Source organism: Acipenser ruthenus, chromosome 9 (genome assembly GCF_902713425.1).
Source record: "Acipenser ruthenus chromosome 9, fAciRut3.2 maternal haplotype, whole genome shotgun sequence".
Classification (NCBI taxonomy): Eukaryota; Metazoa; Chordata; class Actinopteri; order Acipenseriformes; family Acipenseridae; genus Acipenser; species Acipenser ruthenus.
Window position 1 is genome coordinate 8,461,820 of NC_081197.1, and position 123,980 is coordinate 8,585,799.

A 123,980-nucleotide genomic window follows, 5' to 3' on the forward strand; every position below is an offset into this window, starting at 1 on the left:
GCATGATGTCATGCTGATAAAAGCTTGAAATAGAAACACAGTATGTTTCTGTGTCTCTGCGGTTAAGTCTTGTCTGTTTCATCTCCTCTAATCCAGAATGTGTGAAGTTATATAGTAATGAATGCCCTGGGCACGAATGTAATGTTATTTTAAGCTTTTTGTGATTCTGTGGAGATGTCTCAGTCACACATTTGTTCAGGTGATGCCTTTCCACACCTGGAAATGATTGCTTCATCTATTCCTTTTACTGCAATAACACAAGCGCCCTGTCTCAGTAAAACTAACAACTTTTGAATAAGTGGATCTGAGGTATTAGACCATAAGGAGCTGGGAGAATTCAAAGCTTGGGGGGAACTCAAGCATTGATAATTGAGCAGACGGCTTTCTGATTCAAAGAGTGCCAACTTGTTGTAAAGTAATTCATTCTAATAGATGTGTTTACTTTCAGAGTTGATTAAGGTGTTCCGATAACCCTCAACCCCCTTCAACCATTTCGGTGTCTGATCTGAACTGTGTCAAGTAATTTTTATATAGTACGGGGCCTGTTATAATTAGTAGTCAGATGATTAGATCTTAGCCAGTTCCCGTTTTAAATTCAGAAGCAAAAAAAGTGAATGCGGCAGTTGTATGGGTGTTATCAGTGCTGTAATAATGTGACTTGTCTTTTCTGCTAAAACTGTGAAGTGCATTAGGCCCTTCTTTTAGTGTAAAGCCCTTTAAAGTCATGAACAAGAGCAGTCCTGTAGAATCGTGGCGCATAGGGGACATGTTCATACACAAGATAAGCACATTTGCTTGTAAGCAGCATATCAATATTAGAAATTAGTCAAAAAGAAATACAAAAAATCTTTTAGAAACCCATCTCCAAGCGTTTAATATCTGGTCTTTTATCAATTTTACTTGTACAATTTACCATGCTGTTGTAAAGTAATGTAAATGTATTAACGTTTTGCATTTACTCTTATTTCATGACACAGCTGTATGAGCTTCTTTATGAATCCAAAGGAGCAAGTGCAAGAGCAGTGAAAGGTGTTTTATTCTGTTTAGGCAATAAAAGAAAATCACCCTTTTGCAAATCATCACAGCAAATCAATGAAACCCTGGCCGCCAATGCTGACACCCCACACCCTATTGAAAGTGTTATGTTCTTAGGCATTTCAAATTTTTGTCCAACCCTGTACCCTGTACCTAAGCTTTTCTTTTTGTTTGGTTGTTCATCTAATGTTAGTAGATGTTACTAATGTAAGTACAACTTCATACAGCAGTGTCCCCACGTAGATCAAAAAAATATAGTTCCTGAACACCACAGTCTCTCATTCAGCCAACACATAATCCACTGCAGTGTTGCTACAGTCTATGGAGCAGGCACAGGTTATCCAAAGTCACAATTCAGATTTTTAAGGCACATCTAAGCCATGTGTGCTGCCTATTGGGCACTCAACGTCCAGTTCAAATCTTTTCACACAAACAACTGGCCCTTCCAGCCTGATTTATAACCACTGACTGCACCCAGCTGTCTGGATACAGCTTGACGCCAGGACTGAGCGCACGTCGATGTGCACATCATCCCACAGGAAGGCTCCCCGCATTCATCACCCGCATTCACCACTGTCACAAGGCCAGCCACGACTTTGAGGCATGGCTTTGCTGCTGATTCTCTGCCTAAGCAAAGTCATTTCTTCAGATTTCCTTAGATACGAATACTCTTCTCACTGACAACTGGATATCCACAGATACCATGTGAAAGAACATCTTTCAGTTTAACTCCAGTGAAACGTACGTTCAGTTGACTTCAAAGACTGTTCGGATGCAGTGTAAAAAACATTACGGAATGCTGTTGTCTGTTTTTGGTGACTCCAATATGGCCAAACTTAGTTTATGGTTTTATTCTATATCTAGAAATGTGTTCTAAATGTATTGACTAAAACAGTTAATTTCAATGTCATTTGTATTTAAGAAATTCTAATTATGATATTTGTTGCGCAGAGGTTAGGAAAGGACCACATTTAAAGGTAAGGAGTCACCTTGCTTACAATGTTGATTCGTTTTGCTTCTTTTGTAAAATTGTCCACAACAAAAGCTGTGCGTAGCAAACATGTATTTGAAAGGTGCAGAACATCTTCTTCACATCCTTTTTGACGGAATACTACATTTTGTAAGCAATCTTCCGTGGTGTACCTTTTTAATACATTCAGACTGTGGTCAGAAATGGTCTAACTCTGGCATGAAGTCCTCAGGTTGAAGACTAATGGAATGATTTGTTTTGCAACCCAGGGATACATGGCTTCTGGGGTTTAAAATCACTGCCAGTGAGTTGCACATTCTAGTTTACCTGCACATTCTGTGTAAATAACACCTGTTTGACTTCAAATTAATTATAATCTCCTGCGCATGAAGAGATACATTAACAGTGTTATCAGTCCAGAAGCTGTGACAATCATTACATTATCCCCCAACACACACCATAGTCCTTTCAGCAGCTGGGAGAGATCAGAAGCCCTTCATCGCCACTCGATCAGTGCCACTCAGACATAACAAATTGACGGAAATGTCAGCTCAACAGCCGGCGGAAATAATTCACAGCTTCATTGTGTTACAATTATTGTCTGAAACTGTAAGGCTTCTGTTTCAAGATATTTTTTTTCAGGCCTGCAGTGAGAGGAGGGGAGTCCTGTCTGGACGCTGTGTGTGAGGCCTATACAAGGACTCATTGTTGTAAGTAAGAGGGAGAATCGGGGTAGTTGAGGAGGGACATTTCAAAGCACAGGGTCGGCAGTGTTTTAGCACTTTGCACCCTCTAAGTTCCAAGTCCTTGGAAAGTGTAAATATATATTGAGTTCTCTTTGAAAAAACATAGCAAAGCACTGGAAATGCATAGCATAAGCATGGGGAAAGCATTGAAAACTGAAAAATGCGTGTGTACATTTTTTTTTTTTTTAGGATTCTCTCCAGTAACATTAGGAGGACAAAGTCTTCAATAGTCTTTTTCATGCGTCTAAAAGTTGGAAACAATTGTAAGGGCTGATTCAGCATGCCCCACCTGTTCATCTAGGGCATACTGTTGACACACCAGGCTTTGAAAGGTTACAGCTGCAACAAAACTCCCAACTGCTCCCAGCTGCACCGCCTTTGCCAAGGTTGGCACACTGGTGTCAAGGGCAAAAAATGGAACAGAACATTTGACTTACAATAACTAAATCTGAAGACTAGCAGGCTTTTCTATTGTGCCATATATTATAGTACCATCCATAGTAAAAATTAAAACTAAACTTACATACCATTGCAGCCTTATTAGATATGACACAACTTTCAAACTTAATCTGTCAAATAGCTAACTTCAGGTCCATTACTGGGTGATAATGGGCCTATAATTATGTAATAGTTGTAATTTCCTTGTGAACTCCGTAATTTGACATCCATTAGAATAAACAGTGTATAGCATAGGATGCTCCAGGACATACTGGTAAAACTTTGTAGAGAAACCAGAGTTTGAGGTTATAATTCATATACAGCCTCTAATGCTATCAGTCTGGTCCTTTTTTATGTTTTATGACAACAAAGAATGATGATCTGCTTCAAGTGTCTTTTCACTTCAAAGGGGGCGAAGTCTCTTCCAATCTGTGAGCTGGCAAACCCCAAAGTGGTTCAAACTCCTGACCCACATTTATATAATTAACAGTGGCCTATTGTTGGACTCATCAAGTTAGATAACTATGACCCCCGAAATAATGAACGATTACATTGACACTGGGCTACAAATTACTGGCACAGATGGTGAGAAACATTAGCTAACAAACTCCAGGGAAGGCCCACATTCAACAGAGGCAGCCTTTTAATATATATAACAATCTTGGGAAGTACAGAACCACTTAGATTTCTATCTGCAGTGTTTAATCTTCTTCAGAACTGGTGAATGATATCTGCAGATGTTTGTTAGGCCCACATCAATCCAAAGATAACAATGTGTCTGTTTGTTCACACCTTCATTTCAGTATCTATAAATGTGTTATTAGATTTTAAAGGTTAATAATAGTTTATTACAGTAGCATTTTAGTGACAGTATTAGTGTAAAGCTCAATGTTGTGTTATAAAGAGATTATGACGGTTCTTATAAATGCCTTAGTTACGTTTTTTATAACACTGCTATAGCCTGATTATATTTTTAATAACCTTTATAATATAATGATACATGTATTATTATAAATGATCCTTAAATTAAAGCATTACCATTTTTAGCTGAACTTTGTATGAAAACCGTGCCTTTTTTTAAAGAAAAAGAGAATCCAGAATCGTTCATAATATAGCCAGTATTTTATTACATTTTTATCAATACTGTTGGACAATAACAGACTGCTGTTTAAGTTCCCACCTCAACCCTATAGTGCATTACTTTTCAGTTACAATAAGTATGGCTCCCTTCTCAAGTTATCCACTACAAGTTAATATATCTGCATATGTTGATGCACATTCAATTGAGTCCCTGTTTAGCTAGACGGTAACCCAGGTACAGTAAAAGAACAGCCCTACCCTGTCTGAACATTTTGTGTGTGATTCTTTTTTAGCCTGCAGCTCAAGTGCCTAAACAGAACTAACTGCAATATGTACAGAAGCTGTTTTCTTCTCTTGATACAAGGGTTTGTAGTGTGGTATCGTACTGGCATGGTGATAATGGAAGGCAGTAGTAAAAGAGTTCCTTGTTCACTGAGTGCTGTTTAATCCGGAGAGTTAAGTGGCACACAGTCTGTCCAGTTTCTCTGGGTGTAAAAACTTCGCAACTTCCTTAATTCCTTCATCACACATTCTGCTATCCGTGGCTTCCTTTATCTTGGCTTCTTGTTCCCGGAACTTTTTCCAAGTCTCTAAATGAAAAGAAAAGAAGAGAGGTGCAAGATCGGCTTGACTTGATCATCATTCGCTCTGATAGGTAAGAGGCAGCATTCTTAATGGGCATTTCAAATCAGAAACAAATTATTATATATATATTAATTTGAATTTATGAGGAGGGTTCAGATTTTCTTTAGTTTATCAATGTCAAAAAGAATATTAAAGAAACCTTTCATTACAAAACAGGTAACATTACCATCATTTGGGCTTTTTCAGATGTTTTTAAAAAAAAAAACAGAACGGTAGCATTTTAAAAGTTTATTCTTTTAAAGGTAGTAGGTTCCCTTTTGGAAATAGAGAGAGAGACTTGGCAATTCAAACAAAGCCTACTGTTCCAATGTTATTCTACCTAATTAGACTTTTTTACGCTAGGCACCTACTGCACCTACTTAGTCATATACTTAGGAATTCACTCTGAAACGCACCACAAATGGATTATGTAGCAATAAAAAGGAACTCATAAAAATACATTTTACATCTGGCCCGGCTTAATTTCATCACAACGTACCTACCCTCATCTAGCCTGGTCACCAATATGAAGTTTTCTGGTTGTTCTGCAAATTCCTTCTTCTGAAGCGTCTGAACTTCCATTAATTGCAGTATTCCTGGCGAAGGCATGTGGAAAGATACAGGTTACTACAGTAGACAAGCAAAAACCATGGCAACTGCTGTTGTGCTCCAAGAAAGCCCTCCTCATGAATTCAGTGACAGACCTGTAGACGCCATCCCTGTTTCAATAAATGTGCTGAAATACAGAGCTCTCTTTACCCTTTTATGTTGCTTTCAATTATTGTGCTGCTGCACAAATATTGAATTTTAGAATGGTTTTATATGGCTCTTGTTAAGGTGCTTTGAGCAGCCTTCTGGGATGTATATTGAGTTCTAAATGCCCTTTTCTTTCACTGCAATGTTGAAATCACCACGTACCTAGTCTTTATTATATGGTGAAAATAAATGCTATTTAATTACAGTGCCACATACCTTCTACAGTCTTCCAGACATATATCTCGATATCCACAGCTCCTTCTCTTTCAATGGCGATTTTTCTAACAGTGCTGTCTGTATTAGACTCTGATGGGGATGCAACTTTATAAACCAACAGGTTATTACTGTATGCTTGGAGGCACTGTGTCCTGTTTGTTTCTTCTTTTGTTTCTGTTGACAAACCAGTGAGGCATAGTGAGTGAAACCTCTTACCAGCTCGTCAAACCCCTACCCATTCACACAGCAGTTCAGCTCAGAGTCGTTACCAAAAAGCATGCACGTGGCTCTTCTGTGCAGATGTTAAGACACTCGCTCCATGCATGGTCGCCGGTTCACACCTAGCCTGCTATATTGATACCGTGACTCAGATTCTCATCGGCTGCAGAGGACTAGGAGGGAAGAGCGTCTCACGCAGTGCTGTGCGTTGTGCTGCCGTAATGGATTCTGACCCCTGCTGGTGAGATCAGGTTAAAAGCTTTCTAAACGTTTACTGTGGTATACCATGGTAACGTTATAATAATGCATATGAAAGATACGTTTTCCTGTGTTTAGGAGAAACACTTTGACTTTGATTGTTATTTGTACTTAACTATTGATGTATTGTTTAGTTTGTATGTACTGCACAGTAGGTCGAATGTAAAATTCACTGATACATATTACGTTTAACAGTTGAATGGGCAACAATTTTTAACAATGGAAGGCCACTACTGAAAGTGTGCAATACTTAGAAATACTAAAAGAACTTAGATTCAATGACTAATGTAATTGACACTCACCTTTGAAGACCTTCCATTGCCACTCCACTAGACTGGTACATCTTCACATACCTGGACATGTCTTACAGCACTTCCCTTCAGGCTTCTCCGGGAACTGGCAGGGATATTCGCTGGGGCAAGTGATCTTCCTGCACTCCTGTTTGCCATCCTTACATGTGCACAAGATGCACTCCAGGAGCCTGTGAGGACGCAGAACTGGGTGCCACACCTCTCCGTGGGAATACGTCTTTCCACTGTATACACAAGCTGATATAAGGCACAACGTTTCATCAAACTGGGCCACCATGACCGCCATATAGTCTTACTCTTTATGCCTAGGTCATCATTGATGGAAGTTCTTTTGGTTGCCTGTTGCAACTCTTTGTGAAATTTGCTTTCATAGGACTGCCTGTATCCTGGTGGACTGTTGTCCATCTCACAACATCATAAGCATGAGTAAGACCACCCTCTTACCCATCTAGAGGCCACTCTCTTTATTTAATGTCTACAAAACTGTTTATCAAATTCTTTAGCACAGGTTAGTCTCAGAATATGGGAGTAAAAAGAGGCTGTGGGTCAGTCCATCCAACTGTCTGTATGCCGCACTTACATTTTAACATACCGAGAGAACAGCTTGTTCAATTGGGATAAAACTTCTTGCGGACCTGCATTAGCACACAACAAAATCTGCCTGTCTGTCTGTCAGACCCAATAGATCAAGTCCACTTTATTACCCCTGTACCCCCCATGAGTCAAAACTAATAAACAACAAGCCCCTTAAATTGTATGCCTGAGTTTATTTCAGGGTCTGTAACTTTTGTAGGTGCATTTTATCGGGAGGATACTTCAGAGATGCATATTTACAAAGTCCATTGGCGTCCCCATATTGCTAGTTACCTCTTCTGTGTTTCTCCTGCAGGACGATCTTCACTGTGGTCCCGGTGGCTCCCTTGTGCCAGAAGGTTTTGAGGTTTATGCCCCTGGAGGTGCTGCTCAGAGTTGATGGGGTCGCTCTAACTGCTCTTGTTTTGATCTGCTCCCCTGAACATCGGTCCTGAGAATGCCTCTTGCATTTCAGGGGTCAGAAATGAACAATGTTTGGGTTACAAGATGAACTAACAAGATGAACACGGTCACAGTTTGGAGTTTGAGTGGCTGACTGTGTTCCACTCTTTTCTGTTGAGGACGTACACATTAAACTTTGATACGCCTTGTTGAGAATGGATTTTATCACTGATCATTATGGGAGCAAGTAACGCATATACTACACTATATACTGGAACTTCAATACTTTCCATTCATTCTTAAGCAGTAATTTATTTCTAGCCTGAGAAATCATTCATAATCTTCAGAACAGATTATTAAATAACAATGTCGTTAATGTCATGTAGTATGTGCAGTGTATTAGATGTGTGTTGGTGAAGGTAGATACAGTAGCCAAATTGGAGATTTTTTCATGACCAATTGGTAAGGAAACTAGAATTATTTTCTGTATGAAACACAGTAGGTCCCTGAGCATGATCTTAAATTGCAATTATTACTAATGACAATCAATAAGAGTTGCATGGCTTTTATTTAATTGTACAGTGCAACATAGTTTTGAATTATTGTACAGTCTGCAATTTTGTAAATAATAATAATAACCAGTACATGTATAAAGCATTGTGGCAGAGCTAATCATTGTAACTGCAATAGGGAAACTTGAGGTTTCTATTCCTGTTAAAATAATTGGTATTTTTACACATTTTCTTCTACTAAAATAATTAAATTACAAGAAATAAATACTTACAACGCCTCTATTCAGTTGCAGTTGTTCCCCTTCTTCCATTGATGCATATTTGGGATTGGCAGGAGAATCTGAATGGTCTAAAATCCAGCAGAAAGGGAAAAGGGACAGATGTCAAACCCAATCTTCTGTTCCTGGTTCACTTAAAGATGTTATTGTCCCTGCATGTCTCCCCAGTGACGGTTTATCAGCAAATGGAGTTACACACCCTTTAAAACTGGGTTTGAAGTAGATAAGTGGTAATGGGAACCGGTGAGGTCACACAAAGCCTCTATCTTTCACAGGGAACCCATAATCCTAGTTTGGAATGGGCAGTCGTGTAAATTGCTACAGATTTCACATTTGCCATTTAAATTTCAGCAGCAAGTAAAGGCCTCCGTTTCATTAAATAATTGTACATGGAAACAACAGGATATAATAAAAAAAAGTTAATTGTAATAAAAAAAGAATTACCTTTGCAAAGCTGGCAGCACGTGTCTGGTACAGACACTGGCGTAGAGCAAGTCAGCTTCAGACAAGTCCTCAGACCACAGAAGATGTTTCCATTCTATAAATAATTACAGTAAGCACATAAGTCGGTTGGTAAGCTAGCATTGATTTTACATTTCTCTTCACCAATACCAATCTCCTGGCATGAAGCTCATATTGCTCCAATAAAGGACAGGAAGGCTCAGGTAGTGATCAAACCCATTAGAGGGCTCCCCGACTCAATAAAGACATCTTTTTGTTTTGTTTTATGTTGTTTCCAAACAGTTCTGTATAGCTTTTAATGTGATATTTCTTGATTTGTAGTGTATTGTAATGTATTTTAATGTCACTCTTGAGTTGACTTCTCAGAGAGGATATCCAGGTAAAACATTTTACTTACTGAACAGCTGCACAGCACACACTGATTCGGCTGTCTAGAAGGGAACAATTCATCCGAGGTGAACATCTCGCCTGCTTGGTAAATGGTCCCGTTGTACTGGCAGGACTTGAGGGGGGCTCTGAGACCCACTGGGCTTTTCGGTTCAGCTTTAGGAATAGAAATACCCAATATATTGCATGTTTGAAGATATGCTGGTAGATGGCGATCCATGGGGGGATGATACCATTTTGTGTGTTGAAAGTGCATTAAAAAACTATGAATGCAGCAAGTGTGTGCTATATATTGCAGATCTTTCCATGTGTCTGAACTAGTACAGGTGTTATAATTCTAACCATATAGATTTACTTTTAAATCTCCGGGAAAACATCTGTTTAAAGGGTATGAAATATTCCTTGTGCTAGTTTATTAGTCAATTTTCCCCAAGGAAAAGTTTTCATTGTGTTTTGCATGGGAATAAAAGTCTTAATAACAGTAAATAAAATATGGCGACTTATATAGTTAACAGATGAAAAATAGGTTTTTATTCTCATTCTCTATAAAATTGTGATAAAAGTACCTGTTTATCTGTAACATATTGAACTGTTCAGTTTTTCACCATTTGAAATTCTATGGGTCTTATTCCTTACCTGCACATCTCGGACAGCACTGCTGTGAATCAATCACTGGATTCTCACACTGAAGGACAGGACATTTAATGCTGTTGCAGTTCACATGGCCAGTCTACAGAGTCAAAGTAAAACATTGGTAGACTTTGACTAGCTGCCCCGAATTAAAGAACATACTGTACACCGTGATGTGAAAAACGGATGACCTTCCATAAACTGTTTATTGATTTATGCTTTATTAGAATGCTACAGGTATTGAAAAAAAATACACCTTCTGTTGGAGAATATTGCATAATTAACGGAGTAAAATAAGACCAATATCAAAATGCTGTCATAATAACCTAACCCTAATAGAAGTTTACTGAGGTATATAAAGGTATGCCAAATTAATAAGGCACAGGTAAGCATGGCAAAGCATGAAGAAGTGTTAACGTGTTTTTATTTTTATTTTACCACATTGCTAATGACGTACCCACCCTAGAAGGATTTATTAGGACCTAGTCTGTCCCAAAAACACTGTGAAGAGTATCTCTACCGGGGGTTGAGGTTCATCGCCAGATTTGGTGCTCAGATGATGGTCCAATTGTATGCAATGATTCTTTAAGCACCTTATGTATTGTGTTTAAAATTTAAAAAAAGAATGCAGGGTACCTCAGCGCATGTGCATCGTATGCAGAACATGAAGCCATGGGGCTCAAGATAGGGGTGCCAGCTGTCTCCTGGGTTGTACCTCTTTTCTTTGAATGTGCAGAATGTTTCCAAAGCTGTGGAAACAAAGCCATTTAAAGATCTTAAAAATGTAACATCAGCACTGGAAAAAAAAATAGGCAGTACAAAAAAGGACCACTGTGGGTAGCAAGGATGGTCCTCTATCAGTCTGTCAGATCTACTGTCTTGTTCATTGTGACTGAAACTGACTTCCAACTGTTTTAGAATTCATGTTGGGATGTCATTTGTAAACCAAATGAATCAATAGATTTAAAAAGTAAACTGTGATTGTTATTATGCTGAAATAACATTTTCAAGTATTATTTAGAGCTAGATCAATGGGTTTAAGATCTGGACCAATAGGCATTGGAACAGACCCAGATAACCGGACAGAAACACAGACAGACCTGGGCTGATGACTTAGATCTGAGGGTCCATAGGAGACCCTAGATGAAGGACCAGTGACACACAGGGACCCAGATTAGATCTAGAGACATACAAACTGGAGCAATAGGTGTTCCAAACCATCTCTCATATTCCATTGGGTCAGCCTGCTGTTCCATTACATCATAATATAAATGTGAGTGCACCTGGAATTATAATCCATTTCAACTATTAGCGAATTAACCTGTGAACTGCGTGATCTCTTTACCTTTCATCAGACAGTCACAGTGGTCACGAATCTTCCATTTTTCATAAGCACATTAAAAAACTATAAAGGTGAGCTGTAATCATACATGTTTATTAAACAATGAGAATAATTTGTTTCATTTATCTTTAAATTATTATTATTTATTTCTTAGCAGACGCCCTTATCCAGGGTGACTTACAATTGTTACAAGATATCACATTATACATTATTTCACATACAATTACCCATTTATACAGTTGGGTTTTTACTGGAGCAATCTAGGTAAAGTACCTTGCTCAAGGGTACAACAGTAGTGTCCCCCCACCAGGGATTGAACCCACAACCCTCCGGTCAAGAGTCCAGAGCCCCAATGTAAGTTGTTTTATATGCTTAATTTTTAATCTGTTATTATTTAATTTAAGATTTACAATTTATAAGCTTAGTTCAAATAATAAATACAATTTTGAATACATTCGTTTATTTTGTACTAACCAGTACCAGTGTATACTGCCAACTGACTGCCTTACTGTTGCTTATAATACTACAAGGATGCAATAAAGAACCATCTGAATGCAAACAACATTTTATAACGGCTTTTATTGCTTTATCATACTATAAACGTGTTCTAAAGCAATACAGTATTACAACTATATACATAAACAGGTATCATAATGAAGCTAATTACCAAGCATGCAAGTAAGCAACACAGTAAACATACATTGGAATAATAATAATAATAATAATAATAATAATAATAATAATAATAATAATAAAACGTTTGTAATATGTAATATACGACAGCTGTGTAATGTCATTCTTCCACTTTTAAAACACCCACCTATCTCAGAATAATGAAATAGTTAAATTGCTATTTAGGGTAATTTCTTTGTGTTTTTTCATTGCGACTACTGTAAACCTGGCTCTATTCAACAAGCTCAGTCTAACTGCGTAACATGTCCCCATTTATCCTCACCACAGTATTGCAAAATAAATATTGCGCTGATATTTTATTTTGTTCCTATTAGTCTACTTACTTTTTCTGGGTCTCGGGGCTTCTGCTTCAGAGGTGAAATACAGGAAAAAACTGAAAAAGAACAAAAGGTGCTTCATGTCGACGAGAAAATAAATACAATTACAAACTTTAAACGTTGTCAAGGACTACAAAAATACTGTACGGTTGTAAAGAGACAGGAATACAGTGAATAACTCCACGTCAAATTATAAATGTAATCAAAACTTTTATCGACGATGCGCGCCTCCTACAGGAGAAATGATACGGTGTTTTTGGTCTGAACATGAATCAACTATCATGCGACTTTCTTTCCTTTTTCGTAAAGAAACTGGTGTCATGTTAGCAACTGAACTGAAATTGTACAGTGGATGTGTTTTTATAGGGACCATTTGAAATATATATATATATATATATATATATATATATACACACACACAGCATTACCTAGCATATTATATCAACATATTTCTAAAATGCGTAGATTTTCTGTGGACAGATTTAAACAGATACTTATAAAATTTTCTAAATAGATCCATCCCGAAAGCTGGCCCATAGTTTTGCATATCTAGGTAGTCCAGCAAATTTAAAATGTAAATATCCAGTAACTAAACAGCATACTGTATAACGGCTTGCTCATCCAGAATGATTTCCAAAACAGGGTTTTAGAATACAGCTTACATGCAACCATCTTCTTGTATCAGTCCTTTGTTTGAACCAGACTGTAACAGGTTGGATGGAGAGTCTAGCCATAGCTCCTCATCCCGGCTCTCTCATCCCACACCATACAAATTGTACTGTTGAAGTGAGGTGTTCTTGTTATTTCACCCAACCTTTTCAGGGCCATGATGACTTAATTCAAACAAATGTAATACATTATAAGTTGAAAACATGTGCTCAGCCACTCCATCGCATCTAATCAATTGTCATTGCCTGACGAAATAATACAAAGGGATGCTTAGTTTTAGTGTAGACACTGACAGTGGTTTATTGGGATGAAGTAGTGACTGACATGCACAGTTACAAACGTATGAGTTGTCCTGCATGACATTTCTGCAAGATCGCTGTATCGTGTTTGAATTTCATATTTACTATAATTATACATACAGTAGTTAGAGACAGCTATGGAAGAAGAACACTCCGAAAGATTGCAGCCATCGTGAAGGGACGTGCATAAAACAAACCATTGCGTTAACACGAGAAGCTAGTCCTGTACAGGCAGTGACTATGCTAATTAACCATAAGTGCCCATTGACAGACATCCTGTTTCTTTAGATATTCAATCCAGCAATAAGCTTTACTGTCAGTAGTTAATTAAATACTTTTTTTTAACTTTGAATAATTCGTGACATGTGATGGGGCTGTACACTTCACCTGACGTATCAACTGAACACACCATATGCTCCAGAAAAAAATAAAATTAAAATAAACTGAAGACCTTAGGGTTATTGGTGAGTTGAATCATCGGCCTACTTGCCGTTGCGTTGTGCACTGAGGTCCTTGTCACAAAGATAGCATGCATCTATGTGCAAACAAAACCTGGCTTTTGAATATAGACACAGTGGGGCGAGATGTGTATGAAAAAAAATTGGTAACAGTATTAAGTGTTATTCTAGACATGATGAGCAACAATTTGTGAACAGAGATCATAATATATAAACATACATTTTGTGAAATAATATGATAATCCAAAAATTATTTTGGCAATATTATATTTATTGACATGATGTCACTGTGCTGGTGTTACGGTCCCTTATAAAAGTGTACCATACTAAAAGTATAGCAAAGTGTAGCTCATAGTGAAAACACAGAAAACACAGGCAAGCATTGTAAATTATTGCGAGGTATGGTAAAGCATATGAAAAACCATGGTAAACTGTTGTAAATGCATAGTTTAACCACGAGAAAAGCATTGTAAAAAGGTCAAATACCATGGTACACGAATGTATTTGTACATTTTAGTCTGGACTGGGTACACTTGGATTGCAAATTTTGAAATGTAAAGGTTTGAAATTGGCCGGGCGCTCGTCTGGGAGTTCCGCAGAAGATCCAGACAGCTTGCTAAACGCTAGTCGGTGTGCCTCATAAAAATGAATAGGTGGGTCGGGAGAAAAATAATTAACGACAACACAAAAATGAGGATCATCTAAATTATACATAAACAAATCAATAGAGGTGCTTGATTTGCGGATCCATACAGAAAATATACTCCCCCACCACTACCACCGTCCCGAAATGTATTACATAATTATTCATGAGCCGAAGGGGGTGGGGTTACTTTCCAGTGGAAGACGTAGGAATAAACATGGCGACGCTGAGCTCCTCAAAGTCCTCCAGCGGGCTGAGGGCCGAGAGAAAGCAGCAAAAACACAGTTCTCGGTGCGTTGAGACCGGGACGGGGGCGATGACAGCGACCCGGTTTCTTACGTTGGAGGAGGCCGTGTGTCCGGTGTGTCTAGAGATTTTTCTAGAGCCTGTTACAATGCCCTGCAGACACTCTGTGTGTCTGCCTTGTTTTAAACGGACCGTAGAGTTGTCCAGCCTCTGCTGCCCGCTTTGTCGACTCAGGGTGTCCAGCTGGGCCCGGCGACACACTCGGGACCGTACCCTGGTAAACACCGAGCTCTGGGATTTGGTCCGGCGGAGCCACCCAGATAGGTGCAAGCGAAGAATGGAGTCGAAGGATGTCCAGGCCGTTGAAGACGGTAAGGAAATTAACTTAATTGGTAAATCTCAATGAATAAAACGGTATTTTTTAAAACGTTCTAATATTTGGGCGCCCTGTTCAGTTTATTAACGTTATTGTTCATGCGTTTTGTAACAGTTTTTTTTTTTTGTTTGCAGTATGCTAGTTTGGTTGTCCTGAAATGAAAAAAAAAGTTTTGACGTGTGCCTGCGCGAGTGTCTGTCTGTGATGCAATTCAGCTGGTTTGTTTTGGTCGTTCTGCTGTTAAGGCGTCGCACAGTAAATAGAGCCTTGGACTTTTACACTTTTTCGTTGAGATAGCTTCAGGACTCCTGTATAAAATACGGAACTTTTCCTTGTTCTTAAAAGTTACCCCATGGTAAACAAAACAAAAAATCCATCATATTTTACAGTTTCCATTTATTTGAACCACCACCATCATTTGGGATAACTACTCTTTTATGTTGTAATGTGGCCCCAAATCCAGAGAATAGGGTGCTGGCATATGATATTTAAGTTGAAATTCATGTCAAAATATATTATGCAGACTTTTTTGGCCTAATTGTGTGAGAGATGCATCTGCAATGTTTGCATTGGTGTTGATGTTGAAGATAGTTAAATTGCTGTCAAACAGTGGATTTCAGCTCTGCCAGCAGTGCCAGGCCTGACACTTTCTCTTTCGATTCCCTACCCGTGTGTCATGGCTTGTAAGATCTACTTGGTGTGTATGCAGGTCTTTACAGTAACCCATTTTCTTGGAGCACCAATTTTATAAACACAGAATCCTTCAGTGTTGAGTAGGTCTGTCTGCCTTGCAGCATAACTGCCTCATGGAACCAGCTGGCTTAGGAGAAAGCTGAGTGGAGTGTTATTCAACACCTCAGACAATACTGCTGCCAGGTTGAATTGATATTTGTTTTTGGGAGAGATTCTGCTTTTGTAATCAAGATGCACAGCACTGCTGTTCTTGCACAGTATGTTCCTGGGAAGACTCCTCCGAACTTTATTTTACATGTCTAGGCATGTACTACTCATAATGGGAGGAGCTAACCAGCGTAGAAGATTGGAGCACCTTTTTGCATTTCAAAAATAGAGAAGCAAATTGACCTCAGCCTCAAGCAGTAGGACTCTCAGAACTGTACTGGGATCGTTTTCAAATGTTACTTCTGCTTAACACCTTTTCTGTTTTCTCCTTAGAAATAATATTCCTTGCTCCTCCTGTTCATCTTTGTAAACCTGGAGAGCTGCGGCAAGAATATGAAAAACATATGAAAAAGGTAAAAATGTGTTCACTACTGATTGGAGAGCCTAGTGCCTTAATTGGTACCTTTTTCCGTTACTCTGTCATGTGGTGCATTAAAAAGGTAAATGACAATATGTCCTATGTAATATACATTCTTTATTTTCAAATAATGCAAGAATTTGTGCTAAACGCAAGATGTTGAAATGAGCAGTTGCATGCACCTGTTGAGTGGTGAATCCTGTTTTCTTTTTAGCAGTGAGTTACTTTGTGATAACATACTCAATTGCATTGATTAAGATGCAAGGTATATTGCAAGGTGCTTATTATGTTTTTGAAGTGTGCTTGTAATTACAGTTAAGCGGCCTTTATTATTATTATTATTATTATTATTTATTTCTTAGCAGACGCTCTTATCCAGGGCGACTTACAATTGTTACAAGATATCACATTATTTTTACATACAATTACATTGTTTTTTACAAATTGTTTTTTACAAATTATTTTTACATACAATTACCCATTTATACAGTTGGGTTTTTACTGGAGCAATTTAGGTAAAGTACCTTGCTCAAGGGTACAGCAGCAGTGTCGCCCACCTGGGATTGAACCCACAACCCTCTGGTCAAGAGTCCAGAGCCCTAACCACTACACCACACTGCTGCCCCTTTCTGTGGAACAGTGCATGACATGGACACTCCCAAGTCTGACATGCCCTGACATCTACACGTGGTGCACATCAAAGACCTATACATACACTAGTGCACTCCAGGTGACTTCTGCTATACCTTGGAGATGCAAACAGCTGGCACATATTTTAAAAAATATTAAGATTATGAACAATATCTTGTTGCATAAACATTGTATCAAGAATAGATGATTTCACAGTGGCACTTCCTTTATGAATTATTTGTGTTCTAGGGTTTGGTTGGTAGATGTGTGGGCCAAGCTGACCACACATAGTAAAGATATTATGATGAATGATATCAAATTGTTATAATTTTTGGTGTTTCCAAGAGATCTATGGTATGTTAAGTTTGTTACAGTTTTTGAATACCATGCGCTTGTGTGTTGTGCTTTTTTAGTAATTTGTTCTTCTTTTTTAAACACTCAAAAATCAAAATGAGCAATTGGAGAGATTAGGATCTGTTCATCCTGCATGTAATACAACACCAGTTTATTTTAAAACACCAGTTTATTTTAAAACACCATTAAAAAAAAAAAAAAAAAAAAACCCACACATAAACCAAATGTAGGATGTACTTAATTATATGAGGGTTTGGTTGGATTCCCATTTTAAATTTGATTTCTCATCTGTCAGTTAGTGAATGAAAAAGAAGAGGGAGACAGAGCTTCGGAGGAGCTGATTCAAAAAATCTTGGAGGATGACAGAAGGTATCTGGAGAAAAAACGTCAACAGCAAAGAAAAGGGGAAGCCGGGGCTCTGCAGCTCTCTCAGGAGCCTGTAAGTTATCAATTCTGTGAACACTGATGGAATTCTTTTTATTAAATGAATATCGCACAAGCTACGGTACGATTAAATTACAATGGAATGGCTAAACCATAGCGGGTAGTCGCTGATCATTATTAAAGAGCACTGCTCTCAAGCAGCTATGATTTTATTCCCCTGCTGGGTGACCTCTCTAAAGGCGCACTGGATTGCTTCTGTGTCATTAATCCTTCTTTCGGTCACTCAGGTGAATCTGGTGTTATCAGACTCGGAGAATGAAGAGCCGGTGGGAGGCAGGACCAGGCACCGTTCTGCATTTGTTAAGAGGACCAGAAAATCACCCGATTCCTGCAGAAGGTAAAAATATTCCTAGCTTATGAAATTGGGGAGGATCAGTTTTAAGGTTTACAAAAGACATCACAAACGCAGTGTATGTATCTTCTTGCACAGAATTTTCTAATGTCTTTGTCATTTTTTACAGTAGGTGAGTAGTAGTCTACAGTATTAGGTTTCAAGGGCTACAATGTTAATATATGTGTAGAAGCCAGTCACTTGCACATAATAGGCTGGAGCTTGCAGGGAACAAGTCCATGTACCTGGATTTGCTCATCGGAATGCTGTAATTTTCTGCAAATGATTTTCAGAGCAATGGCATTCACTGCATAAATATCCCTTTCAAAAGAAAGGAAATCGCTGTTTTGCCAACCCAACTAACACTGAGAGCAGAGACCAAAAAATGAGCATTCTAATGGCATTTGAAACTGAATATAACTTGTTCATCTCCCTAGTGGGTTACATTGCAGTGGAGTGCAGAGGAGCCAAAGCTGCACTGACACACAAGAGGAAAGCAGAGCAAAGATCAGATGCCCTTCGCATGCGGCTCTTATGGCCAAGGTAAAGCCTTACCTGCTTTTGTCACAGAAGATGTTGATGGTAGATGGTTCAGATACAACCAAAGCCATTCACAAACTGGTTTATCATAAGCTTCTTATTTTAAACCATGCCGTGTGTTTGCTTTTTGTAGAACCATGTCCTGTTTCCTTTTCTTAAAACGGCTCAAAGGTTTAGCCTCAGCTCAATATTAAAACATAATAAACTAATATTGTAAGAAATGTAATGATGTAACTGTAAACGGTCGCATTTCACTTTTGTTTTGGTAATGTTAATTAGTAATGTATTTTAAATTCCTTTGTGTTTTTAGGGTGTTGCAGCATATAGCTCCAACTCTGGCATCCTTCTGTCATCAGAAAACAGCCGTTCATTTTCTGCACCAAACTTGACTTCTGATAAAAGGCAGACCTGCCGTTCTCTATTAGGCACTTCTGCTGCTTCCACAGCACCCCTGTCCAAACCAGAGAGGTCCATCAGCCCTGAGAGCAATGACAGCATCTCTGAGGAGCTGAACCACTTCAAACCCATTGTTTGCTCGCCGTGCACTCCCCCCAAAAGACTACCAGATGGGAGAGTGCTGGAGCCCACCATTGTCAAATCCACTCCCCTCAATCTGAGCCGTAGCCTCCAGAAATCTACTACCTACGAGGCCAGCCCAACAATCCTGCAGAAGTGGAAGCAGATTGAGCAGGACAGGCACAAAAATAAGGCTGCCTCCAAAGGAACCATTACCGTTTCTCTTAATGAAGATTTTGCCCCGAAGGCGAGACTGGGAGGATTGCATACACTTCCACCCGGTAATGAGAACCAGAGGCGAGCGGGTTGCCCATCTTCGGACGAGACGTTAGCGAAAGCCAGCTTCCCTGCTGCAATGTCGCAGGCAGGCGGGTTGTCCTCTGAAAAGGGTATGACCTCGATTGGCAAGAAAAGAAGGTTGATATTTGATCAGCCAGAAAAGGAAGACTGCAGAGTTGTGACCAGATCAGAGACAGAACATGTACCTTTGACTGTTAATCCGCAGCAAGTGACCTGTGAGACTGTTGCCTGTAAAAACAAGCCAGCGGGACAAGCTGGGCGTCAGAAACCAGAAGACATATGTAGACCTACCTCTCAAAGAGGTATGAAAAGGAGTCAAAAGACAAAGCACTTGGAGGAGGGCGGAAAAGCAAAGAGGCTGAGGCCCTCCAGCCGGGTGGAAATGGGCTCCGAGTGCGATTCAAACAGCTTTGACGGACATTGGTCACAGCGCGAGGAGGACTGTAAACTAGCTTTAAAACTGCAGAGACAGTTTGATTTAGAGCGGCGAAATGTTGACCGACGGAAGGGCACCCCTGACAACTATCTCATACGTTCGTGGAACAATTCTGACGTGAAACAGATTCCACGTCGCTCTGGGAGAATGGGGAAAAGAAAGTAGCACTTTAACTAAGAATGGTGAAAGGGTTAGTTGCGCGTTTATATTATTATTATTATTATTATTATTATTATTATTATTATTATTACTACTATTTTTTACATTCAGCAAACTCTTACATTAACTCCTTGCAAAAAAAATAAAGAAAGAAATCTGGAAATTTGAACAATTGCAATATCTTGTTTTCTCATTCACTGCAACTTAGGTTGGTGTTTGTGAGGATATGTATTGGAAGAGCAGTGTGTTAAGAGAAAACATACACAGAAGACTCTTGCCTGTAAAACAGTTATTGGTTTGTGAAAAATGGTGTTCTATCTGGAGGAATCCCAGGCACAACACTAATTCAATTATGTTAAGATTTTTTTTCTCTACTAATGAGATCCATCGAGGGTAATTTTGGGCTGAAATTAAGATATAAAATAGATTACCTGTAAGTTATCATTTTAGGGTCTGAGCTGTTTGCCTGTTTTACTGTTAAGGTTACAGGTACATGTCATACATGAAATTAATCTGCACACTAGGCTTCCACAAAAAAAAAATATCTGTATGTGTACAATGAAACTTCAACATAGGGAACATGGAGATAGAGATATATATATATATATAGTACTGTGCAAAAGTTTTAGGCAGGTGTGGAAAAAATGCTGCAAAGTAAGAATGCTTTAAAAAATAGACATGTTAATAGATTATATTTATCAATTAACTAAATGCAAAGTGAGTGAACAGAAGAAAAATCTAAATCAAATCCATATTTGGTGTGACCACCCTTTGCCTTCAAAACAGCATCAATTCTTCTAGGTACACTTGCACAAAGTCAGGGATTTTGTAGGCATATAGTCAGGTGTATGATCAAACAATTATACCAAACAGGTGCTAATGATCATCAATTCAATATGTAGGTTGAAACACACTCATTAACTGAAACAGAAACAGCTGTGTAGGAGGAATAAAACTGGGTGAGGAACAGCCAAACTCAGCAAACAAGGTGAGGTTGCTGAAGACAGTTTACTGTCAAAAGTCATACACCATGGGAAGACTGAGCACAGCAATAAGACACAAGGTATTTATACTGCATCAGCAAGGTCTCTCCCAGGCAGAAATTTCAAGGCAGACAGGGGTTTCCAGATGTGCTGTCCAAGCTCTTTTGAAGAAGCACAAAGAAACGGGCAACGTTGAGGACCGTAGACGCAGCGGTTGGCCAAGGAAACTTACTGCAGCAGATGAAAGACACATCATGCTTACTTCCCTTCGTAATCGGAAGATGTCCAGCAGTGCCATCAGCTCAGAATTGGCAGAAAACAGTGGGACCCTGGTACACCCATCTACTGTCCGGAGAAGTCTGGTCAGAAGTGGCCTTCATGAAAGACTTGCGGCCAAAAAGCCATACCTCCGACGTGGAAACAAGGCCAAGCGACTCAACTATGCACGAAAACACAGGAACTGGGGTGCAAAAAAATGGCAGCAGGTGCTCTGGACTGATGAGTCAAAATTTGATATACAGAAGGCAGTTTGTTCGCTGAAGGGCTGGAGAGCGGTACACAAATGAGTGTCTGCAGGGAACAGTGAAGCATGGTGGAGGTTCCTTGCAAGTTTGGGGTTGCATTTCTGCAAATGGAGTTGGGGATTTGGTCAGAATTAATGGTCTCCTCAATGCTGAGAAGTACAGGCAGATACTTATCCATCATGCAATACCATCAGGGAGGCATCTGATTGGCCCCAAATTTATTCTGCAGCATGACAACGACCGCAAACATACAGCGAAAGTCATTAAGAACTATCTTCAGCGTAAAGAAGAACAAGGAGTCCTGGAAGTGATGGCATGGCCCCCACAGAGCTCGGATCTCAACATCATCGAGTCTGTCTGGGATTACATGGAGAGAGAAGCAACTGAGGCTGCCTAAATCCACAGAAGAACTGTGGTTAGTTCTCCAAGGTGTTTGGGCCAACATACCTGCCGAGGCTTAAATGGCCATCAAAGTGGCGACCATGGCAACCGAACTCTAACAGCTCTTGTCTCATGCATCTGATCCACAAACACCAAAAACAAATACATATTTATCAGAAAATAGGTCAATTTTCTTATTTTTTAAAGATTTTATTTGAAAGTGTTTGTTTGCTGCAGTGAGGTAGGTCTGTTTTATAGCGCAGCAGTAACATTGCAAAAATCATTCAATGCTATCTCCTAATGTGGTCATCTACCGGAAATACACAAATAGGACCTCGTTTTAAAGCTCTGATTCTCCTCTTTCCAACGACGGGCTGTCTCGTACAGTGCCTGAGTAAAAAGAGTTAAAGGACCAGGTCGCTGGTGAGATACTTAACATTGGGTGGACCCTAAAGAATTAACTGACTTGGATAAAACAAGAGACTTGCCTTCTGTGGCATATGTAGTCATTCAAAGGGATATGCTGTTTTCATATTCCGGTTTCCATTTTACGTTGTGGAAATGCTGTTCTGTTTAATCACTGCAGGAAGAAAAATTATTAGTTTTGTGTTGTGAAAAGAACCAAATGCACACCTGCCATTCTTTTTGCAGTAGGCTAATATTCCCAATGCAGAGTATAATTTATAATGTTTTTTTTCTGTTCTTTACAGAAGACAGCCCTTGTTAAGTTTGTTAGAAATGTATTATTAATATACTATTTTCAGATTTTTAAAGATAAGCATGTTACTGTTTCATTTTCCATGGACTATAAAGACACCTAGTGGCAATCGCTGCTATTCCTCGATGGAATTGGGAGCAGTAAAATCTATACTGGGTAAGAAAGTGTTTGCTTATTTTTATAGACTCTGACTGGCATTGGGTAAGATTAGATCTTATTTGAGACGGAACCCAGCCAGCGGGGTAATAATTGAAGACGCAGCTTGCACTTTGTTACTGTGAGGTAAATTGGGCTTGAATGATTTATGGAAGCCACTTGAAATGTTCACTGTTGCAATAGGTTTGCATAATCAGCACTTAATAAATGACAAGGAGCATTATTAAAAATTACACAAATGACTATCTTATTTAACAGAATACCTGCTAAGCATATAGTGACATTTGTAAGGTCCCTTTTGGAGCATTATATTAACAGTATGTTGATATCAAACAAACAAAAGATTAATGTTTTAAATTGCTGTGGCATTTTTATGTCTTGGATCTTGTTTTTAACCCGTAGCCTGCACCTATTTACCCTTTTTGAGGTTGCATCCTCCTTTGCATCTGCAAAAAAAATGCCTTGATGGGGAAGAAGCCCCACTGGTCCCAGTAAACTCCTCGGGAGCTTTTAAAAGTGGAAGACACAGGCAGTGGCTAACTGTCTTCAGTATTAAATTGAACAGACATGTGCTTGGTATGTATACTGCTTAACAAATAATGTTGTATGCAAAGTTCTTGTACTGTTCTTGCTTTCCTGCAGTTACCAAGTTACAAAGATGATTAAAACAGTATTCCAAAGGGCTATCCGCAAATTGTGTGTTTGCAGTTATTTGGTTTGTTTTTTGTTTCCAGTGTTTTGTAATTGTGAACCAGTAATGGACTTCTTGTTAATCTCTATAATGTTGAATTGAAATGTTGGTGCAGTTTAGTGCATCAAACCCCATAGCCGTTCCCTTGTATCTCACATGTTTTCATTCTTCAAACCTTTGGAAAACAGTGAGGTCTTACTGAAGTGTATGATTCATAAATGTATATTTAATAGTTATTGGGGGCTGTAGTCTCCCAATCGTATTAATACTCTGTGTTTTTTGTTTTTTTTAACAAACTGTTTTTGCATAGACTAAAATGCACTCTAACAATTTTTTTACTTTATCTGCCAAGTAGAAATTAGATAGATAGATAGATATAAATTATAGGTAGAGAAGGAAAACTGTAGATGAAAGAATTAGTGCCAATAGAGGTTATTTTGCTAATTTAGCTGTATATGGAAAATGAAAACTTTGAAGCTTTAGCCACTGACAGAAGTAAAACCAAAAAAGTAGTACTGTATAAATAAATATAGCAAGTTCTGATGCAATTACAAATTGAAATGTACCATGTCCTGAGCTGACTGGATTAGCAATGATATTGTATGGAAACGTCCTGAAGTTTAACATGACGAATATGTAAGTCCTCAGCCTAGTTTGTAATGTCATTGCATTTGAGCATTGCATAGTAGTTGTACTATGCTGCTAAATAGACATATAACACACAGACAGTACTATTATGTAACTAGTAATAATTAACTTAAGTTCCTTACTTAATCAAATTGGGTTTTGTTTTATTTTCACAAACGGTACATATTGTATTGTAAAGAGCTATAGTGAAGTAATGGTGGACCCCATTTCAGGAAAAGAAAACTAACCTTGGGTGCCCTATGAAGAAAGTGTATAACAAATGATCTGAGAGGATGTGAATGGCTTTAACAAAAACATTATTTTTTAACAAAAACATAGTATTTTTTTTTTTAATAATTATTAATGTTATGGGAATTCTAATAAGAAAAACTACTGTAGGAAAGGTTAATGTTTTGGTACACCAGTCCTGTTTTAAACACAAGAAAGTGGAACGTCTTTTAATTATATCTTTTTTTGTAACAGAATCAACATGCTATCAGTTTGATTGCAGTATTTTTTTTAATTGATTTTTTTCCTCTAATCCTGAACAGCGCTCCAAGTAGGCCGCACATTTCAATGTTGGAAATAGCCTGATGAGTTTTGGTTTATTTCAGTCTTCCTTTTGTTGATTTCATGCAGAGCCTCCTGATTCTGATTCTCAATCTGAGCCGCACTTTCTACTGCAGCAGTGTGAAGTTTTACATACTTTTTCTGCAGTTCCTTTAGTAAACCCAGAGCCTCATCGAATTCCTTCTTTTGGGACCTTTTGTCTCGTAGAATGGTTGCTGTAAATACAAATAACACAACAGACATTACAAGTGCATTTTGCATACAAGATATAGAAATTAAACAATGACTAACAGCTGTGATATGTGGCACACAGTTTGCATGTATCCTGTAATATATCAAAGCTGTATCTCCCTGTTTCATTCGCGGTGGGCAAGATCACAGGTCTGACGGACTTTATGAAGGTGATTAGTTGACCGGTGCTTGCATATAAGCACTGCACTAATTACTGTTTTTCAAATCTGATGACTCTTTAGGCCATTCTGGAGAAAGCGGCCCCAGAATCCCCTTAATTTCTTGAAGCTTATAGTGCATTTGGATTAAGCAGCTTGGAGAATCTAGCCCTTTTGAAATAGCTAAATCTGTAAGAAACAGATACATTTAATTAAACGGCTCACAATGTTTGCCACAGTAGCAGATCCAACAAAGATTAAGAAACTTGGTACCATACCTAATGGAACTTCACTTGTTGTTTTCCTGTCCTTGACTTTGGTTAGTAATTCTTCAACTTTCTCTGCTTTGCTTTTCCTAGGTGGTGGAGTTGTCGGTCTCCCCAGCTTAAAAAAAAAAAAAAAAAAAAAGTAATTGTCAATATAAAGTAAAACCACTGATAATGCACGGGTGTTTGGAACCTGCAAACCTTCTGCTATAATGGAGCTGTTCCATAAACTAAGAGCAAGGAATGTACCTGTGTAATATTCAGGAAAGATATTTCAACGGTCTAATAATAACCTACTTTTAGAAAAAGCCCTTTTCTAAAGTCATTAGCATAAAAACTTTATTTTTGTCGCTTTATCATTTTTATATTTCATATAATGTTTACAAAGTAAACAGGATTCACAACAGAGTCACTCTACGTTCTGCCCTACACAAACTACCTTTTTCTCCCTTGGCATGTAGGGTTTCTGAAGACAATCCAATCTAGCTTTAGAGTCTCTGTAAACAAGGAGATTCTTTAATGCACGTTCCAGTGCTCTGACGTTCTGCTGAATTCCTGGTTTGGAAAGAAAAAATAATACGAGGAATCGCCTTTTTGTTTCTCTGAATAATCTTTTTTAAACTAATAGTTACATGATTTTCGCAGTGGTATTCATGTATCAAGACCAAAAATAAGTGGGTGCATTAGTAAATTAAAAACAATGCTGTTGTACCTGGTCTCATCCCTACCAAGGTGCATGTGTATGTCTATTTGATTAGGACTTTTTATAGCAGGAAATCACCCTGTACTATCTATTTGTAGATTACCCATCAATACAAGTACTTGGTGTAACCTAGGTGAATTCCCTCTTACTAAAAAAAACAACCCTTTTACTTTTTATAAATTGTCCCTTAAAATATGAACTTGCCTTGCCTTTGCTGGTGTTAGAAATGAAATAAATTGATTATTCAATGAAAAACCAATACTTACCAACAGGCTCAATGAACTCCGGATCTGGCCTTGCATCCAGAAGTTCTTCAAACCCCTTATATTTGTCTGGCACAGAAACGTGCTTCAAATTCTGATTTTTGCTCTCAAGTACCTCCTCCTTGTCTGATTTGGGATGATCATTTACCTTCAGAAATAAGAGAAGCATTACCTGACAAAATGTATGGGGTACAAGCCAGTAAAAAATAACCATGTACAACTTAAAAGCTTAACAGCATTTTACCATTTTCTTAAAATGAAACCTGGCTTTCATTTACAGACTGTTTCAGTCAAGCACAATTCAACTGAAGTGTCCAATTAACACCCTAGCAATACCAACCATGCAAAACTCTTGAGTTAGCAATCAAAACACACCTGAGTCATAAAGAATGCCTCTACATTCTGGTCATCAGTTGTCAGTTTGCCTCTCTCTTGCTCTTCTCCTGGCATTCTATCCCAATAGCTTTCCGGGTCCTGTTCTGGTTCCTGAGTTTCCTCACCTTTCCCTTGTGGAGGAGCTGGAATTGGTGGAATTGGCTTATATTCTGATACTTTTTGACCCTTATGAGATACTGCTGCTTCCTGTTTTGTATTGAGATATCCAAGCTTGAATAAGAGAGAGTCAGGAGAGGCTTGTAAAAATAGGGGCTGTTTTGGGACCTTTGGGATCTTGGTTTTAACCTTAGGAACAAAATGACTTAAGTTACTTGTGGAGGACAATTGCTTCATGTATATGTATGTATGTATGTATATATATATATATATATATATATATATATATATATATATATATATATATATATATATAGGGCCTGTAGCTGAGCAAGACATTTCTCTAATGAGATCAGTATAAAAAATGATAATTAATTGCCTCTCCTGAAATTTCCCATTAAAGTTTTTTAATGGAAATTACCGCTGCGCACTCCTACTAGTCATTTTTATAATGGCCACATTACAGAAATTCTATCTTACTCTGGGTTGCTCAGAGACTGCTCAAAAGGTAAAATATAACACATATATTAGGCATATTAAGAGGGTATAAATGATTCCTTCAATGCACTGCATCATGCTAATATGAGTTAAGACTACATTGCGGTTTGCAACATTAATGACCTTTCGTTTAGGGTTAACAGGCAACACGACGTGTGGCTTCTCCATTCTGTCTGCCCTTTTCCTCTGTATCTGTATGCCCAGTTTGTGCTGGAGTAAGCTGGTCAGTAATGGAGGGTCACCTGTAGATAGGGTTAGGAGAAACACAGTTAATAACTTTCAAATGGGATTAGGATTTCTGCACAGTGAGCTAGTGAATGATTTGTTACCATACCACTCTTCTGGGTGGTGAGAGGGTTTCCACGGATCACAAGTTCATTCAGGGATGGAAAGAGAGCAACAGCTACTAGGGCCTCTTCCTCTGTGATCTGAGAACAGAAACCAGAGAGGGGAGGGTTAAAAACAAACCCTTTTCTGTGTCTTTACATTATATCATGATAAAAACATCCAGTGTCTTCAATGGAAAATATGTCTGTTTATTAAGCCCCATAAACATATATGCAAAACCTTATTGTTGGCCAGACTGAGGCATCTTAGTTCAGGCAGAGGGGGTTGGAACTCCCTCACAGATTCAGTCCCCAGGCCAAGGGGTAATTTAAAATCTCCATCCATGTATGGGACCCCCTATAAAAGCAGAATATTTCAGAAGTTAGGGACCTCCCAATTGAGTTACATAACAATGCAGCTTCTAGTTATTAAATGGGTTTTATAACCAAGGCTTTTCTCATTATGTCCATTGTTAAATTGTCCCGACTTTGGCTCTGATCAAAATCATTTATTTTTTTCCCCACAACACTGGATCGATTTCCTGTGCAGCATATACAAAATACTAAATACAAAAAGAAACTTAATAAATTAAATGACAAACGTTTTGACTAGAAGTCTTTTTCAATGTCTTCAAATCAACCTCTTGGACATGGGTGCCTTATATATATATATATATATATATATATATATATATATATATATATATATATTAGTTTTCTGTCATAAAATATTGTTTACCCAAGTAATTATTTTTTTTATTATTTTTTTTAATATTTAAATATATTATATACAAACACAATGAAACAGAAGGGTTTAAACTTACCTGAATATTGCCCATATCATTTTGAGGTAATGAAAAGTGTGGAGAAAAATCAGTATCTGAAACAAAGAAATACGCAATAAGATTCTCTCTGTCAATACCCACAGGTGGAGCTGCAGAAAATTCCCTAAGCTGGGGGTACAGCTTTAGACTTGCCGTTAATCATTATAATTATTATCCCATTAGAACTGAATTGAAAAGAAAAATTCTGTTAAGTGGCAGGGGCCAGATTGTGATGTCACTGTTTTGAATGACTTTGAGGTTGACAGGATTTCAGGGATAAGCTGTGGTTTTTCAAGCATGTTATGTCAAGCGAATCAATACTGCGAATAACATGTGGTAGAAACTCAATATGGTATTGTGATGTCATGAATGGGGTTTGTGAGGTGTCGTGAGCCCTAGATGTTAAAAACCTATGCTCTGATTGGCTGAAATCTCCTCAGCATACTAGTCATTATAAAATATATTTTGCTTTATGATGTATATACTTTCAGCACAGACCTGCTATGCTAACATCTCCATCTGCAATTGTTAAAGGTTTGTCCATTCTCTTTAGGTCTGTGATCAGACCTTTCCCGTGTTTCAGTTTTTGTCTGGGCTGCAGCCTCTCAAATCCGCCCTGTTTTTCCGAGACAGGACTGCAAACGTAATTGTATTGATCCATCTTCTGCAGGTAAGGGACCTCAGTGATGCCATTTTTATCCAGGTTTAAGTACTTCAAACTAAGGGGGGGAGGGGGTGAAAAAAAATGTATTTATATTAAAAGATGTACACATGCTGAATGTGATCAAAGCTTTTTGCTCCAAATTGTTATCACCATAAGCATCACCAATTACAATTCTAAAATGAATAAGAGAAAATACAAGTTTCTTTCTGGATTGGTGCCTGTATAATGTGCATAGTACTAATCTAGCCCATACTCTTAAAAAGACCAGGTACCATGGGGGATGCATCAGCAGACATACAGTATATAGATAAAAAAACACATGGCTCATATGAATAGATGGAATATAAATATTAACAAATGTGGAATTGATCAGAACTATTTGATTACTTTCTTAGAAATCAATAAATGATACCTAAATTTCCACCTCTTATTGTCAAGTGTTTGAGATTTGCTAAGATTTATATAGAGTATGTAATGGAATTAACTCTGAAAACTCTAGCAGAAGGTTACCTTTTCAAGTTCGCAAGGCTTGCAAATATTCCTGGGTGAGATAGCTTGTTGTCATCTAGCATCAAGATGCTAAGAGACCGAAACCGTGGAAATAGATCAGCATTCCTTTGGGAAAAAGAAAATGGACTAATTTCTGTTTTTCCTCTTTCCAACCAACTATATAATAAGACCAGCTCACACTATTAAGTCCACTCTCTTGTCGGTCCTTAAATGTCCCTCTTTTCCTGATTTCAACCTTGCTGCTAAATCAGCATGATTCACTTTGCATTTAGTTCAGTTTGTGTTGGGACACACTGATGCTGTCGTCTTTTGTACTGTTATTTAACAGTATTTTTTTTACAATGTATACAGTACAATATGTATTATTGCATGGTGTATAGCTAAAAAACAATGTTCTCTAATGTCTTGAATAGACAGAAGTAACTTCATATACCTATATTGTACACCATAAATAAATAACATTTATGGGTCATTCCAGCTGAAGTGGACCAAATTATTGGGAACTGTTTCCTTGTGGTTGTGGATACATATACCAGATGTGATTGAGAACATTTTCTAAAGGGTGCATGCAAAAGAAGAGTTGTGTAATTCATACCCCACATGGTGAGACTGTCTTAACGTGGTAGAAAAAAATGAATGTGGGGGGTGGCCGAGACAAATACTGCTATATATATATTTCAAGCATTTTTCAAGGGCTTTTATACAAATGTTTTATTTTATTTAAGTCATTGGCGTAAGAGTTTGAACAACCCTTGTTAGTCTACTTAAGCTAGAATACCTCCTTCTGTCATTAAAGCCCCTTTCACACCGGCATGCTCTACCCGGGTCGAGCCGGCGTAATGTGGGTTGGCTACGCAATTTCACACTGCTTTTGATAAAGCAGGGTTGAGCTGGGTGACAGATGCAAGTACACAATGCCTTGGAAGCAGCTTGTTACAGACTCTTCCATCCGAGCGTCTCTCGATTGAACCGTCGGCCCAAATGCACCATTGCATGCATTTTGTCACGCTCAACCCAGGTCAATGCGTGTCGACCCATATCCTGAGGTGGGTCGCTGGGACCTGGGTCAACCCGGGTACTAACCAGATACATGGTTTCACACGACGCAGGATTGTGACCTGGGTATCCAGAACCCGGGTCCGGACCCGGGTAGGAGTGCCAGTGTGAAAGGGGCTTAAGACATCATACTATCTGGCTTCCTCGGGGCTGGTCCATATAAGACTGGAAATGTTTTAAAACAAAAAAAAACCAAGAATAATTTACAGAGAATCCTGTCTAATTTATCATCAGCATTTAACTTACAGCTCTGAGGCGGTCACATCAGGAGGAAGAGAGTGCAGCCCATTCCCAGTCAGATAAAGCACTCTGAGACATGGACACAGACCCAGGGACAGAACATCATCTGAGGTCAAGTTATTGTAGGAAAGATCCAACACCTACAGAACATTTTAAGCCAGAGATGTTAATGTAGTATTTTTTTCTGCAGTAAAACTACTTTCAGCCTCAAAAATATTCTAAACGGGGCCCTTGTAAGGCAGTGTACTTTGCCAGGGCCATGCAATTCAATTCAATCACTTACTTGACATTTAAAAATGACTGTGCTCATAGAGATATATCACTAGGCAGAACAATGTATGTTGTTTTATTCAATATTAAATACTTACCTCCAAATGCGGAAAATCTCCAACATTGACTTTCAAATTACGGAGGCCATTGACTGACAGCTCAAGTTCTCTTAAGATTGGAAATTTTCTGAAAGGCTCTAAGAATTGAGAGATATATTTATACTTGGGGATGCTTTCTTAGAAATCCAAATGAATTCAATACATTGTAGTATTAAACTTACCAAAAGTCAAAAGGTTTCCTGCAGCATTAATATAGGCAACATTGTCAAACATTTCAAAATCTTCTTCTTTAGCCTGGGTAACAGAAACAATTTAACATTTTTAAAGTGGCACCACTCTTTCTGAAAATATTACACATATTTAATGACTCCCGGGTATATTTTATGCTATGAAATCTAATATATGTGTACAAAAAAATGAATTTCCAAAACAGGCATCTTTGCTGTAGCTGTTTGTCAGCTGCAGTTTAGTGGACCAAGGTTATGTAAGTATTAATAATTTAATGTACTAGCTTAGGACACCCAGGTTATATATAATGTATTAACAATACAAATCAACCATATATGTGTAACCTAAGGTATCTTTAATTGTTTGTGCTATTGAAAACTGGGACAACTGTATAGTTAATCTTCTATGTAAAGGAAGTTCTCAGTTTCTATGTCTTATTCTGAGGATATCTGTTACACTCGCCCATGCTTCTGGGTCCAAAGCATGTTACTGGTTGAAAGCATATCATTCAATAAGGGAGCAACTGGTTGGACAATGACAGGAAAGAAGCCATTGAAGGGGTGACAAAGCAAGTGCAACACTAACTGAAAACAAACAGAGATTTCTTTAATCTAGTACCAGATATCATGTTTTAAAATACAAAAAGCATGGTTTACTTGACTGGACATTTGAGACCTATACAATGAAGGGGATCACTGGTAATTACTTAAGCTACAGAGCCATGTTCCAAGGGTGACAAGGATACATTGACCCATTCCCTACTTGTTAAAATCCAAACCATGTCATACCAACTCTAGGTTCTTGTCACTAATATCAACAGAGCACAGGTCAGATGCATCCTCCACATAATGAAGTTTCATCTGAAAAAAAAGCATAGAAAGAGAGATCTAACTTGTAGGGAACCAGCTGGATAACCTGAATTGTATGCTTTTGGGTAGTTATTTTTCAGTAGCCTGGAGCTCCATCAATCTCTCAAATAATGTACACCATTAGTTGATATTTTTCCAATATAAATTGTATTGCATGTTTAATAACCTATTCTATGTGTTCTTGTGATTCTCTTTTGTTGTTAGTATAAAACAACAATAGATAATTTTATAGAACCCACATCGCACATAAAAAATGAACTACTATTATGAAAATGTAGCTAATACAAATTAATATATCCCTTTAACAACAGATTCAGGAAGTTTCTTCGTTGTTCCTTGACCTTTTTTGGTTTCAACCTACACCAGCATGTTGAGAGTAGATGTGCTGCAATCCACTCATATGAAAAATACTACAGGTATACCATCATCCAAAAAAGTGTCTTTAGAAAAGTGCAGTACTTGACATACTATATTATAGTATAGGATACTGTGGTGGTTATTTCAACTAAATTGTTACAAAGAGAGCTGAAGTGATTATTTGGGGTAATGGAGACTGTTACAGTTTTCATTCCAATGTATTTCTGGAAACCTCTCGTTTCTAAGTTCAAAATAAAAAATAAATGAAAAAATACTGGTCTTGCTTTTAAACATGCCAAGGTTAAAATGTGGCCTTTACTTACCAAGAAGAATCCATCCAATATGTTCTCCTTCAAGGCTGATTTAGTGGTTGCCAGAGGCAGGCTGGACTGGAAGCCCTGTAACTGATCTTGTGGTCTTACTTTTGTGTTTGACTGGTTGCCAGTTTTCCCAGCTCTGTATTTTTGGTCCTCAGAAGCTCTATGTGCAACAAGCCAATGGCCAGCACCTAAAATAATAATAATGAGTGTATATTAATGACAACAACCAAAGGCTCTGTTCACAATGGCTTTCTGTTTTCATGCCAAAAAAGACAAGTCCAATATAAATACATTTCCTCATAGTTTTAAATAAGCATGTGGTAAAAGGTCTATAATTAAGATATTTATTTCAGGGGTACACTTGAGCAAACAGAAATCTCTAACAGCAGGGTTTTTTTTCCAAACAGATTGTTCTTAAAATACACTACCCAAACCTTTTTGCTATAAACATTTTGTTGTTGTAATGCTGTGTTTATTAACATTTGTGGAATAGAGTTTTCTAACATTTTAGTTTCTATTTGTTTTAATTATTATTATTACTAACATTTCCCAGTAAAATATTCAGTTAATGTACAAATGTAGAGTAACACATTATTAATAATTACCTAGATACACTGATTAATTATCTCCAAATGAGATAAATATTATATAGATGGTGAGTTTATGAATTAAAAATACAATTTGTAAGTCTAAACCAGATGCCCCTTTCTGATGATAGGGTGGTAAGGGTTTAAGTCTGGCACATTAGTCCAAATGAAACAATAGTTTTTTTGGTGGTAGTTTTATTATCCTGGTAAAAGCAGCACAATTACCTTCTTCTTGTTGTCGAAATAATGTCCTGGCAGGGAAGCAGTTAGTTGGGAAGCTTGCTCCATCATCCAGTTTATAAAGGTTAGGTGCAGCCATTCCTAATGGACAAAACTGAGATGGATGGCCCCAGATTATTCATCTCTGTAGGATGTAACTTGATTTTGATGAATGCGTTATGAAAGGGGTAACTTTGGGGGTATGTTTGATTTTTTTTTCTGAATAATAATATAATTTCATATTACAGTCAAACCTGTATTAAGAGACCACTCAAGGGACAATCTAATAGTGGCCTCAACACAGGTGGTCTCTTAAAAGAGGGCCCATAACTTAAGAATGTTCTATTAGTCTCTGACATGCTTTCCTGTAATTATGTATGTCTTACATACACTGTAAAAGCCAGAAGATGTATGAACAAAAGGAAGTATGTAATTTAATAACATTCATTTAGATAATTAATTTACAAAACATATTATTTTGTGAAAGTAATGAATGCTTGCCTGCCTCAGGTCACACACATTTTTTTTTAAATCCTTTGCAAATTTCAATGCCTGTGTCTGCCTTTCAGGTAGGTGTTGATTCATTTTATCCTGAAACCAACGCCAGCATAAGCATAAGATCTTTTTTGATTACCGCGCACATTGTTTTCATACTCTTATGTATGGCTTGAATTTGTTGGTGTTTATTTTCCTTTTAACGGTTTGCCTTTAAATCTTACGCCGCTACATCCTAACTATGAGAACATTCTGTTAAATTAGCGGGAAAGAACAGAACAAGAATTTTTTTTTTTTCTTAAACAAAACTTAATACTAGTCAGGGAATATAAAATGAAAATACAGGATGTACTGTATAGTATAACTGTCTTTATATAATGAACACATTACATTACGTCAACATGCTTACTGACAGAATTTAAACTTTTAGGGTTATCTAAGCAAGGCGTGAGGTAAGCTTATCTTAATATGCAAATGAACAGACATCCATCTGAAATCTGCATTAAACTCCAGTCTAGTTTTTCTCCATGCCTAAGGGCCAGTACTTTTCCATTACAGGGGCGAGGTATGACTTCATAGTACTAAAAACTTACAGCGTACACGCACTAAGTCAAACACAGGATATGGGTAGACATATGCAGTAATCCAGCAATAATGCAAATTAGCTTGTGGAATAGAAATTATCAGTTGAGACGCATCCATATACCTATAGTACTTAAAAAACTTTGGTTGGTAGAAATCGGTACACTTTTATAAATTGGGTAATTTAAGCGCTAATAGTCAAACGGAATTACCTTACTTTATGAAGCTGTTATGCATTTTTTTAATCTCTTGATTCAACCACGTCTGCTCTGGATATCTAAAAAATTCAACACGGTGTTTTAGCAGCGCTTCCAGAATTCCGTATCCTAGCAACGTTTATAACAGTAGGCAAATTGGGAATTGTAGTTTTTGGATAGAAACACAACTACAAATCCCAGCGAGCCTTTAAATAAAAGTACCTCACATCTCTTCCGTCTACGTCGACGATCCTTCACCCGTCCCGCAAGAGGATTGGTGTGTTGAGAAAGCAGCGGTAACCAATCGGAATTCCCCAAGTCACTGAGCGAGTAGAAAGAAAAGATGGCGGCGAAAAATGGGAAGAGTGGGTTGATGGAAAAAGTAAGATACGTATTTATAAGTGTTTTATTTAATTGTTTGTCTTCAAATAAGGCGACGGAGTACGGTTGTATTAGTTGTTAATATTTACAGTGTTTTTTTGAACAGTTGGCGTTCGTTCTCAGCTTTCTGTATTAGAACTACACTAGCGTCTGTACAGAACGATACGTTGACTTGTCCGACCACTATTCATCACCAGCTGCAGGTCGAAAACTAGAGATGCTATACAATTGGATATATACATTTGTAAGAAACCTATTTAAAAATAAATAAATAAATAAATAAATAACCTTTATAAAGCTTTATGCACAGCAAGTGTACGTCTAGACACGGAAGACAGCTCATTCGAGGACGATGTTGTTGAATGTATTTAAAATACACTAGTTTTTGTTCCTCTTAACTTATTGGTTTGGTGTACGTGTTGTTATGTTTGATATTGTTTCATGGTTTTATTAATAGGCAATTATTTGTTTACATCACGCTGTCCTGTACCTTCACTTTAGCATGTTATCATTACGGCAGCGAAAACAAAACATATGGCGCTTTTTATGTTGTGTGTGTGTGTGTGTATATATATATATATATAGAGAGAGAGAGAGAGTTGATACAATTACATATAAAACGGTAACATTATTATTGTCGATAGATGGCAGAACAACCTTTCAGACACACCTTACTTGATTTTTAGGTTCATATTTAATACATCAATTATCAGTTTATTTTAGTGGCCATGTTTCTTGTTGAAAACAGCCTTGTTGTGGTTTCTACAAAGCCTGCAGTCAGTAAAAACAGAACTGCCAGTAATTTAACGGCTGTCGCTCAATATTTTAACATCTGCTTTTTATTTAATAACTATTATCAAATTGTTATATTTTATTTATCGGCTCATTAGTTCTGATACAAAGAGGTTACTTTTTATGTATTTTATTTATTTCATTGTAATAGCTTCATTCGTTTATCACGTCACAAAGCTCTATACAGTCGTTACCACGTCAAATCTGACTCCCATCCAAACGGTATGTGTATCTTAGCATGGTTGTTCTTCTGAAAGATTTAAATAGCAACACCAGTTTGGGTAGGACCTCCTACATTTGATAAAAGTGGCTTCAAATTGGGCATATACAGTAATCCGTCGCATATCCGACTGCAGTGGGACCAGAATAGTGGCAGTCCGATGAATGAATCTTGATTTAAATACCATTATATGCAGCTGTTGTTGAAGAGGTTGGTCATGAGGGATATGTGACAGATTGTGGTAATTTGCTCATGCAAATTACAGTAGTCGGCACTAAATTATCTCCTTATATATGTAGTTTCTAGTTTGGTCAGTAATTTTGTTTGACATAACTTTAATTTTGTGTTTCACAGAAATGATACATTTGGCAGAATTTGTTTTGATCCATTTGTAGATTTTTTTTTTAAAAAAAAGAGAGTAAAGTGAAAAATGAAGTACTTCATATTTGTAAATGCATTAAATGGCAATTTAAGTTAAGCTTCTGCCTAAAACTACCCATTGGCCTCCTTTTTCTTCTAGTGGAAGATTGAAGAAAAACCTGTGAAAATCGATAAGTGGGACGGAGCCGCAGTGAAGAATTCTCTTGATGATGCTGCCAAAAAGGTGGGAAGCGCATGTAGTGGAAAGTGAGGCATGTTGACATGTGCATTGATTTATCATCTCTGAAATCTGGACAGTGTCCTAATTGTTTAAGCCTTATAAACAAAAACTATGCTATACATTTATAGTATCCACTGGTATTGCAGATAAACAACCAAAGACCACATTTGTAACAGTGTTGCACACAATTTCAAAAGACACTATTGCAAAATTATAAATAAGGCAGGTTAAAAATTCAGTTTTCAGGATAATGTACTATTGTAAAGTAATAGAAAGCTGACTCTTAAGTAATACATATTTTTGTTGGAGCACCAAGCTGTCACGCTTGCAGATTGTGGAGGAATAGAAAACACTATTTAAATGTATTTTACCCATTGTTTTGCTTTTACATATCATTTGAAAATTGCTGTATGCCCCATTGTTCAATGAAGAACATGTATTCTAGGTACCACTGCTCCTGTATCCTTTTATAAAGAAAGTTGCTCTAATTGAGTAAAATAATATCATTAGTACTGACATGCTTTTTGAAAAAGAACTAGACCCTTGTGTTCCCTTTCTACTGTATTTCTGACTGGCAGACATTTGTTCCGTAGGTCCTTTTGGAGAAGTATGGCTACACAGAGAACTTTAGCCTGGTTGATGGGCGGCTAGTCATCTGCACAGTCTCCTGCTTCTTTGCAATCATTGCGTTGGTTTGGGATTATCTGCATCCCTTCCCAGAGTCCAAACCAGTCCTGGCATGCTGTGTCATATCATATCCTTTTATAGAAAATAAAGAAATAAAATAAGATTGAGATTTGGTTTTTAAAAAACAGTGACATTATTCATTGCTTCAGTCTATTTCTTTTACAGGCACAGGAAGTGGTATGCTGTGGTTTTCCTGTCAACTGTCATATTAATAGCTGTGTACGTCCTGTATGAGCCTGTTTACTCACTTAGTAACAGCCTAGAAGTTCACAGTAACACTGAAGTACCTTATTTATACACAGGGCTTGAATTTCATTGCGGGAATCGCACATTTTCCAAGTTGCTCCCGCATATCTGCAACTTTCAGTGCAGGAAAATCCAGCAGAGATATTTTAAGACACCAAGCTGCTGTATTTTTCACCCAATTTAGAATCCCTGAAACGCTACAACAAATCTATAAGGAAGTGGGTGTCAGTGACGAAAGCACTTCAATGCATTCTGAGTAGTTCTGGTTAAAATAAATAAATAAATTTAAAAAAAAGACTTTATTCTCTCATACGTGACTCTTGGCTGTGTGTAAAGTTTAAAAAAATAAATAAATAATGGAGTGCTGGTTAAAAAGAAAAGCACCTTATTCTGCTGCATACAAAAACTTCATATCAGGCAATGGCAAAAGCAATGGAGAGTGCTCTGTGTCACAGTGATGAACAGCTGAAAGCAGCTTATTTTAAAGCATCGCCAGTGTGAATGATGATGCAGTAATATATATGTTGGAAATGTTGGAATCCCCCCCCCCCCCATTGGCTGCAGCATAGGGGAAAATCCTCCCCAGCACTCAAATGAAATTCAAGCCCTGAGAGATAGATAGAGATTGCATAACAAACAAATTAGTATCAATTGAAAAATGTCAGACTAGTTAAGGCAGGTTTCAGGAGTTGTACTAGTGATAGCCAGTGAAATACACAGTTGAGCATTAACCAGTAGTAACACTGCAGCTTGAGAAGGGAAACTTTACACAATTTTAACCTGCTCTATACAGTATAAAACTCAGAAAATTATTTGCATTTTGAGTAACTGTCTTAAGTACTGGCTGGTGCCTTTGTATATTGCTTGTTTGTGTAATTTAACAGACATTGAAAGTAACATTTCTAACTACTTGTTAAGTTCAATTACTATACTGTCTCCTCAGACCTTCACAATTATCTGGTGAAACTAACAAACATAGGGGTTGTCGCTTCCTTCACTGTGTTTATAAATTGGGATTATAATGCTCGCCTTGCAGGAAGTTTTGTTTACCATGCATCCTTAACTTCTTTGCACTTATTTCATTATGATGGGGATTCTTACTTTGTATACCTCTTACAAAGAGAAAAGTATCTTCTTGGTGGCTGTTGAGAAAGATGCAGCTGGTATGGACCCTGATCACATCTGGCAGTTGTCTTCAAGTCTAAAAAGGTAATTTTAATTTAATCTGTATGTTCTTGTCATAGATCAATCGAACATAAGTCCTGTGGATGTGCAATACAGCGCTACCCCCTTTATAATGCTTTGGTTAAGAGCCATAGTTAAGAGACTGTGTGCTGTTTGTGCTCAGCAGGAATGCAAGTTCTAGTGGTATGGCATTTTGGGGCAAGTGGACACAATGACCATGCTGTCTTATAACTGGTTTGGCAGTATAAAGAGCCTTGTAATGAGGGAGCATTTCAATCTTATTTCAGTCAACATTTTAGAACCAAATTGTTGACTCTGTTTGATTCTGGAGTCGCTAGTTATCCTTCCAGTTTGTATGGCCTGCAGTGGGGGATAACGTAATATGTACAGCTGACACAGTCTCTTCTGCTGTAAATGCTTCTTGAGAGCCCTTTGCTCACGCTTGTAACACAGGGCCATCTTTGTACATATTAACCTCCTATCTTGCATTTTGATTAGCTGGAAGACAAAACTCTCAGCTGTTTTTTTTGGATGAAATGTGTCCCTGTCATTATTCAGAATAAGCACCTTAAACCCATTTTTGTCTGTCAGATTTGATGACCGGTACACCCTCAGAATGACCTTTATTGATGGAAAGACCAAACGGCAAAGGGATGTTGAGTTCACCAAGTCTGTGGGGGCCTTCTTTGACGAAAGTGGAATGTTGGTGATGGACATTTTTGAACAGAATGTCTCTAAACTCCATTACAGCCTGGCAGCTGAAAAGAAAGTTAAATAAAAAAGAAAGTGTTAATTTTGTGCACACAAACCTCATAACCACCCTATATGAAGTGAGGGTCCTACTGGAAAGCCCTTGTCTGTCTCGGTTATATTATGCTAATCTGTTAGTTCATTTCCATTGCTGCTCTGCAGGAAAGGGGCTCGGCAGCATTTTACTTTCTTTTAAATGTACTTCAAATGCAAGCAGAAACTGTCTTTCTTTTTTTTATTATTATTCATAACCAAATTGGAGTAAAATACACTCCCTCCCCAAATTGGTTGCTGGACTGCTGGAGTATATGATTTTAAACTGGACAATTTTGTTCTGTTTGTTTCATAGGAACCGTATGCAAACCCATAAACATGTAAACTACCATTGAAGAGCATAATAAAACTGAATATTCTGAACAAGTTGTTGATATTTGGTTCTTGTGGAAACCTGTTTTTCATAAAATAAAGGGAAAGGCTCAACAGTAGATTTATTTATACTAGTAATATATGTTGTTTTTATGTACTGGAAGAAAAAACTAATTGTGCTTAAGCCAACACCTAAGTGGGTGGCAAAGAAAAACAAACCTCACTTAAAAAAAAAAAAAAAAAAAGTACACATTTAAACTGGTGGATCAAGAACCTTATAACGAGAGTGGAGCTAGAAAGATCATGCTAAAAACTTTGTCCTGAAAACCTTTTGATTATTTTCTCTTGATTATTCTTTTTTGATGTTTATTCCTCCCCATTTATTATATTAAAAATGTCTTCATGCATTTGTGAAATGGGGCTTTCAGGACTGTATCCAGATTTATTGTCAGCAATCTTTCCATGTGCCATTACCCACCCCTGCCCAAAGTTAAAGATGATTTAAATACAGACAAGGAGAAGAATGTGACAATTTAGCCGGTATTCGTACCTAGAAATAAGAGAAATATAAATGCAACAGGTCAATGCCCATCAACATTGTTGTGTTTACCCATCAATATGCCTCATGCTAATAAAAGCCCTAAAATGGTCCAGGTTCATTTCCAGTAGACTAACTTTGTTAGGCTTTATTGCTGCAATGTTAAAGTTCTACCTCGCCAGAGAATCTATTGTGTTTTCAGAATAGAGGCTACACATCTATAAGGAAGGAAATCACTTGATTGATGGTGTAATTGGCAAGGCCAGTGGATACAGTTTATTTTTGCTTACTCTGCAAGCTTAAACGGAATGTAAGTTACTGTACTGCTCAGTGGTGTACAAATAGTGACAATGGTATTTTTTATATTAGTTTACTTGTTTTAGTCCACTGTTACATTCTGCTTTAAGACACACTTAATAAAATGGAGTGCCAGATCTGAGTGAAAGAGTCTGTCTTTTATTAATAATACATTTTCATGGACTGAAATCAACACTGCATCCATTCCTGGGTTTAAGAGCAACACATAATTAAGTGTTATGTTAAATAAACTGTTCCTCCAGTTGAATGAACAACTCTTATTAGTAAACCAAGAAACTTGGTGTGATTTATTTATGTTGTGAAACCAGTGATCTGTTCAGAGCCAATCAGAGTCCTAGCACCTGGTTATTTCAATAATATACCTAAACCAGGGAAAGTTTTAAAACCAGGTCTGGTGCCTGTCTAGAGTGAGTTTGAACTGCATTTTCCTAATTTTAGAAATGAGTGGGTGGTGTGGGATGTTAGTTGAAAGTGTATCTTGAAGAGACTTCAACCATCATTCATTTGTCTGAAAAACTATCCTTATACATAAACATGAAACAGGGTGTCGTTGTCCCAAAGTATTGCAATGTTGAAGAGTTGACAGTCAGTGAATGTTTTGCCCCTACTGCTTTATTATTATTATTATTATTTATTTCTTAGCAGACGCCCTTATCCAGGGCGACTTACAATCGTAAGCAAATACATTTCAAGTGTTACAATACAAGTAATACAATGAGAGCAAGAAATACAATAACTTTTGTTCAAGTGTGACAAACCACAATTCAATAATACAGCAGATAAGTGATAGTTACATTAGGATATGACTAAATAGTGATAGTTACATCAGGATGTGATTAAATACAAAGTACTACAGGTTAAACACTTGGCAGATTACAGTATTCTGAATTACAGGATTAAATGCAGTAAAATAGGGGGCAGATAAGAGCAAAATAAAGCATATTTACATGAAGGGTGATAGTGTCCCAGGATATAAACAGAGGAGTTCTACAGGTGCTGTTTGAAGAGGTGAGTCTTAAGGAGGCGTTGGAATGTGGTCAGGGACTGGGCAGTCCTGACATCTGTAGGAAGGTCATTCCACCACTGCGGAGCAAGGGTGGAGAAGGAGCGGGCTCTGGAGGCAGGGGAGCGTAGCGGAGGTAGAGCCAGTCTTCTAGTGAAGGCAGAGCGGAGAGGTCGAGTGGGGGTGTAGGGAGAGATGAGGGTCTGGAGGTAGCTGGGTGCAGTCTGGTCAAGGTTACTCAGTTGGTTCCTGGGCATCCCAGAACATCCCTATTAAATAAATAAAATGATCCAGTAACAGGATGATAACATACTTCAGCCATTAAAGGCTCACATCAAATTACATAAGGGGTTCTGTGGTTGCAGTGGATATGAAAAAATTCCAATAATTGCCACAACCCTACAATCAATCTTGGGGACATAAAAACAATAATGAATGCCATATGATCCAGACGGAGATCTATACTGTATTTAAACACTTGCTAATTGTATTCGTCTTTTTACTGAATTTGCACATTTGTCAATTTGATTGGAAGTACCTGAAATCAAGGTATTGAATGTAAATACAAAATACACAATTTAATTGTAACAGGTATCCGTCGTGTTATCTTTGCTGCTTAGTAACAGTGATAGTTCTGCATATACATCTTCAGAACTACATCCCCCAGAGTTCCTGCCTGTTGATTTGACGACATCATAGTGGGCAGTCGGACTGCAAAAAAAAAAAAAAAAGAAAAGCTCAAAATTAACGGCCAGAGGAAACTACATAGATGAATATGTTTGTTTTATTTATTTATTTATTTATTTAGTTTAGTTTTGTAAACAAACAGTAAACGGTCAGTATTCTTTTAGCAGATCCATGTTAGCTACGCTCGTCTCGGTAGCCTGGAGGTGTCATATACTGAAATTTGCAGCTACATGGTAAGTAGTTATTCATCCGTGTAAAATAGGTATACTAGTAGTACTGCAGTCTGCATGGTAAACCACGGGGGGAGGGGAATCATGCAATTAAATGGTATTGATTGGAATTATTAATATACGATTGTTGTGTAATGGCAGATGTGTATAGGATCCGTTGCTATCATGCCCGCTTGGAAAAATGTTGTTATTAATGCTAGTTTACTTGTGATACATATAACGTACTACGGTGTGCATGCCAGAATTAAAAATAAGTAAATTATTGAATAAATACATAAATATTGAAATAAATAAATACATGCATTCTGTGCAATACTGTACTGTATTGCACGGAAATAACATTATGAGGGACTGATTTCGCTGTTGACTGATATTTTTAAATGAACAATTACGTGTATTCTAAAATAAATACACCATTTTATATGAATTTCTCTGTATTTCTGTGATATTTTGCACTTGTTTTTGTCATACACTGGCAGCAGTCACACATTTACAGAGAATATTTTTTATTAAAACGGACGTGTTCAGTCCCTGTAATCAAGTTCACATGACTATTATGTAAGTTTGACACCAGTTGTGTGTACTGCTTTTTAGACTTCGCCTTTCTAACTGAGTTATGTAACATTTTAGCATTGTGTTAAAACCAGGGTAAACTGGTTTTCCTGTTATGACCTTTCCGTAAAACCAATCAATATCTGAAACGAAGGTCCAGGTTATAGTTTAGTTGACTGAAATATGAGAAAAACTAGGCAAAGGGAAAAACGGCGTGGGTCAACAATGAAACAGCAAGTAAAAGTAACGCTTTAGTTTTGTGAACTTGCTTCTACTTGTGTGTGATGCTGATGAAGTAAGCAAACCTTCAGAGTGATGTGGTCATGTACTGATATGATCCCTAACAAGCTTCATAAAAGCTTCCAATAGCTTTAATGATGCATAGTCTGTAACCATGTTGACATTATACCGAGGTCAAAGTTAGGTTTCAAGCTGTAGCTGGCAGTATTTAGATGACTGCTTGGTATTTACTATTCGACCTCCAAATCTGTGTTACACGGCAAACCAGCAGAGAAAATTACTTTACCAGAATTTTTACATGAGCATCAGCAACCAATGACCTCATGTCCTCATAGCTAGTTACAGCCATGACTGTAATCCCTGTGGAACACAAGACAGAAGTGTTCAGCTGCGCTTTCCCTGTAGCCATCACACTTTATGTCTTTTTTTTTGTCTTCCAGTATAATTTCTTTTAAGCAATGGCCAGTATTTCAGAGCCAGAAAAGAGCCCATTGTTCAGGCAGGAGAAGAAGGGAGGGGTCACATACAGAATTCCGTCCCTCCTCTACCTCAGCACCTCAAAAACCTTCCTTGCTTTCTCTGAGAAGCGCTCCACTCCTGCAGACAGTGATGCTGAATGCCTGGTGATGAGGAGAGGCACTTTCCAAGATGGGTCTGTTCAAGTAAGTTTATTTTTTTTTATTGATTTATTTATTCAGAGTAATACAGTGCATATAAAATGTGCATCTCCCTGTTAAAAGTCAGTTTCATTGGGCAAATCAGCAGATCTGGCAAAAATTTGAAAAAGGCTGATTTATCTAAACTGTTATACAGCATAAGTAATGAGACCGTGTGGCTTCAGATGCTCAAATAAGCTAGCTGCCTTTTTGTACTGTTACAAGTTACATTCTTAATTCATTGTCAGTGACATAATATTTGATGTGACCTCCTTTAGATTTATCACATCTTTCTACAGCATGTACAAGTATTTTGCACAACTTCTTTCAGCACAATTTCCAGCTGCTCATAAGTGAAGACAGTCTTCTTTTCCATAACCTATTCAGGGCTGTGGACAACATATCTGATGTTTCCATTCCAGTGATATTGCATTGAAGCTGGGAGTAACTGTCCTTTTTGTTTCCAGTGGGAATCCAAGCAGGAGCTGCTAACAGCACGTCTATGTGGATTTCGCACTATGAACCCCTGCCCAGTCTACGAGAAGAAATCCAGAGTCCTATTCCTTTTCTTTATCTGCGTACGGGGAAAAATATCAGAGCAGCGCCAGATAAGAACAGGAAGAAATGAAGCCAGGCTTTGTTACATCCGCAGCACAGACTTTGGAGAGAGTTGGGGTGACATCAAGGATTTAACAAGAGATGTGATTGGCGCCGAGGTGGAAAATTGGGCGACCTTTGCAGTGGGACCAGGCCATGGGGTTCAGTTACAATGTGGGAGGTTGATTATACCAGCATATGTCTATTATATCACGTGCAGGTGCTGGTGTCTGCATTTCCCCTGCTGCGTCAAGCCTCATGCTTTCTCGTTCTACAGTGACGACTGCGGTCAAACATGGCACGTGGGCAAAGTCATTCAAGGGTTAAAAACAGGAGAGTGCGAAATGGCAGAACTTGTGGACCAAAATGGCAGGAGCCACCTGTACTGCAATGCCCGCTCATCGTCCAGGCACAGGGTAGAAGTCTTGAGCGAGAAAAAAGGTGCAGAATTCAGCAAGCCTCATCTGGCTCCAAAGCTAGTGGAACCGCACAATGGTTGCCAAGGAAGTGTTGTCAGCTTCCCCAAGCCAGTAGAGTACACAGAGAATGAAACAGATGAAAGCAGTGAGAATACCCGTTCACAGGCCAATACAGCCAGCAACACTTGGCTCCTGTATTCTCACCCAACCAACAGGAGGAAAAGGGCAGACTTGGGGATCTACCTGAACCGATCCCCCTTGGACACCTCCTGCTGGGAGAGTCCTTGGGTTGTCAGTCGTGGACCAAGCGGTTACTCTGATCTGGCTCACTGCGAAGGAACAAAGTGGTTTGCCTGCCTGCTGGAGTGTGGCGCCAAGAGCGAGCTGGAAGAGATTGCATTTGTGCGTTTCACTCTTGAAGAAGTGATGGAAAAAGGCACAGGGAAATAATACCTTAGCTGGCATTTGGAATTATGATTCATTCTGGGTGTGGGATCCAATCTTGGTCAGAACAGTTTAGAATCCTGTTTTTTTTGTTTAAGTGCAGGAACTTTTTTTTTTTTAGACTGTCACGGAATTCTTTCCTCATGTAGACCAATAGAGGGTTCCTGTTTTTTTAGTGCCTTTAGTTGGTCGCTGCATCATCACCGCATAAGGTGTTGCAATATTACACATTCATATTTTACTTTAGATTCTGCCATAAGACTGCACATCCAGACTACTGATTAAATATTTGTGTAATATACTGTATAGTGTGTTTATAATTTATAAAGTTGGCAACATTTTAAGAAATTAAACAGTTTTTTCCCCAGGCGCTGTGCTACCTCTGTTGGACTGTGGGTAATACATTACACTGAAAGGCTGGAATAAGCAACTGTACTCACTAAAAATCTGCATCCTCCACTGCATATATATTTTGATATTTAATACAATTATTTACTGTAACATATTTAATTTAACGACATATTGCTTTGATTATTTGATTCGTGGACATTAATAAATATTTATTTATGAAGAGCATGTTGTGTCTGTCAGTGGGACGTTCTTGTGAAGGAGATGCTGTTGTTATTTTTTTTTTTTTTATAAGTTTTTGTTGCAATAAGTATTTATTATGTATAGTAGCAGTTTTAGTTAAAATACATTTTACATTCCATATATTCTTTGTACTGTTTTTTTTTCTGTTTTGAACTCTTGTCATCCTTTCGTGTTTGCTGTTGCTGAAACAGAGAGAGCACCAAGTGCAAGAACCTCCCTCTGTGATGAAGGCAGATGATTTAATGAACATGGATGACAGAGCAGAGGGAGGCTCTTCAACACTGCAACATCATTTTTCATTGGTTATTATAGAAAGCATTAAAGGAGTATCAGCCAAGGCTTGATATACATTGTCTTACCGCTGATTAGTCCAGGAAACCAAGCAAAGCACATTTACTGTTATGTTACATGGGATCCTTAATCCCAGTTTTATGTCATCAGCACAGCACCCACTTATTCTCCTGTGAGCATCTAACCCAGGTAAGTTAGCTCATTTTAAACCATCATATCCTAAGGGACACTTGGTCCATGGATACAGGCATGGCTTTTAAGAATTGGTCATGTCAGTACCATTTAAAAAAAAATCCAAATCCTTTATTTTCAGCATGCAAACTGGAAAAAAGGCAAAACTAGTAGCCCAGTTATACGTTCTTACATACATACATACATACATACAAAAACAATTAGAAAGCTGCTCTTATTTGTTTATAAAATGACTTAAATCCACACTGTCTATCCATGTCTATACAATATTACATTTATACACAGTAACAACATAACATTAGCTTTCCATTTTCTGGTCTATCCAATCCCAGACATGCAATGACCCATTTGTTGCAGCAGATAATAAAGTCCTTGGTTTCCATGGATGCCATACATGTGTTGTAACTACTGCTGATCTCCAGTCATCAGGGCCTTCAGCGATGGCATGTCCTTTATGAATAAACAGCGGCTCTTCTTCAGTGAATGCTGGGATCCAGGACTTTGTGTTATAAATGTGTACCTTCCCATTGAAACCTGATGAACACAGACAAAATATGTCAAATGCAATCTGCAATTCACCAAACTTTACAGCAAATGCTTGACAAATAAAGGGTGCATAAATCACATGAGCTCATAACACTGACAAATTATCTCATGAAAGATACAACATTGAGATTTTTGGCTGTATGCATATATTCATGGGGTAAACCTACGGTATGCATTATTTACCTGAAACAGCAAGACAGTCATCGAAAGCAGGAGCCCAAGTCACAGTCATTATATTGTAGTCTGAAGATTCACAAGAAAGGTTCAGTTTGGCTTGACACAAAGGGCTCCTTGCATCCCGCATGTCAGTAACAAGGACATGGCCAGACGAGGAAAGCCTTGCCACTCTGCTGGAGGCTGCATCCGACTCAGACAGGCGGTTCCTGATTCCCATACACCAGTGGAGCCCTTCTCCCTGTGGGAGGACCGTACAGGGTGTAGCCAAGCTCCCAGGCTGTCGCATATCTACCAACCACAGGTGCCCTCTGCCCGAGCAGAGGAGAAATTCATCTTTACTCAGAAGCTCAAGACTGCTTACAGAATCTGCATTATCTGTATCTGTACAGGAAATCAGAACATGAAAAACAGATACAAGTAAAAATGCAGGTGTGACAAAAAATGCATCAAGACAGACAGACAGGTACCTCCTTCTAGGTCTGTAAAACCATTGTTTATTAATGTTTATTTTTTATTTTTATACATATATCTTTAAATTACCCAGCGAGTAGATAGCTTTCTTGGACTCCAAATCTGTGACCTGTATGTCTTTCACCTCTGACCCGTGAAGGACACAAGGTGATCCTGAGGCACTGGTCGCAATCCTGCTCCACTTCTTTGTGTGCTCTTTATTGTGAATACAGTGCAATGGTTTGATGACATCTACAGTTCAGATAGAAAAGGTAAATCAAATGTTACTGGGGAGAAACTAAGAGGGTGCTTCCAATACCAAATGAAGAAGAAATGCAATCCTTTAACTTGACATGATCTGGTCAACAAATAATTTATAAAAGTAAAGATACCGAGCAGGTTTTGAAATTAAGATTGCAATTCAAACAAATTAAGAAAAGTTTGCTCCCTTGTTAGTGAATCTTTGAAGGGGATCTGCACTCACCACTGTCATCTGCTCCAATTTGCCAGAGCTGTAGAGAACTGTCCGGGGGACCACTGGACACCAGAATTCTTACAATGGGTGGAAAACATAAAATATTGAAAAAGCAGTAACATTTTAGTGTCTTTGAACTCAGAGATTTAATATTACTTTATAGAGGCTGAATGTTGGTATTTCTGTTTCTACTAGTCATACATCACATTACAATCTCTTCACGAATAATGGGCTAGACTCTGATAAACATAACCAAGTGAAAATGAGGAATATTTGAATTACCTGGTCCCTCGGATGTGCTTCAAACAGCTAATGGGTCGGTCTGAGAAACCACCGTGTACCACTTTAAAATCACGTTCAGGACACAGCCCCTAAAATAAATGATTCAACAGCGAATTGTATATTAGCTCTGACATCTTTAACTGAAAAAATGCTGTATTGAGAAAGAAAACAAAAACACAACAAATGAACTGCCTTTGCTAGAAAGCTTCTGAAGATATACCCTAACCCAAAACATGTAGAGAAGGCTGGCGATTATTATTTGATGTTTTACTGTGTTTTTAAAATAAGAAAGCATATTAATTTTAATAGCACTTATTTAGGGTGTAATTTGCATGGTTCTGGTGACTTACATTTTAATGATGGTGCTGTTACCATAATTGAATTTGAATCGAAGGGTTAATCATGAAGAGGTTAATAATGTCACCAGAACCTGCATACCAATGATGTGTTTTACTGATATAATGCCAAACAAACCTCCAGGGGCATTAAAAGGGTAGAACTGTGTCGATATAAAAATGAGCTATCTTACATTGTGTCAGCACTTACAAGAAGATGTGGCCAGTCTGAACCAAGGAGTACAAACCAGGCTGCTTAATGTACCTACCTGATTTTGCTTTGAATACAGCCTCTGAGGCAAGGCCAGCTCTAGAATTTCATTTCTACTGCCACTCTAAGAACCAGCCACACAAATACCTAAGAAAGACAGAACAAACCCTTAGCATTAGTATTACTCATAACACACATCAACTGCAAAACTTAATGATTAGTTATGAATATATACTGTGATATACACATTAGTTGTTTCTTCTGAGTCTATTACATTATCTCAGTGAAGGAATCACAAATAGATTTTTTTCCCAGTCTTGTGGCTCTGCTCAATGCAATGTATTTATTTAAGCAGGATAAGAGTCCTTTGAGATAGCTCTGATTTTCAAGGGGTCTAGTCATGAACGGTAGAAACATTTACAAACACACAGTCATACAACAATGCATAACAAATAAAACACAGTTTTAATGTATTATTCATTGTTGTATAATATCACTGTATATGCAACAGAAAAAAAAAAAAAATCTAAGGAAAAAAAGACGACAACATACTTTTCTCCCCAGTCCATTCAATGACTTGTGTGGTTTCCTGGAGCTCAAACACGTGCAGATCACTGTACCTGAGAGAAAAGAATAACATGCTAACTAAGAGCTGTTTCAGAAGTGAGTATATACTACACGCAGAGTTGTCACATTGAAGCAATCTAGTCCTGGCTAAGAGAACTTAACCAAGTAATAGCTTTATATACAAAATCGTTCGTGAAACAGAGGCATCTGTGACAATAGCTTTGGCGATTTATATGGGATGGCTCTCCGGATCAGTAGTGGTGTATTAATAGCCATCACCACCAGGTGGTAGTGTTCACCATTGTAATAAAAACTTTTTCTTTCACACGTGGTCGACAATAATATTGGCGCTCTGTAATTATACAACCCCGAAACCAATTCCAACTCAGCACTGTCCTGTAATACTGTGACTGACACAATTGCTGTTTAGGAATTTACAACAGCAAAATCCGTTTTGATCTCTTCTTGTACTGTCGATATTATTTTACAGTTGTCTTTTATTTCGTGGTTTCTAATGATTCACAGATTTGAAATATGTTTTCTATTATTATTAATATTATTATGTAACTATTTAGCTCACAGTTTAATCGACTCAATGAGCCAATCGTCCAACTCGTCTTCTTTCAGGGCGTCCTCCTCCATCTTGGCATTTCAGGATATTAACCATATTTAACTTCTTCCGGCTCAGAGGGCGTGTTTAAGAAAATGTGTCCATGTTGCTAAGCAATGAACACTGAGAAGCTGGTGGTGTGATGGAAAATGTAGTCCTAAATGTACACTATACTTTATTATTATTATTATTATTATTATTATTATTATTATTATTATTATTATTATTATTATTATTAACAACAACAACAACAACAACAACAACAACAACAACAATAATAATAATAATAATAATAATAATAATAATAATAATAATACAATCTAGTTATACAATAGTAAAACACAGGAAACAAAAATTAGATGACAGTGGAAATTTCAAGGAAAGAGATGTATACATTTCTTCAACTTTTTTTTTTTAAATAACGTTTCTTTGCCCTTGTTTTAAATGTACAGTACTATGTTTTGACATGGTGTAGTATCATCTATTCATCCTAGTCTAGACCATGCAAAAATATTTGCACAGTTGGCTATGCCATCACTTTGATTTGTTTCTCCTTCTTTATACTTATTGTGTACATAGAAAACGTCATGTAAACAGATTTGTAGGGGGTTTACTCCATTGTAGTAATTTCACGCTGTGCTGGTTGAATTACATAAGTACAAAGATTGAATGATAAAACTATGCACAATGCCCAGCACAATGTAGCACATGTTTAAACCTTTACAAAGCTAGCTTAAGTGTTCTTTCTTCAAATTGGCCTTTAAAAGTTCTCAAATGGAATCTAGTTCAAATACATTTTAAATGTGAAAACTAGAGGGCAACTGGATGCAGAATTCTTTCAACAATTACATTGTTTTGTATATTATTTGTGGTCTTAGGCATGTTTATGAAACTTTGCATCGGACCCACCTTGACAGATCATGATAAGCTACTTTTTCAAGTTACTACAAACACCTGTTAAGTTCAAAAGGCTATGAAAACTGACAATAAGATACAGGTAGTGGACAAAAAACACCAATGTAAAGTCACTTAATAGGGCTCACTTAATAGGGCTCACGCTCGAGGTTGAAATTTGCAGTCAATTGAGCTGCAGTTGCTTGCGTTTTGTCTTGCACTTCAAATTAATGCACGGATATCACGATCCTGGAGTATGCGCTTCCGCCCACTGTTGCCCTTTGCTGATGATGTCTTTCCCTCAGGGTTCCATGCCGACATCACCTTAGACACCTTTGCTTGTGAAACATCAGCAAGTTGAGCTGTCTTGGTCACTGAAGCTCCTGCCAAACGCGCCCCAACAATCACCCATCTTTCAAAGTCACTGAGGTCTCCTCTTGCAGCCATGCTAGCCATAATTATAGGCAACCAGGCCTGTCCAACATTTTTATACATGACCCTAAACATGCTGGGATGTTATTTGCTTAATTAACGCATGAGCCACACCTGTGTGGAAGCCATTGCTTTCAATATACTTGGTGTCCCTCATTTACCCAGGTGCTTCCTTTTTTTGTCCACTACCTGTACTATGTACTGCAGTGGATTATCTGTGAGTATTGGTTTATACCATTGCGATCCCATTAGGATGTAAACATATAGAAATGCTACTATACCAATGGATCATTCTAGTTGCCCTAATGCTACAAATGCCTCTTAGTAGAGAAGCATTGCATTTCCATTGAAGAGTTTTTAGAAGGGTGCTTATATGAGTCATGGGTGGACAGAGATCAGTAAATTAACAACTTGGCTGTCAGTTTTACCATGACAACCAAAAATAACATTCTGCTCTCATGGCAAAAAAAGTCTCTTCAGTCTTGAAAGTTAGGTACTGTTTAGATAGAAGTTGAAGGAATGGGAGTTCAGGATGGAAGTATTGTAGTCTTTTGAAACATATGGAATGTTTTTTTTTATTTATTTTATTTATTTTTTAGTTATGCAACAACCACATCAATGAAACATTATGGATGTGGTCAACAGTATATGTATTATTTAATGTTCTGCTGTATGTAATGAAATGTTATGAATTTTTCAATTTCCAACAAGATTTTTTTTTCCCACAGTGGAGTAGCTTTATTTGAAAAAGGCATTTACAAAGTTTAAACTTTATTGTCATTTGAAAATGACGTTACTGTATTCTACAGTATATACATTAACAGTTTGCTGGACAAAGAACATGAGATTTTATGTTACAAAAACAAGCATATCATCATTGCCATATTATAACACAACCATTCTGTTAAGGTTATTGAGTGTACTGCACTCAGTCGCTGCTAAACACTGGGCACAGTTTAATTGATTCAGAGTAAACATCAATCCATTGAAAAGATTGCAAATTCATTCAGTAAAAAAAAATAACTTTTTATGGTGCACCAATGGTTAGACTCCCAAATCATTACACTGGAGCCCTTCTGTTAAAAAAAACACAGTTCCCCAAATAATACTGCTTATCATAAATGATATTTAGTGGAATTGTATAACCTTGATTAGGGTCTGTGTGTCTATGAAACCATTCACAGTTTAGTAACCACTGCTTGTAATGGCAAGGAAGGCTCTGTAGAAACGCACAGCAACAAGTTAACCCAGCCAAGCTATGATTTCTTGTCAAGCCTATCATTCTGAATTCTTCCTAGCATCTCTTCATTTATATTCAGCCAAACCTGTATTAAATACCATGAGTGTGACCACTTGACACTCACTGTGTATATGCAGTATATTCCCATTATAAGGCAGATATCACGCAGACACGGCTAATGTTCTAGTTACTACAGAGCTTCTGTGAAGAAAAGCCCATCTCCATATGGTGTGTTGTCTTGCAGGTACCAGCTCTTTAGGTTGTGGGTGCTAATACCGCAATACACAGCATCTGAAAATATTAAAGAATTAAGAATTAGCATTGCTCTGTACATTATTAGCCTTAAACCTCAAATGATACAAACTTTTTTATATTTAAAGTACTTACCTCATATTCCTTCCCCACCCATACACACAGTTATATATACCTTGATTTCTTTATATGATATCACACAATGTATGGTTCTGTTACATCCTAAAGAATGCATTGTCGTTGCAGCCAGGGATATAAATGCTCCAACAAGCCATTTTAAAGTTGGCTAACCGACAACTAACTGCTGTAGGCTTTGCATACCACACATTGGATCACTTGACGTAACATTTCTGCTTCATTTTCTGTTGGCCAGAATCTGTGGTACCTGAATCTCCGAGGACAGCCATGGTAACCCACAACGTACTCGTGTGCGTAGCAGAATCTGCGGCAGTGTCCTCTCTGACCACAGGTCCAGAATGTCACATCAGCTTCCTGACCTAGTCAGGAGAAACAAAGAAGTGAGTACGTCAGGAAATGTTGATAAAGGTAATTGAAACAGACATTCTTCTGCCATTGGTTAAAGAAGAGCAGAAGGCTGTTAATTGTGGTAAGGGGGTTGTGCCATAAAGACAAGCAGGAGCAAATGCATAGCTTTGTGCAAGTAATGCTTACTATCTGTTTAAAGTTGTACCGTGTGAAGTCTCCTAGTCTTATATACCAGGCATTTATCATAGTTTACACCATATGTCTTTCTTCATTCCTTACCATGCCTGTGCTTCACTAGGCTTTACTACACATTGCTATGCTTATTCAATGATATACTACCTAGCTTACCACCTATCAAATACAGTAAAAAAAAGACTGCAGGTCAACTCAGTACTTACTGTCTACAGATGCCAGTAACAACAGCACAAGGAGAGCAAGGACCGATGCCTTCATGATGTTTTTTTGACACCCAAGATCTCAGTTAGCAAAGCTAGTTGAGGGGTGCTGCATTTATACAACATGTATTCCAATCCCTGTGGGAGGAGTTCACAACAATTGGTTGGTGCAGAACAATAATGAGGATTGCACATGGGACGCTCCTCAGGGAAGACGTGCAAACAACTCCGAATTGACTTTCCCTTGAAGAAAAGAATAAGCTGTATCGAAATATTGAGCTCTAGTCACAAAGCTTTAACTCATAGGTTAAAGCATGTTTTTTTTTTATTATTTGATATTCATGAAAAATGTTTTGCTTCTTACTATCAAAATGTAATTTATTCATAACAACATTTTTTTTTTAAATCATTCACAAACTGAAGCTTTGTCAATAGTGCCTAATCAAATAATTAGAATATTCAGCCTTGAAATATTGTGTTAAGGGGGAACTATTACATGGGGGGACACAATATTACATCTTTTCACATCTCTTGTAAAGGGCACCTGTATAGAGTCGACTATTGCAAAAAAAAACGTTAATGGAATCGATTTATTGTGATATTGGTATGTCATTGTGATATTGGTATGTAGAAATATGAAAATATTGCCACTGTGGTACCATTCTGTCCATAACTCATAGCATTGTAGCTGCCCTCGTGCCTCCATGGTTGTACTAGAGATTCTTCAGGGTAATAGACAGGTATTATGTTATCTGAATGGTATCAGGTCACAGCAGTGTTGCAGTCCTCTTGCCTCAGACAGCACGAAATGACAATAATACATTAAAAAATACCTAAACACAATGTATGGATGTATATGCTTGAGGCATTGAGGGGCACAAATGTGGTCGAGTCACTCAAAAATGTTTTGCCATGTCCCCAGCTACTGTACCGTTTACTTCAAGCATTCCTATTCTATTGAAAACTAACCATGCTGTCCATGGCTCTGACTTCCGGAGACCCTGTATTTCCTTATTTGAATCCTGTTTGGCTCCATGGCTCCAGTTTAAAACTCCTCGGGTAAAAGGGGTGGTTTTTGTATTGGATGTTGCTGAGGTGGGCAAATTGCAGCCAAACAGCTATTGTTTTGAGTCCCACAATGCCTGTCACATGAATTGCAGACCTGGGCTTAATTTTGTAACGCCTGCAGCAGCTTCTATTAAAAAGCATATCTATCGTGGATGGGTCTAAGAATCATCTTTTAAAAGTTTATCGTAGTATATAGCCACTGGATTTCTGCCATGTGTTTCCTGTGCTTATATGATGCTTCTAGTTCGTAGGCCTTTAGTATGCTTTGGTACACTTTTCTATGTTTATTTAAGGGATTTGAAGGGGATAGATAGAAAGATAAAGAAAATAAATTAGAAGAATAAAATGATAAAACAAATCAACTAGAATGAACTCAGCTGGGCAAGGGTGCAAGAAAAAAAGAAAACTGGCCTTGTCATTTTTGCACAGTTGTAATGGATTTTTACCAATGTTATTCCTCACTGTCAGAGAAGGTTTTTTTTTTAGGATTTTTGACTCATTCTTTTGGCTTTAGAATAATTCACTGCAGCAACAGCAAAAATACACCTGCAGTGAAGGTGGATGTGATTATTATCAGTGGTTGATTATTGGCCTCTTGTCTCCTAGCTACCTCTATTTGGTTTGCTCATTTGAGTGCTACCTTTCTTTCTTTCTTCCATTCTTTCCTCCTTCATCAGTCTGCAGGTTGTGTTCTGGAGGTATGCAGGCCCATTCTTCAATCATTACCACCTCAGGGAAAGGTGCTTTTTGAGGCTGTTGTTTGTGAAATGTCAGGAACTTGGAAAAGCAGTCTTGGATAAAGAAGCACCTGTCAGTCGAGCTGCTACTTTGAGCCGTCTATCAGTCTGTCAGATCCTATTTTCAAAAGTGTGTGCTACAAATCACAGACACACTCTCTGCATAGAATTTGATTTAAAATATTATGTGTAGTCAAGTTACTACCTGTATGTGTCCTGTTCTTTGCTGCAACTTTTTATGCTTGTATTTCTTCTTTTTTTTTCGTTTATTCAAAGCATATTTTCATAATGATGTATTGGTGCTGTGCAGAAATAAGGCAGCATCAGCACAGCTGGTATTCACCAGCAGCAGCACATGGAGGGCCCTGTGACTAGTGCTTCCTGCAGATAATATGTAATTCAGTGAAAGAGCCGTTTCATAACTGAAAAAAAAAGACTAATGGTTTTTGTTTGTTAATTCATGAATGCATTTCAACAGCTTGTACTGGTACGCTTGTACGGCTGTGAAACTCACACTAGCCCTGCATCCAGCCCTGGGTATCAGAACCTCCTTTGTTTACTTATGCTATTCAAATAACCAGGAGCCAGGAGTTTAAGGAATCAGACCCTTGTTAAATCTCCTCTGAACCGATCACACTGATCACAGCATTAATAAAAGCTAAATCATTAACTTGGCACACTCGAATGAGCACTAATACACAAGTTTTGTTTCATTTTATAGCTGTACGTCTCCCGAGCATCTAAAAGTTTACTATTAAGAGATGTTCATGCAGCCTGAATGATCATCATTTATCATTTCAACACTACTTCATTGAGGGTAGTTCTGAAACCCAGGACGGTGTGTAGGACCAATGTTGTTTCTAACCCTGAGTACGTTACAAATTTTGCATTGAGGTACAAAGCAAGTAGCAGCCAGGTACAACACTAACGGTAAATGTTTTAGACCTATCCTTCCTGTTCACAAAACAAACACTTTACACTCTAATTTGTTTCAAATATCTATGGTGTTGCTACTGTACTCTCAGCTCATAGATGATCCTTCCAAGGAATCCGACCCCTGCTAGATAGATATAGACAGGCTTTAGGCACAGATGGGCAGTGACTGTTCATCTGTTGCTTTGTGAATAAACAATGACAACAGACAGGTTTCCATCTACAGTTTAGGCTTATACACCACCTTGTGGTCATCTGGTGTATATGCATATGCACACGTTCAGATTAACTGTGTAAAACTGCTTCTCCTAAATGTTTTTTTTTTGTAATGGAAAATGATGTCTGCTAAATAAACAAATAATAATGTATAAAGTGAACAGATTTGTTAGGTAGGTATTGATGACTTCTTCCAAATTAAACATGTAAACTGAAATTAAGAGTACATATACACTCCATGGAGTAGGAGTGTAAGCACTCCTGCAGTAGTACAGTCAATAGAACTGCCAATCTATCTATCTATCTATCTATCTATCTATCTATCTATCTATCTATCTATCTATCTATCTATAACATGTTACACATGTTGGCAAAAGATCACCTCATTCTAACTTCTGCAGAGGTCACATAAAAACTCTCTTATTACTAATACATTTAAAAAGTGATCCGTGTTGACGTGGGTTTTATTTTGGAGTGAATTTCAACTTTCCGTCCTGGGAAATGAATATACCAACACATATGCCCCCACACACACACACACTGAACTCTGAACACACTAATTAATGGTTATAGTACTTCATTTCTCCTTTTCTTAGTGATATGCTCGGCTGGTTATTAGAAAAATGACCTTGACTCTAGGGAACTTCACATTATACTGTGCAAAGACCCCTCTTGGGGAATTTGATGCACTAAAACATGCAGCTTAGAACACGACAGTGGTTTATATATATATATATAGAGAGAGAGAGAGAGAGAGAGAGAAAGAGAGAGAGAGAGAGAGAGAGAGAGAGAGAGAGAGAGAGAGAGAAAAAGCACTGTATATATAATAAGATATATAGTTTAACTTCAAACAAGAGATTCCATTATCCAGAAAAGGGGTCCCTGTTCTTGATGAAACAGCGCACCAGTGTGTGAGATTGTCACACTGCTATGTGAATCACAATGAAAGGAGATGCCTTATAGCTGTCTAACCTGGTTGACCTTCTTTCGCAAATGTTAAACTGAGATGTGTTTCTTCTCTCGCTGTTTGAGCCTTGCCTGCATACTGGGCTGCAGCTGCCTCTCACTGCTGGGAGCAGTCGTCTCCTGCTAATCTTCATAGGAATACAGCAAACTTTCTGGTCCTAGCCACTGACAAGCATTAAGAAAGACGTTAGCTGAGGAAACAGAACCATTGGCAAACAAACAGAATTACCAGCAATGATACACAATGGGTTTGGAATAAATATTGCACATTGGACCTGATACTGAAATGGAACCATGGCACTGTAATAAACTACCAGTGAGTAACTGCCCCTTAGTAGAACTTTGACACAGTTCCATTGTGTTTGCCAATGAAGATTATTTGTATTTCATTTTATTAAAATAAAAAAAAATATTAAAAAATGTCTGATGCTGCTTTTGATAACAATGGCAGCATTTGGACACAGGAGTATAGTCTGAAAAACACTATGTCTGTCCAACTATTTTGGCAGAAAAGGGCCATACCAATGACCAGGGAGTACTTAAAGAACCAAAAAAAGTCTTTAACCACTGTTTTTGTGCTCACTATATATGTTTACACAACACCATGTTTGCCTTTTGTCTTGCTTCTACCAAAAACTAGTGGTTGTCCAGCCTTCACTTTGTGGAGATCCATATTGTGGAGCTCAGTGAGAAGTGATAGAGGTGCTGTTGGTTTTCAAAAAGGGCCCTTTTTACACAATGCTGGTGTTTAAATCTGCCTCTCTAGAGAGATCGATTGAACAGACCTTATACACAATTGAACAGACCTTATACACAAACAAGAATATTGTCTGCATGATTGTGTATGGAAGTGTAATATATATATATATATATATATATATATATATATATATATATATATATATATATATATATATATATATATATATATATTGCCACCCTTAATTTTGTGCAATGCTAATAACATTTGGTTTCTGTTTCTTGATTTTAAAAAAAATCTTGAAGCTGGTGTCCTATGCAACAGGTGGTCTTCTACAACCAGTTTAAATGACTGCAATTGTCTGAATCTGTTCTAAAGGCAACTGGTCTTTTAAAACAGTTGGACTGCTAAGCAGGTGGTCCTTACCTGACATTCAGAAAGTTTTGATGCAGGGCAGGGCACTGGACCTCACAAGACTACAAATAACCTCAGCAGTTACTGTGTTATCTATAAATGTTATTTTGAAGAGGAAAGATTCCCCAATACTACATTGGTGAACTAAATGTTTTTAAAATGATCATCACAGAGGAATTATAAAAATATATATTTAAAGAATAATATGCTGAAAAATGTTACAAAGACCTCTATGACTTACTTAGCTTGTATGATTGTGTGAGTGTGAAGTACTACGAGACAAAAGGCTTAATTCCAGAACACTACGCCTTTAAAACAGATTAACGAATCACTACATACTGTTTCAATTACTCAAGATTAAAATGTCCCATCCTTTGTATACACTAAGTTATCCTAGACCAGAAGTCGGAGGCCAAGAGAGACTGTCCTTGAGTACTCCAAGATTGTATTGACTGGAATCTATTTGGTTGTACAAGCACTGATTTCACAGAAGTCTGCCAGTAATCATAACTCCACAGTTTTAAGGCATGCAGGGTTTTTTTTATGGCTAAGGTAGCTGAAAGAGAAATGGGTAACATAGTTATGCACCACTGAATAGTGGGCTGACCTTCTGGCACAGTATAGTGGGGATAGAATCAATGAGAGTCTGTAGGTAAACAAGAGTCAATTCCTGCCAGGGCTCAGTCTCCTGTCTGGCTATGTAGATGCCTGATTAATTGGTGGAGTGTTGTTTTGTGCTTTGTGCTAAATCCAAACCTTAACCTATGAAACTCTTAGTCAGGTTGAATTCTCTATAAGAACTCAGCTTTGCACATTGTAAATGCGAACTGATCTGCTAGCAGTTATGAATGCATGCTGTTGTTTATTCTACAAGAAATTACCCTGCCAGTTTATAAGACATGTACCACATACTGTATTCAAGCAACCAGTGATGATACTGTGCAGTATGTGTGCTTGCTGTTGGTGTGGGATGACCCCAAGCTTTAGGTAACATGCATGCCAATCCGTTAAGAACTCTGACTTCAGGTTTAGTTTTCAGAAAAGTCATTATTGCTGGCCTCTCTGCATGCCTAATTAACTTATACACAACTGATACAAAATGCAGCTGCTAGTTAACAGCCAGGTTCTGCATTACTTTAGCTTCTTCAATGAGCTTATCCTTTTCTATACATTTCAATACAAAACACGAATTGTCGACCAGGCTTCTATGTTTGTTTTTTAGGTACTAGGCACGTTTAATTTATTACGACATGCAATTTTAGAAATACTAACGTCTTCATGTAATATTCAATTTTAGAAATACTAACGTCTTCCTCAACGTCTTCATGTAATATTAATTTTGAAGTATTCTTTGTATGACTCTCGTTCCTTTTTGCACTTTTTTTTCTTACCAGTATGTTGTAATGTAATAGGGCAGATTGTGTGTTTCTGCAAGTGAAAACGTACCTGGTTCAAACTATGAGTGTGTAAACATTATTTTGCTTTCAACTTTTCTTACTCAAGAAGTACCAAACATCTTTATTTTTATTTATTTATTTGTTGTTTTTTGGTCGAACATTCATGTGTTAAAATAAAGTGTGAATAGACCTATTGTTAAAACAGGATTTGAATGCATTTTCTGAAAATGCCCCCTTTTACTTTTTACCTGTGGTGAGGTCGAAAGCGGAAGCAGCAAACAGCTGTTTTACAGACCTCAGGGCTTTGTACTTTTTACAAAGCTCTTCACTTTCCCATTTAGCTCCTCCTTTTACTTCTATCTGCTCCAATTACAGTATAGATCGGTGTGACGTCACGGTATAAACACCGAGAGCAGGTTGTCTGGTTGTAAACAATAACAGATTGACCTCATGTTGGCTGGAGGACAGCTATCGACAGCTGATCGAGAGAACCGAGACCAAATACCACTGTTAACAGAACCGACACGGCCGGGGACAAAAGAACCAATCCGAGAGTTGTTTCATTCAAACACAGTAGCCGGAAGGGAATAAAGCCAGATAACTGGATGAATAAATATTTAAAGAATGGCATGTATAATGACAACCTTTTCAGTCAACAATACTGCAACCACAAACCCGAGCATAAACATGGTAAGTATGCATTGTTTTAATGGTATAGTTATGCATGCATGCTCTGTTGATAAAAATCAGAATATGGCAACGTCAATCTAGGTTAATTTAACTAATACCAGAAAGAAACAGTGCAAGTAGCAACTGTCGTTCCTACAAAAAAACAAAAAAACAAAAACGAATAATAATAAATATGTCACGATATTAATTTCACATGAAAACAAAAGTGCGTAGCAAGAAAATAAATAGTTTGCATGTATGATTATGCAGCTTAGCTTACAAAAGAACCGTACATCAGTGTTAAAGAAGTTGAAGGCAGCTGCACTTACTGATGTAACTTGATGCTTAAAAATAGTCCAAGAGAATGTATACGAATGGTACGGATCTAAAAGAATCTCATTGTAAAGATAAAACGCCTTTGCATTGTACTTAAATTATTTAAAAATCTGATTTGTTTTGAAAAGCATACAACTGTATAATACGAGTTTCGTGTGATGCTGTTTAAAAATTGTGCATTAAATGATTCTTTTTGTATTTATTTTTATTTAATTTATGCAATATGAGCTTTTACTGATGGCTTCGACTTGTGTGGTCATCTAACTGTCTATAATAGTACTGTAGACAGTAAGAGGAAAAAAGTAGATTATAACGATTATTTAAAATATGTTAAAAATGTTTAAATATTATTTTTTTTTTAAATGTCCACACACTTGCAAATCATAAATAAATGATGTGCTTCAGAACGAATTTTTTTCCACATCAAACGAGTTTCATCGCAAGGATTCTCTTTTTCATGGTAGACTGTAGTTTGACCGACAGTAACCTCTTCTAGTGCCGCTGCTACATAAGGAGTATCTTTATTTCTGGGCATGCTCAAATCAATCCTGCATCAAATCACATATAAACAAGTTGTCAGAGGAAACATAAAACTACTGAAACCATTTACATAATGCAATTTCATTTAAACCTGGAAACATGGGAACAATACGTCTGCAGATTAAAATATAAAAACATCTCCAATGAGCAGGAGTTTATTATATTACTAATTTGTCTATACTGTATATTATTAGAAGGAATAATACATTTGGTCTAACCTTAACATTACATTATTCTTTATCAGAATGCCAACGGTAAATCTGAACTAATGGCGGACTCGAAATCTGTGTGCGTGTCTGTTGATGAGGTGGTATCGAACGGCGCTGGAAGCCACCAGACCCCTTTGCTTCATGCACACCTGAAAAAGATAGACAACAACCTGACAGAGGCCCAGCGCTTCTTTTACCTGCCCAGGCGGCCGGCTGTCAATATTGAGTTTAAGGACCTCTCCTACTCCGTTCCTGAGGGACCGTGGTGGAGGAAGAAAGGTAAATGTTGTGTCTTCTTTTACTCAGTGTAGTTGTGTTTATTGTCCAGCAGATGCCTAAGGGTATATAGTTTGCCATGTAGCATGTTTAATCTAAAGATATAATGACATAAAGTTTAATATAGCAGTAAGGGCTTGTGGCCACAAAGCATGGGGATCAGAGCCTTCTAGGAAAGCTGGTAGAACAGCTTGACTATGAATGGGAACTTGACAGCTGTCCACTTGGACAGTCATTGAAATGTGGAACAGCAACATATCCATGACCTCCCTTGTGACAATTCACCGTGAAAAAAAAAAACACGTTTTAGTATTCAATGGTTCATTTAACAAATACAGACGTGCTCAAATTTGTTGGTACCCCTCCACAAAAAACGAAGAATGCACAATTTTCTCTGAAATAACTTGAAACTGACAAAAGTAATTGGCATCCACCATTGTTTATTCCATATTTAATAGAAATCAGACTTTGCTTTTGATTTTTTATTCAACATAATATTGTAAATAAGAAAACAAATGAAAATGGCATGGACAAAAATGATGGTTAATGAATACTTAATGAATACCTTCCTGTTTATTAGAATACAGTTATTATGGTGGCTCAAAGTGTAAATGTGACTATCAAGCCTGGCTATAATGAAAGCTTTAACCACATGAATATACAGGAACCTGGTCATCTAACTGTCAGTCACCAATGTACTTAACTGAAGTTGTAGAATACAGATATTATCGTATGGGACTTGCAAGGTTTTGACAATTGTTCCGACATTCAGGAGCTGCAGTGTTAGCCTCTGTTTGAAGAGGGTCCTCTCTTTGAACTCTTTGTCAGCTCTTCACTCATTTACTCACAGGGCACCACAGTGACCCTGTCAGCACAGCGCCCAGTGTAAACCAGAACGAGCACCTTCATCTTTCCCTTGGACACTAGTGCTAATTCTCCTTAGCCTTGGCCCTGCAGTGGAATTAGGTTAACCAGACAGAGCCTGGCTGCAGATAACAGAAAGCCCTTTGTCTCTTAGTGGTCCTCTGACTGAAATATCTCTGTGAGCCCTACTCCTAGAAGAGCTTTAGCCTTTGACTTGTGGAGACCTGAATGAGACCATAGAAATGAGCACAGCCCTAAGTGACATGTGGCTGGCTCAGTGAATACCAAAACTTTTTTTTTTTTTGTTCTGTGAAACACAATTATTGATATGAGTCCTACCAAATTACTTTTTGTTCACGAAATGATTCATTGCTCATTATAGGTCCCTATATGCAACAATACGTACAGTGCAGACTGCACACCCATTTTTCTTGTGGTGCAGGTTAATCAATCAGTCATCACTGAAGATGGATTTTCTCATAGCCTTTGACTCTAACATTAGAATGCTCATAATCCTTGCTGAAACGCAGTTTGGTGCTCTCTGTTGTAGGTTTATTCCTAGAAAGTCGACCCCATTGGTAAAGCTTTATCACAATGTGTAAATGAAGTGGCAGCTGACGTGTAACACAGTTAACCCCGTTTAATTCATTTCCTTTAAACTGTGTCCTGACTTTTCTTTGGACTCAGAGTTGTGTAACACAATTTCTTCTTACTAATCGGTGTTACTTGATATTGATGAGCACTGACAGACCTTTTGTTTTACATGTTGATGAACGCTAGTGCAAGTGCAGAAAAGCATCAACAAGCTATATATAGTTATTTTTTATAAGGTCACAAACACACGATTACACACTTTTGAGAAAAGGAACTTCTGTTCTGTTAATAGAGATAACGAATGGTTTCTTTAAAGATATGCATGGTTGTTAAAACAGACAGTTATGTGGCTCCTTGCTCGTATCAGCCACTCCACAATAGATTTTTTAATGAGGCAAAAGGGGCACCCTCCGTTCCTGCTGTCAAGTCTATTGCCTCTTCACCCGCCAAACCTAAGCAATAGCTGTTACAAAGCTACTGAACCCTGGAGACAAGGGCCTAAGCCTGTGAGGTCTCCCCCTAGAATTTACGTGCTGAGTGGCAGTGTGGCACTGGGGATGCAGAAAACTTTTCTGTTTCTGACGTGTCAGTGTGAATGGTTCCACTCCTTGTCATTTAATAGGGATGCGCGATAGTGCTTTGTAATTAGTTTTTCAGAGTAACAACTTTACCCGTTTCAAATTGGAGCTGCTTTGGATGTATCCACTGCATGTACTGTGGTATTTGTTTTAAATTTGTTTTTTTATGGAAAAAGAAAATGTAAGTTCCCCCAAATGGTTTAGAGAAAATATGAAGTCACTTTAAAAAAAAAAAAAAAAAAAAAAAAACTACATTGACATTTTTTGTCTTGCGGTGTTTGAAAATGTATTCGCTATTTAAAACACCAAAGTTAAAAAAGAAAAAAAAGAAAAAAGACCAAGGTGATTGTGATGACAAGACTGTTTTGTTTTGAGATCAGATATCTCCTTGGTCATTGACACTGGGATAAAAAAAAAAAAATCCTGTCCCAAAATATCTTATAATCCTCAAGGGAAGAAGCCTTTTCCTTGCCAGAGCAGGTGCACTGCAGTAAAGTACCGCATTACGAGCCTCAGCCGGTTACTAGCGGTCATCAAACTGTGATAGCCTCGGTAGGGGGGCGGAGCCAGGGAAGCTGCAGCTTCTGATTCGTTCAGAAAAAGGATGCTCAGAGGAAAAAGAAGGACCAGCAGCAGCAGATGAGATATAGATCTCTCTGTAGCAAAGAGGTTGCTATTCTGTACACATTCTGGGAATGCAGAAAGCAAACAGCATTATAAACCTAATGCAACATAATGGGTTCTTTTACCAGTGGAGTGATCTTGCACCTTAACCTGGTTTGTTATATAAAACAATAATTATTTAGAAATGTATGAATAGAGTTGCCCTTTTTGTATAACCGAGGTAGGGCAGAGATTCATTTTGAAGCTGCTGTAGTACATGGAGGTCCAGTTGCTGGTTCACAGGAATCATGTTGTATAAAGCATCTGTGCTATCAGAATAAGGATAAACACAATGTGCTTTGTCACATGATATTGAGATAATTTGCAAAAACCACAGTAGATCAAAACGAGATTGTTAGGAGTGGGAAGTCCAAAAATGAGAAGTGAGGATTGAGGTCTCAAAGAGTTATCGTCATTTTTGCTCACAAAGGGCGTTAACAACAACATTCCAAAGGAACATAAATTTAATCTAAAGAGATCAAGATAAATAGGTATTGGTAATAAATGTACCGACAGAGGAATAAGACATATATTTTGGAAGTTCCACATTTACTGAAGATATTGGCTTCAGATGAATTGTCGGGAGTGAAATTAAGCTGATATTGCAAGATAATGTTTTGTAGAAAACGTTTTTGGCATACTTTCTTTTTGGTTTAATAGCTTACCCTATTATACTTACACACCCCTTGTGGCAATTTCTAAACATTTCTGAAATTCAGCTTTTAGAACTGGTGAAGACAATACATTGGCTCTATATCGGCCCCCACAAGCGAGTCTGGCTCCTTTGTCAAGTGTTGGGCTGGCATGTGTAAGATCCAGAGTGTGCACCCTGTCTATGCCTATGCATTACCGCACTCAGTTGATTCTCACGTCTGCGTTCAGAACACTGACGACGCCAGTACACATGGCCACTGTAGGTTACAAGTGTCCATGTGGCACACTGGGTCATGCCACTGTCTTATGGTTATCAGCTGCAGATTGGGTATGGGAATCGATCTCACGTTCATTACATTTACAGACTTTCCGGCGGCTCATTATCTTTCACAGCTGTTTCTGTTAGCCAAGGTTACACAGAGAAAAAAAGTCTGGAAGATTGCTGAAAAGAACCAGAAATTACTGAAAGAAAATGAGGATACAAAATGCAAAAGGATACATAATGCACATTAGACAGTACATGATATGTGTCTGCTTGTATACAACATTTCAACACTATATTACTTGCATGAGAAAAAGGTTTAGTATTTCAGTGTCTTTACTGGGTTGTACCAGGATGATGTTATGAAAGTATGTAAGACTGTTACATGCAATAGCTTCTAGCCACTATACCGGTTAAATTTGCTATAATATTGTACTGGTAGCCAGGTCTCCTGTCCTCCTCTGCAGACATGCAAACCTTACTATATGTCATTCACAAGGGTGTCTCCAGAACAAAGGGCGTCTTTTGATTAACATTCATATTTAACATAAAAAATACAATTTTACTTCTCGTTCTCTCCACCTGTGCATTTGAATGACCCCCCTGATGCTTTTATACTTTTAAACAATATTTGAGGTAAATTGGCCTAATGGAATACCTACCTTAGGTTTTTACTAGCTTACCAGGGGCCTCCTTATCACCCAGCAGAAAGCATTCAGGGTACATGAGTTCACATTCCAAAGTTAGATGTGGGACACTGGCTTGTCACCTTGTGTAAACTGGGAGATTAATATAGTGCTGAATAATTCTCCAGAGCATTGCTGTTGATGCGGAAGCCTAATGCGTTTGGGACTTAGGGAACTGTAAGCTGTTGTTCAGTTCTGTTCCTAGACACCGCCTTGACAAAGTGTACATCGGTGGTGTCTTTGGTTGTGTTTTGATGGCAGGTATGCATCGATTGACCAGTTACTGTAATGAAGTAATGTGATTGGCTGAAAAGGCAGTCAAAATGTATTGTAAAAAGTTGTTTGTTGATTTGAGATAAAAATATCCTAATGCACACAACTACCAGTAGTTGCTGTGAAGTTGCCTAGAGAGTATATAGGGGGCTCTTTATTATCATGTTGTGTGTTTAATACACATCAAGAATTAATCAGTAGGGGGCTCCCGAGTGGCGCATCTGGCAAAGGCACGCCGAGTGGAGTGCAGGATGCGCCCTATGGCCTGGAGGTCGCCAGTTCGAGTCCAGGCTATTCTATTGCTGACCGTAGACGGGAGCTCCCAGGGGGCGGGGCACAATTGTCCGAACGCTGCCCGGGGGGGGGGGCTTTGGTCAGCCAGGATGTCCTAGACTAACCGCGCACTAGCGACCCCTGTAGGCTTGCCTGTAAGCTGCACAGAGCTGCATTGTCCTCCAACGCTGTAGCGCTGAGGTGGCTGCGCGGTGAGTCTGCAGTGTGAAAAAAAGCGGTCGGCTGATGGCATATGCTTCGGAGGACAGCGTGTGTTCGTCTTCACCGCTACCGAGTCAGCGCAGGGGTTGGTAGTGCTGAGCTGAGCCTAAAAATAATTGTATATGCCAAACTGGCATCTATATAATTAATCAATAGATGTAAGCCTGAAAACAGATTTAATCTAAGGGTCCTATTGCCGTACTGTACTGTATATGCATTGCACTATGACATGCAGGTGTTATACAGGAACAAACATACAGAGACACATTTCTTAAGTTTAGATTAAACATTAATGGACTGGCAGAACGATTAGTAGCTGTAAACTAATCCAAAGTATTGACTCATTGAAATTGTAATGTGGGGACGCAGCCAATGCATCTGTTACAGAGGATACATAAAGGATAATCTCCTGCTCTGTGAATTCACCACTTTTTAAAAACCACAAACTATTAAATACGTTCAATAAACAAATCCTTGGAGTGAAGAGTTATGTCAATCACAGTAGCTTAGTACTTCTCAGATTTAGGCTCAAAGTAGTGACTGGATAGGCTCCATGGACTCATTGGTTCTGATTCCTTTGTTACACTGCCAGCTTCCATGGTGTGAGCAAACCTGCAAATCAAGCAGAATGATCTTTCTTTCCTAAAGCTGATTATTTTACATTGTGTAATACTGATTCCGGGCATGTGATTTTTCATGCCAAATGGATAATGCACATTTTAAGGTGTGTGACACATTTTCTAAATACTATACAAAAAACTTGTGACAAGTTCCACATTAAAGTCCAGTTCACCCTTAAGACCGCTCTCAGGCAGTGCCTTACAGTTTGGAGGCTTTCTACCCTCCCTATTGGGATCTCTCTGTACACTCTGTTTGCCTGGTTCCTTTAGCGTAATTCCAAGTATTCTGGTTGACATCCATGATTTGGAAGAGCATGGTAATATGATGCTATGGTGTTTAGACTGAGGTCTCAAGTGAATTCTGTCTGATTGTTCAGAGGATATGGAACCTGCCTTGAGCTGGAGTAGGAAAGACACTTCCAGTGTAATAAATGGCCATCGAGACCAATGATCTGCAGTACTAATGACTGAATTTGTTTTTCTTTGGACTGAAAAATTGGACATTAGCTTATTTTAGGTCACAGTTTTTGTTTTATCAATTGGTTTAAAAAAATCTGTAATAACGGAATTTGCTAAATTGAGAAAATAATTCCTTGCATTAATGTCTCTGATATACTTGCTTAGTTTAAGGAAAAAGGATACATTTAGAATATTAAAAAAAAAATGAAAATACAATAAATTTATCAAACCATAAATAAATATATATATATATATATATATATATATATATATATATATATATATATATATATATATATATATATATATATATATGCTGAGAAAATAATTGTGCTAAGGACAATGAAGTAAATACTATAGCTTGAGAATCTGGCCCTACATGTAAAATAAGGCTTTAATGTGGCAGACTTTTATTTTCCTGTGTAAAAACAACAACAAAAAAAATATATTGCCCTGAAAACTCACCAGCTGGAGCATGAATAAATGTATCAGCGATTCTGCCATCCTATGGAACGTGTTATTTTTGGCACTGAACTCAAGTCCTGGTGGTGACATTGAGTTTGCATTGTATCAGAAGATTTGAAACTAAGTGTACGTGCTGATAATAATAATAAAAAAAAAAACCTTGGAGCATGAAAGACACGACTGTATAAAAAGTGATGACGTGCTGCATTTTCATTTTTGAAGTTTTGTGCCAAAACAGCACACTATTAAGAAACCTGCAAAGTATGCATAAAGGAATACAAGACTGTATTATAAAACAGCAGGAGCAGTGGAGGGTCCCACCTGTATGTGTGTACGTATTGCATGGTACAGTATCTGGTATCTATCGCTACAGAACTGCTTATCCAGTTGAGAAGAGCCTGTCCGTCTGTCCTTACAGATGTGTGTCACGCTGACTCTGTTACATGTACAGTACATACGGGGGCTGTGGCTCTGATGGTGCTCTTTTGCATGGTGCTGATAGCTCTGGTTTTGTATTTTCTTTAAATAACTCAAACTCCCAGAAGCTTGATGCATTGACTCATGGGACTTTAGGAAGTTGACCGGATGAACTGCATTGACGTGTCTGCACTGAGCAGTTGATAAATATTCTTCTCTAACTCCAGTAAAAAATTCACCTTTACCGTAATGTGTGCATTTTTCATATAGAGAAATCTCAGACCAACACAATTATAGCAAGATATATATTAGATTTTTAAAACAAAAATGTTTTCAAGGAGTTACCGACCCTGTTTGTACCCCCTAGCCAATTATGGATTTGGCAGAGAGACTGGATGTTTTAGGGTCTGTCAGACATAATCCTGATTATCTGACTTCTTTGTAACGTGTAGCTCAAGGCGGGTTCAGCAGTGACAGAACTGAAGTACAGAGGGTTCTATCTTACCTTCTTCACTTAAATCATTTACTAATTAAGGGACTGGTTAGTCTATACTGTAGCACTCATCAATTAGCTCCTGATTACAAAAGTGACCTCAACTGTGCAAATGTATATTTCACTCCTCCTAATCGGTTACTCTGAGAATCAATTAGGGATTGCTTGTTTGTTGTATCCTTTAAAAATAGCATATCCTGAAGCTGGAATGTATTGAACATGTAATGAAGAAGCTGAACAAATTGAGGCAACTGATGCACAGTTAAAGTGACAGTCATAAACCAAGCCCAGTAAGCAAACCACTGTGGAGTTTACTATTGCAGCCGTTACAATTGACTGTAATGTTTCTGATTGGTTGGGGCCGTGTTGTCATCAGTCGCTAAGCAGAAAACTTTCCTTAACTAAGCATAGAAATCAGATGCTTTGTGGCCAGCAAAAACAGCCCTAAAAGAAGAAAAAATATGTAGGGGAAAGGCTACCATCTGCCTAACTTGGAGTGTTGCAGGGCCAGGTTGTCAGGTCTCATTAGTGATTCGGGAAACACTGTATTCAGAAGAAGAGCAGCAGCTCCTGGTGAACAATAGAAGAATAGAACTCTGGAGAAGGAGGTGACGGCAGGATCTGTAGACTGGGCAGCTGTAGAATAAAGAGGGGTTGAAAGGAAGCCAGACTTTGCCCCAGAATCTATAATGGGCAGCTGAGTGGCACAAAAGGAAGGACAGATGCTCCGATTGTGTGCCCGTATTGTGGTGGGTAAGAGAATCCTGGGCAGTGGGGGTGCACTGCTCACTGATGTACTTACACTTGCTGGTTCATTTGGTCTTTTGTTTATGAACTCTTTTCTGGAACTGTCCCTGACCCATATAAACGGTTTATACTGTATATAAAGTCAGATACAAATATAATAATAAGTATAATAAAAACCATGAAACTGAGCTGTGAAAGGTTACATAATTATGGAAAGGAAGCGGCAGCATAGTTTATAGATCCCATTGCAAACCCAAAATTTGAGACCTTAAAAACTCAGCTACAGAAGCAGGAAGAAAATGCATACATCGAGAATATCTCCATATAGTTTTGGAGTGTCTAAAATGTATTCTTTAATAGGGAGTTTATTGCGTGTATTGCGCTCAAGTACACTCAACACAGCAGCCTATAAAGTAAGGGACACACACCACAGGGTGTGTGTTGTGTTGCATTAACATACAGCTGTAGCTGGGTTGGAGGCACGAAGTGAAGCAGTATATTTGTTGTAAACATTCAACTGGAGGTTTTGAATGTTTCGATTTATTGTAGAATTATAATGAATGAAGCCTCTGTGCTTGTCTTAGTCGCTCCGTGCTGGTCTCAGACGCTCCGTTCTGGTCTCAGTCGCTCCGTGCTGGTCTCAATCGCTCCGTGCTGGTCTCAGTCGCTCCGTGCTGGTCTCAGTCGCTCCGTGCTGGTCTCAATCGCTCCGTGCTGGTCTCAATCGCTCCGTGCTGGTCTCAATCGCTCCGTGCTGGTCTCAATCGCTCCGTGCTGGTCTCAGTCGCTCCGTGCTGGTCTCAATCGCTCCGTGTTGGTCTCAATCGCTCCGTGCTGGTCTCAATCGCTCCGTGCTGGTCTCAATCGCTCCGTGCTGGTCTCAGTCGCTCCGTGCTGGTCTCAGTCGCTCCGTGCTGGTCTCAATCGCTCCGTGCTGGTCTCAATCGCTCCATGCTGGTCTCAATCGCTTCTGTGATATAACCCGCAATGTTAGCCTTGTTAGTGACCAAGCATTTAAAAATGCCAATCATGTATTTTTGTTGATAATGAAGAGATACAGAAAAGGAGGCAAAGACAAAGTTGACTATCCACCTGACCTGGAGAAACTAATACAAAAATACATTTGTGGCCTTTTTAAATGCTTAGTCACTAACAGGCTATTATTGTGGTTTATGTTAGCACTGACGAAAGGAATGTCACTCTTTTTAAAAAAAACTTTTAAACTAATAGGTTCCTCTGTGCATTGTACTATTTAACAGCACAGTAAAAAATCTCAACAGCCAATCAGCGTGCAGCATCCAAAAATTCTGTTTTATGAATAAAGATTATAGCTGGAGATTCCGACTGTGCTGCTACCTCATGGATGTAACTGCACAGTTATTAATTCACATAAAGCAATTTCTGCAGTAATTATCCATTTAAAAATAAAACAATCCATTTTTTTCCACTTGATAAATTCTTGTTAATGAAAAGTCCTCTAATAGTGGTGCATTTTGAGTTTCTGAAATTGTATTCCATTTTAAATTAAAAAAAAGAAACATTATGTAACGTAGCATCATTCATTGCCAATGAGGCTTGACAAAGCACAGCCCCTGTGAAACCGTCAGATAGCCTTTCTGTTTATCAAACTAGCTTTAGAGTAATGATCAACAGAATGTAGAGCAAACAATTACTCTTTTAAGGAAAGCTTTCAAAACATGACATGTATTATGCAAAGCAGAATAGTGTTCCTTGTATATTGTTTATTCTACATAGTTTCAGCAAAATGAACATAATCCAGTCATTTGAGCTGCTCCACAGTACAATAAAATCTGTGGCTTTTAAAACAATGAAACCCACTGTTTCCCATTTAGTTAAAACCTGAATACACTTCACTGAACATATTAGGGACATTCTTTCTACTGTGGCCCTTTTTTCTATTGCTAATCTCTTTAAGTAATATAAAAAATGCTTGTTTTTACCCAAGTTAATGCTGTTTTTCACAGCTTTCCACCATGAAGAGTGAAGCTTTTAAACCACAAACCACAGCATTTTAAAGACCTTAACATACTGCTAAAGTTATCCTTGTGCTGCAGAAAGCTGTCAACAATTACAACATTGCCAAATAATGCAATTGCTATATTTTGACAAAGTAGAACAACCTGAGGGGTGAAGCTTGCACTGTATAAAACACAGACATTTGCAGATTAAATCCCCTCAAGTGATGCAAACAAACAAACAAACAAACAAACAAACAAACAAAACAACTCTTCCCAAACAGCCGTATGCACTTAGGTACTTTTGAATGCAAATTATAGAAAAGTTGTCCCAACATTTACGGTGCTTATATAGTCTGTGCCACGTGTTTAAATGGATGGCAACATCAGTGTTTAAATGGATGCTGCTTAAAAGGCTTATACCACCTCCCTTATTAACTTGCCTGTACTAACCCAGGTGCTTTGCAGCTTACCTGGCACCTGCTATCTGAAACGCGAGAGACTGTGCTTTTAAGGGAACAGGACGCTGTGATCCAAAGCCAGTGGTGGAATGCACACATTTGTGAATCTCTCTGAGAGATTATAGTGAAAATCCAATTAGGCAGGGGATCTGCAATCAACAGCATTAGCATAGTGCTGCATCCACAGGATCTGTAAAAGCAGGTTACCTTCGGTCATCCGTCTGGCAGTGCTGCAAACTCAGGAATCATCATCAGTCTTTCAAGGGAACGCATTGTACAGAGGAGCAATCTGCCTTAATGGGAGAGGTATAATATATTATAATAGAAGGATTCCAGTTACAAGGAAGAGTAAGCACATAGAGGTTTAACAGTGCACTGAAGTCACAATACAGTACTCTTTAGTGCTGGTAAAAGGTGAGGGTCATGGCACTGGTTCATTCTCCCACTTACTGTTGATGATTCCCCTCACGAGAACACCTCAGTCTGCTGGGATCACCCACTGCAGTTCATCCAGGGGCCCTCTCAAGCAGAGTCAAGCAATTGATTGACTGATTGTAACTCATTCTGTGCTGGTTTATGTGATGTTATCTAATGTCCACTGGGGTCACCAAACTCACATCAGAGGCCGGATTTGAACTTAGTCCTACAGAGGCGAAAGGCAAGAGAATTAACTGTCTGGGCCACATTGTCCTGTTATTTTATAACAGAATGCACCAGGTAGGCTCATCAAAAAACATGTGCCTGGGGTACCTGATCCATTAGATGTCAATCTGTGAATGCTGTCCTTTAATAATGATTCTGAATTCAGCTCCGAATCATATAGTGTATGCAGTGTGTTTAGTTTTGCATTAATAAAGCTAACCAGTGACACCTAGTGGTTAGGTCTAATTTTCTTTCTTTGGGTCTGTGTAACACAGTAGCATTGGAAGTGTAGCATGCTTTACAAGCATGCATTGGGTCAGCTGTTTCACGGAAACCATATAAAAAGCAACAGGTGTTCTTCTACTAACCTAATACAAGATTAGGATTTTACCCTTTTCATTTAATTTTTTTCAGGTTATAAAACTTTGTTGAAAGGAATCTCGGGGAACTTCAGCAGTGGACAGCTAGTGGCTATTATGGGTCCATCAGGAGCTGGGAAGTCTACTCTCATGAATATTCTTGCTGGGTACAGGTCAGTGCAGCACACGCAGTTTATTTGATTGTTGAACTTACACTTAGTGATCTGTTAAAAAGCAGGTCCCAATTCACTAGCATTTTATTTTACAACATTTTAAAAGTGTTTTGTCAAAATGTTTTGATTAGGCTCATTATTATTATTATTGTTATTTATTTCTTAGCAGACTTATCCAATTACATTATTTTTTTTTACATACAATTACCCAATTATACAATTGGGTTTTTACTGGAGCAATCTAGGTAAAGTACCTTGCTCAAGGGTACAGCAGCAGTGTCCCCCACCTGGGATTGAACCCACAACCCTCCGGTCAAGAGTCCAGAGCCCTAACCACTACTCCACACTGCTGCCATTACCTTGTGAATTACTCAAAAATACCCATCAATAAGAATAACTCCACACTTATTCTTACTGCTCGATATTTTTCATATTTAATTACACAGTTTCAACCTTATCTAATTCAGTTGATATTCTGAATTACTGTTTAGACTAAAATATGACCCTTATAAACATCCACCAAAGTAAACTTGCATGGCAATTTTTGTGTTTTCCCATGATTTGCCCTTGGTTATACCAGGGTTTACCATGGTTTGCCATATTTTTTAATATTCTTTACCTTCCCGCTCTGGGCTTAAGCATCACCATGCTTTCACTCTTCTGTATTACACCTTGCTATGCTTTTACTTTGGGAAACTTAACAGAAGCATGAAATCTCAAATACATTTCCGACAAAATAAATGAACAAACTTTAAGCTCATTGTGAGTCCTGCATAATTACAATATTAGTGACGTTTCTCCCTGAGGCTGTAACCTGTAATGTCCCGCCCTGCAGAGAGACTGGGATGAAAGGAACAATCCTGATTAACGGACAGCCACGCGGCCTGCGCTCTTTCCGCAAGGTGTCATGTTACATCATGCAAGACGACATGCTCCTCCCCCACATCTCCGTCCAGGAGGCCATGATGGTGAGTGCAGCATGGAAAGGGTTAACAGGAAAGGGGTGTATCAATAGACTCACATCCTGGTGGGAGATACAGGACACAATGCAGTGTTTACTGTTACCACAATGAACCTCTGATGGAGTCATTATAATAGTGATGTTCTGCATGACTCATAATATAGATATATATTTGTATTATTTAATGTGAATTTATGAACATTCGTGCAAAACCATCTTTAATACACTGCAACATAAAAACACATCTTATAGTAAGGACACTGTAGCAGTAGGTTTTTCATTATCATCACAAACATACATAAGAACATAAGAAAGTTTGCAAACAAGAGGAGGCCATTCAGCCCATCTTGCTCGTTTGGTTGTTAGTAGCTTATTGATCCCAGAATCTCATCAAGCAGCTTCTTGAAGGATCCCAGGGTGTCAGCTTCAACAACATTACTGGGGAGTTGGTTCCAGACCCTCACAAGTCTCTGTGTAAAAAAGTGCCTCCTATTTTCTGTTCTGAATGCCCCTTTATCTAATCACCATTTGTGACCCCTGGTCCTTGTTTTTTTTTCAGGTCGAAAAAGTCCTCTGGGTCGACATTGTCGATACCTTTTAGGACTTTGAATGCTTGAATCAGATCACCATGTAGTCTTCTTTGTTCAAAACTGAATAGATTCAATTATTTTAGCCTGTCTGCATATGACATGCCTTTTAAACCCGGGATAATTCTGGTTGCTCTTCTTTGCACTCTTTCTAGAGCAGCAATATCCTTTTTGTAACGAGGTGACCAGAATACTGTTTCATAATGCCACTGTTATAACCTCTATTTCTTTCATGTAAAAATGGTCTTTTACCATTTATCCAGGTCTCCGCTAACTTGAAACTCCAAGAAAAGGATGAAGGCCGCAGAGAGATGGTAAGTAGTCCCTTTACTGTACTTTTTTCAGTTTACTGAAATGTTGGAAAGAGTTGATAGTTTTAATCTTGCTGCTTAATTATGTATATGTATATGTATATGTATAAAAAACGGAGGAATTCAATTAAATGAAACGACTCTTCAATATTCTAAAATTGGTAAATGGGGGGTTTTCTCTTAAGAACTGTGGTGTTAATGAAACGTTTCAGTAAAAAGGCTTTGTGAATTCCACCCCCCAATGTCTTTTAGGTGAATGTTTTATTTTAACACTGTAACTTTCCTGTTAGGTAAAGGAGATCTTAACAGCTTTGGGTCTGCTTGAATGCGCCAAAACACGCACTGCCAACCTCTCGGGGGGGCAGAGGAAACGCCTCGCCATCGCTCTTGAGCTGGTCAACAACCCGCCCGTCATGTTTTTTGATGAGCCGACCAGGTCAGTTTGTGATACAGGCTTCTATTGAACTTAGTGTTTGGTCAACCTGATTCCTACCCCAGATAGACCATTTATTTTAAGAAAGTAGATTTGATAAACTAGCGCCGCAGCAGCACAATCCCAGTGGGGCAGCACACTAACATTTTTCTTATATTTTATTATTGATTCCCATGGTGGGGGATAGGTGTATTACTTGTCAGTCAACTGGAGAAAAGGGCACTAATAGGCCCACTGAAAGATTTCGCTTGGAAAAATCCTTTGGTTTATAGAAAGAAAGCATATAGCACCACCTAGTGGAAACTTGTGAGAATAACAACACATCTGTAAAATTATCCATTTGAATTATTCTTCCAGTACGATGTGAAGATGTAGAAATATTTTTTTCCTCTCTCCTGTTTGAAATTACAGTGGTCTGGACAGCTCTTCGTGTTTCCAGGTTCTCTCTCTCCTGAAGGCGTTGGCTCAGGGAGGCCGCACCATCATCTGTACTATACACCAGCCTAGCGCCAAACTCTTTGAGCTGTTTGACAAGGTATCTATACCCCGAAACAACGAGGTTCCCTTCACATCAACTCAATGGACATCTCTAACATGCCAGCCTCTTTAGGGAATTGCAGAGAATGTAAAGACCTAGAGAAGGCTTGATAATGTAAACGATTGCCTAATTTATATACAACCACCGTTTAAAATAGTGTGTATGTAGTACAAGCCACTTGTTTGTAGACCACATTTGTAAGCTATAACTTTGAGAGCAGCAGCTGGTTTTATAAATACACATATTATAATTTGTTTTGCTTTTTCCCCCTATATAGAGAATCACATCCTATACGACAACTGTTATGCTTAGGAATCTGTATTTGTTTCATGGAAAAGAAATGGCTTATTTCACTCGGTCTAAAATAGGTATTTTAAGATATTTCACGATTAAACATAATATTTATTAAAGCATTAAAAAGTAGTGTCATCACATTCAAAATGTATAATTTCCTCTAGTTATTATACAACAGATATTTAAATTGTGAAATCTGTGAACCGTGAAAAAAAATACAGCCTTAATTATGATGCTTATTACATCATTGATACTGTAGTAAATCTATGTTTCTATCTCTGATCGTGCCCCGGACAACCACTGATGACCTGATTTTATGCTACTTAGAAGCAACAGCGTTTTCTGTGCTAAAAAAAAATCTGTTTTCCTTGCAGCTCTATGTCCTGAGCCAGGGCCAGTGCATCTACCGGGGGGAGGTTTTCAATCTAGTCCCTTATCTCCGGGAGCTCGGCCTGAACTGCCCAACATATCACAACCCTGCTGACTTTGGTAAGAAACCACAGTTCATTGCTATTGGAATGCATGTCATTGACATAGTGGTTTGTTAACGTGTGTAGTAATTCATTCGTGTAATATAACAAGCTAGGTTATGTAGACATGTTGGATTAATGCTGCCAGTCACACTCGTTAACTCTCTCTGTGTTCCCATGTCTCAGTGATGGAGGTTGCCTCTGGAGAGTACGGAGATCAGACCACTCGGCTGGTGAAGGCCATGCAGGAGAGGAGGTGTGAGGAGGACTTCAAGACCGAGGTGAACAGAGATGGGGCCCTGAACCCCTTCCTGTGGCACAGACCATCAGAGGAGGTGAGTGGGGAGTACGCATAATGAATGGAGATGGGGCCCTGAACCCCTTCCTCTGGCACAGACCCTCAGAGGAAGAAGCAATGTACTAAAGCATGATACATGTAGGCAATTTTTGACCTTTGTGTTAGGTCCATTTCCGGATGGTTGACTGCAGATGGAATTGGTGACAATATTGGAAGATGAGATTGAGTTTAATGAATTTTGGCTTTATTTTCTAAGTAAAATGGGCAGTGCTGATATTTGGCTTAAAACGGGTACACAGTGCTAAACAATACCGTTTTAAGCCATAAAACTTGCTGTATTGCTGTTCTAAGGGTCTTTGTATACATATACATTTTGTATTAGATCTCTCCATCACATTCTGTTCATGCAACAGCTGCCCTTAGTCTGGGAGCTAAGGGCAAAGCATGAGGTGAAGCCATCACATAGACAACTAACACTTCACCCTCTATTGCGATCAGTCACAAAAAAAGGCCAGGAATCTTAACAAGGTTTTAAATGGTAATTCACATTGGAACCCATGAGATGAAGTTGGGTCTCAGGCTTCCCAAAACAAAAAACCCGCCACTGAGCTGCAAATAGCTCTACTAATTTGGATGACAAGGGGGTTTATGTCCAGGTATATGGCTAACCAGTTGAAATCCTTTTCTCAGGACTCGTCCTCTGTGGAAGGATGCCACAGCTTCTCTGCCAGCTGCCTGACTCAGTTCTGTATCCTGTTCAAAAGGACCTTCCTCAGCATCTTAAGGGACTCGGTAAGAACAGCTGATCATTGAAATGTCTGTGCTGGGACTGTCAGTGTGAGACAGGGTTATAGATAAGAGGGGGAGAGAGTGGGGAGATAAGGTTGTCTTACTCCACAAAACAAGCTGAGACCAAGCCCCAATCAACAAGCTCCATGCTCAAAACACCCTTGAGATACAAGGAAACTTCAAATCCAAACGATAGGAATTTTCACAACATTCAAATATTATTTGCCTTGTAAGGCAAACAGTGTTGTAATTGAGGCGTGTATATTAAAGATATGAAGTGAAAACACCCACAAACAAAAACAGATGTATTGAATAACCAGAACACAGTGCCTCCTCTCCGCCGGTACAACATCAAAAACAGAACTTGAACAGAATTCAATTCAGATAATACGATAAATTAAAATGAAGTATAAAAACAGTGATCCAGGACAAGTGACTACCTTCCCCCTGGATTAGCCTCCTGGCCGGTGATGGGATGTTCCATTCAGACGAACATCTTTAGTTTCCCAGGAAAGTGATGTTTTTTGCACACAGTGATTCCTGGTTGTGTCGTGTTGCCGTTCTCCATCAGGTCCTGACACACCTGCGCATCGCCTCTCACATTGGGATCGGCATCCTGATTGGTCTGCTCTATCTGGGCATCGGCAATGAGGCTAAGAAGGTGCTGAGTAACTCGGGCTTCCTCTTCTTCTCCATGCTGTTCCTCATGTTTGCTGCTCTCATGCCCACAGTCCTGACATGTGAGTATGCCTCAACGCCGAAAATGTGTGGACATATATGTGTGTATGTATGCATGCATGTATATATGTATATACTGTATTTATAAGGAGTTCAGTGTAGCCCTTTAATTTTTCTTTATTTTAAACTCTATTTAAGTGCAAATTAGTTACAAATTAGTTACAAATCAGTTACAAATTATTTCAGGCAAACTTGGGGCACCCCGTTCCCTTCTGGGGACCTTTTTAATTATTACCCCTGTTGGGGTCCTTTTGTGCTACACTCTGATCTAGCTACACAATGTGGGCAGTGTCTCAGTTTTAAAAATGCTCAGTTATAAAGAGTGCAAATCGAGACACAAAGCAAGATTGGAGTGTTTTTTTTTTTTTTTTTTTACCTGAATGTCAGGTAGACCTGGCCACCAGTAACATGGGGAATTCTCTCTTACATCTGTATGTATTTGTATGTTTTCCACAGATGTCTTAATGAAAAAAAAGAAATAAACAACTTTTCTAAAGGAGGAAACGCTTAAATGCCACACTGTATCTATCATAAACCAACACATACCTCCACTTCGTTGTGCTGTATAAACTGCACCTGTTCCACCTCACCATGAGCTTTCCAACTGCCTGAAAACAGTTTAAACAAACTGCCACCAGAGGGCAGTATAACTTAGGGGACTAATATCAATGAGTATATATATGTGTACACACAGATATGTATTATATAGCAGTTTTCCACAGTGAGTTAAACTTTAAACTGAAAAAAGGGAAGAAGGGAAATGTCTGAAGAATAATCTGTTCTTACTCCACTGGAAAATTGAGCAGCTGCACAGTTAGCTGTAGTTAAGTATATACGTCACTGTTTTATTTACAGACCTATTTTGATCTACTGCCTGGTTCAAGCCCGGAGATTACATGCTGCAGATCCTAGCAAAGGCACTGACTAACTGTGTGCCCCTGTGGGAGTTACTTGACCTACTCAGTGCAGCCTGACAGTTACATTGATTAGAAGCTGAACTCCACTCTTGATGGGATCTTGCATCTAAGATGAATGATATAGAAATACAACACAATAATCTTGGAGCGCTAAAAATGTGGCGATAAGTAGTGCAGCGTTATAACTTATTTTTTTATATCCTGCAGTCCCTTTGGAGATGGGTGTCTTTCTTAGAGAACATTTGAACTACTGGTACAGTCTGAAGGCTTACTACTTGGCTAAAACCATGGCTGACGTACCCTTCCAGGTACAACCCTTTTCCTTAAAAAAAAAAAACAGGAAACAAATAATGATATATAGATGACCAGGCTTTCTCTGCATGGGCTTTGCATTTGTATCTTTATCTGAAATGTATAGCTGGTATCATTTTATTGCAGAAATAAACAGCAGCAGCCATTTCAATAAGTCGTGTTCCTGAAATATACTGTAACCATCTATCTTGTCGGTGAAGTGTCAGCCAATCAAATTGCAATTAAGTTCCAGTGTTTTACAGCTTTCTTACAGAGTATTCATTGTATGTAGATGCATTCTGACTGCATGCCAACCTTGGACCTGGTAGAAGATTGTTAATGAACCAGTCAATCTATGTTGTGCTTCCCCTAGATAATCTTCCCAGTGTCATACTGCAGTATAGTGTACTGGATGACCTCCCAGCCTGCAGACGCCCTGCGCTTCCTGCTCTTCTCAGCACTGGGGACGATGACCTCACTGGTAGCGCAGTCACTTGGTCTCCTGATCGGGGCTGCATCCACCTCTCTGCAGGTAACTGGGTTGAAGAAGCTGAGCAGACATGACCTGGGTGATTAAATGTGGTGACTTGCTATCTTGTATGCACCTTGACTTTTTTAATAATGGCGACTACCTTATCTATGTTTGAACCCCTTTTCGTGTGTGAACAAATACCCCTGTCCATTGCTTTGGATTTGAGTTTCAGGTGGAGGGGTTAAAGGTTATTCCATTATACGGTTTTCAGTTTCTTCAGATATTTGAAGTCTTACTGCAAGTCACACATTAAGTGAGTTTGGTGGGTTAAATTTTGTCTTTGGTGGGCAGTTGTCCAAAACTCTCTGAACAATTTGGCACAGTTGGTGCTGTGCATCTTTTCTTAGGATTGGAGACTGAGCAGCTCCATCACCCAGACTTGTTTGTGGGGACGATCACACCAATACTGGTTGTGCTACCTCATCAATAAAGATGGGTTCAGTTTCCACTGCTGTCAGTTCAGCACCTTGAAAACGTAAAACATCAGGGTACTTGTGCATGTGCCACAGAGCTCTTGTGATATTTACACAGGTTGCTGTTAATCAGGGTCATTCAGACAGTGCTACTCCTTCATATAAAGTTATGTTGTGTTGATTTATATCCCGAGGTAGCGACATTTGTTGGTCCAGTGACAGCCATCCCAGTGCTGCTGTTCTCCGGATTCTTTGTCAGTTTTGATACCATCCCCAAATACCTCCAGTGGATGTCTTATATTTCATATGTCAGGTAAGCGGACTCGCTTGGTTCACGTAACCGTTCCACCGTATTAAAACCTTGCTTTTGAATTTTATCAATTCACTTTATTTGATTTTATCAGCCATACGGAGGCTAGTATTCACATGCCTTCCTGCTTCTTAGTTATGTGACCACTAGATGGCAGTTTTACATCTAGGCATCAAATTTAACACCTACAAATAACATGGTGCTATAGAATTTAGGAGGTTAGAATTAGAAAATATTCTCTATAACAATATACAAGGCTGCAAGGTATCTGTATGTGTTCGGGCTTCAGTCACATGGTGTTCTGGGATATTAAGAGCCCTCCAGAGCTTATTTTCTAAAGAGAGACAGTGGAGTTGTGATGAACTTGAGTGCTTATCTCCATTTCACTGTTGCCCCATTTTCATCTATAAGCCTGACAACCACTGTCAAAAATCATCTGGCATGAAGAATGTCTTTTTCATACCACTGTCTCTGTGGCAAATGTGTATTATAAAGGGAAAACTGCATTGCAAACTAATTTATTTTTCTCTGTTTATTCCTGTAGGTACGGGTTTGAGGGCATGATCTTGTCCATCTATGGGCTGGACCGTGAGGATCTGCACTGCGACGAAGACGACACGTGCCACTTTCAGAAGTCAAAAGCTATTTTGAAAGAACTTGATGTGGAAAACGCCAAACTATACCTGGACTTCATTGTGCTAGGGATCTTCTTTGTCAGCCTTCGTCTCGTTGCTTATTTTGTCCTGAGGTATAAAATCAAGGCTGAGCGATAAAGCAAGGGGCTGGAAGAGGAGGAAGAAGAAAGAGATTACTCGCTTGTTGTCTCACTGCAGCAAAGGGAAGAAATCCCGTGATTTAATAGAGACACAAAGCCAGACAAAAATGCACTGAACTTATGTATTTGTAAAGAGTGTCAGAAACATCATTTTCTATCAATAAATATAGATAGAGATGATGATGCGTCACACGCCGTACAGTGAATAAGAAGAGAGAAGAGAGTAACTATTGAATGAGCTTCTTCAACTCTTACGTGCTATATCCAGCTCTCTGAGTGTATATTGATTGAAGGGAAACCTTTAGATTTTCACAGTCAACTTTTCCTTGGAAGAAACACATTTAAAAAAAAAATTCTGCTTAATATTAAACATTCTAAATGGAGCTTCAAAGCTGCTTAATATTTCCTGGGGATATTCTAAACCTGACATATCACCAAACTGCGAGTGGCATCCCTGACTGGTATCGAGGATGTTTCTTCATCCTGCTGTCAGTGAGCTTCAGGACAGTGCTGCCACCGCTGTGTCATAAGCAGCCTGCAACACTGATTCATGTGATATTTGGTTTATAAATTGTGCACAAATATGTATGGCATGCTAAGAGTTAAATAAGTACAAAAAAATACATACTCTCTCCCCTCATGAAGGCAACTTTCTTTTCAGTTGGGCTCCGGTCAAGTCCATTTAACTTGCCGTCAGATTGAAGGTTGAATCCCTGTGCAGTGGGTATTGCAACCCCAGCCTGAGCTTTAAGCTTCCTTTGCTGAAGGTAGTGCTTGCTGGCAGGTGGGATCCTGTACCTGCTGCACAGGGAGTGCATGTGTGCTGTCATGGCAGGATCCCTGAAAATCATTTCTACACAATCAAGGATGAGGGATTCGCTAGAAAGTTGTTATAAGTCCTTGATTAACCCTTTAAATGTTTGAAACAGTCCTTTTGTAGACAGTATTTCTCTTTCTCTACTCTTTATTGTCACTTTGCTAAAAACATTTGAATGCTAAAAAGAAGAGCGGCCAGATTTACAAATAAGCACCAGCAGGGTGAACATGAGCAAGAGCTGGTCTCTTTGCTTTTGATCAGTATTGTTCAGATCTCTTTTTAATACTTCATAAAGACAAGAGTATAATATGCATTTCCTTTATTTTTACTTACAATAAGACGGGTTTCAAGAAATACAGTGAAGATTTTTGTAGGAACCCTTCGTTTCTTGGTTGGTTCTGCTGCACGTTTTCTTTTGCGTGATGGTCTGATGACTGGCATGATGGTTTGCTGTGCCATGCGTCGGGACTTTTTACATGGAGGAGTCCCTCCTGCTACTTTGCATGATGCACAGACAAAAGAGACTCAGGCTGTCGTCAATGGAAGCTGTGTCTGGATTTTAAACGCACCTCACAGCTGTCGTGTGTGTTGCACGCCCCTTTCTACCTTGTGAATTCAATTTATTGTATTATCTTGCTTGAACCATGAGCCAGGTGGTGCTATATATATATATATATATATATATATTATAGAAAGATCTCAGCTTGTCTACTCAGGAGCTTAAACTGCTCAGTTAATTGCAAAATGTGGACCAGAGTTTGCATTTAGTACCAGCATGTCAAATTATTCTGTTCTCCCATTTAGCCACGCATCATGGGGAAAAGACCAGCAAAAAAATCACATTTAAATAGCTTAGTGGATGAAAGAGCCACAAGCAGGCATTCGAAATGCTAACCGGCAGTTTGTGTTAGTTACTGGAAAAAAAAGTTTACACCAATAAATAAAGCAAAAGTCAATGCAAACTTCTTATTTCTTTCTAGACGAGATTCAATTGTGTGCTTATTGTGAATGAACATATTGTTCCTTTTGTGTCATTATTTGTTATGGATTCGAATTGCTAAAGAATGCGCTGTTTCATTTCTAGAAAATGTAACTTGTTGCTTCTTGACTTGCACCCTTGTAAATGTTGTGTTTATGGTTGCTGTTGGTCTCTTATTTGATATTAAGAGCCATTGTGAACCCAGTGATGGAGCATACCTGTTTCACTAGGATGTGGGGCACTATAATTGCAATTCCTTATTTATTAGATTATAAAATAAACACACGTTCTTGCTTTGTACTTTATAGTTGACTTAAGTATTTTGTAGAGCAAGGTAAAATGTGCTACTTTTTCAGTTTCTAGGCAATGTTTTCTGTACACTAGAGAAATATATCAAAGTAAATAAAATTGCAATATTTTCAACCTTCTGGGCACTAGCAATAGTGCTTTTGAGTGTTTATGCATGTGTGTGGGTAGGGGGGGATCTTTATAATATTTAATTCCATCGTTAAAGGGAGTGGCATGAGATCCAAATTGGACAAGCTGAAAAAGCTTTTGGTGTTCGCTGCTATTTCGGAAATTAGGGGGCAGTATGTTGCACAGACTCCCAATTATCTTTTCATGTAACTGAAGCTTCCTTATAGCCTGGATCACAGTTTACTCCAGACTATAAGGATCAAACAACTATTAATTGTATTTGAGGACTCTTAAGCAAGCTGTTTATTTCTTAATTTTGAACAATTATAAAAATGACGTGTAAACTCCAGTCATTTTTAGAAACAGGAGATTCTTACAATATTCCATTAGCCTGTACATCTGCAGAGAAGGCAAACTATCTAGAATTGTATTTGACTTTAGTTAATATGTTTATTGTACATACATTAGGAGACATTTTCATTTATTCCTGGGTAAATGTATTTTTTTTTTTATTAATTTGCTGTTATGTGTTCATTTAAATATAATACACTGTATATAGATTTAAAAGCAGCTGCACTGTGTATGCAGTGTATATTGAAACTTGAGGGGCATCTAAAATGGGAAACTGGAAGACAAATATTTATATGTTAATAAAGTAACAACAACATACAACAAGCAAATACTGCACACTGCTTTACTTGATTCTATGTTAATTTAAATTAGTTTGGCTGCCTCCAGGTTCGCTTGAGACCACTAAAAACTATCAGAATCAAAGTGCTTGATTTGATAAACCTACACCCACTGAGATAAGCCACTGATGATTCCTTTTATAACATTTTACAGCAGCATCACCTGGGGCCGGTTTTTCAAAACTTTTAATCTGGATCAAAGTGATTCGGATTTTGTAATCCTATGTTTTGTGATCAAGATTACTTTTATCTGGATCATTTTGATCCGGTTTTTCAAAAAATGTCACTGCAGGATTACATTTATCCAGATTACAAATAATCATAATTACGAAATCCATTTTTTGAATAGGCTATTTTTTAAAAATTTTTTAAGAGGCCTTATTTATGATATAACCTAATTTAACAAAATAAATAAGATCGTGGTAATAATGACTAATACACAATTTTATTTTGTTTTATATTATTTTTTTAAACAAAATTTTAATGTTAGTGTGCTTATAACGCATGCAAATAATGGTTATTTTATATAATCTGGTTTGTAATGCTCTGGTTTTATTTTGTGTTACAATGTGCAGTGTGAAAAGTCTTAGTGTGGTCCTCTGTAACCTTTTCTTATTGTTTGTGTTCACACAGTGGTCTCAGGGAGTGGAATATCCAGGATACCTCTCACTAGAAAAAAGAAATCCTGATGACCATTAACAAAATAAGTCATAACACCAATTTCCCCTGCTGGGATAGATTTTGAAAAAAGAGCTCAAAGGCTGCAGCCATTGTACATTGCACATGTAAGGGCCAACATACTGTGTGGATTTACATCAGAATCCAATTCCACATTGTTCTGCTTCATGCACTAGACTGAACTTAAATATTGTGATGCGGATCTTTAAAATACAGGATGACTATTTTTAAGGCAAGATGATTTATCCACTGAGTTCAGCCACTATCCGTTATCATTAATGAGCTGTTATTCTTGAAACCAACTGATGGATTAGCTTTTTATTTGGGGAGCAAGTGCAGGTAGAACAACCACTTTACTTGAAATGCATAAAATGTATGAGAATTCAGCATCAAAGTAGCTTGCCATTATTAAGAGGAATGGCTACAGGTTACCAGGCACACAATGAACAACCTTGTGCGGCTGAAAGCCCCCAAGGAAGATCCTTTTCCATTGAATCCATTATCCTGTTTGACATTCATGCAGAGGATCGGTATTGTCGCAAGTAAAGAAAGATGCCTCAGAAGATCCCTGAAGTTGTCGGTGTCTGTAATATGTTTTCCTCTGGCATTTTTTAGTAGGAGGAAACTGAAACAGAAAAAAAAATCAATGAGGTTATTAAAGCCAAATACATTTGAATATGTATAGGGCTTTTGGTTTTAGTGTATAATAACCGAAAAAAAAAACACCCCCGAAGACCTATTTAGAAGATTTGGTTTTATTTTTTTTAAACTGATAAACATGGGTTTTGGCAACATATTTAAAATATTGTCAGTCATGCACTTCTCTCCTTCTGCATAAAGAAAACGTCTTTCTGAAGGCGGCCAGTGTGCAAAGACATTGCAACGGACCAATCATTCATTTTGTGCACTACGTAATACACGTCACTTGTGTCAATGCATAATTTGCTTAGGAACGGGCTTAACGACCACGAACCCAAACAAAGCAGCAACATGGCATTACGGTTTTATTCAGCGATGAACCGAAAAGGTTATTGTAAATATAAAACTGCTGTACAGTTATGTTTCAACTAATTCATAAATATCAAACGTTAATCAGAGTACCATGATGAATGTTTAATCTTAGGAAAAAAATTAAATAACTTATTGTATGATGAGATTAATGACTACAGTATGCTATAGTCATACGATGGGATGGTCAGAAAAAAAAACATGAACTGTGGGAGGTAAAGGGGAGCAAAATGAAATCTGTTACTTCACACAATTCTCGGATTCAAAATGCATGCACAGCTCTACATTGCTGGAATCCTGTGGACATCCTCACTGCAACACAGTAAATTATTGCTTGTATGTGTGTTAGTGAAACGCACCTTCAATGTGTTATAGAAACTGAAAATGTATGTGATTGAGTGGTATTTATTTTTAATAACCGAAAATTTTGCCAATTAATAATAAAAAAATGATAATCCCCCCCCCCCCCCCCAAAATGAACACAAAATAAAACCACAAAAATTCAAGCCCAAAATATGTCAAATGCAGGCAAAAACAAATTCATTTAATGACTGCAGTGCTTTTAAAACCTGCTTTAAGATACAGTTCATGGTTGGTGCACAGCTGCTGTTGCATTTTTAATCGACTATTTTCAATTTTTCAGTAAACGCTCTTTCGGCAAGAAACTTTTTGCTTGGGTGCTGATCATTACTGTCTTTACAGAGGGCTGTGGAGTGATTGTATCAGCGTGCACTGTGTTTGTATAAGTCACCTATGGATTTGATTAGTGCATTTCATCAACCGCCTATTTGTTGGTGTGATCCTGGGATACATGTACCTGATGTAAACTAAAGAGATTTCCCAGTGCTATAGTCTGGTTCAATAACATTCAGCTGTGGATTATCCCAGCAGGGTATACATGCAGGTTGATCAAATTAACAGCTAAGTACCATTGACTCCATCAGTTATGGTTTATGTGTGCCCTTGATTTTACTCTACAAGTGGGTATCTTAGCTTACTGTAACTGCTAGAAAGCACAGTGGAACTCTTTTAAAGTATTACAACCACCACTACAGACTTGGTCATGACACATTTTCTCAAATTCACCCAGACTGTCAAAAAGGTGACTGGTTGTTAGATGGAGCTAGTCAGAAAAGTTAGTTTACTGTAATATAAATCTCACAAATGTGTTACAAATAGTTTTTGTAATTGCACTGCTGCCAAAGTTTTTTTCTTTTTGTGTTTGTAATATAAAAAAGAAGGATCTTATTGAAATATGATTCTAGACAACAGCCCCTTTACAAATATGCTCTAAACTGATGAACTGATACAGATATATTGACGCAAGATGAATGACCTATATGCATTTGGGGAAAAAAACAACTACCTTCAGCTAAGAGTGCTCGTATTTACCTGAACTGGAATTAAGACTGGATGACAAACGGTCTGAATACATGTAGCTGCTGCTGCTGCCGCCACCACCGCCGCTGATTCCAAGAGAAGCACCACCAAGGCTGAGGCCAAGCCCAGATCCCAAACCCCCTCCAATGGCCAGACCTCCACCTCCTCCAAGGCCAAAGCCTCCTCCAAGACCCAGGCCTCCTCCAAAACCATAGCCTCCGCCAAAGCCATAGCCTCCTCCACCACCTCCCAGAGCAAGGCCAGCTCCAGCTCCAGCTCCTCCTCCTCCTCCTCCTCCTCCTCCTACCACACTCTTGGACATGTGAACGGTGATCCCACCTCCTGAGCTCAGCCTGCAATGACAAACAGAGGTATCCGGGTTACAACTTTATACAGCATCCACAACTCATGTCCATCTTGTAAAGTCCTAAAACTGGTAGCAAATACCGTACAGCTTTGGAAATCTTATAACCACCCTGCCCAGTTTATCAAAAAAAATCTCCATTCTTACTAGTGAGCAGCATTACCTGCACTGCACAGAGACTGTAGCGTAGTACTGAGTGACCAAACTTAATGACAATTTGTGAAAGGAATATGAGAGACAAGAAGAAACTTGACTGAGCACAACAGAATTCTTATAGAAAGCAAATGGGTCATTTTAAGGAAAACAAGTATGTCTGCACACAAGAGCTCTATTTTCTTTGGTGTTATTGGCAATTTGCAGTTTGGCATTGTAACTGAGTTGTGTTGTATGTACTGTATGTGGTGTGGTGGTGAAGGTAGAACATTATTGAAAAGGAGGAATTTTGTTTGATAAAGCGTACCTAGTCTCCTCACTGTCCAAAAGCTTCCTGTATGCAGTGATCTCCACGTCCAACGCCATCTTGCTTGCCAACAGTTCTTGGTATTCTTGGCCATAATGGGCAATTTGCTACAAGATAAAAGTTAATAAATTATTTACAAATGTGCCGACATAGGAGCATACGTATGAACACAAGGAACGCTGTGACACGAGAAGAGGCTGTTCAAGCCATGCAGGCTTGTCCATTAGGCAGCATTTGCACCAGTTAAGGGATCAAATTGAATAGTTCTAGTTACTACTACTGCAATCATAACTGGTTTTCTCAGATGTCATTTGTGCCCTCTCATCCTACTCTACGTGCTAAGTGTGAAGTAACGACGACACAATTTCGGATTTTGTAAAAGCAATTGAACCCCCTTTTTTCTAGGTGCCCAATTATTTTACCCCTGATTTTTACACTATTTGAAGCGTCTAATCATTTTCCCCCTCACCGCAGAAATTCCCCACACAGCTCAGGAGAACTGAAGTGGGTGTCCTCCGATCCCACGACTGAGCCAGCTTCCTCTTTTACACCTAGGAACTGAAGAGCGGATGTCAGCGAGCTACCGACCTCTGGAAGACAAATGCCAGTCCTGCAGGTGTCCGCCTCGCCAGCAGGGTTCATTGTAGTGCAATGAGGAGAAACAGTCCCTAAGGTTTTGCCTCCGTAACCCACAGGAGCACCAGAGCTAATGCGACTCTCCCTTCGGTAACTCACCCTGCACACCACGCGGCAGTGCTTTTACTAGAAGATTTCATTATTTTAACCTCTCCTCATACTGAAGCTTAAAACAACACTTCTTCAGGTAGGAATGATTAGACAAGCAGGACTCAAGCTGCTCAGAAAATTGGAGAAGGCAGTCAGTACCTTTCTGAGGTCGTCCAGCTGAGATTTGAGTGTGACAACCTGTTCCTGGTACTGTTCTGTATTGTTGCTTGAACTGGATTCAGACTCTGTTACTTGGGATTCCAGCTGCATGTTCTGGAAGGCAAATCACAATATACCATCAGTGTATCACAATATTATCCATTTGCTAGTGGATACTATGGAGTAATCATCCGTTTATGGGGAATTCCACACTTTCATACATTTATAGTAAAATCATTATTACAACCTTTATTTATGCGAACTGGAACATATTTTAAAATGCTACGAGGAGGATGCACCCTGGTTTTAATGATAGCAGCAGTAATAGCCACTAAAAAGATACATATACCTAAGAGTGAAGTTTTACTTCAGTTCTATAAGGCAGTAACTGCCAAGACAAAATACAATTTTTACTTCTTCCACACAAGGCTTCAATAACAGATCATTCGGCAGGAATGGGTTCTACATCCTTTGATGCAGCACATTTTAAAGTGTTATTCTTAAATACATACCAGTGCTTTTAGTCGATCAACCTCTCTGATGACAGAATCAATCTGGAGTTTATAAAGTCTGAGTTCCTCTTTTGTTGAGGTCAGGGCCTGGATATTGGGCTGTGAAGCACCTGACACCATGGAGATCTTGAACCAGTACAAAAAACAAAAACAAGGAGTTATTCAGAGCTAGCATTAACAATGTCCAGACAGACAGTCTATGACATTTAGTCATGAAGTGTGTTTAGATAAACAGAAATAGAAATTTGTAAGGTTCCTGATATTTTTCTGTCCTCTACAAACTGTATGTAATAAACCCTGGGAATACATAGTGGAGGCGCCTGTACATACATGTCATACTTACATTTGTATATATAAAGGTGTATGTACTGTCGATGTAGGTCATAGTGTTGTCCTTTTTCATAATAACGATGGCTAAGACTATTTTTACAGCTGTGGAACAAATCAGCACTCATAGGCAAGCATTTAATGAGCTGGGGTCTCATCAGGGAATTTGCCAGAAGAGCTTAATTGCTGGTATTTTCTGATATAACTCCATTCCAGCACTTAATGGGGGGGGGGGGAGACCAAGTCTAACCAGTTTAGTTTACCTTGGTCTGGACCGCGGATAAGGACTCATGCTTGCTTCTCATGGCCAGGGCCTCGTAGTGGGACTTCACATCACCCAATGCTGCGGTCAGGTCCAAAGCCTGGGCCGCGTTGTCAACCGAAATGGAGAAAGCTGCTTTCACCCCACCGCTTACGATGCTCCTCACCTCCTTTACTTTCTAAGATACAGATAATATAGAAGCACATTTTTAACAGTTCACAAACCAAATAACTTAGTAGAAGTTGCAGGAATGCACTTCTGCACCTGTCCCAAAACTTACTGGAGGGTAGAATGGGTTCCACAAATAGAACATTCATTGTGAAGTCTAGGCTGGGGATCAGTACACTTTAGGTTTTAGGACACATTCACTGGAATTCATAACACCACCACTTAAACAGTCCTTAACATGCACAGCCGATACCCTCATTAGCATTCGCTGTGGGAATCGGATTGATTTTAGCTTAGCAAGGCTTAAGATAGTGCTGAAAGACTTTCAGATCATTTGAATTTCCATGACTGATGAAATGACTAATAGTCTAATAGTATATACGTACTGCATCAATTCTGCAAATCTCAAAAGGGCATATTGTATTCAGCTCAAACAGCAAGGACATTTCTTCTATTTTTACATGGACTTTTAATTAATTACTGGTGCATTCATTTTTCTCCATTTGGGAATTCACAACAACAACAAAAAAATACAATATTACTTAATGTTATACAAACAAAAGGGGCTTGTCTAGAAATGAATGGAAGAGTAAAGGCAACATTTCAGACAGGAGTAAAACCAATTTAATCATGTATAAGAATAATTCTTTATAGAACCTAAACAGAATAAGACTGTACAAGAAAGCCCTCAGGAGCAAAACATACAGGAATCCTATAAAGGAACAAGAGACTGCAGGCTATATTTAGAGTATTCTGGCAAACTCTTGACAGTCCTTTCTTCTAACATAATAAAGCACTAAAGAATACTTTGGCCGTAACATTTATACTTACAGCTTCATAAATCTGCTTGGAAAAGATGATCTGATCTTCAATACTAGTTATGCTGGTTTGCAATTCAAAAATGGTCAAGTATAAGTTGTCCACTTCCTGCAAGAAAATATTGAAATATTCAAAACTTTGCAGCTGTTGAACTCAGTTTAGTGTTAAACTCTCTAGCGTTTGATGCTGTCACATTGTCAGTGCTCTAAAGCAATTCTAAATGTTTGGTAACACTTTACATTAAGTGTCTCTAATGACTGTGTAATTGCATAGTCATTACTTACATATGTACTTACACATAATTACAATGTTATTATCCATAGTTACAATGTACTTATTTTACGTAAAAATGTTTTGCATGATATAACCCTGACCCTAATCCTAACCCTAACTCTAAACCTAACAGATACAAGTGCACATGTATTTACTATGTAACTATTATGTAAATGCACAGTAATTAGATACATTTACATAAAAAATTAACAAACACATTTTCCAGTGTTCTGAAGAATTAAATGAACAAAAGTGTATTATAAAAATAATCCACTTCACCTCTTTCAGTGTGGTCCATTCCAGCTCCAGTGTCTTTGTGCTTGCTGTCTCTGCTTCATACCTTTAGGAATAACACATAAAGCATCTATTACAAAAGACATAAGCAATGGGAGTCTTAAAACTGTTCCAATCAATTAGTGCACTACATAAATGAGTGTTACATTAGTATCACAGCTTCTTTCGTTCATCATTTTATTTCAGTTTTGGATGCATGCTTTAAAATTCCCAGTTAAATATGTCTTATTTGGTAATGCTTAGTAATATTTCTGTCATTACAGCCACTGTTCTTTACCATGATTAACCTGGTCCTCTGTGGTTTAGATTTGCATTTAATCATTGTGTGCTCCATTCATTTTATTTTGTCACAACCCCTCATGAGAGTAACTGAAGAGTGAAGGGATATGAATGCATGTGTTTTTTGAACACAGTGCTCTCAACCAACAAAACCATATCATCATATTATTCATTTTATAATTGACAATTTTACTAAATCTTTCCTGCACTTGATATCTGAAAATAATTGTAGGCATGTTCAGTTTGGATCTATTAGAAGCAACCCCTATTGATTAAATGCTAAATTATTATTTTCTGACATCCCTCTGACATCCACCCCTGAGATACAAATCATATATCATAGCTGGACAGTTTCATGGATTGTCCTGGAAACAGCAATCAAGTAGAGCCCTATTAGGATTCAGATCCAGTGAGTGAGCAAGCCAAAAGAGGCACATACAGATCCTGCTAGTCTTCAGTTCTTAAGCCCCATGAATCGATAGACAGCTGGTATTGGCAATTTCCTGATCATTGTATGTTGCAGTCAAAATCACTCTACAAGATAGTAGGGCATCAAGCACACAGTCACCCTCTACAAGACGGTGCACTGCATTCTTAAACAGACATCCACAATACATGAAGGTCTATACTAATGTACTATAAGACTGTCTGGCATCTCATGGCAACGCCACTCATAAAGGTTACTGGCATTCTATGGAGCATGAATGGTCCCAATATGGGATCTTTGCAGAATATTAAAAACTCTACAGATGGTTCCAAGCATTTCTAGCTGCAGATGGCAGTCCAATTTGCAACAGTGATCAAAGTAACAGGGGGTTGATGATGTGTGCAACATGTTTAGAGAGCACTATATATATATATATATATATATATATATATATATATATATATATATATATATATATATATATATATGGAACATATGTTTTAAAAAGGTAGTATCTTACTTAGTCTGGATCTCCTCAATAACTCCATTAAAATGGGTAATTTCTGCAATCATTGCCTCTTTGGTGGCAGTCAAGCTATCGACCTGTGCTTTGTAGGCACCGATTGCTGAGGTCATGATCACTGTGGTGTTGCCTGGTCCAGCCTGGTCTGGGTTTGTGAACATGGAGATCTGAGCCCTCAGGATAGCGTTCTGTTGTTCCAGGTTTCGGACCTGTAATAGGCGAGCTTGTATCAGCGAGGATCAAAGAAAGGTGTATTTGGGGTAAGCATGCCACACCCCGCAATTAAAAAAAAGAAGATATATATACAAATTAATTACAATCTGGAGTGTTTGTAAAAATAATTTCTTCTGTTATTTAATTACCTGCTAATTGTTAGTATGGATAATCAGAATCCTGGCAGTGTGCACTGAACTACAGTATAACCTGAATCACAAGATCATAAGGCTGTAGAAATGAAACTTCTGGACCATACTGTAAATATGTTGCTTGTCTTTTTATTTGGTACTTCTTTACACCCACCAAAGAGAAGTTCCCTAATAGGGCAGCAGTGTGGAGTAGTTGTTAGGGCTCTGGACTCTTGACCGGAGAGTCATGGGTTCAATCCCAGGTGGGGGACACCATTGCTGTACTCTTGAGTAAGGTACTTTACCTAGATTGCTCCAGTAAAAACCCAATTGTATAAATGGGTAATTGTATGTAAAAATAATGTGATATCTTGTAACAATTGTAAGTCGGCCTGGATAAGGGTGTCTGCTAAGAAATGAATAATATAATTCAGTCCTATTTATTTGTATTACAAATTTAAAACTGTGTTTTATTGAATTTCAATCATTAAATAGCTAGAACAACAAAGTTTGCATCAAACAAGATTTTTATTTTTTGTTACATTCTTTTGTACATACCTTATCTATGAAGGATGCAAATTTATTGTTCAAGGACTGCAGTTCTTCTTTCTCCTTCAGGCGGGTAACTTGGACAGCATCCACAGAGGGCAAAGAGGGATCAATAGAAGGCATTTCCAAAATTCCTGCCTCTACCGTTCTTGTGGTACCAAAGAAGGAAGGGCTGAAGCCATAACCTCCGATCTTAAAACTACGCCCCCCGAATCGAGCCCTCAGTGGGGCAGCTGCAGCCCTCAAGCTTGCTATTCTACCACTCACTCCCCCTGCAGCTCCCAAACCTAACCCTCCTGCCCCCAAACCTATACCCAGCCCATAACCTGCACCGCCCAAACCTAGGCCGAGAGCACTCTCTAGTCCACCTCCATAACCACCCCCAAGCCCTACACCTGAACCTCCTCCATAACCACCTCCAAGCCCTACACCTGAACCACCTCCATAACCACCTCCAAGACCCACTCTGATGCCAAATCCAGACCCTGAACCCACTCCAGCCCCGAGTGCTCTTGAGACCCCAAACGCTCCACCACTCCTGCTTCCAAACACCTTGTTCCCTCCATACGAGGCACCATACCTCACTGCTGACCCACTAATCTTAGTGCTTATCTCTGTCATCTTGGCTAAGTACGGATTAGATCTATGACTTGTGTCATCCAGGTAGGCAAGGAACCACAGCTCGTCAAGCTCAATTTATACAGCTGCTAGGGCTAGGGGACGCCAAAGCCAGGCCTCCTATTTGCTGATGAAGTGTCAGTGTCAAAACTGTAAGGAAAGTCAGCGTCTATCCTAAAGGCATATAAAGCTGCAGCTCATCAGAAATATGTTGAGAATGATTTAGAGCTCAGAGGCATTCATGGATGAAAATTCTTTTAAAAGCTGAGCTTACATGCCCGGTTTAAGCTCTTTAGGTGAAAGACACTGACATGACTTATTGAATTTGTAAATTACTTTTCTGATCTGAATAAATATGTTTTTTAATGCAATCTTCACTAAAAACCATATATCATATTATTATGATGATGATCTTTCCTGTACTCTTTGTTTCTGAAAAGAATACTTTTGTATATGTATATGGGTCCTTCAATGAGTATTAACTGCCCCAATACTTGTGTGTGTGTATATATATATATATATATATATATATATATATATATATATATATATATATATATATATATATATATATAATGATTTCCATTACACGAGAGTAGATGTTAAAACTCCTAGAATTTTAGGATTGACACATAATTTAAAAATATATTATATCCAACAGGAGCTATTCATAGGGCAGCAGTGTGGAGTAGTGGTTAGGGCTCTGGACTCTTGACCGGAGGGTTGTGGGTTCAATCCCAGGTGGGGACACTGCTGCTGTACCCTTGAGCAAGGTACTTTACCTAGATTGCTCCAGTAAAAACCCAACTGTATAAATGGGTAATTGTATGTAAAAATAATGTGTAATAAAATAAATAATAATAATAATTGTATGTAAAAATAATGTGATATCTTGTAACAATTGTAAGTCGCCCTGGATAAGAGTGTCTGCTAAGAAATAAATAATAATAAATAATTTGAGATGTCACAAGGCACTAATTATTTTGGCAGTATTTTGATAGCCCGGTACAATACTGTCACCCACAATCCCATCAGTAACATAGTATCCTGTTCTCAGAGGGAATGTAATTCTAGTAAACTTGTGTGGTTCAGTTATTACAATATCATACAGTGGAAAAAATAAGCTATGACAGGTTTGGCCTGTGTATTTGATGGCTCGAAACTGAAGCTCTTTGGTTCAACTTGTGCTTCTAACTTCAGATAATCAGAATGGGACAGTAAATAAAAAAGCCTTCTGTTGTCAGCATGGTATTAGGGAGCCAGTAGAGTATAATACAGTATTGCCAGTGGTTATGTGGAATGCTGCCAAGCTGTTCACTTTTTTTTTTCATATTATTTTCTGGCAGCTGCATATTTAATCTGCTTGGTTCCTTAATTTGACAGAAGCATCTGTCAGGACTGTCATGTATCCATAAAGACTGTAACGATAAGACATACTGTAAAGGATCACTGAAAACAAGTTCTGTACAGTAAGTTAGGAGTGGCTTCTTTTGAACGCACTCAGTATGATTTAATGGACATATACCAATACATTTTCTTTAATGATGTTTATAAAGACCATGTTGTACTATAATCAAGACATGACATGATTTCTGAAGAGCCACTAATAAAAGACATATAGGGGCATATCGAATCGATCTAAAAAGTGTTGGTTCTAAATACTGTCACCACTGGGACCATCGAATGACGTGAGTCTTCAATGACAACAATGACTGAGAAAAGTGAGGTCATATAGTGGATTTCATTCTGTTACAACACAACATACTGTAAAGCTTCAGTGATTTGTTTTTGTATTCATTTGAATGGGGTGGTAATAAGATCCTCCACTGTTTAGATCAATTGATTAGGCCCGATGGTTTGTTATATTTTCATTTCACCCACTACAGTATTTGTATCCTGAATGAAACGATGTTCTTTGTCCACTGTGTGAGTGAGTGTTTTCTCATACAGCAGCTGAGTTTATTAAAAGCTCTTGTGTGCCATTGACTGAGTCACTAGATGCATTATTTATTATTTTCTAACAACTACATAGTATCAAAATATGCAGTTCTGGGTCAGCTGCATAAGTTATGGACACTACTTCCATAAAGGCAACGCATAGCAGTTTATTTTGTTACGTTTCTTAGAATAAGCACATACACAGTAAAAAAAAACACCTTTCTAATATACTGTAGAAAGTGTGAATTTTCAAAAGCTCAATACAAATGGAGCAGAAAATGCTGAAACAGCGAAAATTAATGCTAGAAAGTCAAGTAAGCAAATGGTATTTTGTCTTCCTAATCTTTCACAATTTCATTAAACTGCAGCCATTTGGCATATTAGTAGTTTCCTCCACACCTCAGCTGTGGAATGGTGTAGACACAACACAGAATGCCTTCAGTATCAGAATTGCTCATCCAGCTGTGTAAAGGTTTTACAGTAGCTTTTAGAGCCTGTAACGTGCATCTGTTTCCAAAACCTGATGGAGAATCTGATATGGTGAATCCAGCACGTTCTAGAATGACACTGATCCAGTCACATATAGTTCAGGAACAGTAAACCCATTCCAGATGAACTGAAGACTTTACAGAATATGAATTCTCGTTTGTCAATTCTGAGAATGCGATCAATTTTTAAATGGTTCTATAAGACCGTTCTTTAAATGATCTATTTGTCATTTGCAGGCTTCTTCTTGGTATGTTTGTCTTCCAAAACATATGATGTGTACAAAATCAAAATGAATTGTTAACCGGCACTTTTTATTTACTTATTAACTAATAACAACTAGCTTAACAACATGTTAACAAATGTTGTTCATTCTCTGTTGTTGGTTATCTAATAGATACAGTAGCACGCTATTTATAAACTGATAACTGCTTTGGGATTATCAGCGCCAGATCCATCATATCATTGAAATGGGGTTAAAGGCACTTTTAAAGTTTTATAAACAGTTTATTCATTTTTAAACAGGTTAACTTATTTTTTAACTCATTATTCAAACCAATCGACCATTCTGGAAAACTTGTAGGTGAAAATGTATTCAGTGATAAGTAAACAAATTCAATTTATTGAAACAAACGTCCTCTTAGTTACATGTAAAAGTATATAAATAGTGATCAGGGTATGTTTAGCAAGAAATCCAACATGATCAGATGAATTGAAAATGGACCACAGCTACTGTATGAAATAACCAATCTAAAGAGAGGTGGATTTCTCGCTGTTCCAGAGAAAAGGATACAATTATAAGATACACATCTGTGTACGGATCCGTTTCTAGATTGTGGCTGTTCCATTTAAAACTCACAGGAGAGGAGCTGCTAAACCTGGGTCTGCCAATAACATTCATGTGCTGCAGCCCACAGGAGATTACTCTGAGCTCGTTATACCTGTATCCTCCATCACATCGGAAGAGATTCTGATGACAGAATCAACACTCATAAAAGAAAAGGAAGAAAACAGTCCATCCCGTTTCGGATGGATAGTTTAAATGAGGAGGGAATCACAAAATGGAAAACAGGCGTTCGATAAGCCAATGTTCCATCTGACTTCATCTGAAAATTCATTCATCTACCTGTTTGCCTGCAAGTAAAAGCTAGCTTCTGGAGTAGACTCTTGTGTCGTTTGTATTAATCAAAGAAGAACGATTACCAATTTGGCAGAATACAACATATATATCTAACACTATGATTGCATTTTAATGATGGGTTCATTAGCTTTATAGCAGCTTTTTAAAAATACTAAATAACAAAATATATGATAACTCTGTCATTAACCAACCAGCTGTTACCCATTACCTGACATGCTTTGTAGCCAGTAACATGTTTTGACCCAGAATACTGAGGGTATTTATTATTATTATTATTATTATTATTATTATTATTATTATTATTATTATTACCAGCTTCACATGTTTCCTACTTCCCTTTCCTAGTTCAGTCTAAATTTAAACAGTTACTCTTTACAGTGCAGCACTTATGATTTTTATATTGTGCAAGATTTTCAATAAGAAAGAGACTACAGCATTATAAGAACTTCATTATTCTAGGGATTCTGCAACATTATATAAAACACTCCGCTTGCTACAACTGGTCTGTAGAGTTAGGAGGCATCCAGTGTACAAGAAGATAACAGGCTTACAAGTGGATAAGTCAAGGTTTAAATACCAGTGAGGGAAACAGTCTCCAAGTAAATCTGATGCATCCTCTAGTTCGAGATTTGTTTTATGAATTCCGAATCAGGCTGGTGATGCTGTGCTGTGAATGGGACCCTCTGTGATGTTTGTTTATTCAAACAGGATTTGGAATCCCAATGAAAGCGAAAGACAGAGAAAACAGATTTTTATCCAGATTGTCATTTGTCCGTCACACCTACCTACTTTTCTCTACACACCCATGCCTATTCCGTGACTCAGTAGTTGTAATGTGAAAGGCTGGACAATGTACCCTGAATGAGTTATACTTCTCCCAAACTCTACTTTATTGTCATTATTTTCAAATCACACATTGAAAGCATTGTGTGGTGTTTTGTTTTTCTGATGTGGTAAGACCCCCAATAATATGTAGCAATGGCTTTAAACATGGCTGTCCACAAGTACCCCAGTGGACCAAGCTTTTGTTTCAACCAGGAACTAAATATTTGTTTTAAATACACATGGTTTTCCAGTGAACGTTGAACAGCAATAACAGACAACCTCTGACACTTTAAATAGTGTATATCTGCATCATCAAACTGCAATACAAAATTGAAAAAGAAAAAATGAGAAACCACAGGTAAACCAGGGTTTAAATCCACTGGGCTAGTACCTTATCAAAATGCTCATTTTTTTGGGCAGCTGTTGTTTGCTATGCTCTGCATTGATTGTGTTGTGAAATCTGTTGATAAAATGTGGGTTTTTTTGCACGAATCTGGAGGGATTTATTATTATTATTATTATTATTATTATTATTATTATTATTATTATTATTATTATGCCGTTACAACACTATCTGAATAACAAGTACCCTAACAATATAATTATTTCCTTAAAAATAAAGCAAAAATGCTCCCAGATGCATCACTTGGCATCTTATTATTATTATTATTATTATTATTATTATTATTATTATTATTATTATTATTATTATTTTGTTGTACTTGCAGAAAAAAAATGCTGATGTAACAGAAATCCATTAAATGTAGAAGCAACTGCTGTATTCATTCACATAACCCCCAGGAACAGAAAGTCAGCGTGCATGCACTTCTGTTAAAAGGGCTATGCTATCCACCTCTATAGGGATATAACTAAATGAATGTACTTGTAAATTGTGACGGGGATAAAGTGGAGAGACCTGTCTGTCTGTGCGCACGCACGCACACACACAAACCTAGTGAACTGATTATCCAGTTGTGATGAAACTTGGTAGCACAGTTTATTGAGAATATTACAATCCGGGATATATGGATGTGTCCTGTCAGTCCAAACGGCTAAAAACTCCCTTGAGATATATTTAAAAAAAAATCACACGACAGAAAGGGCTTTACTCTTATTGCAGCTAGATTCAATCTTTTTGTACAGTATGATCATTTTCCTACGACAGAGGGCTATTCTTAGTAGTATTTATTTATCTTGGATGGCTACAATGCAGTCATGACAAAGACTGGACACTGGTGGTCTCTGGTTCAAATCCCACCTCAGCCACTGACTCATTGTGTGACCCTGAGCAAGTCACTTACCCTCCTTGTGCTCCGTCTTTCGGGTGAGACGTAATTGTAAGTGACTCTGTAGCTGACGCATAGTTCACACACCCTAGTCTCTGTAAGTTGCCTTGGATAAAGGCGTCTGCTAAATAAACAAATAATAATGTTGAAAATACAATAGCCCTCTTATTTAATAATAACTGAACATATTGAACCGTTGTCTACATGGGTTAACTTAAAAACCTCAAACATGTAGGCTTTTTAAGCAAAACAATGAAAGCACTTTAACAGATGGCTTAAGATGAAACTACGATACTGTCAGAGTCAGCTACGACTAATTAATTGATTAAGAATAATACGGTTCTAAGGGAAAGATTTTTTACAGCGTTCCTCGGCAACATGCTGTCACGAGTCGCTTGCAAAAGTTGTATCCATGGAAACAGATATATTTGTTTCTGCATGGTGCCTCTGCCTAAAACCATGCCTTTAGAATCATGCGTTGTTGCATAGCAAACCAAGAACACATAGAAACAGATGCATAAAATGATGGTCATGGCAAATTCCCCAATGCGGAGGCCCTTGTTAAAACTATTAACATACGGTATAATAAATGCCCTTGTTTTTTTAACGTCATAAATTTACAAATATCTTACAGCGCAATTAAGACAAGTAAGACCAGAAACCAATGAGACAGCACTTAAAATCCCAATGTGCTAAAATCCCATTCAGGTAATAAGCTCTGAATAACTGATGTGTGGTGGTGAAAGAAATTCAGCATTTTAGCATGTCATAAAATAATGCGTTTTTTTGGTGTGGTCTTATTTTGGCTTAGGAAATGCAGTTTAGCTGTTTACACCGACGTATTGTTTAAATGCCTTGTTTCTGTTATACTTGTATACTTAAAATGATATGCATTGGATGAAATTAGTGCATAGATCGGTTAACTTTTTTATACACATGAGAGTCACTTTTACAGGAAGGGGATTGTGTAAAGTCAATTGGATAGTTTGCATTCACAATGGAACTGGAACTTGACTCATGGATGGCACGTTTACAAAATCCCATTGCATTTCAATACATATTGCATACATAGACACCTGACTATGTGATTATCACATTTAAAGCAGACATACCTACTCAATAAAGATGCCTTAACAACGAACTATCAATAAAAAATGGCATTGCAACTCATTTTATTGTGTGTAATGTGTAATACTACTACTACTATTAATAATAACAATAAATGAAAGATGAGAACATAAAGTGTTGAACCATACTTCAGTGTTTAAATACATTAGTACTGCAATATGCATGGTACACTACCTGTTATTTTGTGTCTCAGTGTCCAGTTTAGTTCTAGAATCGCTTTTTTCATGTCCCTTTAGAATGCCCATGTGTTCATGATAAATAGGGTCTAACAAAGAGCACTTAAACAATGTGTAAATATATATTAGTATCTTTATTTTGCAACGTCGTTAAGGGAGTACATTCTGTAAAACAAGGTATACTTAGCCCTACTCTAAATATCTACTGTAAATTAGTTTTTAAGTTTGTAATATATTTGATGAATTAACAATGAAATAACGAAATTTTACTAGGTAGTTTTTAAATATTTGTATTACATGATTAAGGGTATGGCGATGGAATTATAAATAACTGTTTTATACAAAAGGGACATTTTTGTATTTCAGCTTATTTAATACACTTACCGGCAAAGAGATATGTTCAAATAAGTGAATTAATAAGTTTAATAAATATAAATGAGAATACGCACAAATTATACTACTACTGTAAAGCTATTTTAATTATAAGTACAAAACCAACAGACCATATTTCAACCAGTAATGTCCCGTATGTATAAGTGATGATGATATTTATATAGACTATCTATTTCAACTTAATTAAATAGAAGATTAAATTGCAATACGTTTTTTCAGTCATCCACATCTTGCAGCAAGTAGACAATCCTATTATAGTTCCAATGCAAAAGACTGTCGATTGTCTGCCTCTGTAACTTCCATTCAGCACCCCGGCGTGTGGACAGCTCCTAGAATCCAGTACGTTTGTATTGTACTTTCAGGAATTCTGATCTCCACTTACACTGGGACTGCAAGATATAACCCTTACATTCATGCTTAGTCCACCTTCCTATGTACAAAGAATAACTTTACATATATACGGTTTGTCTTTTCAATTCAATTTCGGTATATGTTTAGTCATCCACATGATTAACACGTTTGGATATCTTGCTTTACTTTAATGTCATGATATGTAAGTCTCTATATAAATATTTCAGATTATATTATATATATATATATATATATATATATATATATATATATATATTATATATATATATATATATATATATATATATATATATATATATATATATATATATATATATATATATATATATATATATATATATATATATATATAGTACATTATGATGGAGCTTCCAGTAACTGTTCAGTTGCGGAGTGTGTCTTTCGTGTAATACAGTAAATCCTTCGAGATGGAAAAAGGAATTGTGATAAGACATGCTGTATTTTTTTTTTTATTCCGACTATTCTATCATTGTTTCTTCATACATTGTGTCGTGACCTAATTCCATCAGGACAAAACCACTGTTTCTAATAATTGATCCGTTGCCTTTTCTGTGTGTGACTCTGGTGTGCTTGTTGTAGATCCGCCTCCTGTTATAGGGACTGTGCTGGAGTCGGTGTGAGGTGAATTACTTTGTGTGCCTTTTTGGACGCCGCAGGGTGGCCGGTGCACCATATACTTATGCCCGGATCTTACCACCATCACTGGTTTATCTGTTGAGTTTCCCTTTGTTGGTTTAGGGCTGCAGTTATCCCGCTCGTATTCCTCTTGAGCCCTTTGTATTTTCCGTTTCTTCATCTTCCTCTTGTGAAAGTGAAAAGTAGTGAGGGAGACAAATATTACACCAATTATAACGGCGACAAGCACGATCAGTACTATAGTTGAGGAAAATGTCTGAAACAAATGATCCACTTCTGTGACGCACGTGCCATTGCTCTGGTTAGCGGTCCTGTATAACACACAAGAGGGTATGGAAAGCGTGACATCCTTGGGTGTCCTGGCACTCATTTAGTAGGTTTTGTAGGTAGGTTTTAGTGTTCGGTAATAACTGCAGATCCAGTTGTCTCTCTCCCTCTTCCTCTCGGTCTCCTCGATCTTTCTTATTATAGCAGTCGGTATTATGATAGTTCCACTTGAATGAAATGTCTTGATGATCCCATAGGAAACACCTGGAAATTGATCCAATAGAGAATCGGTGATTAACATTCCGCAGGTGTCAATAATGCAGACAGAAAACAACATCAATCGGAAATCAAGAACGATGTCTTCCACTACACATAATATCTTGTGCAAATGCAGGGTTTACGTTTTCTTTTTGGGGAGGCAAATTTTGAAATGCAAGTCATACAAGTGAAAGATCCAAACAACTGCACGAATTAGAATATCTCAATGCCAGTTTTATTTGGCAACGTGTTAAATTCCTGCACAGACAGTTTTAGTATGCTGGATTTCATAATTAATGAGATTTAAACGGTGTCCATAGATCAGAAGCAATGATGTCACCTTCATTTGACTTTTAACTTAAAGGTCTGGATTTTACAAGGATGGTGCATCCAAATCATTTCTCACTCGGCTCAAGCCTCAATTACTGTTACAAACGAGGAGTTAAACAGTGGGAGACGTTTAGTTCGTTTCATTAAATACAGAATATCATATTACTTCATTTCGTATAAGGGAGGGTGTTTTAAGAAGCTATGCTTAAGACCATTACTGGAAAAATGTGTAACCTTGTCAAATTCATTGTCACTTAAGAAAGTTGTATATATTAGATGTTTATTTAGCACAATACTACTACTACTGATAATAATAATAATAATAATAATAATAATAATAATAATAATAATAATAATAATACATAAATATTTGATACATCTTACCTTGTGGATATCTCAAGTTCCCGCAGTTACAGTGACATCGAGCAGCTGAAATAGCACAGTTCTGAAAAAAAGCAGTTCGGAGAGCTCAGAGAACCCAGCCAATCAGTAATGATCGCAATGACGTAAAATATTAGAAAACCCAAATGCGTCACCTTGCCCGGCGCCTCCATTCATAGATATTTTCATACCACGTCCGTCTTATCAGATAACTGCTCTAACTGGCAGTTCAGCTCCAACTGATATCCAGAGCTCAAACACGCCTATAGCTCATCTGAACGCATACATAAAAATCGTTTTACAAAACATTTCACGGTTTTCATTGTGGTGTGCATTTTGAAACGCTTTCTGGGTCCCTAAGCTATCTAAGGCAATTTTACGCGAGACAGCAGCAAACACAAAGGCATTTAAAAGCCTTTACATAACTGCAGCATCGCTATTGATTGAAATAGAGACGACACAATCTCGCCATCCGAAAGCGAAACATTTAGTGGGAACATCGGATTACACCACATTAATAACAGCATTTAAAAGTCGAAAAAGAACTGCAGTACCCGTTTAGTCACAAATTCCTAAAAACGACACAAAGTATGTATGAAAACATGTATGAATATTAACCTTTATAAACCTTTATAAATTGCTAGCAGATGTCATTCCTGTAAATAAGCTTGGCAGATGAGACACAGATCTCAAAAGAAGACAGGGATACAAACAGCATTGCTTGGTATATTTTGTGTGTTCGGGGAGGGGGGGGGGGGGGGGGGGCGGTCAGAAATGTATATTTTAAAATTCTGAAAAATAGCGACATAAGACAATATTCAACACAAGAAAGTGATATGGATAAACCAGGACACTATCTGATTGCACCGATTTCTTTATGCTCTCTTGACCGATTTTCTCAGTTGTAATAATAACTGGTGTTGACATATACATTTATTCACTTTTTTACACGTAACCTTAAAAAAAACACCCTTTTGGTGTTCACCTTACATATCTTACTGCTCCCGCTACGCCAAAATCATCCTGGGCAGTTGGTGGGTAATTTCGAATTGCACGTTGATCATATCTTCCTGCGTGAATACTATTTATACATGATGTAATACTTCAGTAATGTAGCCACGGTAATAAACATGCATTTTAACCAGGGCAATCATTGGGATTTGTTTGTCATCTCTGTATGTCTTTAGTATATATTTTCAAAAGGTACATTTGTCCCGCTAACATCTTTGTACCTGTATCTGCTTTTGAATTCATTTTACCTTAATCACTGACTACAAATTTAATTTTAAACATAACGGAGTTTCACAAATGTACATCACTTACAAGATTTTTTTTGTCTTTTGACCATGATTTAAAAATACAGGATATTCGTTACAATGTACACATATTTTTTTGGGGTGGATCCGCAAGCTTAATGTGAGACACGGTAATGAAGCTCAGATTAATCAATATGTGCGTGAGAGTTCTGTATTGCAGCCACTGTTTCTGGCTGGTCTGAAGGAACCAAGCTGTGTTGAACTCAGTGACTCAATGAGATGAGCCTGGGGAACTGTCCAGTGCTGAAAAGCAACACAGAGCTGTTTCTAAATGCTACACGACTGGTTAAAATCCTTATTATTGTATAATTGTTTTAAACATGATACAACAAAATACAGTGGGAAATACTGTGTTATCTTACGACGTTTTAGTTGAATTCACAAGTAACTTCTTTGTGTGTGTGTCTGTCACTCATGCTATTTGCTAGGCACAAATTAGAAAAATATATATATATAAAGTAGATTATATAAACCAATGGTAATTGTTCTTTGAAAGAAGACAATAAGGATTGAAACATGGGTTTGAAGACAGTTACAAAGACATGAACACATTCCCACATTGGCTTAAGTATCTTGGGATGTACAGCTATGGCCAGAAGTTTTGCATCACCTAGAATTTTAGGATTGAGATATAATTGTAAAAAAAAAAAAATCTAATGAATATAATTTAAGCAGTTTATTTAACATTATGTAACCAAAGAAACTACAAAAATGACATTGCAAAAGTGTACCAGAAGCCATAATAGTAGAACAGTATTTCATGTTAGATTTTGAAATGTCACATTTTTCAATTTTTGTCCGTTTTTCTTTAAGTATATGGAAAACTACAAAGCGGTTTGTAATTCAATATGTTAATGTGATTCGGCATGTTTCATTAGACTTTATGAAGCAAAATTAGTTAATTCTATAGGATGATGCAAAACTTTTGGCCATAGCTGTACATGGAGACTGAACTACCCATTCTTTTTTTTAAGACTGGACGTTTAAAACGGTGTGAGAAAGGTCATAGTGCAGCTGTGTATGCTGTATCTGAAGGTACACAGAGCCTGTTACTTGTTAGGTCACATCCTGAGATCTATACATATTTTTTGTTTTGTTTTATTTTCATCTTCAGAAATGGTTTGGTCCCCAATTAATAAACCTTATTGTAACTATTCAGTAATTACTGTTTTATTAATCTACCTTGAGAATACAGCTAAGGCTAAATGTTTTGCATCACCCTGTAGATTTAAATTTGCTTCATAAAGTCGAATGAAACCTGCTGAATAATGTTACGTTAACATATTGAATGACATACCGCTTTGTGGTTTTCCATGTACTTAATGAAAAACTGAACAAAATTGAAAAAGTTTTTTATCAGTTAGCTGTGCTATGGTATTTAGCAAAGTTTAAAGCTCAGTTAGGGAAGCTTGCTGCATTAATTATTCCAGCTGTAAATTATTGACAAAACTGAGTTTGCTTTCAGTGACATTCACCATTTTACGGTAATTAAGCTGGATAACTGCCAGTTCATTGGCTCTGAAGTTTATGTTCTTCTAAGTTTCTTTGACTAGCTTTGTCAAGAGGCCTTTGTGAGTGTGTGTTCTGGCTCTAATGACATTGAGAGTTTGTCTGATGAGAAAGCTGGTGCCTGGAGCCTAATTAATAAAGATGCATCTATTTGTATCCTTCTCTGCATGGGAATGAGTCAAACGGACTGAGGCTAACACACTGAACAGACACCAGGGAAGAAACTGTTTTGCAGCTTTAAAGTTGTACTTTTAATAACACCTAGTCATCTCAGCAGCATCAAACAGAGGACACGTATCACTATCACACATCACATCTACTCAAAGGTACTGACAAGCCTTTAACACAATGTATTCTCTGAGTAAGGCATTACAAAGAATGCATTGTATTATCTCTGCATTTCTAATATCTATATACAACATTTCCTTTCTTGTTTGGTGTTTCTTGTGGATGGCAGATCCAGATATTTGATACTGTAGAGTATGGGTACGTTTTATATATTTTGCTGGCTCTTTGAGCTAAAATATATTGTTTTAAAGATATATTTTCTGTGTTTTCATTACATGAGGATGTGTTTTCAAATAGACATCATACAGACTTTGAACTGGGTGATTCTGGATGTTACCTATATTAAATGAGTACATTCCTTTTCTATAAAAAAAATAAATAAATAAGTAAGAAAAATAAATGTCTTCAGATCAAAAAAAAGCAGACAAAGCTTTCTGACAAGTTGATGCTGTTTGTGTTAAGTTGGTGGTGTACAGTAAGAGTTTAGTCTCAGTTACCAAGGAGACTGCTAAAGTATATTGGGATTTTGGCAAGCAGTTATCATTGTCAAACTGGTACTTCTTTAAAGGATATTAGTGGCATAATTACTGTATGGAATGTAGGATTTCAGATCAATAGCATGCAGTAAAGCTTTGAGCTCTGTACTGCATGTGACAGAGCCCTGAGCTATTCCATTGTGCTGTGTTCTGTTTGTAAGGCAGATTGATCCTTCTGGACCATCAGACTACAGGGGCGGAGGAGAGCTTCATTTTTATTGATGGACAAATACAGATTGATACTGTAGTAAAAAACAGAGCAGGAAATGTAACACACAACCCTTTTAAATGTATCCTTGAACCTTTCCCGAATTGTTAGATAGAATATTCAGTATTCTATACAGGAACTTTTTTTGTTATTGTTTCAATAGATGAATGTACTGCATGCACATTAAAATGATAAATGTTCATTAGAAAATATAACAGTAATAAAGCCATACAATATTTAATAAGCAAAGGACAGCCTTGGTCCTTGGAAGAGATCATGTATGAAGAAAATACCTGAGTTGAAAAAAAATAAACCAAGGAACATAATGTGGTACTTCATAAGGATGTCGGACCACCAGCATAGCCAGAGCAGCACTGATTATACTTGATTTCTACAGGTTGTTTAAATGGATCATTCCTCCACGATTACTGCGTCAGGGAAGCCGGAGGTGGAAACGTCTGTTTTCCAGAATGACCCACAATATGGCAGGGCCTGCCAAATGAGCGTCTGCTATCACTTCTATTATAGCGTCAGAATCAGGACATCATGGCTTGAAACAGGTGAATGGAGGTGGATGCTACCTGTATAACAACTCGATTAGTCTTCAGACCATTTACACATAACTGCATGCAGCAACTCATTTGTGTCTGTAAAACATCTGCTCTTTTAAAAGAACATGACGTGAATGAGCGAGCAGCATCATGCTGTACTTGTGACTCAGCAGAAGTCAGAAGGCAGAACAGTGCAATAGCACATTGCAATCACAGTCAGATCAAAACAACTTCAAGAGAGGTAGGACATCCAAATAATTGGTCCAGCAAATATACAGTATCTTTTATTCATAGCTTCAATGCTATTTTACTGTCTCCTTGCTCAAAAAACCTACTAATTCACACAAGGTTTTATGACTTTTATAGTTGTTTCTCTCCTGGATGCTTATAAAATACATTTTCATCTCATTGAGTTCTTAGTAAAATCAATATGTCCTCTTCTGTAAGCTTTCAATAAATGACACAACTGGTTCATGCAATCATTATTCTGAACTTTATTACTGCTGTTTTGGCCTGACAGAAAATGCATTTCACTACCCTGTCTCCAATAGGCTACCCTTTTCTCTAAACTGCAGATCCTACAAAACTGTGCACATGTTCTAACTCACACCTAGTTCTTAAATATACCATCTACAATACATCATATAGAAATACATTGTATGTTCCTATTTAAAAAAGCTTTAACTTATGCATTATATAAAGAGTGTTTCTGAAAAGTCTAAAGAAAAAAGGTCTGGCGATTTTGAAAAAAGAGTTAAAGTTTTGGAAATGGGGCATATGAAGATTTTTTTTTTAAATTAGCATGGAAAATAAAAAAAACAATATGGCAATGGTGTTGACAAAAAAATTAAATTGCTGCTATTTTTTTCTCAAAAATTATAAATGAAAACTCTATAAAGAAAAGGAAAAAAAAACACTGTCTTTCGTCAACAGCCCTGGATTCATTGTGTACAGCAGACAATAGTGCGGAATCCGATTTCAATATCCTGCACAAATGGAAATAAAAGATTTCTTAGGGCAGAAATGCCTTAATCATTTTTAATTCTTACACCATCTGCTAGTGGAATGAATCATTGACAAAGTGGCTTCGAGCAGGGCTGGTCTGGGCCTACACAGATTTTTGTAAGGTTTCAATTAAATTTAGTGGAAAATGAGGATCGTTTGGGAAATAGGCTTCGCAATTTGACATAACACTTCCTCTATTAAATACAGGGGCCCCTTTATTTAAGAATTAAAGGAGCTCATGTTAGCATAACAGTAAGAGTCATTTTAATTTAATAGCTTTAGGGATAATCTATGAATTATTTCAGAACTGGTTTATTTTTAGCACCTACCTCACCAGGGGAGAGACGGTATGGGTTTGTTAATCCTCTCCTAACATATTCTTTAGTATGCTGTAAATCCGACGTCCAGAGCATGGTCTGAAAGTTACGCAATCTATATTATAGATTGCAGCAGCCCGCTAAAATATTGTCAATAGGTGGCACTGTGTTACTACAGCAATCAGTGACTTAGTGCTCTACTGACTCCCTCACACCATGAATAAAGACCTGTCTAGATTGTTGAGAACACCAGGATATACATTTTAGGAGGAAACAAGAAGCTCAAGACAGGAGACATAAAAGATGTGTGTTTCCCGTACAAGTCAAATTGACCAACAACACAAACCATGTTACCATAATGGAATGCATTCCAGCAGCAGCTGCAGAAGCCTAACATCGGCAGAAAACATTTACAACGCCTTCTATATTATTTCAATCATTCGAAGGGTTATTATTACTAATTATTAATGAGAAGTCAGGCTAAAAAAAAATAACTAGAAAATGCATTTTTAAGATCAGTACTACACACAAATCACCAGTCTCTACTGAGTCTGGTCCTAACCTCTTCAGATTAGCAAGAGTTCACAGCACCATGCTAAAGCCCTACTGTATACTGTAGTATATGATTTAAATGTTAAAGATATCGCTGAGTTTTTGCTTTCTATTACATGAAGCCAACTTGGGCTTCTCAAATTACATCATTTGCAGAACTAGTCATATTGGTCAGCATTGCTGGATAGAGGAAGCAAGGCCGAATACAAGATTTCACATGCAAGTCCCTGGCAGGTGTTGCTTGACTTTCCACATGGGTAGCTTTCAGTTCAATTCAATTCAAACCTTTATTTAACCAGGTAAAGACATTGAGAACAAGTTCTCATTTAAAATGCCGACCTGGACAAGAGGCAACATAAATACAACAGACAACAATACATAGACAGTTAGAGACATTACAACAATATGAAATCAGTAAAAAAAACAAAAAAAAAACCTTATAAAATCAGTGTCTGCTCTGACAAGCACGTGAAACAGGGAACAAAGCTTCAAGTCTAGAAAAGAAAGCACCCCTTGAAATAAAACCAGGGAGTTTAAGCCTTGATTGTAACTCATTCCAATCGTGAGCAGCTGCATATTGGAATGAGTTATGCCCAACAGCAGTAAAAACACGAGGGACAGTTAAACTAATCAAATTGCTGAATCGAAGGTTGTAAGAGGAGACTGATATAGTCAACAATTTGCTTAAATAGAGGGGTGATTTCCCGATTAGAGACATAGCCGACGTGTTTGAAGTGTGGGCCAGCCAACCAAAGTGTAGAGATCACAGTGATGAGAGCGGTAGGGAGCACCACTGACAAATCTTATTGCAGAGTGATATAAAGCATCAAGCTTCCTAAGGACAACATTAGAAGCAGCTTTATAAATGACATCTCCATAATCTAAATAGGTAGTACAGACATCTGTACCAATAAATACATGCTGTTGTATCATATACTTATTCTGTATGCTGCTTCCTGCAGAACTGAAACCCAGATGTTACATCAGTGTGCTCCCTATACAAATTTCAACTGATAGTTAATTTTCCTTGATCTCTCTTTAAGTCTGCATCGTGCCAAGGAACACGAATCAGAATCAAATCCACGTGATTTTTAGCTCTAAAGCCACAACCAAACCATTACAAACAACTGTGTTGCTATGGTCGGCGCTCTGTTAATACTGCTAGGTTGGCAGGGTATTGTATATGCTGGCATTATTCTAATATCTATAATGGCAAATCTATCTATCAGGGATGAAAATAGAAGTGTGCAATCATGAATACTGAAGAGTCGAGTCAATTAGATATTGAAACTGGAGGGCAGGGGTTGTCTTCAATACAGAATGTAGAATTATTTGAATGAGTTTTCACAGAGTGCACTCTATCTGCTGTGAGAAAAGGGTATTGTAAAAGGAGGCTTTGAATTGTTTTGATAAGGCAGAGGGTTAAGGTTGTTCGCTTAACATCACCTGCCTCCACTACAGAACACTACATAACACTGTGTCTATGGAATTCGTAATGATTCGGATGAATGTTAAGTCATGCAAATTTTCATCTCTGTGCTTTACATTGCCCAGAACACATGTGTAAAAGTTTATTCATTTACAACAGGGAGCACAACCACTAATTTAACATATAATTACTATTATAAGTCAATGGCTGTAAACTGGGGAAGCTGACTGGCTCTGGTATACTCCAAAAAAATCAATATATAGATACAGCCTTGGCTTCTTCATGTCCATCAGTGGCAGAGTAAAGCGGACCGTGGTATATACATTTATGTAATGCTTTTATTAAATGTATTAAGCAGTCAATTGCTTTATTTGGGCAGCAGTGTGGAGTAGTGGTTAGGGCTCTGGACTCTTCACCGGAGGGTCGTGGGTTCAATCCCAGATGGGGGACACTGCTGCTGTACCCTTGAGCAAGGTACTTTAACTAGATTGCTCCAGTAAAAACGCAACTGTATAAATGGGTAATTGTATGTAAAAATAATGTGATATCTTGTAACAATTGTAAGTCGCCCTGGATAAGGACGTCTGCTAAGAAATAAATAAGAATAATTTATTTATTTATTTTTGTATAAATTGGGACTATGTCGTGTCCTTCCGCAGTCTGCAATGATCTATTGTCACGTCAGTGTCTTGCTATTGGTTGTATGACCGAAGGAACCTTAATTTTATTGGTTCTTTTTTCCTGCAGGTGGGGTTATGGAAATGGTGTCTCTTTGAAGCCCAGTTGAGCTGAAGGGTTGAGCAGGCAACATGTCTTGTACAAAGTCATGGATTTGCAGACCCAGGCCCCAAAATTATGTATAAAGACATTTTTTTGTGGTCTGGTTGCTCTGCCTCACTGTAATATGTATGTGCACATTCAGCTTTCAGAGCTGTACTATAGAGGTCCAGTGAGCTGGGCCATGGCTTTTCGTCTATAGATATAAGAACCATTGAGAGTTCCATTGAGAGAACGTTCTTAAGAGCAGAATGCAGCATTACAGCAAGAACATTGACGTTCATGATTTGTTAATTTTTGTTGCTAAGTGACCTTACAATCTCGCTGTGTACAAGATCATCCATAAACAGATCTTCGTAGGTTCACTAAAAAAACCCAGGAACTGTCGATTTAGTGGACAACATTGGAACAAAATGCAAACCTCTGGAAAATGTCCTTGATAACTGGGATAATAGAATGACCTTGTTTGGCTTGCGGCATTCGACTTGTTTTCTGTAATGTTTTTTTTTTCTTCTTCATATGATGCGTTGTTTATGAACCACACATTGTAGTACCACCCTTTCCTTATTTGATGTGTGTCACATCTGTTTCTTCATTAACCCGGCCCTTTTTCCTGAAACATTCAAGTCCTGTCACGCTCTGTGGCCAGTTTTGAAAATCCTGTAACATAAGCAGTTTGACCTTTCCAATGAGCCGCATAACACAGAGGTTTGAAAGACAGTGACGGTACTCTACTGTATAATCATACCTCAATTGTGCGCTACGAATGGCTGAAGTTTAGTAGCCCTAACATCCCAGTACTGATTTGAGTTTCCTAATGCATTGCCACCCTGTTGCGGCTTTAATAAATGTCTTCATTTCGAACACCCCTGTGTAGCTCTGTCACTACAGCACTTAACAGTTGAAATACTGCTGAGTCTGCATACCAAAGAGTGGTAAGGAAATAGTGTAAGGGATAGGTGCATCCTATTGGCTGTTGTAACATGTATTGAGTCTGACTCAATCACTCCCATCCCTTCCTCCCTACACCGCACCTCCCGCTCCTAGCATGCCCTCACAGACAGTCACCGCAGAGCAAACTTCCCAATGTTTCAGTCTGTTTAACATTAACATGCATTTTTTAAGGGACAGTGTGTTTGAAAACAAACAGCAGAGGTACTTACTACACTCACTTATTTATATTGAAATTATGAATGTGCTTGTAATGTAATTGACTACATTAATGCTGTAACAATCTACTATTGTTGAACTATTGGTTCATTTACTGTTTTTTTTCTTATGTTTCATAGGTTATTCTGTGTTCTTTTACCAAAATATACCATAAATAAGGTTACTAGTTTTGCAGTACAGATTTCTTACTGAATATATATTTTCTCTATGTGTGATTTCGCTTTTATCTTTACAAATACCTTTGCATACTTTACATGTGCTCTTACAGGTTTGAATGTCCTTTAATGTGTCTATAATCCGTTTATGTATACTGTGGACCACAATGTCAGCTAAATTTGCATCCCTTCTAAAAGCCACTACTGGGGCAATTGGAAATAGTTTTTTTTTTTTTTAATTCTTTCTAAATAATGAAGTATATGTAAATGCTTCCAAACTATTTCTGAAATGTTGAGTAATAATTTAGAATATGTAATTAGTAATGGTATTCGTTCATACTTCTTCTCTGTTTTATTACATGCAAGCAGTTCATTTCTGTTGAGTTAGTCAACTCTTTAATTCTCTCTCAATAATCTGTTCTTTTTATCCTCTTTTTTAAAGATTTATTTTCAATACATTTCTATGTTATTTGTGGTAATTTGACAAAGGTTGACAAAGGTATGCCAAAAACATCCAGAAACATTGGGAAGTTGACTCTTTTGTAAATACTAGATCAAAAAAGAAAGATGCTGTTTTGGCACAGAATAATACATAGAGAATGACAGAGGTGGGAAAGATCCTTTGTTTACTGCAGACATAGAACTGGGGTTTCATGTGGCAAGAAAAAGCTGGTTCCCAGCCAAGACTGTCAATCTGAAGCAAATGGGATTCGAACTCTCCCAACCCCCAGTGAACCACTCACTGTGAAACAGCCCTATCAACTGTGCTGAGCTAGCAACCTAAGATGGCGCAATTCAACCCTTCTGCTTCGCTGCCTTTACCACCCACCCTCCCTAACTGACCCATGCTAATGTCAGAATCCCAGTCAGCTCTAATGGTGAGCTCTGATGTCTGCATTGGTGCCCTGGGATACTAGCTATAATCAATCAGACCGAGAAATAGTTCAGAGAAAGAGTTCATATTAAGCAAACACGTTTTTATCGTGAAGAGGACGTTCCTATGGTATCTTTTTATTGTACTGGGTTATGATAATTAAGGGGTCAATAAATCACCTTGGAGACAACCCCCCGCCCCCCGTCCCCTATTTCGATCATTAAAATCTCCATCTTAACAGCAAGGAAGCAGTTATTGTGCACTGAATAAAAATGCTTATTTACTTCACAGTGGCTTAGTTAAATCAGCAGAAAGAAGGGTTTCAATTAACTAGAAAAGAGGATTATCATACGTATTCAGTGGCAAATACTGAGACATTTAAAAAATAAGTCCTGATTTCATAAAGAATATCATTCTTAATATAATAAGCCTACAATTTTGTTCAAATGATCTCTGAGGGGTATCAAAAAAACATCATTCTTTGTATGCTGAATAATTCAGTTATCCTTCATTAGCTAAAAAATGTGTTTTACAAGGGAGAGCCGATTGTAAATCTTCTGAAAGCACATTTCTTTGTGTTTGAGAATGTTAGCAGTTAATGTGTTACTTGTAGATCCGATGGCAGTGCCGTCATCCATTGATGCTTTTAATGTTGTAACCCAACAATCAATATTCTGGATGACTGATGGAAGGACGGTAGAAAGGAATCAAATGGAATCAGAAGCACTCCAAGTAATGCATCACAACTCTTGACATCGGTGTTTGAATTCAGAAAATGAATCCATCAGATCACTGGCAGAAACACATGCAAAAACCAATAGTGCCACATTGACATTTGATGTCACATTATTCTCTTAAAGAACACCTCCAAGTTTCAGTACTTCTTGTTTGGTATATCAAATAGCGGGGCGATTACTATAACTGAACTAAGGGAATAGGTAGGATAATTGTTAGAGGTATGCATCCCTCAGATTAAACAAAACACAGATCACAGTTTCAAAGGTGCTGTAGAGAGATAGTAGACATGTCCCGCTGCTTATCGATTTCTTTTTCACTTGTCTGACTAATGACAGAGAATCTCATGTTCTGCTCATTTGAGTCTGATATGTCTCCTAATAAGAAACACATGAGTCATATTTCAAACAAGATGAATTTCAGAAACATCAGTAGAAAGCAAACCAGACATAACAGAGAAGCACTGTAGACTGGCTAATCCGAACCCCGCTAGAGCAACATGACCTATAATTTGATCCATGCCACCATAATGAAATGCATGCTGTAGAAAACTGTATTAAATATCATTATTCTGGGATGCGTGTGTAAAATGTTCACTAACCTGAACAAGGTCAGGTCCTGACAGGTTCGGATCAGTGAGAGTCTACTGTACTCAAACTTCTAACATGCTTTGTGAAATTTTGCACAATATACAGAAAACTGCACATGAATATCCATCTGAAGATGCACACATAATAAACTGCAGCAGACACCATTTGTTGATATTCTCTGTCGAGGTCGAGCTGCAGGACGCAGTTTATTATGATGTGGATATGAACATCTTCAGAGATATTCCAGTATATTGCAGAACAGACCATTCAGATTCAACAGAGGGTTCTTTACTGCTCAAGTTTTTGAATTCCTTGTTATATGTCAGACTGACTACTCAGACTTTAACTTTGTGACACTGCTGTTTTCATCTGAGTTTACTTTGATGCTTTATGGCTCGCACCAGTAGTATCTTGCTGAAACAATTTTCCACATCCCAGGCTTCTATTTGCCAGTGAAGACCATCTTACCAGTTTTCATGGATTTGAACTGTATTTCTTGTCTTTGGGATCTTGTATAACATAATAGAGAAGTGTAAAATGTGGCAGTTGCGAAGGATTATTTGATTTTGAATTTGGACTTTAAACAATAGCACGAATGTTTTGGATACAAGTGTGCTATGATGTGTTCTGTATATAAAAAATAGCTTTCAAGCATATTTAGGTTGCCAAACATTTTAAGGAGCTATGTTCATGTTAATCATAAATGATAATTTGGTCTTTTGTTCTTTAAAGATAAACATTACAATGTGGAATCTTTATCTCACCTAAACCCCTTCACAAATCATTACTATTATACACCATTACTATATAACATGTTTTGATCTTAGTAAATCTAAAAATGCTTATTTGCCTTGTCCTTTTAGCAGTCGTTTCCATGGTCACCGAAGTGATAGAATATATCTTTTTCAGCTTAGACTAGTTTCATTTCATACACAATTGAAATCAAAAGCAGTAGTGTAATGTGATATGAATGTACTGCAACAGAGAGATGTGATAGGTTAGGAAAGTCATGATGGTGTCTAATATATCCTGTATTAATCTATTCATAAAAAAAAAATAATGTGTTAATATGTTAATAAACTAGTCGTTAACATTTATTAAAACTATTAATTTGCTGGTATCTTTACTGACCATGAAAATGGAGAAGCATTGTCTTTTTTTTCGGGGACTAATATTAATCATTTGTATCTTGACTTCTGAAAAAGAAAACTTGAGGATTCTTGTACTAAACTGAAAGTGTCAAATCATCTGAAACCTGGTATCTTTGAAATTTAAAAAACAAATTCAGCAGTTGTCACCGAATTATGACAGGAGGGCTGTATAGATTGCACTATATCCATGCAAAACAATCAGTAGTTTTTGGTATACAGCAAGTTCCTCTGACAACACAGGTTTCACGGAGAAAGCAAAACAACCCATTAAAAATGTCTCTTCAATCACAAACAGACCAGTACAGTCACTGACCCAGTCGAAGAGCCAGCCCTCTACCGAACAATCATCTCCTATTGGGGTCATTGCTACATAATGACAGAGCAGTTGTGAATGGAATGGGACATATTTGCTGTTACTACATATAGAAAATCAAGCTGTTAGCATTGCTTGGATTGGTCCCATGATGCCAATCACTAAGATTACCCCACCTGAGTCTCTACGTCATACCGCGGACCTGTAAAAAGGTCTAGGAACGATAACTCCATTCAAAATGGCAGAACTGTTGACCTCTCGTTAAGAAGCGAGACTCCAGAATGTGGAATTCTGGAGTCTCGATTCATTCTCTGCATCCAATCAAGCTGATACATTTTTAGTCAATTAAATAGTTCAATATATTACTGTCCATGTGGTGCATATAACAATCCCATTTTCCTTCCTTTTCTTATCTTTGTACCTCTTATCTTGTAATTCAGTATACATTTAGAAGTTCTCCTCACAAAAGACATGTGTTCTGGAACAAATCAGCCCTGTTTGCTCTCATATACTTCTTAAATGCCTATAATAATTTGTGAAATAACTGCAGTATGTATATCTGCATTCAAATTAGATTCTCATAGTGTGAGCCTTCGATGGTCTGTCTACAGGCTCAACACTCAAGCATGCATAACCTGTGCACTAGAGGCTCAAAAAAAAATGTTGTGACTAAAAGATTCACAAACTCTGCAATACCTTAAGTACAACTTTTAAAAAGCCATGTTGTTTGGTTTAAATACAGCCTACATCGTTCTGAACTTTAGTTTAAAACTCCTGAGAAGCACTGCAGGCAAGTGGGCAGTAATCTGCTTAATGCATTGGGCAGCAGAGGCATAAATCACAGCCATCTGTGGTCAGACAAGGGAAAGGGCAGACAGAGGACTAGAACTGCAAAATGCTAATATACCCTCAAGCTGTCCTTGATCTCCTTAAAAAAACAGATTCAGTCCATCAAATTCCTCCCCATTAGTAAAGTATTAACATTACAGCATCATTATAATACCTTGTCAGACATAAGGACTGACAATCTAAATCCTATTAACGCAGTCTGTGATGTATCTGATATGCAGAGCAGTACTGACACCTGCATGGGCAGTGTAATTCAAATAAGTGATGTATATTAGATACAACGGTGATGAAAGTTCTATGGTTAATACTGATTAATCTACTGCCCAATATTGAGGTATTTAATTAGAATAGCTGTGTGGAGATGAGACTTGGTCCTGTGTAACTTTCTTCTGGAATGAAGGCATCAGCAACAGAAGATACTATTATGGGGTTGTGCTCTGCTGTTTCACACTGTTCCACTAGACCAATAGGTCACAGATTAATGGATAGATTCAACATGTTTACTTTGTACTGTGCTCTGAAAGCCACATTAGCTCTATTAGCCCTTTTCAAATGCACATAAATATGACGCGTCTCAGATGTGCTGTTTAAAGTTCAAGATAAATTATACATGTTCTTTTTATTTTATAACTGCTGTTGTCTCAGGTGGCGTGCACATGCTCAGGAAATGTTCTATTACAATGAACTTAAAACTAATTTACAGTCGTAATACAAAATATTAATCTGAAAATCTCATTAACCATAAAGGGCCCTATTTTGAAGCTAATCTGAGAGGTTTAAAACAACTCAAACAGTACAAAACGAGCAGTGTTCTCAGTAGATTCATGCTAGCTTTATTCTATTAAAATATATATACAGTGGCTCTCAAAAGTATTCACCCCCCTTGGACTTTTACACATTTTATTGTGTTACAACATGGAATCAAAATGGATTTAATTAGGAGTTTTTGCCACTGATCAACACAAAAAAAGTCCATAATGTCAAAGTGAAAAATAAAATCTACAAATTGTTCTAAATTAATTACAAATATAAAACAGAAAATAACTGATTGCATAAGTATTCACCCTCTTTACCATGACACACCTAAATAAGCTCTGGTGCAACCAATTGTCTTTAGAAGTCACGTAATTAGTTGAATGGAGTCCTCCTGTGTGCAATTAAGGTGTTTCACATGATTTCAGGTTAAATACACCTATCTCTGGGAGGTCCCACAGTTTGTTAGTACATTTCTTAACAAAAACTACATCATGAAGACAAAGGAACATTCAAAGCAAATCCAGAATAAGGTTCTTCAAAAGCACCAATCAGGGGTAGGATATAAGAACATTTCCAAGGCATTGAATATCCCCCGGAGAACAGTAAAGTCCATTATTAAGAAATGGAAAGAATATGGCACAACTGTGAATCTGTCTAGAAGAGGCCGTCCTCAAAAACGGAGTATCCGGGCGAGAAGGGCACTAGTCAGGGAGGCCACCAAGAGGCCTATGGCAACTCTAAAGGAGTTACAGTCTTCCACGGCTGAGCTGGGAGACACTGTGCATACGGCAACAATAGCCCGGGTGCTTCACAAAACTGGCCTTTATGGGAGAGTGTTAAAAAGAAAGCCATTGTTGAAAAAATCTCACATCAAATCTCGGCTAGAGTTTGCCAGAAGGCATTTGGGAGACTCTGAGACCGTGGAAGAAGATTCTATGGTCTGATGAGACCAAAATAGAGCTTTTTGGCCTCAACGCTAAGCGCTATGTTTGGCACAAGCCTAACACCGCACATCATCCTGAGAACACCATCCCTACTGTGAAGCATGGTGGTGGCAGCATCATGCTATGGGGATACTTCTCTGCATCAGGGCCTGGAAAGCTCATAAAAAGATAGAGGGCAAAATGGATGCAGCAAAGTACAGAGAAATCCTGGAGGAAAACCTGCTGAAGTCTGCAAGAGACCTGGGACTTGGGAGAAGATTCATCTTCCAGCAGGACAATGACCCCAAACATACAGCCAAAGCCACACTGGAATGGCTTAAAAACAAAAAGGTCAATGTCATGGAGTGGCCCAGTCAAAGCCCGGACCTCAATCCAATTGAGAATATGTGGAAAGAGTGAAAATTGCTGTTCACCAAAGGTCCCCATCCAACTTGACGGAGCTTGAGCAATTTTGCGAAGAAGAATGGGCAAAAATTGCAGTGTACAGATCTGCAAAGCTGGTAGAGATTATCCAAATGGACTCATGGCTGTAATTGTGCCTCTACCAAATATTGACTCAAGGGGGTGAATACTTATGCAATTAATTATTTTCTGTTTTGTATTTGTAATTAATTTAGAACAAATTTGTAGATTTTTTTTTCACTTTGGACTTTTTTTGTGTTGATCAGTGGCAAAAACACCCAATTAAATCAATTTTGATTCCATGTTGTAACACAATAAAATGTGTAAAAGTCCAAGGGGGGTGAATACTTTTGAGAGCCACTGTATATATTGTATTTATGTTTGAAAATTTCTCCTTGCATTTGCTTGAGAAAATAGTGAACGAACGAGAGGAGACCATTCGGCCCATCTTGCTCGTTTGGTTGTTAGTAGTTTATTGATCCCAGAATCTCATCAAGCAGCTTCTTGAAGGATCCCAGAGTGTCAGCTTCAACAACATTACTGGGGAATTGGTTCCAGGCTCCCACAATTCTCTGTAAAAAAGTGCCTCCTATTTTCTGTTCTGAATGGCCCTTTATCTAATCTCCATTTGTGACCCCTGGGTCAGCATTGTCAATGCCTTTTAGAATTTTGAATGCTTGAATCAGATCGCCGTGTAGTCTTCTTTGTTCAAGACTGAATAGATTCAATTATTTTAGCCTGTCTGCATATGATATGCCTTTAAAACCCGGAATAATTCTGGTCGCTCTTCTTTGCACTCTTTCTAGAGCAGCAATATCCTTTTTGTAGCGAGGTGACCAGAACTGAACACAGTACTCTAGATGAGGTCTTACTAATGCATTGTAAAGTTTTCTTATCCCATCATAGTTACTTGTTAGTGCAGTATCTTCAAGTTCTAACATGTAGTTTTTGAGACTTCTAGCATTTAGATAAATACATGTAATGGCTATCTTGTTGCCCTTGTTTTGATGTAGTCTTCCTTCTGTTTTTTTGTTGATTTCTCCCCCTTTTCTTTCTAGTTTAAATGCTTCTGAGCCTCTGAGGATCCTTTCTCCAAGTATATTGGTTCCCTTGTTATTTAAGTGCAGTCCATCCTGCCTATATAGACAGTCCTTATTGTAGAATGTGGTCCAGTGTTCAAGGAAGGTGAAGTCTTCCTGTTTGCACCACGATTTCAGACATGCATTTAGATTATTTAATTCCAGCTGTACCCAAGTTTAATATTTCATTTGGCTTTTTATTATTTCATCTTTATGTAATTTTTCTGTCTAATCAGACTGCCTTTTATTCCCGAAGAAGACATGAATCTTGTGCTGAATCTGAACAATCTAATTTTAGAGGTAAAAGTGGTACAAAGGGACTTGCGCAGACTCCTAATGATGCATTTTCAAATACTGTGAGAATAAAAACTGACATACGATTTCAATGTCGTCTTTTCTTTTCATTTATTTAGCTTTGCCAAGAAGCTTTTTAAAAAATGCTGCCGAATAAGCGG

General features: G+C 37.9%; 9 protein-coding genes across 15 annotated transcripts; 4 read left to right on the forward strand and 5 right to left on the reverse strand.

The window, feature by feature from the left end:
- Positions 1 to 4,292: 4,292 nt before the first annotated feature.
- On the reverse strand, positions 4,293 to 12,445 carry LOC117405353 (chordin-like protein 2). 2 transcript variants are annotated; one of them, XM_034008330.3, is made up of 11 exons: positions 12,256 to 12,445; positions 10,534 to 10,646; positions 9,904 to 9,997; positions 9,278 to 9,423; positions 8,863 to 8,956; positions 8,413 to 8,489; positions 7,521 to 7,689; positions 6,696 to 6,890; positions 5,866 to 6,039; positions 5,393 to 5,489; positions 4,293 to 4,859 (listed from the first exon to the last, which is right to left on the reverse strand). In XM_034008330.3, the coding sequence occupies exons 1-11, from the start codon at positions 12,329 to 12,331 to the stop codon at positions 4,805 to 4,807; spliced, it is 1,290 nt and encodes a 429-aa protein (XP_033864221.2). In that variant the 5' UTR covers positions 12,332 to 12,445; the 3' UTR covers positions 4,293 to 4,804. The 2 variants fall into 2 exon arrangements, with proteins under 2 accessions (XP_033864221.2, XP_033864219.3); XM_034008328.3 differs by having other exon boundaries at positions 5,397 to 5,489; positions 12,256 to 12,443.
- A 2,077-nt stretch (positions 12,446 to 14,522) lies between these two features.
- Positions 14,523 to 23,364, forward strand: LOC117972947 (E3 ubiquitin-protein ligase RNF169-like). Its single transcript, XM_034923502.2, has 6 exons — positions 14,523 to 14,935; positions 16,114 to 16,193; positions 17,478 to 17,621; positions 17,854 to 17,963; positions 18,395 to 18,500; positions 18,808 to 23,364. Exons 1-6 carry the CDS (start codon positions 14,536 to 14,538, stop codon positions 19,912 to 19,914), a joined length of 1,947 nt encoding a protein of 648 aa, XP_034779393.2. The 5' UTR covers positions 14,523 to 14,535; the 3' UTR covers positions 19,915 to 23,364.
- A 620-nt stretch (positions 23,365 to 23,984) lies between these two features.
- Positions 23,985 to 35,115, reverse strand: LOC117406120 (X-ray radiation resistance-associated protein 1). 4 transcript variants are annotated; one of them, XM_034009947.3, is made up of 18 exons: positions 34,988 to 35,115; positions 33,705 to 33,813; positions 32,896 to 33,080; positions 32,135 to 32,206; positions 31,340 to 31,412; positions 31,158 to 31,255; positions 30,796 to 30,929; positions 29,494 to 29,598; positions 28,818 to 29,038; positions 28,320 to 28,375; positions 27,737 to 27,853; positions 27,504 to 27,597; positions 27,293 to 27,411; positions 26,555 to 26,785; positions 26,183 to 26,327; positions 25,653 to 25,768; positions 25,226 to 25,331; positions 23,985 to 24,773 (listed from the first exon to the last, which is right to left on the reverse strand). In XM_034009947.3, exons 2-18 carry the CDS (start codon positions 33,796 to 33,798, stop codon positions 24,562 to 24,564), a joined length of 2,178 nt encoding a protein of 725 aa, XP_033865838.3. In that variant the 5' UTR covers positions 33,799 to 33,813; positions 34,988 to 35,115; the 3' UTR covers positions 23,985 to 24,561. The 4 variants fall into 4 exon arrangements, with proteins under 4 accessions (XP_033865838.3, XP_058887041.1, XP_033865835.3 ...); XM_059031058.1 differs by having other exon boundaries at positions 23,986 to 24,773; positions 26,555 to 26,860; positions 28,887 to 29,038; XM_034009944.3 differs by having other exon boundaries at positions 23,986 to 24,773; positions 26,555 to 26,860.
- An 85-nt stretch (positions 35,116 to 35,200) lies between these two features.
- On the forward strand, positions 35,201 to 41,177 carry LOC117406121 (signal peptidase complex subunit 2). 3 transcript variants are annotated; one of them, XM_059031059.1, is made up of 5 exons: positions 35,201 to 35,354; positions 36,886 to 36,969; positions 37,560 to 37,719; positions 38,973 to 39,108; positions 39,676 to 41,177. In XM_059031059.1, exons 1-5 carry the CDS (start codon positions 35,316 to 35,318, stop codon positions 39,860 to 39,862), a joined length of 606 nt encoding a protein of 201 aa, XP_058887042.1. In that variant the 5' UTR covers positions 35,201 to 35,315; the 3' UTR covers positions 39,863 to 41,177. The 3 variants fall into 3 exon arrangements, with proteins under 3 accessions (XP_058887042.1, XP_058887043.1, XP_058887044.1); XM_059031060.1 differs by having other exon boundaries at positions 36,889 to 36,969; XM_059031061.1 differs by lacking the exon at positions 35,201 to 35,354 and adding an exon at positions 35,556 to 35,597.
- A 1,541-nt stretch (positions 41,178 to 42,718) lies between these two features.
- Positions 42,719 to 46,460, forward strand: LOC117405498 (sialidase-3-like). Its single transcript, XM_034008595.3, has 3 exons — positions 42,719 to 42,979; positions 44,209 to 44,430; positions 44,892 to 46,460. The coding sequence occupies exons 2-3, from the start codon at positions 44,227 to 44,229 to the stop codon at positions 45,888 to 45,890; spliced, it is 1,203 nt and encodes a 400-aa protein (XP_033864486.2). The 5' UTR covers positions 42,719 to 42,979; positions 44,209 to 44,226; the 3' UTR covers positions 45,891 to 46,460.
- A 587-nt stretch (positions 46,461 to 47,047) lies between these two features.
- LOC117972916 (WD repeat-containing protein 73-like) lies at positions 47,048 to 50,643 on the reverse strand. The gene is made up of 8 exons (XM_059030572.1): positions 50,582 to 50,643; positions 50,417 to 50,423; positions 49,987 to 50,079; positions 48,889 to 48,977; positions 48,616 to 48,683; positions 48,222 to 48,383; positions 47,688 to 48,062; positions 47,048 to 47,492 (listed from the first exon to the last, which is right to left on the reverse strand). Exons 1-8 carry the CDS (start codon positions 50,641 to 50,643, stop codon positions 47,257 to 47,259), a joined length of 1,092 nt encoding a protein of 363 aa, XP_058886555.1. The 3' UTR covers positions 47,048 to 47,256.
- Positions 50,644 to 53,353: 2,710 nt separating this feature from the next.
- Positions 53,354 to 54,388, reverse strand: LOC117405153 (uncharacterized). Its single transcript, XM_034007981.3, has 3 exons — positions 54,314 to 54,388; positions 53,815 to 53,926; positions 53,354 to 53,468 (listed from the first exon to the last, which is right to left on the reverse strand). Exons 1-3 carry the CDS (start codon positions 54,366 to 54,368, stop codon positions 53,447 to 53,449), a joined length of 189 nt encoding a protein of 62 aa, XP_033863872.3. The 5' UTR covers positions 54,369 to 54,388; the 3' UTR covers positions 53,354 to 53,446.
- Positions 54,389 to 61,163: 6,775 nt separating this feature from the next.
- Positions 61,164 to 85,528, forward strand: LOC117962464 (ATP-binding cassette sub-family G member 1). Its single transcript, XM_059031062.1, has 15 exons — positions 61,164 to 61,431; positions 62,531 to 62,774; positions 74,535 to 74,652; positions 75,488 to 75,620; positions 76,464 to 76,514; positions 76,802 to 76,947; positions 77,356 to 77,479; positions 78,151 to 78,265; positions 78,433 to 78,581; positions 79,235 to 79,336; positions 79,905 to 80,073; positions 81,196 to 81,296; positions 81,653 to 81,811; positions 82,419 to 82,537; positions 83,079 to 85,528. The coding sequence occupies exons 1-15, from the start codon at positions 61,366 to 61,368 to the stop codon at positions 83,305 to 83,307; spliced, it is 2,025 nt and encodes a 674-aa protein (XP_058887045.1). The 5' UTR covers positions 61,164 to 61,365; the 3' UTR covers positions 83,308 to 85,528.
- Positions 85,529 to 87,192: 1,664 nt separating this feature from the next.
- On the reverse strand, positions 87,193 to 96,442 carry LOC117972917 (thread biopolymer filament subunit alpha-like). Its single transcript, XM_059031063.1, has 10 exons — positions 95,773 to 96,442; positions 94,868 to 95,079; positions 93,627 to 93,687; positions 93,087 to 93,182; positions 92,089 to 92,265; positions 91,499 to 91,624; positions 90,987 to 91,100; positions 90,102 to 90,208; positions 89,290 to 89,630; positions 87,193 to 87,514 (listed from the first exon to the last, which is right to left on the reverse strand). The coding sequence occupies exons 1-10, from the start codon at positions 96,382 to 96,384 to the stop codon at positions 87,501 to 87,503; spliced, it is 1,860 nt and encodes a 619-aa protein (XP_058887046.1). The 5' UTR covers positions 96,385 to 96,442; the 3' UTR covers positions 87,193 to 87,500.
- Positions 96,443 to 123,980: the final 27,538 nt, after the last annotated feature.

What these genes read in the sequence shown, in the direction of transcription:
- LOC117405353 (XM_034008328.3), bottom strand. Translation starts at nt 12,331, where the DNA reads ATGAAGCACCTTTTGTTCTTTTTCAGTTTTTTCCTGTATTTCACCTCT. An exon ending in GTGTGCTGTGCAGCTGTTCA is followed by an intron (nt 8,957 to 9,277) that starts GTAAGTAAAATG and finishes AATTATTTATAG; the next exon opens with AATGGAAACATCTTCTGTGG. An exon ending in GTGCTGCCAGCTTTGCAAAG is followed by an intron (nt 8,490 to 8,862) that starts GTAATTCTTTTT and finishes GCTGGATTTTAG; the next exon opens with ACCATTCAGATTCTCCTGCC.
- LOC117972947 (XM_034923502.2), top strand. Translation starts at nt 14,536, where the DNA reads ATGGCGACGCTGAGCTCCTCAAAGTCCTCCAGCGGGCTGAGGGCCGAG. An exon ending in TCACCCGATTCCTGCAGAAG is followed by an intron (nt 17,964 to 18,394) that starts GTAAAAATATTC and finishes TCATCTCCCTAG; the next exon opens with TGGGTTACATTGCAGTGGAG. An exon ending in ATGCGGCTCTTATGGCCAAG is followed by an intron (nt 18,501 to 18,807) that starts GTAAAGCCTTAC and finishes TTGTGTTTTTAG; the next exon opens with GGTGTTGCAGCATATAGCTC.
- LOC117406120 (XM_034009944.3), bottom strand. Translation starts at nt 33,798, where the DNA reads ATGGCTGCACCTAACCTTTATAAACTGGATGATGGAGCAAGCTTCCCA. An exon ending in TCTCACCACCCAGAAGAGTG is followed by an intron (nt 27,412 to 27,503) that starts GTATGGTAACAA and finishes CCCTATCTACAG; the next exon opens with GTGACCCTCCATTACTGACC. An exon ending in AGGCATTCTTTATGACTCAG is followed by an intron (nt 26,328 to 26,554) that starts GTGTGTTTTGAT and finishes TTATTTCTGAAG; the next exon opens with GTAAATGATCATCCCAAATC.
- LOC117406121 (XM_059031059.1), top strand. Translation starts at nt 35,316, where the DNA reads ATGGCGGCGAAAAATGGGAAGAGTGGGTTGATGGAAAAA. An exon ending in TTGATGATGCTGCCAAAAAG is followed by an intron (nt 36,970 to 37,559) that starts GTGGGAAGCGCA and finishes TTTGTTCCGTAG; the next exon opens with GTCCTTTTGGAGAAGTATGG. An exon ending in TTGTCTTCAAGTCTAAAAAG is followed by an intron (nt 39,109 to 39,675) that starts GTAATTTTAATT and finishes TTTGTCTGTCAG; the next exon opens with ATTTGATGACCGGTACACCC.
- LOC117405498 (XM_034008595.3), top strand. Translation starts at nt 44,227, where the DNA reads ATGGCCAGTATTTCAGAGCCAGAAAAGAGCCCATTGTTCAGGCAGGAG. An exon ending in TCCAAGATGGGTCTGTTCAA is followed by an intron (nt 44,431 to 44,891) that starts GTAAGTTTATTT and finishes TTTTGTTTCCAG; the next exon opens with TGGGAATCCAAGCAGGAGCT.
- LOC117972916 (XM_059030572.1), bottom strand. Translation starts at nt 50,643, where the DNA reads ATGGAGGAGGACGCCCTGAAAGAAGACGAGTTGGACGATTGGCTCATT. An exon ending in AAGCACATCCGAGGGACCAG is followed by an intron (nt 48,684 to 48,888) that starts GTAATTCAAATA and finishes ACCCATTGTAAG; the next exon opens with AATTCTGGTGTCCAGTGGTC. An exon ending in GAAAGCTATCTACTCGCTGG is followed by an intron (nt 48,063 to 48,221) that starts GTAATTTAAAGA and finishes TTTCCTGTACAG; the next exon opens with ATACAGATAATGCAGATTCT.
- LOC117405153 (XM_034007981.3), bottom strand. Translation starts at nt 54,368, where the DNA reads ATGAAGGCATCGGTCCTTGCTCTCCTTGTGCTGTTGTTACTGGCATCT. An exon ending in GTTACTGGCATCTGTAGACA is followed by an intron (nt 53,927 to 54,313) that starts GTAAGTACTGAG and finishes TCTCCTGACTAG; the next exon opens with GTCAGGAAGCTGATGTGACA. An exon ending in GGCTGTCCTCGGAGATTCAG is followed by an intron (nt 53,469 to 53,814) that starts GTACCACAGATT and finishes TAATATTTTCAG; the next exon opens with ATGCTGTGTATTGCGGTATT.
- LOC117962464 (XM_059031062.1), top strand. Translation starts at nt 61,366, where the DNA reads ATGGCATGTATAATGACAACCTTTTCAGTCAACAATACTGCAACCACA. An exon ending in ACCGTGGTGGAGGAAGAAAG is followed by an intron (nt 62,775 to 74,534) that starts GTAAATGTTGTG and finishes AATTTTTTTCAG; the next exon opens with GTTATAAAACTTTGTTGAAA. An exon ending in TCAGCATCTTAAGGGACTCG is followed by an intron (nt 79,337 to 79,904) that starts GTAAGAACAGCT and finishes GTTCTCCATCAG; the next exon opens with GTCCTGACACACCTGCGCAT.
- LOC117972917 (XM_059031063.1), bottom strand. Translation starts at nt 96,384, where the DNA reads ATGACAGAGATAAGCACTAAGATTAGTGGGTCAGCAGTGAGGTATGGT. An exon ending in ATTGAGGAGATCCAGACTAA is followed by an intron (nt 93,688 to 94,867) that starts GTAAGATACTAC and finishes TTATTCCTAAAG; the next exon opens with GTATGAAGCAGAGACAGCAA. An exon ending in TTGGACAGTGAGGAGACTAG is followed by an intron (nt 89,631 to 90,101) that starts GTACGCTTTATC and finishes TTGTCATTGCAG; the next exon opens with GCTGAGCTCAGGAGGTGGGA.